The following is a 144,179-nucleotide window of genomic DNA, read 5'->3' on the forward strand; positions in this document are numbered from 1 at the left end:
TGCTCGCCCATTTGACTCTTTCCCCCTGGATAAAGTGGTATCTGTGTTCCATACTGTGATATTCCCTTTACTTAATCCCATCATCTACACACTGCGAAACAAGGAAGTAAAAATGGCCATGAGGAAGCTGGTCAGCCGATACATTTTATGTAAAGAGAAGTGAAAGATTAATGGCATTTTCTATAGTCCTCCTGAAGGTTTTTGTCCTAAAGAAGGAAGTATTTGCAGTAGTATTGGTTCTTTCACGACCTCCTTTTGTCTGAGGTCTTAAATCCCACTAGGTTTCCCTCTAATTGGTGAAAAAACAAAGAGATTGGGATGGAAATAAATTTACTCACACTCTTCCTGAAATTTCTGGCAGATCACCCTCAAAATTTAAGATATAATAATGATCTACTAAAACACACATTTTCACTAATTGCTTAGTGGCTTTTCTGGAGAGGATTTGGCTATGAGGAGATTGTATGTTGAGAAATAATAAAACTAATAAGACCTGGGAGATGTGTCCACTATGAATATAAAGAAGTAAATGGCTAGTATATGAATAGGAGTAGTTTCAAGACACTATGTTTTTGTTTAGTTGCTAAGTTGTGTCCCACTCTTTTGTGACCCCAGGGGACTGTATCCCGCCAAGCTCCTCTGTCTATGAGATTTACCAAGCAAGAATACTCAAGTGGGTTGCCAATTTCTTCTCCAAGTGATCTAATTAAATATTATTGTCATGTTTCAGTCTTAGTCCAGTGGGATGATGTTTGGTAAACCATCTTCCTGGTACTGAAAAAATAGATTATTTACTCCTTTATCTTCTTCCTCTTTACAGAATGGAAAGTGAGCGTTTATTCATATAAGCCATTTCAACTCATGCCAGGTGGTAACCACTCAACAGTATTGGTGACAGGAGTCAAATTTTGTCACACGTTGGAAACAAATTTTATAAATTCATAGCTGAGTGTAGTTTGATTACTGTGTGACACCCCTCTCTCAGAGGAAGTTGCTAGTCAGATAGTAGTTTTTGAAGTCAGTCTCTCCTTACACCCTCCAATGTGGAAACAGACTTGGAGGAAAGGGATTCTAGGCTGATTGGGATTGATAGACAACCAGCTGAGTGATTTTTTTAAAGATCACCTCTTTTGTCAGTCTTTATGTCTTCTGTATTTGCTTATTCTGCCATTTATGTTAAAGTTAAATTAGTGGTGTGTTGCTTTTGTTAGCACTATAATTGAGAGTTCTTTCTTATTAAATCAAATTTTATTTCTTTAAAATATAAATGGAAGAGCCCTATAATTTCCATAATTTTTTTAACTCTCTAGTGAGAATTCTTTAGTGAATTATTTGTTAGTGATCAATTACTTCCCTATACTCAGAACCCAATTACTGACCATCCTTCAGAATATAAAAGATTGTAATGTTTGAGTTCATGCAATTTTTAAAAATTTAAATGAACTTTTCCATTTCAAAACTAGAGGATCATTTCATCCAAGGGCAAGAGCACTTTGGGAGCTTTGAGCTTTAGTCATATGTTTTTGATAACGTACTATGATTAGATTTTGAGGGAAATAGGTTCTTGTCAGTATCAGGAATGAATATGTGTAAATAAATGATTAAAATAATCCCAGGGTTATTCTTCATTTGGATTCTATTTATTAATTGAGGAGGTAATCTGTTCCAGATCCAGTGCACCTCAGGCACATAGGAAGAAATAATGGTACTTACCGTCTGTTCTTTGCTTTGGGAAGCTTTCCCTATGATGTCACAGTGGGGTTCCCCACGTTTGTGTGGAAGCTTTTGCACACTAATAAGCAATTCCCGGACTGCAGGAGGGTGTCCAAGAATTCAGCTCAAATCTGGAAACTATCTCCTTGGAAACAGAATCTGATTCCACAGGCAAACTGCTCAGTTCCACAAGGACAACCTCCACTGGAGATGCCAGGTGCAAGCCCAGGTTGTCATCTGTGCTTCTGCCTGATTGGCTATAAATCAGAGATTCCCACAATCCCTTCCCCGGGTTCAATTTATTAGAACAGCACACAGAACTTGGGGAAACCTATTTACTCTCCATTAGCAACTTGTTACCGGAGAAGGCAATGGCAAGCCACTCCAGTACTCTTGCCTAGAAAATCCCATGGACGGAGGAGCCTGGTAGGCTGCAGTCCATGGGGTCGCTACGAGTCAGACACGACTGAGCGACTTCACTTTCACTTTTCACTTTCACACATTGGAGAAGGAAATGGCAACCCACTCCAGTGTTCTTGCCTGGAGAATCCCAGGGACGGGGGAGCCTGGTGGACTGCCGTCTATGGGGTCTATGGGGTCACACAGAGTCGGACACGACTGAAGTGACTTAGCAGCAGCAGCAGCAGCAGCAACTTGTTACAAAGGATATCAAAGGATATGCATCAACAGCCAGATGAAGAGACATATGGGGTAAAGTTCTGAACAAAGGAGCTTGGAGCCTGGCACAGGAGCATGTGGACCCATTAATGCTCTTTAATGGTTTAAAGATTAGAGTTTCTGGGATATGGAAATTCTCCAAAAAGGACCAAAGATCTATCCTTCTGGGTTTTTATGGAGGCTTCATTACATAAACATGATTGGCTCATTAAAAAGCTATACTAACCAAGAGAGTACGGTATTGATGTGAAGACAAACTGATGGTCCAAAACAGAGTAGGCAGAAGCAGACTCACACAAATTGTAAATTCATCTTTGTCAAAGATACATATACAATTCACCAAGAAAGGAAAGTCTTAAACAAATAACGCTAGAGCAACTGAATATGTGTATGGAAAACAATGAACTTGGACATCAAGCTCACTGCACACACAAAATTAATTTGGAGTTGGATCATAGATCTAAATGTAGCAGTTATAACTATAAAGCTCCTTGGAGAAAACATAGAAGAGTGTTTTTGTTTTTTTTTTCATATTTGGGATGAGCAATGATTTCTTAAATAGCACAAAAGAAGCTGTAATCATAAAACTGATAAATTAAACCTTAAGAAATAAAAAATTACTGTTCATCAAAATATACCATTATGAAATTAATAAGCAAATTATGCACTGGGAGGGAAATTTGAAATTTCCTAATCCCATTTAAATGGGGATTTCCCTGGTAGTCCAGTGGTTAGGACTCTTACTGAAGGGGGCCCCGGTTGGATCCCTGGTTGGGGCACTAAGATCCTGCAAGCCGCTAAGCACAGCCCCTCACCCCAAAAAGATTGGAACAGACACTTCAGAAAAGAAATATACAAATGATCGTTATGTTCGTGGGAAGATGCACATCATTAGTCATCTGGGAAATGGCCCAAGACATGTGACCACGTGTTCAGACAGAGCACACTCTCACCACTCCACAGAACAGGCATAAATTTGCCTCAGTAAAACTCAAAAGGCAACAAAAGTGTAGTTTATCAAGTGCCCCCAGGTGTATATAACATCCTAGATACCAGACACTTTCACATAAGTGAGTAGGTTGCCCAGTGGATCAGAACTGTGAAAGCCTGACAAAGGAAGCAATTGCAATACTGATTTCGAAATTGGTTGATTTGCATATGAAAGGTGGCTTTGCCGGTGAGTCATTAATTATCTGTAGGAACGGGAAAACTCTGGGAGGCTCAGACTCTCTGGGGTTGGCAGGGCCCAAGATGTCCAAGCATCAGAAATACAAACAATAAAAAGGCACAATTAACACACTACAACAAACGTTGGTCAACTGATGAAAGAACTTGAACTCTCTCATATGTTGCTAGTTTACATCTACCTTTGGATCCGGAGATCCTACTCGTCAGTGGTTATCCAAGAGAAATGGAAACTTGTGGACAAAATGATTTACATTAGAATGTTCATGGAAGCCCCCATAAATGAAGAAAAGTAATAAAACCTTTGGATTCTATACACACAATGGAACATTATTTGGTAATTAAAAGGAACCCCATTGCCTTCTCTGAATTAAAAGGAACAGCTGCAGATAATGCAACACGCATGAACATTAAAATCCTAATGCTGAGTTAAAAGTCAGATAAAAAAGAATACATGTCATGTGATTCCATTTTGATAAAACCTAAGGTAAAGCACAACTAGTCTATGATGTTAGAGATTAGAAAGTGGTTGCTAACCATGGTAGTATTTGCAGAGGAGAATGACAAAGATCACAGAAAGATTTTCTGGAATGAATGAAGGAGACAGTCTACATCCTGTTTGGAAAGTGGTTCCCTGAGCGCTAACACCTGACACAAATATTCAAGTCCAGCACTTACCTGTGCCTTTCCATGCTTATAAATTATATCTAAAGAAATATAATCAAGAACTTATTTTCATGCTTTCTTGTAAATAAATGCATGCAATTTTTGTAGGACACAACAGGAATTAATATTAATTTTCTGCTGTGAGACGTGAGGAGAAATGGACACAGGGGAATTAAGATGGGAAGGAGATCGCCTCACTACAGATTATTTTTAAAAAATTAACTTTAAAATGTATGATTGTATTATTTATAAACATTTCATGCCAAGATGGGCACAATAAAGGACAGAAGTGGTATGGACCTAACAGAAGCAGAAGATATTAAAAAGAGGAGGCAAGAATACACAGCACTACCTCATGCATCGAGTTGACTCACTGGAAAAGAGTCTGATGCTAGGAAGAATTGGGGGAGGGAGGAGACGGGGATGACAGAGAATGAGATGGCTGGATGGCATCACCGACTCGATGGACATGAGTTTGAGTGAACTCCGGGAGTTGGTGATGGACAGGGAGGCCTGGCGTGCTGTGATTCATGGGGTCGCGGAGAGTCGGACATGACTGAGCGACTGAACTGAACTGAACTGAATACAAAAAGCATCTTCATGACCCAGGTAACCACAAGGGTGTGATCGCTCACCTAGAGCCAGACATCCAAAGTCAAGTGGGCCTTAGAAAGCATCACTACAAACAAAGCTAATGGAGGTGATGGAATTCCAGTTGAGCTATTTCAAACTCTAAAAGATGATGCTATGAAAGTGCTGTACTCAATATGCCAGCAAATTTGGAAAACTCAGCACTGGCCACAGGGCTGGAAGAGGTCAGTTTTCATTCTAATTCCAAAGAAAGGCAATGGCAAAGAATGTTCAAACTATCACACAATTGTACTCATCTCACACACCAGCAAAGTAATGCTCAAAATTCCTCAAGTCAGGCTTCAACAGTGTGTGAACCATGAACTTCCAATTCAAGCTGGTTTTAGAAAAGGCAGAGGAATCAGAGACTAAATTGCCAACATCCGTTAAATCATCGAAAAAGCAAGAGAGATTCAGAAAAACATCTGTTTCTCCTTTATTGACTATGTCAAAACCTTTGACTGTGTGCATCACAACAAACTGTGGAAAATTCTCAAAGAGATGAGAATAGCAGACCACCTGATCTGCCTCCTGTACAGCAGGTCAAGAAGCAAAAATAACTGGACATGGAACAGCAGGTTGGTTCCAAATTGGGAAAGGAGTACGTCAAGGCTGTATATTGTCACCCTGCTTATTTAACTTATATGAAGAGTCAGTTCATTTCAGTCGCTCAGTCGTGTCCGACTCTCCGCGACCCCATGAATCACAGCACGCCAGGCCTCCCTGTCCATCACCAACTCCCGGAGTCCACTCAAACTCATGTCCATAGAGTCGGTGATGCCATCCAGCCATCTCATTCTCCGTCATCCCCTTCTCCTCTCACCCCCAACCCTTCCCAGCATCAGAGTCTTTTCCAGTGAGTCAACTCGTCACATGAGGTGGCCAAAGTACTGCAGTTTCAGCTTTAGCATCAGTCCCTCCAATGAACACCCAGGATTGATCTCCCTTAGAATGGACTGGTTGGATCTCCTTGCAGTATAAGGGACTCTCAAGAGTCTTCTCCAACACCACAGTTCAAAAGCATCGATTCTTCGGCGATCAGCTTTCTTCACAGTCCAACTCTCACATCCATACATGACCACGGGAAAAACCATTGCCTTGACTAGACGGACCTTGGTTGGCAAAGTAACGTCTCTGCTTTTTAATATACTATCAAGGTTGGTCATAACTTTGCTTCCAAGGAGCAAGCGTCTTTTAATTTCATGGCTGCAATCAGCATCTGCAGTGATTTTGGAGCCCAAAAAAATAAAGTCTGACACTGTTTCCACTGTTTTTCCATCTATTTCCCATGCAGTGATGGGACCAGATGCCATGATCTTTGTTTTCTGAATGTTGAGCTTCAAGCCAACCTTTTCACTCTCCTCTTTCACTTTCATCAAGAGGTTTTTGAGTTCCTCTTCACTTTCTGCCATAAGGGTAGTGTCATCTGCATATCTGAGGTTATTGATATTTCTCCCAGCAATCTTGATTCCAGCTTGTGCTTCTTCCAGCCCAGCGTTCCTCATGATGTACTCTGCATATAAGTTAAATAAGCAAGGTGACAATATACAACCTTGACGTACACCTTTTCCTATTTGGAACCAGTCTGTTGTTCCATGTCCAGTTCTGACTGTTGCTTCCTGACCTGCATACAGGTTTCTCAAGAGGCAGGTCAGGTGGTCTGGGATTCCCATCTCTTTCAGACTGCTCACACAGTCAAAGGCTTTGGCACAGTCAATGAAGCAGAAATAGATGTTTTTTTGGAACTCTCTTGCTTTCTCCATGATCCAGAGGATGTTGGCAATTTGATCTCTGGTGCCTCTGCCTTTTCTAAAACCTGCTTGAGCATCTGGGAGTTCACGGTTCACATATTGCTGAAGCCTGGCTTGGAGAATTTGGAGCATGACTTTACTAGCGTGTGAGATGAGTGCAATTGTGCGGTAGCTTGAGCACTCTTTGGCATTGCCTTTCTTTGGGATTGGAATGAAGACTGACCTCTTCCAGTCCTGTGGACACTGAGTACATCATGTGAAATGCCAGGCTGGAGGAAGCACAAGCTGGAATCATGCTTGCCAGGAGAAATATCAATAACCTCAGATACACAGATGACACTACCTTTATGGCAGAAAACGAAAAGGAACTAAAGAGCCTCTTGATGAAAGTGAAAGAGGAGAGTGAAAAAGTTGGCTTAAAACTCAATATTCAGAAAAGTAAGATCATCTGGTCCCATCACTTCATGGCAAAGAGATGGGGAAACAGTGCAAACAGTGAGAGACTTTATTTTCTTGGCTCCAGTATCACTGCAGCCATGAAATTAAAAGATGCTTGCTCCTTGGAAGAAAAGCTATGACCAACCTAGACAGCATATAAAAAGCAGAGGCATTGCATTGCCAACAAAGGTGTGTCTAGTCAAGGCTATGGTTTTTCCCGTGGTCACGTATGGATGTGAGAGTTGGACTGTGAAGAAACCTGAGCACCGAAGAATTGATGCTTTTGAACTGTGGTGTTGGAGAAGACTCTTGAGAGTCCCTTGAACTGCAAGGAGATCCAACCAGTGCATCCTAAAGGAGATCAGTCCTGGGTGTTCACTTGAAGGACTGATGCTAAAGCTGAAACTCCAATAGGGCCACCTCATGCGAAGAGTTGACTCACTGGAAAAGACCCTGATGCTGGGAGGGATTGGGAGCAGGAGGAGATGGGGACGACAGAGAACGAGATGGCTGGATGGCATCACCGACTCGATGGACATGAGTTTGGGTGTACTCCGGGAGTCGGTGTTGGACAGGGAGGCCTGGCGTGCTGTGATTCATGGGGTCACAAAGAGCTGGATACGACTGTGACTGAACTGAACACTAAAATACAGCATGGTTCATGACTTTAATATCTAAGATTATCTAAAATTATCAATTTTTACCAGCAATAATATGAAGTCTCTGTTCTGAGGACTAGTTACATCATCAACATAATTTTATTTTAAGTATTGTGGCAAACATTAAGAAGCAAGGTTCCTGATTATGTCTATTGTTATGAAAAGATAATATTTAAAAAAGTCTTTGGTGGAAATAAAGATTGTAATGAACGCGAAAATGTGAATTTTTCTTCCTACGTGTTTTTCTGCAACTTTATTTTTTTTTTTAAGATAACTTTCTTTTATCTGTTGTCTACTTTAATATGTGATTTTCAGAATATACATTTTTGTGCCTCTGTATCCTTTCATATTCATTTCTTGTTTTCCTAATACAGTCTTTGCATGTACTCAGTTCAGTCAGTTCAGTGGCTCAGTCATGTCCAACTCTTTGCGACCCCATGAACCACAACACGCCAGGCCTCCCTGTCCATCACCAACTCCTGGAGTCCACCCAAACCCATGTCCATCGAGTTGGTGATGCCATCCAACCATCTCATCCTCTGTCGTCCCCTTCTCCACCTGCCCTCAATCTTTCCCAGCATCAGGGTCTTTTCTAATGAGTCAGCTCTTCGCATCAGGTGGCCAAAGTATTGGGAGTTTCAGCTTCAACATCAGTCCTTCCAATGAGCATCCAGGACTGATCTCCTTCAGGATGGACTGGTTGGATCTCCTTGCAGTCCAAGGGACTCTCAAGAGTCTTCTCCAGCACCACAGTTCAAAAGCATCAGTTCTTCAGCGATCAGCTTTCTTCACAGTCCAACTCTCACATCCACACATGACCACTGGAAAAACCATAGCCTTGACTAGATGGACCTTGGTTGGCAAAGTAATGTCTCTGCTTTTTAATATGCTATCTAGGTTGGTCATAACTTTCCTTCCAAGGAGCAAGCGTCTTTTAATTTCATGGCTGCATTTACATGTATTGCTATTCCTTAATTTCCCTTTACTCTTTATGTATTATTTTTATCTTCATAGCTTTTTTATATCTCTTTATTACTTTACTTTTCCCATTTGTCATTCCTCCTACCTCTCTTTTTATGAACTGGCTATAAATTAGAATGAAATATGTTTGATTATGTATTGTTTTTATTTTTTAAATATGAGGTTAGTATTTTAATTTTTTAAATAGAAAATCTGTCTCTTTAAAACAAAATCAAATCCCTAAAGCTTACATTATGTTGCCTCCTGCATGGTTCCTAATTATTTTTCTTCTGCTTAATAATATTAAATTGAAAAATAAATAGCTCTGCATCATTGATTTGCAAGCTCAGTCACTCAGTTATGTCTGACTCTGTGGTCCCATGGACAGTAGCCCACCAGGCTCCTCTGTCCATGGAATTTTCCAGGCAAGAATACTGGAGTGGGTTGCCATTACTCCTCCAGGGCATCTTCCCGACCCAGGAATTGAACCCGTGTCTTCTGCATAGGCAAAGATTCTTTACCACTCTGCAACCTAGTAAACCCCCTCATTGCTTGAACAAAACTTAAAATGAAAAGCAGCAAATATGAAGACCAAATAGGTTCTGTATGGAGGACATCTCTGAGGTTTTAATTAGTCCTACAACATGCAGTTCTTTTTCTGTAGAATGATGACTCAAAGGAGGCTTTGTGACCATCATTTATTTTCTCCCTGCTTATCCCTTTGTCACCAGAAGTTATGTTGAATCTAACATAGTTACTCTCTACTTGACCACATTATTCTCTTTCTTGATATACCTTGGATTTCCTGTCAGTTGCACTACTTTTCTCTTTTTTGAATTACAGTATAAAATATAAACCTCCCTTGACTTTCTTTTCATTCAGACCTAATAAATATTCTCATCATTCCATCATTTCTGTCACTGATAGAATGTTAATTTTAGATTCCAATAGAGAGACCATGTCTCTCTAACTGATGTCTGAGTATTTGCACCTAAGATATCTCTACTCTAATATTTCGATTTCATTGGCATTCTAAAAATTCCCTTTAGAAGAGTTCTATAGTTTGGTTAGCCTTAGAATTCCCAGAGTGCATTCTCTGTTGCATCACAAATTGGTTGTTGTTTTCAAATGTTAAGAGGTCTGTCTTCGAGAGAAATTAAATTTAATAATGGTGGAAATAAAATTTTATTGTCCCTTCTGTTAAGAGGTGGAGCTTGCTGTGTAAGAGCAATGTTGGATTGCTAGCGAGGTAAATATATTTGTCAATCTTCATATTATAAGGAACAGGAAGAAGGAATAAATGGAAACATTTTACAGCTTTTCTGGTGGGACATCTGCTATCTCATAATGGAATGCTGAGCTGTTATAGCAGAAACAAACTTTTTTTATTATTTGAAATCTGATTTCAATAATACAGTAACATCTTTTATCTGTTCTTAATGATATAACTCTTGTTCCTCTGAATATTTAGATTTACTTTATTGAGAATACATAAAACTTTTATTAAGATACCACTTTTCTTGGTCTTAAATTTCTATATCATATTACTAGAGAAAGAAGTGAGGGATGTTAGATGGTAATCAATACGATCTGTTAAGGAGTCAATAGAAGAACATAAGTGCATGACAGGAAAGCCAAGCACAGTGGAAAAATCTGCAACCCTTAAACTTTAATACGTAAAGTTTTCCCTTATGTCCTAAAGACAGTCCTGATGTTTGAAACAGTATGAAATAACCAATTGTATAATAGAGTGCAAGGTGCACATAAGTTAGGAATAAGTACAGACAGAGTCCTGACTTACTTTTCGAGCAGCAGGTTTTATTATACACAGAAAAAAGTGATAAATGTTTAAGCCAATGAATGCTAGGAAAAAAGGAAAGAAGGAAGGAAGGAAAGGAGGGAAAGAGGAAGTGAGAGAGGAAAAAAGAAAGGAAGGAAAGAACAGAATGGAAAAGTTGATTTGGATTGTGCCGTTTGTAAATGTTGGTGCTTCAGTTTTGCTTAGGAAACAATTCGTGTGCTTGTGCATGTGTGTGTGCACACGTGCATTTGTACACATATCTATGTGTCTATGTGATGAAAACTACCTCTTTAATAATGCCAGGTTTTAGCTATATGCAAAAACATCTGCTTTTAATTAATCTATCTGGGTTTAGACACACAAAATCAGACATTTTTACATTTTGAGTAGATATACTTCTAAATTTCAGGGAAGTGTTATCATCCAGTTCAAGTCTTCAAGTTTTGAAAATGTTTCTTCCTAAAAATAAACAACTTTTTAGCATGTGCAAACAGCATGTGTATTTTATTTGTACATTTTAATATTCATTTTCATTATGACACTTTCAAACATAAAATTGCAAATAATGGAATATCATCATATATACATAGAAATTCTACTGTTATTGCTTTTGTGTAGGATGGGGAAATTTCTGCTCTATCAATCTTGAATTCTTGCGGCTGGACTAATAATAAAATTTACTCAAGGCAATTTAATCACAAGCATAAAGGTCTCATAGAAATGAGCTTTAAACAACTGGCCAAAGTAGGTGCTTTAACACTTTTTAGATGAAAAAACAATAACTTTGTAACAGAAAGGACAAAGAAATTTAGGCTTTATATGGTCAATTAGTAAAGAATCTAAATGGAGTCTGGGCTTGGGGTAGAAAAATAAAAAATAACAAGGTTTGTTTCTATGAGTTTCTCGTTTGAATCCCTGTCTCTAGGGACAAGGGCGTCCCCTTACCCCTAGATGTAGGTGGTGCACTTTTCACATGAAGAGATTTTTTTCCTGCTTTCAGGGAGACAGAAAGAAGGATCAGAGTGTCTCCCTTGCATTGACCATTTCTTAAGTGACTTTAATTCAAAATAATCAGTATGCTATTGAGGCACATTTTGAGGTGGTCTACACTGGGCCTTCAAATTTTCATAGCAATAAGTTATCCTGTACACTGGATAAGCACACTGCCAATTTAGAGACAATTGTACAGATAAGCCACAGATCTCAATTTCTCCAGAACAACCAGGATTATTTTTATCAAGACCAGGATGATGGGTTAATAGAAAAAAAGGAAATATTTTAAGTAAGCAGGTTTTTAAAAACTTTTTAGGCAAACATTCCCTAAGGTATAATTTACATACAGTAAATGTATGAATTTTTGTATCGTTTAATAGTTCAATAAATTTTGAAGAAAAAAGACACTTGTAACCATTACAGACGAGATATGGAATGTTTCTTGCCTTAAAAAACTCTGCCATTCCTTTTTGCTGTCAGTTTCCATCTTTCCATCTCCCCCCATTCAAATAAAAATTTGAAGAATTGTAAAAAGTTCATACGCCTCATGTGAACCATAAACAAATGCAGGGCAGGACAGCGTGCTGCAGGAGAGAGCAGTTAACAGGAGCACCGGACAGAAGCAGAACAGTGTGGCGTCGAGGTTTCGGTGTTGGCACTTAATGATTTATAGAAGAATAAAGGGTGGAAGGGGCCTCCCCAGCGGCTCATGGGTAAAGAATCCACCTGCAGTGCAGGAGACGCGGCTTCAGTCCCTGGGTCAGGGAAGATTCCCCGGAGTAGCGCATGGCAACCCCCTCCAGTATTCTTGCCTGGAGCATCCCGTGGACAGAGGAGCCTGGCGGGCTACAGTCATAGGTCACAAAGAGTCAGAAACGACTGAAGCAGTAGCACGCACGCAGGTGAAGAGTAGAGGAGCTTTCTTCATTTGTGGGAGAGTAATGGTGTAACACAGACGTAGAATTCACAGGTTTTAGTGGGAGAAGAACTGGGAACAAACTCTCTACTCTCCCAGGTACTACAGGCACAGGAGATGAAGACAGAAAACAGCACAGCGGTGACAGAATTCATTCTCCTTGGTCTGACCCAGTCTCAAAACATTCAGCTCCTGGTCTGTGTCCTGATCTTACTTTTCTACCTCATCATCCTCCCTGGAAATGTCCTCATCATCCTCACCGTCAGGTCAGACCCCGGCCTCACGGCCCCCTCTACTTCTTCCTGGGCAACCTGGCCTTCCTGGATGCATCCTACTCCTTCACTGTGGCTCCCAGGATGCTGGTGGACTTCCTCTGAGAAGAAGGTGATCTCCTATAGAGGCTGCATCACTCAGCTCTTCTTCTTGCACTTCCTTGGAGGAGGGGAGGGATTACTCCTTGTCGTGATGGCCTTTGACCGCTACATTGCCATCTGTCGTCCTTTACACTATTCAACTGTCATGAACCCTAGAACCTGCTATGCCTTGCTGTTGGCTCTGTGGCGTGGAGGCTTTGTTCATTCCATTATCCAAGTGGCCCTCATCCTGTGCTTACCCTTCTGTGGTCCAAACCGACTGGACAACTTCTTCTGTGATGTGCCGCAGGTCATCAAGCTGGCGTGCACTGACACCTTTGTGGTGGAGCTCCTGATGGTCTTCAACAGTGGCCTGATGACCCTGCTGTGTTTCCTGGGGCTTCTGGCCTCCTATGCAGTCATCCTCTGCCGTGTGCATGGTTCCTCCTCCGAGGGGAAGAGCAAGGCTCTGTCCACATGCACCACCCACATCATCGTTATATTTCTCATGTTTGGGCCTGGCATCTTTATCTACACCCGTCCCTTCAGAGCCTTCCCAGCTGACAAGGTGGTTTCTCTCTTCCACACAGTGATCTTCCCCCTGTTGAACCCTGTGGTTTATACTCTTCGCAACCAGGAAGTAAAAGCATCTGTGAAAAGGCTCTTTAGTCAGCACTTAGCCTGATAAAAAGTGGGAAAAATGAATATGAAAATAATGACTGGAGAATTTCATGTGAAATTAAGGTATTCTCTTTCCAAACACTACTTTTATTGATCACCTCCTATTTGTCGAGACTGTGCTAGGCCCTGGGAGGAAGAGCTACTACTGAGGCAGGTAGAGTCACTGTTCTCTGAAATTACAATCTAGTAGGAATAGACAGCCAATAACGTAGAAAATAAACAGTATAGTTTCAAGAAGATATATATCCCTGAAGGTACTAAAAATAAAAGCAAAATATTCAATAGCAAGTGTGAGATGGGGGTAGTGAATTTACCTTTAGTCTTGAAGTAAGTCCTTTAAAGGAGGTGATGTTTTGGCTGATATCTGGATAAACTGAATATGCCAACTGTGCAAACATGGGCAGGCAGAGCCTTCCAGGCAGATGGAACAGGTATGGCAAAAATCTGAAGACAGTAATTAACTTGGTATATTTGATGATCACAGCAAAGGTCAGATTGCCTGGGATGTAATAAGTGACTGTATAAGCGGTTGGCATTCATGTTGGAGATACTGACAATGTCCAGCACATAGACAGCGTTATGAAGTGAATATAAAGAGCTTCATTTTAAAATAATTACAATAAGAATCCACTCTAAACAGCAGAGCAATTTCTCTAGTAAGGTTCAAAAGGGTTTCAGGGCTGTAAACTCAAGATTCTGAAGACATCAAAGAGTTGAAAATATTATTAAAAGGGAAATGTTATGCGTACATCTTCGAAAGGAATTAAACTCTAAATTTTTCTTCAATAATCACATAGAGGAAGGCAAATAAAGCAAGTCATTTTCATATTAAAAAAAGTCATGGAAACATCACTGTCTTTTTTGCCATGACTTCATAATTAGTCCTATCAGATATTTATGACTCCTAACTGTTTAGAGCAACCCACTCCAGTGTTTCTGCCAGGAGAATCCCAGGTTCAGGGGAGCCTGGTGGGCTGCCGTCTATGGCATCGCACAGAGTCGGACACGACTGAAGTGACTTAGCAACTGTTTATTGATCTCATCTGTAATTGACTTCACACTGAGTGTGATCCTGACGGTTCTTTGGTGTATCAATCAGGAATCTATTGCATTCTAATTACTTAAATATGATTTAATATAGAGAATTACATGCTTATGAAACAGTTTCAAAGCTTGGAAGAACAGATTATAAGCTGGATATCCAGAGATGACTCCCAGAACAGCGCAGGAGACCTAGACTACAAAGAGAGCTGTTCTTGCTACAACCTTTGTCATCTGTTGTCCGAAAAATACCACCATGTTAGCCTAGGACCAGGGTCAAGATGTTGATCCACAGCCACTCTGTACTTATCAGATCTCCTCAAGATAACAGAAGCCTCTCCTGGTACTGCCTCTCTGCCAATGGCTTAACCAACTGAATGGGTAGCATCCAAAACAAACCTGGAACCAAAATGCATGGGATTAATTTTTTATATTTTATTTTAAAATAATGAAAATTAAAATGCTTATGATTTAATATAAATATAAATATGGTTTAAAATAAACACAAATCACACACATGGTAAAATATGCATATTATGGAAAAGAGCATTTTCTTTCTGAAATATCTCCTTCTCAATCCTACTCTCTATCACGGCTTCCCTGATAACTCAGTTGGTAAAGAATCTGCCTGCAATGCAGGAGACCCCGGTTTGATTCCTGGGTCAGGAAGATACGCTGGAGAAGGGATAGGCTACCCACTCCAGTATTCTTGGGCTTCCTTTGTGGCTCAGCTGGTAAAGAATCTGCCCGCAATGCGGGAGACCTGGGTTGGGAGGATCCCCTGGAGGAGGGCATGGCAAAGCACTCCAGTATTCCTCCCCCCACGACAAAGGAGCTTGGCGGGCTACAGTCCGTGGAGTCACAAAGAATCACACAACACTGAGCAATTAAACACAACACAGCACAGCTATCTGTGCATCTACTCACATACCTGCATCTCTCCTGAGACTGGGTGACCTGATGCTTTTCCTACAAAAGCTGATTCCTCCATCTGTGCATCAGACTCCATTCCATCTTTCCTACAAAGGACCATTACTCCTTTCTCTCTTCTGAACCATTAACTTTTTCCTTCCTATTGCATCCCCTTGGCATATGTTTCTTTGGCCTTAAATATTTTTGTCAGCTTTCTCCTTCCACATCTTATCTCATTTTTTCTTCCCCTTTAGAGCCAAGCTCAAGAGTGGTTTAGAAATATTTATAGACTTTTAAAGAGCAGCTTTATATTTATAGGAAAGTTGAGCAGAAAATACAGTTTCACCTGCCCCGCATCATATATACATACTTTTCCCATTAATATCTTGCATTAGTGTGGTAAATCTGCAACAATTGATGAACCAATACTGATACATTATTTTAAAATAAAATCCATAGTTTATATTAGAGTTTGCATTTTCTCTGCAGTTCTAGGAATTCTGACAAATACATTTCATCTATTCATCATTTCAGAGAAGGCAATGGCAAGCCACTCCAGTACTATTGCCTAGAAAATCCCATGGACAGAGGAGCCTGGTAGGCTGTAGTCCATGGGATCGCTAAGGGTTGGACACCACTGAGCGACTTCACTTTCAATTTTCACTTTCACACATTGGAGAAGGAAATGGCAACCCACTCCAGTGTTCTTGCCTGGAGAATCCCAGGGACGGGGGAGCCTGGTGGGCTTCCGTCTATGGGGTCACACAGAGTCGGACACGACTGAAGTGACTTAGCAGCAGCAGCAGCAGCAGTTGTATTATTCTGGAGAGTCACTTTACCTCTTTATTCCTTTTTTAATCTGTAACATGAAGATAATAAATGTAATTGCCCGTTGTAATGATTTTGTAGAAAATGGACAGAATGGTTTCTCAAAATGTCATTTCATTTTTTCTTCTCACCAAGGTAGACTTCTATCTAAACTGTACTTCATTTTTAATAAGTATGCATTTGAAGAACAATTGTATAAGTCTAACCACATTGGAGAAGGACGTGGCAACCCACTCCAGTGTTCTTGCCTGGAGAATCCCAGGGACAGGGGAGCCTGGTCGGCTGCCGTCTATGGGGTCACACAGAGTCGGACACGACTGAAGTGACTTAGCAGCAGCAGCAGCAGCAACCACTATTTGTCAAACACAAAACTTGATATTCAGGTTTAGGATGTCTGTAATATTGTGGCTTAAGATGTACAGCAGAAAAACAATAAAACACTTTCCAGTTTTCCACTGCTAAAAGGGGGTGGCATGGAAAAACTAGATACAATTCCCTAATACTTTGAGATTTCTCTGAATAACAATATACCGATAGGTTGCATCTCCTTAAATTGACTGAGGTATATGAAAAGAGTTCAGGAAAAAATCTGTCATGGTGGATTATGACAGTTTGTAAGTTCCAGGAGAAAAACAAAAGCCCCTGCCTTGCAAAGAAAGAAGTGGCATTAATAGTTTCTTTCATTTATCTCAGACTTTTAATGTTTTGACATGCTTCAACACAAACCAAGCCAAATATTTAATATCTGAAGTTAACTAATGTGCAGTTTAGGGACAAATGTAGCATTTGGACTAGGTATGAAATCACATTTTTAATTTGAAATACTGTTAACTTTAACCAAATCATAAATTCTTCCTTCTTGCTTCAAAGTCAGTTAGACAAATGAAAAACGGTTAAGGTAGAAATATACTTTTGCCTCATATACATTCTTTAGCAAAAATTATCATCTTTATTTTAAAATATAAACCTCAGGTCTAAAACTTTCATTTTAATTCAATAATCAGTTGCTGAATATCTACTCTGCTTAAGGCCCTTGTTGGGTGCTGGAGATCCATTAAAGTACAAGATCTGTTTCTCTGTCTTTGAGGGACATGTATTTAGCAATAGATAGGTTCCATCTGTTGTAGGTTGAATTCCAGTCCCACCAGTTTATTTCTTGTGTAACCCTGAGCATGTATTTTTGATGTTTCTAAAACTCAATTTCTTCATCATAAAATGTGGACATTTTATGGTATATTTAACCACTTGGGATGTTGTGAAAATCAAAACACATATACATTTAACCAGCAGTGCTTAGCACTCGAAAGGGTTTATGAATACTAGCTAATTATACTATTATTGTTGCTGTTGCTTTAAACATGATTAAAATTTCAGGGTTACTGAAATATAAATAGTTGTGCCTACTTGAACTTAAAGCCATGGTTTTAATACTGTAATAGGATGTGTCAATTAACTTAATATTAACTAATGTTAAAATATTGGATTTGTGCCAATTATTAATCTTTGATGTATTTCTGTAAATAAAGTTGTCCCTTTACATCTATGTTTTTCAAAAGAGGTATTATATTTTGGGGCTTTCTTATTTAAGTTGAAATATAGTCCAAGATTGCATGCAAGGGAAAAAATAATAAATACACAATGTTCAATGGGCCAGTGTGCTGTTGTTTTTAAATAGAGTGTATTTGATTTTTTAAACAGAGTGTTTTTAATGTTTTTATTTTATTTTTTTTAATTTTTATTTTTATTGGAGACTAATTATTTTACAATATTACATTGGTTGGTTTTGCCGTACATTGACATGAATCCACCCCATAATGTTTTTAAATAGAATGTATATGATTAAAAAGCAATACAATGTTATTCACATGTTTATTTCTTGAACTTTTGTCCAAAAAATAGTGAAATGCTTTATAGTCATATATACATGGATGTATTAAAATATTAACTGGGGAATGAATGGTGACAATCATCTATTCATTTTATATATAGCATGTTATTAAATGTTTCAACAACAGAAAGACTTTGTCCAGACTTATGAAAGTATAAGGGAATTGTTCATGTAGCAATATGATAGATTTACAAAGACAGAACTGTTTGTATGAAGATATGGTACTGTTCAGGAAATTGTTAAAATTCAGTTCAGTTCAATTGCTCAGTCGTTTCTAACTCTTTGGAATCCCATGGACTGCAGCATGCCAGGCTTCCCTGTCCATCACCAACTCCCAGAGCTTGCTCAAACTCATGTCCATTGAGTTGGTGATGCCATCCAACCATCTCATCCTCTGTTGTCCTCTTCTCCGCCTGCTTTCAATGCTCAGCATCAGGGTCTTTTCCAATGAGTCAGTTCTTTGCATCAGGTGCCAAAGTATTGGAATTTCAGCTTCAACATCAGTCCTTTCAATGAATATTCAGGACTGATCTCCTTTAGGATTGACTGGTTGGATCTCCTTGCAGTCCAAGGGACTCTCAAGAGTCTTCTCCAACATCACAGTTCAAAAGCATCAATTCTTTGGCAATCAGCTTTCTTCACAGTCCAACTCTCACATCCATACATGACCACTGGGAAAACCATAGCCTTGACTAGACAGACCTTTGTTGGCAAAGTAATGTCTCTGCTTTTTAATATGCTATCCAGTTTGGTCATAACTTTCCTTCCAAGGAGTAAGTGTCTTAATTTCATGGCTGCAATCAGCGTCCGCAGTGATTTTGGAGCCCAAAAAATAAAGTCAGCCACTGTTTCCACATCTATTTCCCATGAAGTGAAGGTTTGCAGAGGTAGTGCTGAATCTGAGATTTCAAGGCCACGTTGCAGGAAAGTATGTCAGAAGGAAGGAATAGCATAGGCAAAGGCAGAGAAGCATAAATGTGCCTAGCGGGGAGACTTTCCTGGTGGTCTAGTAATTAAGATTCTGCATTTTCAATGCAGGGGATGTGGGTTCAATCCATGGTAAGGAAATTAGGATCCCACATGCCACACAGCATGGCCAAAAATTTTTTTTTTAATTTATTTTAAAAAATTGCCAGGGAACTGATGAGCTAAATGTGGTTTACTATTTCTAGAGAACAAGATGTAATCTTAGTGGTTATGGAAAGGGATTGTGCAGCCAGAGCTTCAGTTCAGTTCAGTCACTCAGTCATGTCTGAGTCTGCAATTCCTTGGACTGCAGCATGCCAGGCCTCCCAGTCCATCACCAACTCCCGGAGTTTACTCAAACTCATGTCCATTGAGTTGGTGATGCCATCCAACCATCTTTGGTGTGAAATAAAATTCACATTCTATAGCAAGGCAAGAAAACTGTGAAAAAACATTAAAAAATTTCTTTGCTCTTTGGTCTCCTTACTCTCCTCTCCTGTGCATTGTGTATCTGCGTCGTGTATCGACCAAACCTCCCCCAACAGCAGAAAGGCCTGCTTAACCATAAACAGCAATATTCTCCTAGAATCAACAAGACAACTCCATAAGAGATAACATTCCTTCTTGATCTAGAAAGGGGCCATGATGACAAGGCTTCCCCCTTGGCTCAGTGGCAAAAAATCCACCTACCAGTGCAGCAGACGAAGGAGATGCGGGTTCAATCCCTGGGTCAGGAAGATCCCCAGAAGAAGGAAACGGCAACCCACTCCAGTATTCTTGCCTGGGAAATCCCATGGACAAAGGAGCCTGGGGAATTACAGTCCATGGGGTCACAAAGAATCTGACATGACTGAGCACACACACACACATGATGACACTTAGATCTGGATTGTGTAAATTATCAATAATGTATCATTTAATGTACAGCCCACTGTCTCAAAAAGCTTATATAGCTGTTCCTTGACTTCTAATGGATTAGAGGTCAAGTGGAACAGTTTTCAAAGATTTCTGAGATGCTATAAGGGTTTATATGGGAGACCTGGGTTTGATTCCAGGGTTGGGAAGATATCCTGGAGAAGGGAATGGCAACCCACTCTAGTATTCTTGCATGGAGAATTCCATGGACAGAAGAGCCTGGTGAGTCCTGCTCTGCTGCTAAGTCACTTCAGTCATGCCCGACTCTGTGCGACCCCATAGAGAGCAGCCCACCAGGCTCCCCCGTCCCTGGGATTCTCCAGGCAAGAACACTGGAGTGGGTTGCCATTTCCTTCTCCAATGCATGAAAGTGAAAAGTGAAAGTGAAGTCGCTCAGTTGTGTCCGGCTCTTAGCGACCCCATGGACTGCAGCCCACCAGGCTCCTCTGTCCACGGGATTTTCCAGGCAAGAGCACTGGAGTGGGGTGCCATTGCCTTCTCCAGAGCTACAGTCCATGGGACTGTAAAGAGTTGCAAAGAGTCAGACAAGACTGAGTGACTCAGACACACACACACACACACACACACATTACGGTTATAATTCTTAATTTGGCTAAGGTAAAATGTTCCATATCTTTCTTAACCGATTGATTATAACTTTTTTTTATCAACTCTGGGATGCTAGATATATATGGCAGAGACAATGGGGAAGCACTGGGTAACTGAGAGAAGGCTAGAAGCAACAGGCCAATTTTCATACAGTTTCTATTTTGAGAACTTTTTACAGTTTTATCAAGTGATTTGATGGAAGTTTACTTATTTTCACTTATTTTGGTATATAAAAGGATGTGTAAAATATACAGTCTGTGCTTGAATACTTTGTTGTAGATGCAAAAGAAAAGATATCCTGGTTTTTCTTGTCTCTTTCCAATCTCTCCTGTATCTTTGAATCTTCTTATTTGACATGTATACTGAACTTTATGTTGTGTGGTAAGTTGACTTGCTAATGACTAGTAAGTTGGCCCAGCAATTTCTGGAAAGAAGGTTCCTTTTTCCTTCTTATTCTCTTCTTTTCTCATCACCTTGCACCTTGAAGCTATTTCCCAGAATCTCTTTAGCTCCCATACCCTGAAAAGACCTGCCTCTCTGAATGGCATGTTGGTGCATATTCATTGAGGGGATGACACAGAAGTTGGTGAAATCTTTACATTAAGGTCTGATAATACCTGGAGGGGAGCAAGAAGGATTACAGAAGAAACCTGGACATCCCTGGTGAGGCATATACCACTTAGCTCTTATCTCCCCAGTGGTGATGTTGATTTTGACATTGTTATTCCACTGTTTATGAAGATTAAATATATGAATTTATTCTCAAATATTTATTCCCCAAAGCTTATAATATAACAGGCTTCATTAAATGGGTTACAGAAGAAAAACCAATATGGTTGGGGAATATACAACTATTACAGCGTATAGTAGGATATGAATCATCTGGATCCTGATTATGTCTTCAGTTCCATTTTGCATTCCTGTCCATCTTGAACACTAACTTTTCTTTTTCTCCAGTGTGCCAGACTCTATTCTGTTGGATTGTTTTCACATGCTATTTTATCTGCTTAAATTCTGACAGTAATACTAGAAAGTGTGGCTTTTGAATAGGAGCAGTGTCTTTTCTGCTGGGAGAAAAACACATCTAAAGGGATTTTGAGACCAAGAAACTAGTTTGGTGCCGATGGCTCATTGCTCGACACTCATCCAATCTAACACAAATCTCAATTTTATTTTATGTACACGTTTAACTTTTCTGAAAAATATTAAGTATTTTGACATTTCAAAATACATTTACTTCTGATTTTATTTATTAGACTATAATTGGAATGAACATGTGAAGTAGTTTAAACTCAATAGATGTAAATAGACTCCAATTAAAATAGAGAAACAATTAAATAAGAGAAACAAAAAGTGACATTCCATGACTCTGTAGAACAGCACCATAGACAGTTTTTATCAGCCTAATGACTCTTGGAGGTGAAGATGGAATCATACGTTAGGTTCAGTATTTCTGGAAATCATTTGCTAGGTTGATCTTTTACAGTGAACTATTGGGACTAAGTGTTAGGTTTCTTCTCTATGGTCATGAGACTGAAAGATTGAAGAGCACCTCAGAAAGCTATTTGGTGATAGAAAATATGAGACAAGGAGGGAGAAGCCACCATCAGTGGAGAGCTTAGAATGGGAACCGTGATCATTCTTTACTCTTACTTCTTAGGTTGGTGCTTATGCCAACTATCTAGATTTTGTCTTTGGGGCTAATATTCCATGTAGCATTCCTAATGCTTGGGATCTTATTCTAGAGCACATGCAAAGTTTCATGTGATGGAACCTATGACATTTATTTGGCTATAATTCTAGCAGTGTGCATGGTAGGATGTTAAAGTGGAAAACAAAATTCATAGCCTGGGCATAGAAAACAACTAATGGAGCATTCCTTACTGTGGTTAGCCAACCATATGCTATTGATCAGAATTAAATATGAATATTCATCCAACTTGTAGATTTGGTATAACAGAGTTGAGAAGGTGGGAAGACAGATTTATAATGTTCATAGAGAATATTTACAGGGTTTTAAAAATATTTTTTCACTAACATAATTCATTAGTCCATCTCCCCAGTGACATTAAGCCTTTTCATAAATTGTTTATACTTCATCATAAGAAACATATCTAAGAATATATCTTTTGAATTCTATTAGGTCCAATAACTTTTCAAATAAATTAAAAAAAAAATAACACAATTGCAATTTATAGTTGTATACATTCAACATACAGACACAGAAACTTGAGTCAATATATTAAGCTGTATATTCATTTCTTCATTATTGTAAGTATCCATCTATATCTTGCTATACATCTACCCACCCAAACACACATATCCATCTATTTGCCCATCCATTCACCTAATAATTTATTTATCTTTATATTCGACTCTTTACAATCTATGTATCTATCAATATATACATCTGTCCTTATCTAAACCCAAGCTATATAATATTACATACAATATTAGGCAAATTTTCACAATGCCAGCCAACTGGATAATTGGAAAACAAACTATAAATGGTTGCAAGTATTTACTTTTAAGCATTAACATTTTTCCTATGTATAACTCTCAGAATGACAATAGTCAAATTGCTCTTAAAGGCAATTTAGCTGTTGTCCAATTGATAGAGGAGAAGAAAGACAGAAAGAGAAGAGGCACTTTCTTAGTAGGACTCTATCATCTTGCTGCTGCTGCTGCTGAGTCACTTCAGTCGTGTCCGACTCTGTGCGACCCCATAGACGGTAGCCCACCAGGCTCCGCCGTCTCTGGGATTCTCCAGGCAAGAACACTGGAGTGGGCTGCCATTTCCTTCTCCAATGCATGAAAGTGAAAAGTGAAAGTGAAGTTGCTCAGTCGTATCCGACTCTTTGCGACCCCATGCACTATCATCTTAAAGGTATACAAACTTGGGAAAGTCACCTTATTTCCTGATTCTTAGTTTCATCATCAGTAAAATGAATAGATATTACTAGGTTGTTTCTATGTTCTGAAGTCTCTAGTTATTAGGTATATCAACTAAGTTGAAGGAGCATGGTTTCATAGATTTCTTAAGTCAAATACTATTTTGTTTTTTTTTTTACTTTACAATATTGTATTGGTTTTGCCGTACATTGACATTAATCCCCCCCTGGGTGTATATGTGTTCCCCCAATACTGTGTTTAAGCATAAGGATCTTTTAGGAACTTAATGTTTACAATATGGCATTTGATTACAAAATGATACGGTAAATATCATGGTACCAAAATAGCGTACTGGTTAGAAAACGAACAGTTTGTAGGTGAATGATCTAAAGAAAGAAAGTGAAAGTGTTAGTGGCTCAGTCGTGTCAGACTTTTCGTGACTCTATTGTCTGTAGCCTGCCAGGTTCCTCTGTCCATAGGTTTTCCCCAGCAAGAATATTGGAATGAGTTGTCATTTCCTTCTCCAGGGGATCTTCCTGACCCAGTGATCGAACCCAGGTCTTTTGCAGTGCAGGCAGATTGTTCACCTTCTGAACCACCAGAGAAACCTGAGTGATCTAAATTCTGCCTTAAAAAACATGACCTTGAAAAGTTACCATGTCCTTGGATCTTAGTTTCATCTTCTGGAGATCAAGAATGTGGATGGGATTTGGTACATATTACTCCAGAGTCTTTCTATATGAATATGACTATAAGAATTTTCTTAGTGTTTACTGTACAGTTTTAAAATTGTTTCATCCACACAAGAGGGCATAGGGACTGAAATAAAGAACATTATTATTCTTATTGATGATAGGTTACAAAATATTAAATAGTAAACATCCTCACTTACCAAGAAACTGCAGTATTTTTTCTGACCTTTGAACTAAAATGTTATTCATCAACAATAAAAAATTCCACTATTATTTCAGTGTACAAGTGTTGGTACTTTCACATTTGCTCCTTTTCTTAATCATAAGAGCCTGTAAGGAAATCCACTCTTTCCTGAAACACGTGAATGTCTTAATACTCAAATAAATACCTATATCTGACAATGGTTGAATATTCTAAAAAGTGAGTCCTTGTGAGGTAAAATTTTGGATATTGGTTTGATAATGTTCCATCGTAAATATTATGCTGTGTGAGGAACTCTTAATATGACCAAAACTCAGTAACTGATAAGACTGATGATGAAAACAGTTCTGCCATGAAATATATGATTTCTTGCACTAGCATGACAATGTTGACCAACAAAGTAAATGCTCATTTTTGTACGCGCAAAAGCAAATCAAGGACTATGATCAGTCTGGCTAGACTTCAAGACACAGTTGCTAAGTTTTCTCATGGAATCCTTGACATCCTTATTTCTAAGGGTGTAGATGACTGGATTTAAGAGGGGAGTGAAAATGGTATAAAATACTGAGAGAACTTTGTCTATTGGGACATTTGTGAAAGGCCACACGTAAATGAAAATGCATGGGCCAAAGAAAAGAGTCACCACAGTGAAGTGGGCACTGCAGGTGGAGAGAGCTTTGGAGGACCCACCAGAAGAACGTTGCCTAACAGTGACCAAGATGACAGAGTAGGAAATCACCAAGAGAACGAAGCACACTAGGGCAATCAGGCCGCTGGTTGAGATCATGAACACTCCTAGAATGTATGTGTCTACGCAGGCAAGTTTAATCACTAAGGGAAGATCACAGAAGAAACTGTCCACTACATTGGGCCCACAGAAGGGCAGATTCACAGTAAATGCGAGCTGACTCATAGCGTGGAATATGCCGACAATCCAGGAAAGTGTCACAAGCCCAAGGCACATTCTCCGGTTCATGATGGTTAAATAGCGTAAAGGCTTACAAATAGCTACATACCTATCAAAAGACATGGATATCAGCAGCACAATCTCAACACCCCCTAAGAGATGCAGGAAGAATATCTGGGTGATGCAGCCTTCAAAAGAGATGACTTTGGGTTCCCTGAAGAAATCTGCAATCATTTTGGGAGTGGCAAATGAGGCCAGAGACATGTCAACGAAGGAGAGGTTGCCCAGCAGAAAGTACATGGGGGAGTGCAGGCGTGGCTCTGACACAATGGTGAACACAATGAGGAGGTTCCCCAGCACAGTGGCTGCATAGACTACAGAGAAAAACAGGAAATAGACGATCTGGCGTTCCCAAGAACTGGAAAGACCCTGTAGTATGAATTCAGTTATGACCGACTGATTATTCCAGGCCATTCAGTTTGATTTCAGGAAGGACTCTGGCTTCCTGATGGAGGAGAATGAGGAAAAATACAGTGATTAAATACAAAGTGAGATTTTTCTGCATGAAATAATATAGGGGTTTCCCTCCAGCAGATAATAGTTTTCTGTTGTATCATTCTTCTGTTCACATTGCTCAAATATTTCCTCCGTGACCTTTCCAGATATTTTAACTAACTAATTAAAATATCAGTTCAGGTTAATTCTTATGATTTTGCAATTTGCTTAAAGTATGATGCCAGTCTTTATAAAATAAATAAAAATTCAGTTATTTGAATATTACTCCTTAGTTTGTGAAACACTTAAAAAAATCTCATAGGTAGCTGCCAAGTTTTGAATGGGAAAGGAATGGCAACATTTTTCAAAACATCATGATGCCAGAGAAAGACTGGAGTGAACAATGTTTGAGAATCATGATTGATTATTAGTGGGAACACAATGATGCAAAGGAGGGTAGGCACTGGGTTTTTTTGCAATGAGTGGGGTAAGGGAATACAACCTGAAAAAAATGGATACAGAGAAACAGTCTGTTTCAATTTTCTATTAGCCATGGTTCAGAATAAAACTGAAATAGCCTCTTATTCTTAGTTCTCCATTTTAGTTATGCAGGCATGTATGATCCTGTTCTATGCCACCAATGCCATACACCTCAAAGGCTCATGAACATGATATGGTTAAAGCCTGAAGCCTTCATATAGTTCCAAGTATATGGTAAATACAAAATCTCTGTTTAACACTTGGCTGCCTGAAGTCAGCTATTTTTTAACTGCTGGATTTTATAGATTTTCACCAAAGCAGTTTGCAGCAGGAAACTTCCTATTTCTAGAGTTCACTTAGGAAAAAAAGGAAACAGATTCATGTAGAGACAGAGAAAGATAATGGAGAACCTAGAAAAAGTTACGTAAAGCAATATGCTGTAAACATTAAAACTAGACTGCTTAGGGAAATCCTCACTGAGATCTAAGAAGACTTTACAAAATACACTGAAAGTCAACTGAAATGATGTATACCTAGAATTCACATCAAAGTCCTTTCATCTTGTCATCAAACCAAGTTTTTCTCGTCTCATTTCTTTCTCAAAACTCTGCTGTAAGTATGTATTCTAAATAAATTGTTCCAATACTAAGCAAATCTACACTTAGTATTGGAACAATTACTCATACTCTTGACTTTCTGTTTTGATGTTTGGTGCCCTTTCTCTAACTCCTCACTCTTCTGACTTTACCCATTTCAGAAACTAGGTTTGCTTCTGCACTCACATACCTGATATTGAAGAGGATGCCTCCAGTACAGCTTACACTTAAACTGGTGTAGCAGAAAGAGCAGTGACTTGGGATTGAGACAATGTGGATTCAAATCTTGTCCTAGATATGCAAGATTAGATAATCCACTGCATGAACGGGTACCTCTGATTCTTCATATGATAATGATGAAGTGGGTTGATCTAGATGGTTTTAGGATCCTTTCCACAGACATATTAACCTTCCGATACTCAACTAGTCCCTGAAAGCAGTGGCAACCACTCCAGAGTGACCTCAGATCAATCTGCTGCCTAATTACTGGATAAAAGAGACTCAAATCTTTGAGACCTTTGTATTTATAACATCTGTACTGATATGAGTGGATTCAATAAATTTCATGGCATGAAAAGAACCAGTTACTCCCTGGAGGAACTAACACATGTTCAAGTTCCAATGGGAATTATTAGAACATTCAACACGTTTTGTCCAGAGTTAAAGATAGATCATAAAGTGTCATTATTCTTAAATGCTCTCTGTACATGGAGTGAATATGATGGGAAAGATGTAAGGGAGAATCCTTATCTTGGGCCACAGCAAAGATAAGACAAATAGGATCTATTATTTGGCTTGGGGGATACAAATGTTATCTCTCAGTTCATTGAAAAATAAATGAGAATGTGTTTCCCTGTTTGAGACCAGAAAAATTCATACTCTTAAAAGAAGTGTTCAGAACCTACGTGAGGAAAAGTTTAAAGCCCTCCTACAAGACTAAAATATAGACTTGAACAAATGGAAACATAAACCATGACCTTGAATTAGAATGTACATCATAAAGATGTCAGTTTGCCTTAAATGAATTTATAGAGTTAATGCAATTTAAATATAAATTACATCAGGCCTCTTTGATCTAGATAAACTAACTACAAAATTCATTTGGAAAAATAAAATGCAAACATGCAAGAGGAGCCAGGGAAACATTTTAAAAAATAGAGCAATGGGAAAGGATGAGTTCTAGGGTGCACGAAACCATGCTATAAAATGCCATAAATAAAACAAATGATATTGATTAATTAATACAAAAACAATTAAAAAAACAAAATTAAAAACCAAGGAATAGGCTAATTGCACATTGAAATAAAGTATATAAAAAGTGAAGTTTCTAAAATGAGTAGGGGGCAATTTGTGCTTTTTCACAAGGGATTTTGAGATAGTTGGATAGCCACCTGGAAAAGAACTGCATTAATTCATCATAACTTACCTGCCACTATTCAAAATTGGACACGTATTTATTTGTAAAACCTGATTTTCTTTTTATATCGAGGGGAGGAAATCATTCCCAACTGTAACTCAAAATTCATTAATAATAAGGGAAAATTGAATATTTTGATTACAAACGTTTTCATGGCAGAGACGCAAAAGCATAGCTGACACAAATGAATACTTAGAAAAAATCTAACCTTTAAGGACGAGTCAATGATACATAAAGAGCTAGTGAGCGAGTAAAAAGACCACCAACCACGCAGAGAAACGGAGAAAGATGTGCAAACGTGTTGTTGTTGTTCTGTCGCTAAGTTGTGTCCGACTCTTTGCATCCCTTTGGACTGCAGTGTGCCAGGCTTCCCTGTGCTTCCCTATCGCCCAGAGTTTGTTCAGAGTCATGTCCATTGAGTCAGTAATGCCATCTGACCATCTCATCCTCTGTTGCCCCCTTCTCCTCCTGCCTTCAATCTTTCCCAGCATCAGGGTTTTTCCAATGAGTTGGCTCTTTGAATCAGGTGGCTTAAGTATTGGAGCTTCAGCATCAGTACTTCCAATGAATATTCAGGGTTGATTTTCTTTAGGATTGACTGTTTGATCTCCTTGCTGTCTAAGGGACTTTCAAGAGTCTTCTCCAACACTACAGTCGAAAAGCATCAGTTCTTCGGCTCTCAGCCTTCTTTATGGTCCAACACTCACATCCATACATTACTGCTGGAAAAACCATAACTTTGACTATATGGACCTTTGTCAGCCAAGTGATGTCTTTGTTTTTTAAAACACTGCTTAGGTTTGTCATAGCTTTTCTTCCAAGGAGCAAGCATTTTTTAATTTCATGGCTGCAGTCACCGTCTGCACTAATTTTAGAGCCAAAGAAAATAAAGTCTGTCACTGTTTTCAATGTTTCCCCAACTATTTGCCATTAAGTGATAGGACTGGATGCCATGATCTTAGTTTTTTGATGTTGAGTTTTAAGCCAGCTTTTTACTCTCCTCTTTCACCTTCATCAAGAGGTTCTCTAGTTCCTCTTCACTTTCTGTCATAAGGGTGGTGTCATCTGCATATCTGAGGTTACTATATTTCTCCTGGACATCTTGATTCCAGCTTGGCATTTTGCATGATGCAAATAAGTACAAGCTATATAAAAGATGTTCAAACTTTAATAAGAAAATGTATTAGGGAATTCCGTGGTGGGTCAGTGGTTAGGACTTGTGCTTTCACTGTAGTGGGCCCAGAATTTGATCCCTGGTTGGGGAACTAAGATCACATAAGCTACATGGTGCAGCCAAAAAAAAAAAAAAGGCTGTTAAATTGCACTGAGACAGTTTATCAACTATCATATCATATGCAAAATAATTTATATCAGATAAAAATCTAACAGATTGGAAACCTACTATAGTTTGAACTTCTTTACACAGGAACTGTATCCCAGTACAGTGGAATGAAAACTGGAACGCTGCTAACTCGCACAGGTCTCTGGAGCTCACACAACTCTGTAACCAAATTTTCTTGCTCAAAGCAATTTTCAAGGACAGCCAAGATCCATGGGGTTGGGAAAATGTCCAGTTTTTATTTGAAGAAGATGTAATATATTCTGGTTGTGATTTCCAATCTATCTCTGTTCACTGTCTGTATACAATTAGTTACAGTCTTCTGTATGAAAAATATGCCCAGTAAATTTCAAGACTCCCAAATTCTCAACCATTTGGCTAGAAGTCCAGGGTCTTTTCTTCTGCACCAGCTCCACATATATGTGTATGTGTGTGTAGGTGGTTCCTTGGGTGCAGATCTTCTTCATATGAATCAAAAGACATCTCTGTTCTACTCTCCACACACCCAACCTACAATGATGAGACTCTGATCAGTTAATTGTGACAGACACACCAATTAAAAAAGAACAGAAACAAAAGCACATAGTGGGACTTGGCCCATGGCTATTCTAAAATACTTCTGGGGCAGTTTCCCTGGGGCAGGGAATGCACTTTGACTATGGTTAGGCTCATTATTGTTTCAGATGTTTCTTCTGTTACTTTCTCTCTTTCTTCTCTTGAAATTCTCACCACATGTATGTTATACCTTTTGTAGCAGTCCCACAGACTTTGGATATTCTCTCTCTTTTCTTTTTACAGACTTTGTTCTCTTTACTTTTCAAGGTTTCTATTAATATTTGAGGCATCCTCAAGCTAGCATATTTCCTCAGCCACATCCAGGGTACCAACAAGCCCATCAGAGGCATTCTTCATTTCTGTTTCAGTGTTTTGGATCTATTGCATTACTCTTTTGGTGCTTTCTTAGGATTTCCATCTCTTTGCTTACATTGTCCATCTGTTCTTGCATATTGTCTATCTTATCCATTAGCATGTCCATAACATTTGTTTTAAATTCCCAGTCTGGTAATTCCAATATTCCCAGTGTATCTGGTTCTGATGCTTATTCTACCTCTTCAAACTATGGGTTTTTCTTAAAGTTGTTGTTTTCATTTTGGAATGCCTTGTAATTTTTTTTTTTGGGGGGGATGGTCAAACCTGGGTAAAAGGAGCTACCATAAACAGGCCTTAAATAATGTGGTAGTGAAATGCAGGGGTGAGAGGAAGTTTTCTATAGACCCATGATTAGGTCTCAGAGTTTCAGTAAGCCTGTACTTCTGGGTGAACTTCATAAGTGTTTCTCTCTTTTTTTTTTCCTACCAACTTGGGTGGGATAGAAAGTCTAGAGTGAGCTAGAGTTGGGATTTTCCTTTCTCCCATATGGAAGGCCAAAGCTGGCTAGAGATGGGGTATGCCTCATCCTCTAGGTCAGCTGGGCTCTGATAATATCCTATCAGGTTAGGCTCTGGCTAAATGGTTTCTCCTGGGGCAGACATTGTTAACATGTGTATGTGTGCTCTGACATATTTCAAAATGGTTCTTTTCCCTCTCCCCCTCTGCTGGAAGCTGGAGGGGATTTTTCTCTGATATTCTGTGAGAATCTAGTCTAACTCTTGGAGATAAATAATATAAAATTTTGCTGCTATGATCAGGTCCTCTAGTTTTTAACACTCAAAGTTGTCCATACTGAGCCTCCACAATTAGTCAATTACAGATCAAAGTTTCCCACCCTGTCCTGGTTACCTGGCCATTTCTATCTAAGAGTCTTTGCCCTTATAACTGGTGACTCCTGTATTGCCTGCATTTCTCTCCAATATTGGAGGCAGAGATTTGCCTGCGTCCCATCTCTCTTAATATCCTAGAAGAGTTGTTTTTTGTCTGTTCACCTCCAATATACATTTCTTTATACACACACACTCACGTAGTTACATAGTTGAGCCTTGAACAACACAGGTTTGAACTGTCAAAGTCCATTTATATGTGAATGTTTTTCAGTAGTAAATATGAGAACACTACACGATTCGAGGTTGGTTGAATCCATGGATGTTGAATGGTGGACACAGAGGGCTTACTATCAAGTTACACACAAATTTTTGACTTCTTACTCCTAACCCCCATGTTGTTCAAGGGTCAACTGTAGTTTCAAGAGTAAGACATGTGACTTCTTGCAATGTTTTCAAGGTTCATTCAGGTTGTAGCATGTATCACTATTTTATACCTCATTCCATTTCATGGCCAAATAATATTCCATTGTATGGCTATCCAACATATAGGTTATTCATTTATCAGTTTATAGATGTTTCCATATTTTGGCTGTTGTGAATAGTGCTACTACAAACATTTATGTACAAGTTTTTGACACAAAAGGCTGCATATTATATTATTCCATTTGTATGAAATGTCAGGAATAGACAAATGCATTCAGAAAACAGATTACTGATGGTAAGGGCCTGGGGAAAGGAGGTTTGGGAGTGTTTGCTCAATAAATACAGGCTTTCCTTTTGGATAAAATGTTCTGGAACATGCAAGGGGGTAGTGCCAGTCATTGACAAAAAATGTTCTGGAACTAGATGGTGGTGATAATTGCACAGTACTCAGAATATACTAAATATCACTAAAGATAAATTTTATATTATGTGTATTTTACTGCAAACAAAATTAGTAAGAAGTGAAAAATACCCAAACACATATAAAGATGGAAACGCATCAACTTCTTTGTTCTCAGTCCCTGACGTGGCCAGTGTCAGTCTGCTCTGTACAGTCTGATTTTCACAAAATTAAGATCCTATCATGCACGTGACCAACCAGTGTGCTTTTCACTTGATGGTTTATTGTAGACAATGCAGTGTATTCAAATTCAAGTATTTCTTTTCATGACAGCTGTATTTTTTAATGTAAGAGTATTCTGGAACTTAAATAATTCCTCTACTAATAGGTAATCAGATTTTTTTCCCTTATTTTTCCCACTGCTTACTCTGTTAAAATAAATATTTTGTCATAGTTTAAAGGGTCACTGCTTTTATTTCCATGAATTGATTCTCAAAAGAAAGACTTATGAGTCAAATGACGTTGAAGAAATGTATATTTTAATTTTAGAAGTTATTGCCAGGATATTGGGTTTGTTTGCTTTTAACACTGCAGTTTATACATTCATCAATGATATACGTGTGTGCTAAGTCGCTTCAGTCATATCTGACTCTGTGATACTGCGGACTATAGCCTGCCAGGATCCTCTGTCCATGGGGATTCTCCAGGCAAGAATACTGAAGTGGGTTGCCATGCCCTCCTTCAGGGAATCTTCCCCATCCAGAGATCAAACCCCCTCTCTTATGTCTTCTGCATTGGCAGGTAGGTTCTTTACTACTAGTACCACCTGGGAAGCTCTGTCCATGATACAAAATATCCTTAAATATTCTTCTAAATTTTGATGAATTTGATGAGAAAAAATGGCATTGATTTTTATTTTAATATGCAGTTCCCTGGCCATTAATGAGGTTAAATATTTTTCATAGGTTTGTTTGTTATTAGGTATAATTTATTCTAGGAATTACTTATTTAGTTTTTTTTGGGGGGGTTTTGGCCAATTTTTTTCCCTATTGAATTTTTTTCTTATTAATTTACTGGAGATATTTCAAAATACTTTTTGCATAAAGTTACAGACAAGGATTGAAGTTATTTATTCATTTTTCATATAGATGTGTATGCGTGCTTAGTTTCTCCAGTCGTGTCTGACTCTTTGCAACCCTGTAGCCCACCAGGCTCCTCTGTCCATGGGATTATCTAGGCAACAATGCTGGAGTGGGTTGCCATGCCCTCATCCAGGGGATTTTCCTGACCCAGGGATCCAACCCGCATCTCCTGTGTCTCTTGCATTGCAGGCAGGTCCTTTACCACTGAGCCACTGGGGAAGCCCCTTTCCATACAGATATCCAATAACAAAAAACAATTGTTATACAGTCCTTTGCTAAAAGGGCTCTTCTTTCCTATTGAATTATTTTGGTACCTTTTTTGAAAATCAGTTATCACATATGTGAAATTCTTCTGGACTTTCCATTCTGTTCCATGCATCTATTTTTTAGGCAAACACAATAATGATTACTATGGCTTTATAATAAGTGCTGAAAACAGATTTTGTGAGCCTAGCAAATTTGTTCTGTTCACATTGTTTCTGTGATCTTAAGTTCTTTGAAATTTCATATTAATTTTATAATAAATTAAGCCTGCTGGTATAATGATTAGCATGATGCTAAATGTATACAACAATTAGGAGATAATGAACTTGTTTACAGTATTGTGTCTTTTTATCTATGAGCACAGTCTGGTCCCCATCATCTTTTCATCCTTGGACCCAGGAAGATGGATAAAGAGCAAGAGGGGAATTATGCATTGAATCTTAAAGCTTCTGCTCAAATGTGGCACATCTGGCACAAAACTTCTGCCCATATTATTTTGAATAAATAAGTCATGTTTCCAAGGCTTTAGTTAAAAAAAAAAGTGGGAATTATACTCCTTTTACAGCAATGGAGGGTCTCTGAAGAGATGAACTAAGTAGAATAAGATAGCCTATTGTTCAATTAATAAATAACATAATGATAGTTACTTGGAATTCTTATTTTTTAAGGATTTATACAGATGATTTGAGAAGAGAGAATTTGAAGGCAGGAAATTATTGAATTAAATAGGTATAGAGAGATCCCTTTGATTAAAGTAGTAGCAACGTGTATGTTATTGGGATAAATAAAATAAGAATTCCAAGTAACTATCACCATAACTCTGCCTATAGTCTTACAATGAGCCTTTGTTGTCTTTAACATCAAGTTCTATTTTAGAGTGGCATTCTTATTCTTCTAAACTGCTAACTGAATATCTTGTTCCTGCAAATAACTTCCACTATTTTATTTCCCACATACTTTTTTCCCTTACCAAACAAAATTTAAGTTTTCATTATAGGTCAACTTCATGATATTTCTTTTGTAAGAACATTTTCTTGATTGATTAAGCACACACACCACAATTTTTCCCTTATCTAAAATCCAGTTTACTCTTTATCTCTAAGAATAGGTTGAAAACTTGATATATTTGACTACGTTGTTTCACAAATTGTTTTATTTATGAGTGTTCAGTAACTCCAAAAAATTATGCATTACTTAAAGCAGAAGCAAATGTTCCTGGATTTTATTCTCCCATGACCTCTAGAACAAGGTTAGATAATCAAGAGTGCTAATTAAAATTTGTTGACATCTCCTTCTACCTTCTAAATGTTGGCTTTCCCAACTTCCATCCCCTGAATCTCTCAGGTGCAGGTAAAAACAATCATTGTAAATTCCCATGAGAAAATTAATATATCTTCCTGTTGTGAACTAAATCATACCACTTTTGTTGTTCAAAATATCCCATTGAAATATGATTTCTTGGTCAATTCCCAAGTCCCTACAACTTCCATTTTATCTACAGCTGCTACACAGCTAATGATTCTCCTCGGTCATTTATTTATATTTAAAACTAACTCCTCCACATTCAATCGCTCAGTCACTTGACACTGTGTATACTATAAAGCCCTGATTCCGCTATAGATCTGGTAAGCAAAGGTGCGCTTTTCTTTTTTTTTCCCTGTGTCTTTCCTACTTCCACCTTCTAACTCTGGAGGGTTAGATCATTAAAACAGTTTGCATATGTTGGCATATACGAAGGGAGAATTCAAATACAAGTGGGACTAAGCCTTAAGAGACGTATCCTTTAGAAGACAAGGTAAAATTTTAAGTCATTTAATCATGTGATTACAAATATTTGTAGGAGGAACATACTCCTATTTAAGGAAAAAAAGAAATAAAGAAGCAGTTGAATGCCTTTCTTTGGGATAATGGCTATGCTGCAATATACTTGATACTCAGTCTTCTTCAGCTCAGTTCAGTTCAGTCGCTCTTTGTGACACCATAGACTGTTCATCACCACCCTGAAGCTTGCTCAAACTCATGTACATCGAGTTGGTGATGCCATCCAACCATCTTATCCTCTGTTGTCCCTTTCTCCTCCTGCCTTCAATCTTTCTCAGCATCAGAGTCTTTTCAAATGAGTCAGTTCATCACATAAGGTGGCCAAAGTTTTCAGCTAAATCAGTCCTTCCAATGAATATTCAGGCCTGATTTCCTTTAGGATGGACTGGTTGGATTTCCTTGCAGTCCAAGGGACTCTCAAGAGTCTTCTCTAACACCACAGTTCAAAAGCACTAGTTCTTTGGTGCTCAGCTTTCTTTATAGATCAGCTCTCACATTCACACATGACTACTGGAAAAACCATAGCTTTGACTAGACGGACCTTTGTTGGCAAAGTAATGTCTCTGCTTTTTAATATGCTATCTAGGTTGGTCATAACTTTCTTTCCAAGGAGTAAGCATCTTTTAATTTCATGAATGCAGTCACCGTCTGCAGTGATTTTGGAGCCCAGAAAAATAAAGTCTGTCACTGTTTCCACTGTTTCCCCATCTATTTGCCATGACGTGATGGGACCAGATGCCATGATCTTAGTTTTCTGAATGTTGAGTTTTAAGCCAACTTTTCACTCTCCTCCTTCACCTTCATCAAGAGGCTCTTTAGTTCTTTTCCCCTCTCTGCCATAAGGGTGGTGTCATCTGCATATCTGAGGTTATTGATGTTTCTTCCAGCAATCTTGATTCCAGCTTGTGCTTAATCCAGTCCAGCATTTCTCATGATGTACTCTGCATATAAGTTAAATTAGCAGGGTGACAATGCACAGCCTTGATGTACTTCTTTCCCTATTTGGAACCAGTCTGTTGTTCCATGTCCAGTTCTAACTGATGCTTCCTGACCTGCATACAGGTTTCTCAAGAGGCAGGTCAGGTGGTCTAGTATTCCCGTCTCTTTAAGAATTTTCCACAGTTTGTTGTGATCCACACAGTCGAAGACTTTGGCATAGTCAATAAAACAGAAGCAAATGTTTTTCTGGAACTCTCTTGCTTTTTTGATGATCCAGTGGACTTCTGCTTCCTCTGCCTTTTGTAAATCCAGCTTGAACGTCTGGAAGTTCACGGTTCATGTGCTATTGAATCCTGGCTTGGAGAATTTTGATCATTACTCTGCTAGCATGAAAGATGAGTGCAATTGTGCAGTAGTTTGAGCATTCTTTGGCATTGCTTTTCTTTGTGGTTGGAATGAAAACTGACCTTCCAGTCCTGTGGCCACTGCTGAGTTTTCCAAATTTCCTGGCATATTGAGTGCAGCACTTTCACAGCATCATCTTTCAGGATTTGAAATAGCCCAACTGGAATTCCATCGCCTCTGCTAGCTTTGTTCATAGAATGCTTCCTAAGGAAAACTTGACTTTGCATTCCAGGATGTCTGGCTCTAGGTGAGTGATCATACCATCATGATTATCTGTGTCATGAAGATCTTTTTTTTGTAATGTTCATCTGTGTATTCTTGCCACGTCTTCTTAATAACTTCTGCTTCTCTTAGGTCCATACTATTTCTGTTCTTTACTGTGCCCGTCTTTGCATGGAATGTTCCCTCGGTATCTCTAATTTTCTTGAAGAGATCTCTAGCCTTTCCCATTCTATTGTTTTCCTCTATTTCTTTGCATTGATCTTTGAGGAAGGCTTTCTTATCTCTCTTTGCTATTCTTTGGAACTCTGCGTTCAAATGGGTATATCCTTCCTTTTCTCCTCTGCCTTTTGCTTCTCTGCTTTTCGTAGCTATTTGTAATGCCTCCTCAGACAACCATTTTGCCTTTTGCATTTCTTTTTCTTGGGGTTGGTTTTGATCACTGCCTCCTGTACAATGTCATGAACCTCCATCCATAGTTCTTCAGGCACTCTGTTTATCAGATCTTACCCCTTGAATCTATTTCTCACTTCTACCTATAATCATAAGGGATTTGATTTAGGTCATACCTGAGTGGTCTAGTGGTTTTCCCTACTTTCTTCAATTTAAGTCTGAATTTGGCAATAAGGAGTTCATGATCTGAGTGACAGTCAGCTCCCAGTCTTGTTTTTGCTGACTTATAAGGCTTCTTAGTTTGGGTAAATATCAACAAAACTAACTTTCTTAGTGTTTCTGGTAGGTCTCAATCAGATGAATTTTACCCATAAATATGTTAATGATTGTTTATAAATTTATAAGAGTTTTGCAACTGTCAACTTAAGTCTGTCCATAATGTTGCTTAAGAGCCCATGTCACTTATATGTGATATAATTTTTAATGTTGTTTCACTATGGATAATTTTATTTATGGAAATCCATACTTTCAGTATGGATAAGTTTCTAAATGACTAAACCTGTGTGTGTGTGTGTGTGTGTGTGTGTGTGTGTGCATGCATTTAACACACAATCAGCCCAGAGTAAGTGCTTCCTTAATGTGCGTTCTTATCTTTAAAATTACACAGGCTAATCTCATTTGGATTGTCCATTAGCACTAGGAAGGAAAGTGCTGTTTTCAACATCTATGACTTAAGTGGTATTTCACCATGATCCCTAATATCCTACCTTTCAAATCAATATAGCCAATGAAGGTGGAAAGAATACTAAAGATAAGTTTTCCTAGAGGAAACAAAGTCTATGAAAATGAATCTGGGAAATAGAGCCTTTGCTTCAATAGAATCATATTTTATCTTGAATTTGTTTTTCTTTTCCTTTGATGCAGATTTCCAACTATCAGTCAGGACGATGGATGTGGCTAACGAGTCTACAGTTTCTGATTTTGTTTTGCTAGGACTCTCTAAATCCTGGAAGCTACAGACATTTTTCTTCGTGGTGTTTTCGCTGTTTTATGTGGCGACAACGGTGGGTAATAGCCTCATAGTCATCACAGTGACTCTCATCTGCATTCCCCCATGTACTTCCTGCTCACCAACCTTTCCTTCATTGATATGTCTCTTGCTTCCTTTGCAACCCCTAAGATGATTACAGACTACCTCAGTGGACACAAAACCATCTCCTTTGATGGCTGCATCACCCAGATATTTTTTCTACACCTTTTTACGGCACTGAGATTATTTTACTAATGGCTATGTCTTTTGCTAGGTATATTGCAATATGCAAGCCTCTCCACTATGCTTCAATCATAAGTCCCCAGATGAGTGTGGCCCTTGTGGTGGCTTCCTGGGTTGTAGGAGTCATGCATTCACTGAGCCAGGCCATATTCGCTCTCACATTGCCACTCTGTGGTCCCAATCAGGTAGATAGCTTTTTCTGTGACCTTCCTGTGGTGATCCAACTAGCATGTGTAAATACTTATGTCCTGGGCCTCTTTATGATCTCAACAAGTGGCATCATTGCCTTGTCCTGCTTTATTCTTCTATTCAGTTCTTATGTTATTGTCTTGGTTACTATCAGAAATCATTCTTCAAAAGGAACGTCTAAAGTTCTTTCTACCTGCACAGCTCATTTCATTGTTGTCTTCATGTTCTTTGGGTCCTGCGTCTTCATCTATATGTGGCCACTAAGCAGTTTTCTGATAGAGAAGATTCTATCTGTGTTTTATACCATCTTTACTCCCATTCTGAACCCAGTAATCTATACTTTGAGAAATCAGGAAGTGAAAACAGCCATGAGGAAACTGAAGAATAAGCTTCTAAATTCTAACAAGGCAACTCCATTGCAATATTTTTAGTTTTAACATCTAGTTTTATTCCTGGGTATTAACTGCCACATTTTTTTGTGCACACAGTACACGTTAGGCTTTTATTTCTCAAGTTATTATCAACTTGAAACTGCCAAAATTTGTGAAATCACAAGTTCACGTTAAAACTATCCTCATACATGTATTTATATTAAATACATTTTAAATTTCAGAAAAGATAGCTGGCAGAAGCAAATTTTTCCAGATGCAAAGAATATCTATAAAAATGTCAAGAGTGATTGCTTCAGTTAGGAAATTCAATATTAGCATTCTATTCATTGGAAAAGAGGAATAGAAAATGAGAAGAGGAAGTATTGATCAAAAGATAACTAGAAGATAATGACATTTACATACAACTAACAACTGAGTTACTCAGAGAACTCTAAAGTATGACAATTAGTAAATTTCTGTACGCCTTACAGATTCAGTACTGCTGTAGGAGTAGCCTCTGATCAATCAACAGTGATTATCTATGCACATTCCTGACATGACTCCTTAACATTTAAACAGATTTGTGAGTTCTATCAGAGAAAGTCTGAGTGTATTTCATTATAAATGTTGATGAAGTCCAAAGTGAGTGCTGTAAGTAGACACTCACTTTTAGCTAATAAGAAACACATTCATGATAACTCCTTCTCATAATACAGACTGAAAAAAGAGGCCAGAAAATTCTGCCAGTAGAAGATATTATGAAATGAGTTTCAAAAGAGTACACTTTGCTTCATACAGACCCTAATGTCAGTTTAATGCCTGGAAAGTTGAAACTGGAATGAAATGAAAGATACAGTATATGATAGTGAATTAATGGAAAGCTTATGCTTTTCTTTAAAGTATTATATTGTTTTACACTTTTGTCAAATTGCTTCTTCCTCTTAATATTTGGATGCAAAAATAAGAAATCTGTGATTTAGTAATACATTGTCAATATAATAAGTATATTTCTGTCAGGAAAGTTTTTTGTTTTGTTTTTTCTAATACTTTTAAGTAAGTGCTAGGTTCTAAGAGTCGGACACGACTGAGCGACTTCACTTTTACTTTTCACTTTCACGCATTGGAGAAGGAAATGGCAGCCCACTCCAGTGTTCTTGCCTGGAGAATCCCAGGGACGGCGGAGCCTGCTGGGCTGCCGTCTGTGGGGTCGCACAGAGTCGGACACGACTGAAGCGACTTAGCAGCAGCAGCAGCAGGTTCAAATAGACTGACGGTACACAAGGTATCATTACCGCCTGCTGGCAGATACTGGAAATGCAGGCATTGAAAGTCATGGTATCTCCTGGATGCTTTACTTTGCAAATCATTGGCTTAGTTGATGGCAAATCTTAAAGAATTAACTGTTATTTGGAATTTACTGAGTTATACATATAAAATATGGTGTTCAATATATTATCCAATTTGTATTTACAAGAGGAAAGATCAGTTACCACCATAGTGTTTGATAAATATCAAGTTGTTATTCTTTCCTGGCATTATTGAACAAACAGAGAAAACCAAGAATTATATATGCATTAAATACCACTAACAAGACAGAATTTAAGAAAATGAAATTCTTAACTTTTCATTTTAAGCCAAATGATGAGAAATATGTTTTTCTTCCTTAGTGTGTGTTTTTAATTTTATTAATTAAAGTATTAAACTAAGGGATGCTTACAGTTTAAAAGTGTGATATTGTGTTTAAACTAGGCATTTTTGAAATTGTTGAATAAAATCATCTGCAGTATTAACACAAGAATAAAGTGTGTCTATAGCTGCAAAGTCATAGCTTAATTCTATTTGAAATAAGGATACAGATGGACAAATTTTGGTTGTATGCATAAATTTTCTCTGTTTCAGTTACATGTGCAAATATGTTCAGGATTAAAGAACTCATTTATATAGAATTTTTCTATCTGTTGTTTTAGAAATGCTCCAAGTAATGCTTTCAAATAATATCTTTATTTGAACAGGAATTATGTTTTTAAATGAACTGCTTTTTGCAAGATAAAACTATGGAGTCTTTTTAAAGGGATGCCATCAATCTTCAGTGCTTATGTGGATAATTCTAAAACCCAAGGACATTTGCCAAACTCTCAACAGTATAACTCATCAGCAGGTAACTCTGTAAGGCAAATCAATAACGAGATTGAGTACTTGGATTGATAGTAAGTTTTTCTAGCTGAGAATGAAAACGACCATAGATAGCCTCTGGACAACTTCCATATATAAAGAGAACTACCACTTTCTCTGATTGCTCAGCATGAGGAGTCATCATACAGGATACTTCTACACATTACATAAACACTAAAAACTTAACTAGGAGCCACTGGTGGATTATTTTATTGCCGTGTCTCCTCAACATGCTGCTGACACTCTTTAACCAAGGGTAAATACAGTCTAATGGCCACAGGCTCCTAAAACAGGTAAGATGGTGCCATTTGCCACTAGGGTATCTAAAGGCAGAAATAATGTTTTATAAAGCAGGCTAGATGAAGAGAAACCAGTATAAACATACCAGGTTGAGGATAGCTTTAAATGATCTGAATTTCCAATAACACATTTAAGGGAACATCGGGACATGGAGAATTTACAAGAAGAGTATGTTGACAAACAATTTCATATTCCCTTAGGTGTTTGGGAAGCTTGGCAATACCAAACCTATGAGTTCTTAAAAACTGTAAAAGCTGTTTAGTACAATTAAGCAATATTATCAAATGCAGGTTAAAAAAAAAAACTGTAAAAGTCATGTCTAGATGAAATGACAAAATGTAAATTGTAAAACACTAAGGAATTGGATATAAAGGAAAGTTATGACCAAACTAGATAGCATATTAAAAAAGCAGAGACATTACTTTGCCAACCAAGGTCCGCCTAGTCAAGGCTATGGTTTTTCCCGTGGTCATGTATGGATGTGAGAGTTGGACTGTGAAGAAAGCTGATCGCCGAAGAATTGATGCTTTTAAACTGTGGTGCTGGAGAAGACTCTTGAGAGTCCCTTGGACTGCAAGGAGATCCAACCAGTCCATTCTAAAGGAGATCAACCCTGGGTATTCATTGGAAGGACTGATGCTAATCCTGAAACTCCAATACTTTGGCCACCTCATGCGACGAGTTGACTCACTGGAAAAGACTGATGCTGGGAGGCATTGGGGGCAGGAGGAGGTGGGGACAACGGAGAATGAGATGGCTGGATGGCATCACCGACTCGATGGATATGTGTTTGAGTGAACTCCGGGAGTTGGTGATGGACAGGGAGGCCTGGCGTGCTGTGATTCATGGGGTCGCAAAGAGTTGGACACGACTGAGATACTGAACTGAACTGAACTAATGACAATAAAATCCAAAAATCATATACACTTTATATACTTCTAAAAATATTTGAGGAACATTTCAAAATATTATACAGTGTGATGATGGTGGATTTGCATTGAAGGTTAAGGTTTAGACCCCTCCTCTGCATGCCTTTCTTCAAAAGCTCTGGAATGGATCCCAGCAACAACTTGTTCACTAATTTTGACTCTTTTTTTCTTATAGAAGTCACCTTATATTACCTAAACTTTAGGCTCTGCAGAACCTGGATCTACCCTGGGTGTAGAGGTTAGACTTCTACAAAAATGTTAGACTCGGGCATGTTTCTACCAGGGTTAAATGCCTGTTTTACAGTTTGTTGGTGCTGTAAACTTGGGCAAGATACATAACGTACCTTTGCCTCAGTTTCTGCATCTGTAAAATGGTAATGGTACCTACATCACAGCATTTTTTAAGGAATAAAGGAAGTTATTCATATAAAGCAAATAATATGCATTCAATAAATGTTATTAAAATATAATTCTAAACAACTCTGGGTATTTTTAAGGAACTTGGTACTTTCCTAAGCTAACAATTGACATGTTTAATTTGACAGGTAAATTTTTATTTTATAAATTTAAAATATTTGTGTCTGTATTGTTATTGTTGTTGTCCAGTTGCTAAGTTGTATCTTACTCTTTGCGACCCCATGGACTATGGCCTGCCAAGCTCCTCTGTCCATGGGATTTCCCAGGCAAGAATACTGGGTTGCCATTTCCTCCTCCAGTGAATCTTCCCGACCCAAGGATTGAACCCACATCTCCTGTATTGGCAAGCGGATTCTTTACCACTGAGCTACCAGGGAAGCTCCTTATGTCTGTATATATGTACATAAAATTAATGTGTGTTAATTAACTAGGAAAATTAAAAGTATCTTCCACTAGAAAACTACACTGGTTCAAATATTAATTCAAACCTCTAGAAACTTGTTTTTCTCACTGGTAATAATTTTTGTGAATCAAGAGAACTTCTAAATTGTTGTTTTACTACTATGTGATTGCTTCTATACAATGTATAATTATTAAATAATTGATCTTAGACTGGATTTTCACCACAATTATGGCCGGAATAAGAAAGGTGATGTTTGATCCTCTGTATTATTAATGTGAAGACATAGATAAATGCACAGATTACTGAATACTAACTTAGATAAGTATAACTTGTATATGAACTTGTGTTTATGTGAAGAATTTTTCTGCATTGATAAAGGCATGGGATAATGCGATTACTGGACTCTGGTGCCAAGTGGAAGAAGTTCTTGGTAGATGCTATCATTTCAACATGTTTATACTCTTTGTAGATGTGTTTCCAAACTTAAACAATGACCAACAACAATGAAAAGCAAAATAACCTTGCTTTTCAAATGAACTTTTAAACAAAACACTTAAAGCAAAATTGACAAGAAAGTTGAAATAACCCTATTCTCTTCCCATGTTTTCCTTATTATTTTACTTGGTTATTTTTGGATGCATGCATCCAGATCGGAGAAGGCAATGGCAAGCCATTCTGGTACTCTTGCCTAGAAAATCCCATGGATGGAGGAGCCTGGTAGGCTGCAGTCCGTGGGGTCGCTACTAGTCAGACACGACTGAGTGACTTCACTTTCACTTTTCACTTTCACACATTGGAGAAGGAAATGGCAACCCACTCCAGTGTTCTTGCCTGGAGAATCCCAGGGACGGGGGACCCTGGTGGGCTTCTGTCTATGGGGTCACACAGAGTCGGACATGACTGAAGTGACGCAGCAGCAGCAGCAGCATCCAGATGGGAAACAAGGAGGAAAAAGCAGTCATGTAAATATAGTTCATGTGAACGTCTTGCATTTTTATATTTTACTCTCAGATGCCAATAAAATCCACTGAGCAATTTGACAGTCTTTCTTATTTGCTCCAGTAGTGATGATTAATTTATAAAGATCAGTGTACTTCTTATTGTGAATTATGTTCAATGCTATTAGTTATACCATGAGGTAAATATGCACAACTTATGATGGATTCAGAAGAACCGACATCCAAATAAGTTTGAAACTATGACATGGATCATGGGTTGATGCAATCTGTATGGTTGTTGGTATAATTTAGTTGACATTTTATCTGCTTCTTTCTGATTTTTGTTAAATAGAAACATGTATACATATACACATTCACGAATCCCAACATCTATTAATAGCATGTACTAAAGTATCATGTTTGTGTTTTATATTTTACTCTGGTAAGTTACATTACCAGTGTATGGAGATTTACATTTACTATCTCTTTAAAATTTGCTTTGTTATTAAAGAAAATATTTAGGCCTAGAGGGTCCAGGTTTTTTCTTATCTCTCGTAGCCTTTTTATGGCTACTAATCTCTAGCCTATCAGCAATTTGCCTGACCCTGGTTTTTGCCTTGTAATTGTGCTAAGACTCTGAAGCCATCAATAAAAGTTCAGTTTTCCCCTTTTCATCATCCACCACCCACCAAAGGAAACTGAAAGGAGAAAGTGTATCTTAGGCTGAAAATGCTAGTGCTTGAAAGCACACTTACAAATTTGTTTTAATCCAATTAAATATGTATCTACTAACTTTTTCATCTTGTCTGGTATAATTATATTACTTAGCCTTCAGTGAAGAAAACAGAAACCACTGTTCCCATTGCTTCCTATAGCTTGCATTACCACCTGAACTACCCCCCGGCTCCCCAAACAGGTCTGTGGAAAAACTGTCTTCCATGAAATCAGTCCCTGGTGCCCAAAATGTTGCGGATCACTGCATTCAGTTCAGTTCAGTCGCTCAGTTGTGTCCGACTCTTTGCGACCCTATGAATCACAGCACACCAGGCCTCCCTGTCCATCACCAACTCCTGGAGTTCACTCAAACTCATGTCCATTGAGTCGGTGATGCCATCCAACCATCTCATCCTTTGTTGTCCCCTTCTCCTCCTGCCTTCAATCTTTCCCAGCATCAGGGTCTTTTCAAATGAGTCAGCTCTTTGCATCAGGTGGCCAAAGTATTGGAGTTTCAGCTTCAGCATCAGTCCTTCCAATGAATATTCAGGACTGATTTCCTTTAGGATGGGACTGGTTGGATCTCTCTCCTTGCAGTCCAAGGGACTCTCAAGAGTCTTCTCCAACACCACAGTTCAAAAGCATCAATTCTTCTGTGTTCAGCTTTCTTTATAGTTCATCTCTCACATGCATACATGACTCCTGGAAAAACCATAGCTTTGATTAGATGGACTTTTGTTGGTAAAGTAATGTCTCTGCTTTTTAATATGCTGTCTAGTTTGGTCATAGCTTTTCTTCCAAGAAGCAAGTGTCTTTTAATTTCATGGTTATAGTCATCATCTGCAGTGATTTTGGAGCCCCCCCCCCCAAATAAAGTCTCTCACTGTTTCCATTTTTCTGCATCTATTTGCCATGAAGTGATGGGACTGGGTGCCATAATCTTAGTTTTTTGAATGTTGAATTTTAAGCCAACTTTTTCACTCTCCTCTTTCACTTTCATCAAGAGGCTCTTCAGTCCCTCTTCATTTTCTGCTGTAAAAGAGGTGTCATCTGCATATCTGAGGTTATTGCTATTTCCCTCAGCAGTCTTGATTCCAGCTTGTGCTTCATCCAGTTGGCATATCACCGCATTAGATATTTACCAAACCACTGGAACAAACAGAGAAGTAGGACTTGGGGGTTATACTAGTGTTATTGGGTTCCAGAATAGACCCCAGTAGTGAGATTTGAAGATCAAAAGCTTCGATCCTTATGCTGCTGCCGCTGCCTCACTGTCCTCAACACCCATGCAGCTAGTGCAAAGTCACTAGAATACAGGCCAGGCTGCCACAATTACTTCTCTCTTGCATCTCATCATCTTGCTCACCAGCAGTGATTACGTTGGTGCTACCATCTGCCTCAAGCCAGCCTTCTTAAGCTCATGTGGGTGCATCTAATTGGTGGAACCTAATTTGCACAGAAAACCTTCACTAAAAACAGCAGTTTATAGATTTCAAGTTTTTTATGCAACAGAAAACATCCTGGAGGAGGATGGATTGGAGGCTGAGTCAATCAATAATGTCTGTCATACTAATATTCATATTTTATCACCATAACCTTTCTATTGTACAGTAAAACCAAGGTTAAAAAATACAACAAATGGATACCCTAGTGAAATATAAGGTACTCACGATTATAACTACTTCTCAGATCAAAAACAGAACTTCAACCCAGAAGCCCTTGAGAACTTATCCTCATCAGTAGAGATCCTATTTGGATCCTGGAGTCATTTTGTATCTGCTGTCCCTACCTCTCATTTCACACAGCCTTTCACAAATGGAGAAAATTAAGTCTGCACTGAAGCAATTAAAATAATTTTTCTGCAAAGAGACTACATGGCTCTTCTTTGCTCTAAAATAAAAAAAAGGAAATAGGTGAATATATTGTGAACTAGCTCAAGCAAGGCAGAGATTGACCTTTCTCTGTGCCTGTTTTACCTAAATCTCAATAGTAAAGCACACACACCCTAAAAGAAAAGGGAGAAAAACATTTATACAGACTGAGGGCTTTCTCTGAACCAGACCACTACTCCTTTATCTGTGGTCTAGGGCAGGTGTCTTCAAACTCGGGATAATGCCTGATGATCTGAGGTGGAGCTGATGTAATTACAACAGAAACAAGAGAGTGAGTGAAAGTCGCTCAGTCGTGTCTGACTCTTTGTGACCCCATGGACTGTAGCCAGCCAGGCTCCTCTGTCAATGGAATTTTCCAGGCAAGAATACTGGGGTGGGTTGCTGTTCCCTTCTCCAGGGTACATTCCCAACCCAGGGATTGAACCCAGGTCTCCCACATTGCAGGCAAATTCTTTACCGTCTGATGCACTAGGGAAGACCAAGAACACTGGAGTGGGTTGCCTTTCCCTTCTCCAGGACAATAAAAATAAAGTGCACAATAAATGTAATGCATTTGAATCATCCTGAAACCATCCCCAACCCCTGTTTGTGGAAAAACTGTCTTCCATAAAATCAGTTCCTGGCGCCAAAAACATTGGGGACCATTGGCCTAGGGGATAGCTGTTTCTGGCTAATTATATAAGGTAATCTGTCCACAGTACAGTTTTGGCCTCTTGGACTAATGGTTCATTTCCTTGTTCATTGTTGTAAAAATGTTTCATAATGAAATAAACTTTCAAACATTGATCCACATTAATGTTCTAACCTGACTGCACTCTAAAATGTCTGCTTTAAGAGGAAAAAGGTTACCTTCTGCACTGAATGTACTAGTCAGCACTTCCAATTCACGTAGCAATGCCTCCATCTTCTTTATAAATCACCTGCCAACAACAGCAAAACAAGAATGGTAATATAAGCATTAATAAATGCCAACTTTTCAGCTTTTTCTTAATTTCCAAAGACTATGCAAATTCTCTTAATCCAAGATGCTGTTTAAAAATACTTTCTCAATAACTTACAAATCAAATGGTTTTTCCAACAATTGTGGAAAAAATCTGCAGAGATTCATCTCAGTTCAGTTCAGTTCAGTCGCTCAGTCGTGTCCGACTCTCCGTGACCCCATGAATCACAGCACGCCAGGCCTCCCTGTCCATCACCAACTCCCGGAGTTCATTCAAACTCATGTCCACAGAGTCAGTGATGCCATCCAGCCATCTCATTCTCGGTTGTCCCCTTCTCCTCCCACCCCCAAACTTTCCCAGCATCAGAGTCTTTTCCAGTGAGTCAACTCGTCTCATGAGGTGGCCAAAGTATTGCAGTTTCAGCTTTAGCATCAGTCCTTCCAATGAACACCCAGGATCAATCTCCCTTAGAATGGACTGGTTGGATCTCCTTGCGGTACAAGGGACTCTCAAGAGTCTTCTCCAACACCACAGTTCAAAAGCATCAATTCTTCGGCGATCAGCTTTCTTCACAGTCCAACTCTCACATCCATACATGACCACGGGAAAAAGCATAGCCTTGACTAGACGGACCTTTGTTGGCAAAGTAATGTCTCTGCTTTTTAATATACTATCAAGGTTGGTCATAACTTTCCTTCCAAGGAGTAAGCATCTTTTAATTTCATGGCTGCAATCAGTATCTGCAGTGATTTTGGAGCCCCAAAAAATAAAGTCTGCCACTGTTTCCACTGTTTTTCCATCTATTTCCCATGCAGTGATGGGACCAGATGCCATGATCTTTGTTTTCTGAATGTTGAGCTTCAAGCCAACATTTTCACTCTCCTCTTTCACTTTCATCAAGAGGCCTTTGAGTTCCTCTTCACTTTCTGCCATAAGGGTGGTGTCATCTGCATATCTGAGATTATTGATATTTCTCCCAGCAATCTTGATTCCAGCTTGTGCTTCTTCCAGCCCAGCGTTCCTCATGATGTACGCTGCCTATAAGTTAAATAAGCAAGGTGACAATATACAGCCTTGACGCACTCCTTTTCCTATTTGGAACCAGTCTGTTGTTCCATGTACAGTTCTGACTGTGGCTTCCTGATCTGCATACAGGTTTCTCAAGAGGCAGGTCAGGTGGTCTGGTATTCCCATCTCTTTCAGAATTTTCCACAGTTAATTGTGGTCCACACAGTCAAAGGCTTTGGCATAGTTAATGAAGCATCTACAGAACACTGACTCCTGAAAACTAAAGAATGTGTGCTCTTTCCAGGAATTCATGTACCATTTACAAAAATGTAATTAACATGTGGGCTTTAGAGTCTCAATAAATACAAGAAATTCTATTATTATACAATGCATTATCTGATTACAATTCAATAAAATATGAAATGATAATAGTCTTCCCTTCCCCAACCCCCTTCCCTTTAAAAAAAAAAATAGAACCCTGTGCCTTTGGAAATAAGAAAAAGAATTTTGTAGGTAACTCATGAGTTTAAAAAAAAACATAATGGCAATGAAAAAAAACATTTAGAGCTTGGTAATACAAATAGGGTACTATGCTTAGTCACTCAGTCATGTCCTACTCTTTGCCACCCCATAGACTGTAGCCCGCCAGGCTCCTCTACCCATGGGATTCTCCAGGCAACAATACTGGAGTGGGTTGTCATTCCCTTCTCCAGGGGATCTTCCCAACCCAGGGACTGAACCCAAGTCTCCCACATTGCAGGTGGATTGTATACCATCTAAGTTACCAGGGAAGCCCAAGAATACTCAAGTGGGTATCTTATCTCTTCTCCAGGGGAACTTTCTGACCCAAGAATTGAACTGGGATCTCCTTCATTGCAGGCAGATTCTTTACCAGCTACCAAAGTTCCTGGGAACATTTTTAGTTATAAATACCATGTTAAAATATAGATAAAATTGTAAGCTTAGTGTTCTATATAAGAAATTAGCATTGGGGGTTGGGGGGCTTCCCTGGTGGCTCAGTGGTAGAGAATTCACCTGTCAATGTAGGAGACACAGGTTCTATCCCTGATCTGGGAAGATCCCACAAGCCATGGAGCAACTAAGCCCATGGGCCACAACTATTGAACCTGTACTCTATAGCCCCGGAACCCACAGCTACTGAGCGCACACACTGTGGCTACTGAAACCCAAGTACCCTGAAGCCCAAGCTCCGCATTAGGAGAAGCGACTGCAAGAGAAACCTGCATATTGCAACTAGAGAGTAGCCCCTGCTGGCAGCAACTAGAGAAAAGCCCAAGCAGCAATGAAGACCCAGGACAGACAAAAATAAATAAATCAAATTATTTTTAAAAAAATGAATTAGGGAGAAAAAAACTAATGAAGAATGAAAGAGTAAAAGGATAAAAATTATAAAGAAGTAATGATAAAATTTATAAAGAGCAGAAAATAATGAAATTTCCTGTGGCTCCTTCTGTGAATCTAGCAACAACAACAACAAAAAACTTCAGCAAACATAAAAATGTATAAGGAATAAATTTATTGCATTCTTTCACTCAGAGATAACCACCGTTAACATTTTAGGGTAGACCTTTATAAGCTTTTCCGTGAGTATAACATTTTCAAGAGTTTTGTATACAGGTGATTTTAGTACATGGGTCTCAGACTGCTCTAGAAAGTTTCCTTAATTTCAGATAAAGAAACAGAGGTTTGGACAGTGAAGAACACTACTTTATCTGCCTGCAGGTTTTACCAGGTATCTGTGGAAAGGAGTGTGATGACCTTGAATTCTTAAGTTGGAGCAGTCAAAAGGGGAAAGGTCCACTGAGTTGATGGTCAAAGGAAAGTAGAGACAGAAGAACTAAGTGAAGTGCAGTGATAGTCTCTCAGTTTTGTCTGACTCTTTGTGACTACAGAGCCTGTAGCCCACCAGGCTCCTTTGTGGAATTCTCCAAAGATAGACTTTATTTACTATTTTGATTATTTTGCCTAAGGTGGAAAATGGTCTTTGTGTAAAGAGGTGCCACTAAAGTGCATGGAATAACCATTCTCTTAAGTGGGATGATATCAAATATCACACTTTGATATTTACGTACTACATTAATTAACACATGCAAATATTTTATCATAGATGAAACAAAGGCATTGTACCTAACAACTGTTGAATAGCTTTTATGGGCCAAGTATTGTTATAAGTTTAACAGAGGTGGACTTTATGAGGCCTTCCCCAACAGGCCTTCCCCTACAGCCTCTGCTTTAGCTGCTCTCTGAAGTACCTAGATAATAATATTTGATGCACATTTCCTGAGTTGTTTTATCCAATGGAAGATGCTAAGTACTTGATGACCAGGAGCACATAGCCCCAGGCCTCCTGGAGCCTAAGGACTGGTATTGTTAACCCCTATGGCACTGCCCTGTTGCCTTGCCATCAGCCAATCAGAGGATTGTGCATGAGATGGATGATCACAAACCGTGTGACCCTTCTCCCTCATCTGGCTTTTAAAAGTGCCTATTATTTTGGGCTTGAGTCACCCATCTCCTTTCATGGCCCTTCTGTAAAGCTTTATCTGCTACAAACTCTGATATTTTGGTTTGTTTGAACTCTCTGTGTGTCAGGTGCATGAACTTGGGCTAACATTAAGTGTTTTATCTATTAATATTATATAGATATTCCCTACAATCCAAAAATAGGGCATATCAGCGAAACATTTGCAAGCAAACATGCATAAAGTGAAGCAGTAATTACCTTAGGACATAACTTGCTAATGGATGCACAAATGACCTGAGATAAAACACAGACACTCCCAGATACAGTTCACAGGTATGCTGGCCAGATGCTAAGAACCTAAGTGTCGTCCTGGGAAGAAGCTTGGCAGTGCCACTTCTTGCTATTCATGGATCTTGACACCTCTATAACAACTCACTGTAAAATAAACGCCAAACACTATTTTTGCTTTTATCCTTTTTTTTATAAAAGCAAAAGTCTTCTTTGAATTTAAGTTAGCAACACAGGCGCTAATACAAGTCTTTTTCTGTAAAGCAAACTTTCAATAAGCAAGGGACACTTGTAATTCTTTTAATCTTTACAAAAATCCTATGAGTCATACATTATTATTTTCTCCAGTTTACAGTTGCAAAAAGTGAACCCCAGAGAGTTTAATTAATATACCCAAGGTCATATTGCTAGAAATGACAAGACATAGTATTTGAAAGCTGTCAGTATGAGTCTAGAGTTTCTTTCTTGTTTCAGGAATTGTGATGATTGGTAAACTTCTATTTTTAGAATAAAACTATCATGCTCCAATGCAGAGATGAACGCCAAGTTATCCAGTCATTAAAAAATAAATGATTGCATACAACATGTATTTAATGTGCTAATAAGGAATGTAAGTATGTTGAGAGGGATTTGACACCAAGCTTGGCCTTGCTCATTTTCTCTCCCAATCCTATGATATATTTCTATTTTACTTTACAGGAACATTTCCGACCCAGTTTCAGAAATTTGAAACCATGGACCAAGAAAATAATTCAGGAGTGACTGAGTTTGTGTTGCACAGTCTTTCAGGTTCTCGAGAGCTACAACTTTTCTATTTTGCATTTTTTACACTTTTCTATTTATCTGTTGTGCTGGGGAACCTGCTCATAGTGCTCACAATCTTCTCTGAACCCTCCCTACACACAGCCATGTACTTTCTACTCAGTAACCTCTCCTTCACTGACGTCTGTCTGTCCACCTTTGCTTCCCCCAAAATGATTGCTGACTTCGTCGTGGAGCACAAGACCATCTCCTTTGAAGGCTGCATGGCCCAGATATTCTTCCTGCATGTCTTTGCCGGTGGTGAGATGATGCTCCTTGTGGCCATGGCATACGATAGATACGTGGCCATATGTCGCCCCTGCATTATGTCACCATCATGAATGTGCGCAAGCGCATCAGCCTCGTGGTGGGCTCCTGGCTCACTGGGGTTCTGCACTCAGCCGGTCAGTTGGTCTTCACAGTAAACCTCCCATTCTGTGGCCCCAACTGAGTGGACAGTGTTCTCTGTGACCTGCCCCTGGTTATCACACTTGCCTGCACAGACACCTTCACTCTGGAGGTCCTGATGCTGCCAGACAGCGCTCTAAAGGCCGTGTGCTCCTTTGGGCTCTTGCTGGTCTCCTGCACGGTCATCCTGGGCACTGTGCGGCGGCGTTCCTCAGCGGGCATGGCCAAGGCAAGGGCCACCCTGACTGCCCACATCGCCGTAGCAACCCTCCTCTTAGGGCCCTGCATCTTCATTTACGCCTGGCCTTTAGCAGTCCCCCAGTGGATAAGCTCCTCTCAATATTTTATACAGTTTTCACTCCTCTTTTAAACCCCTTGATCTACACCTTGAGAAATAAGGAGGTGATATCAGCAGTGCAGAAACTGGGGCACCGACAGGCGCGTTCCCAGCGGTCTTCCAGTTCTCCTTTGCGGCAAACACAGCCCGTGATGATAGCCAGGTCGGTGTGCCCTCTTCTGTGAATTACTGCTGTGTCTCAGATACCATCGGACACATTTTCTTCCTTTTCCTATCTTTTGCTTATAGAACATCAAACTAGCTATCTTAGATAATAGAAGAATAGGACACCCTGTCTTTTGCTTGTGACATTACATTACATTTCATGGCAAAATTATTTATAATGTTGGGAAGGGGTGGGGTGTATTTTTCCTATTACCCCTTGTGAGGTCTTGTGGATAAACTAGTAAAAAAAACTGACACAAAGATTAACAGGGGAAAAAGAAACACATTTTAATTCATCCACGTGAAGCTCTCACAGAGATGAAACCTAATAAGAGGCCAAAGTAGGCAGCTTTTATACATTATAGACAAAAAACAAACAAAAAACAACAAATTTGTGAGGAATTGACAGGACAAAGAAACTTAGGATTTGGGTGCCCAGTTAGTGAAGAATCTAAGCAGAGTTTGCACTTGGGACAGTAAAGGAAAGAAGTAACAAGGTTTGCTTCTGTAGGCTTCTTGGTCCAATTCCCTGTCTTTGGTGATACGTGTGTCTTTCTACCTCCAGATATAGAGGGTGCAACCCCTCATATAACAGAGTTCATACTTTCAGCAGACAGAAATGTGGGTCAGAATGTCCTTCTTGCAATGGTCATTTCTTAAGTAACTTTAAGAATCAAAATAGTAACTTTAATAATCAGTATGCCACTGAGGCACATTTTGAGGCAACCTACTATGGAGAAGGCAAAGGCAACCTACTCCAGTACTCTTGCCTAGAAAATCCCATGGACAGAGGAGCCTGGTAGGCTACAGTCCATGGGGTCGCACAGAGTCAGACACGACTGAAGTGACTTAGCAGCAGCAGCAGCAGCAGCACTATGGACACCAACCATAATATTGAAAGTCTTCTTTTTCTAAGGGGACCCTTGTAGATTATTGATGAAAATGTAAATTGGTGCAGTAAAAAACAGTATTAAAAAAAAAACTAAAAATAGAACTTCCATATGATTTAGCAATTCCACTGTACACACACACACACACACACATCTGGAAAAAATGAAAGGACTAATTCAAAAAGATATACACACCTTGATATTCATAGTAACCCTGTTTACAATAGCCATTATTAGAAGTAACCCAAGTGTCCATCAATAGATAAATGAATAAAAAAGATGTTTTATATATATATATATATATATATAAAGCAATGGAATATTACTCAGCCATATAAAAGAATGAAATTCTGTCTTTTGCAGCAATGTGGATGGACCTAGAGAATATTACATTTAGTAAAATAACTTTAACTTAGACACAGAAAAACAAATACACTATGATATCATTTATGTGCAGTATTTAAAAAGTAAACAAATGAAGGCATACAGTAAAACAGAAACACACTCACAGATATAGAAAGCAAACTAGTGATTACGAGTGGGGAGAAGAAATGGGAAAGGGGTCTGGAATTAAGAGATACAAATGACTGTGTGAAAGTGAAGTCGTTCAGTCGCGTCCAACTCTTTGCAACTCCATGGACTGTAGCCTACCAGGCTTCTCCATCCATGGAATTTTCCAGACAAGAGTATTGGAGTGGGTTGCCATTTCCTTCTCCAGGGTATCTTCCCAACCCAGGGATCCAACCCAGGTCTCCAGCATTGCAGGGTGTCTGAGCCACCAGGGAAGCCAAAAATACACAAATGACTGTGTATAAAAGAGATATACAACAAGGATGCACTGTATAGTACAGAGTATTATAGCCATTATCCTGTAATAACTTCTAATGGGATATAAACTGTAAAAATACTGAATCAGTATGCTGTACTCCTGAAGCTAATATAATATTATGAATCAACTATACGTCAATAAAAGTCTTCTTTTCCTAAAAAAAAAGTGATCAAATTCAAGCTTCTTCCAATCTACTTGGTAAATATGGAGATGTACAAAACACCAATATGTATAATATGTAAATGGTATTTTCAAGTTTTAGGATAGTAATTAATTTACAGTTATTTTCTAGTCATCATTTTATCTGGTATCATTATTGTCATAAATTTTACTTGAGGAAAATGAGGAAAACTTGGCACAGTTCTCACCATTTTAGTTGACAGAATAAGTCCTTCTGATTGTAGACCTCATTCCCTGTCTCTTCTTTCTTCATATATGTATACAAACACAAACAACTGTATTCCTTGCTATTCTAGCTATATTTATCTGAACTAAGGAACTAATTACACTGAGATAAATTTTTTGGCAGATTATTTCTTGCAATCTAAAGTCTCATTGCAAACGAATCAAACTTAGAGGTCAAAGAGCACATAGGTTATGTTGCAGAACTCATCTGAACTCAGAAACCAAATAGATTTGCATATTTACTTTAACGATGTTACAAATACTAAAATGTGACTCCACAAGTAATGTTTACATATTTCAGTGTATTAAATCAAAGTTCAGAATTGACACTTTAAGTTGGGGATTCAAAGAGTACATACAAAAACAGACATCTCTCCATATATAAAGAGAGGACTTTTTTCTGATAGTGTTAAATGTGTGACTTTGCTCGATGTATTCTCCTCCCTATCTCCATGTCATGCCCTCTTAATTTACGTTGACCAATAAAACATAATTGAGAATACATATTTTAAGGCTCTCTAAAAGTATAAAATCATTATTTTGAATTTTCAAAAGAAGGTTACATTTTCGAACTTAAATTTAATATTCAATTTTTACTCATAATGTAACCTTCTTTCACCAGTTAGAAAACTGAGAGTGAGTGTCATACAAATTAATTTAGTTGAACACACTCATAATTGGCAAGAAGAAGAAATGATTCAAGTAAATTTAACTTCTTTTTTTTTTCTTGAAGTTAATACACCTTTGCTTGACCTCATCAGGTAAAATAAGGTAGAGTGAGGCAATCAGCTGTTCAATTCAGGCACAGGTATGAGTGTGGAAACAACCCCATGTGTAATCAGAAGTCACAAGACAGGGCAACTGCAGGTTCTGAAAGGAGACCTGATTGGGTCCATGCCAGAAACTAGGCAGCCTAGTTTCTGGGGTGGGATATGCTCATCAATTCCATGCTGTCTGTTCTTAGGATTTCTGCTATCAGTGCCTGATTCACGAGAATCTCACCTGGTGGGACCAACCAACAAATTACCTCCAGTCTCTGGCCCAAGGTAATTTGCAAGAGCACCTTTTCATCCTCATGTAGGCCTGTGGAACTCATGCTGATAAAGACTCATGATTCATGGTAGCTACTGACAAGAATTTTATGAAAAATAAATTCACCCAGTTTTGTGACTTGAGTTTTAGTATTACATGACTTGAAAGTTATAATACTGAATTTAACTTCTGACTTCTGGTCTTTAAAAGAAAGTCCATGACCAAAGGCAAATTATGCTCTTGATATACCATATATAGAAGAAATAATTGTATGGAATAGGATTTAATGCCAATTATATTTTAAGCAGTTTTAGACTCATTTTTCCTCCATAAATTTACCATTCTGTAAGGTTTTGTTGATTCTTCTGTGAAACACAGACTTAAAAGATAATAACCTAATTAGGTGTGTGTAATACAACAATGGGAATGATAAAGCAAAACATATATTCAATGATCACATAAAGTTTATAAATTGTACTTTTATATATCATCTCATTCCATCCTTACAAAATATCTATGAATTAGAAAACCAAGCTTACACCTCTATTGGCAACACTGTTGAAACTTAAATAATAAAAATACTTTTGAGTTTTTGGTATTATTTAACAGAAATGAAGGACATCATAGTATCTGAAATAGTGGAAGTTTTGGGAGGGGGATGTTGATGGAAAGTGAGTGTAAGTCATGAAAATGATGGGCAGTGCTTGGCTATCAGGGGTAAATTTTGTTTGTGCAGGACTGTTTGGGTCTGGGAACTTCAGTGAAAGTATGGACTAGCAGAGAAAACTAAGTAGCACAAGGAAAAGACCAAAATATCTGTTTTCACTCTGAACTTATGGATATAAAAAGGCTTCCTCTTGGAAATTACAATAGTAGGATTACCTACATATAAGTTTAGAGTTTGAATTTATATGCTATGTATATTTTGAACACAATTACCTGATAAAATCACATATGATATTGAGAACTCAGGGGCTTCCCTGGTGGGCAATGGTGAAGAATCTGCCTGCCAATGCAGGACATGAAGGAGACATGAGTTCTATCTCTGGGTCAGGAGGATCCCCTGGAGGAGGAAGTGGCAACCTCCACCAGTATTCTTCCTGAAGAATCCCATGGACAGAGGAGCCTGGCAGGCTACTGTTCATGGGGTGGCAAAGAGTCGGACACAACTGAGCACAGCACAGTACTCAGTATTGAGAACTCAAAGAGACAATGAAGTTTGGGTGGCTTTTGGAAAAGCAAAAACAAAATTGTTTCTGAAGGATCATATGGATTTAGACACATGAAGTCCTGCTTCGGAACGCAGAAGAATTGATGCTTTTGAACTGTGATGTTAGAGAAGACTCTTGAGAGTCCCTTGGACTGCAAGGAGATCCAACGAGTTCATTATCCTAAAGGAGATCAGTCCTGGGTGTTCATTGGAAGGACTGATGTTGAAGCTGAAAGTCCAATACTTTGCCCACCTGATGCGAAGAGCTGACTCACTGGAACAGACCCTGATGCTGGGAAAGGTTGAGGGCAGGAGGAGAAGGGGACAACAGAGGATGAGATGGTTGGATTGCATAACCGACTCAATGGACATGAGTTTGAGCAAGCTTCAGGAGTTGGTGATGGACAGGGACGCCTGGCGTGCTGCGGTTCATGGGGTCGCAAAGAGTCAAACATGACTGAGTGACTGGACTGAACTGAAGTCCTGCTGAGTTTGAGTTCACAGTCAAACTCACAAAACACGAGGAACATATCCCCAGTAAACAAGAGTCAGCAGACAAAATAGATTAACCTCCCCCTCAAATCAGTAGTAAATCTATTAGATATATAAGAAATATGTTCCAAATGACTAAATATATATAGCAAATAAAAAGGAGAAAATATTACCATCATAAAGTAAAAGCAGGTGACTTCTGCTTAGGGTAAAAAGTGTAGACATAATTTTCCATAGTCCTCCTGCTAAATACAATTATAATAGTGGACATAATCTACAAAATGAACATTATAAGAAGGGAGACTGGATAGGGGCCCAAGGAATGACATTATATAACTTAAAAAGCCAACAACTCAGGAACTCTAATGAGAAAAGAAAAAAACAAATCCTAACAAAATCTTGTTCATTCAAGCTGAAGAACCAAGAAGGCAGCTGGCAAGACAGAAAACTTCCAAAATAATTTCTCTACTCCAGCCAAACACCATACCAAAAAATTTTTCATCCCACTTCACACTAGCAAAGGCCAATGGATAGCTTAGACTCCTATCCCTGGCCAAACTGTAAAAATGAACCCAAATCCCCCCACCTCCTGAGATGGTGTCAGAAGAGCCAGAGCTCTCATCTGTGTCAGACTATAATCAGTTCCTCCTCCCTTGGTGTAAGTGGGTAGCAGCATCAGCCTCCAATCCCTCCCAGCCAGGTAGTATTGAAGGAGACCTCAGGAGGAGCCAGAACTCTCTCCCACCCAGCAATGACTAGAAGCTCCTCACTTATTCTTGGGTATTGAGAAACCAGACTTCTATCCCCACTGGACCTGAGGAGGTGTTGTTCCCCCATCTTCATTTTTTCTTTCCTGTCAAAAAAAAATGTGGGTTGAGTCTCTCTTATCATTAAAGATGTCATGCTCATCACATGATTTTTATTGTGCTTTTATTTTAGTAACCTTAGAAGAAATGGGTACTAGCTTTTAGGTAGAGAATGAGGCCCAGTGATTCACCATCATTCCCACACACAAATGGAGAAACTGAGATTCAGGAATTGTGTTTTACCCAAAAGAATATGGCTGGTTAGCCCCTAAGTACAAATATTTCTCCAGGCATGTAGGCAGATAGTGAGGTTGGGTTCTCTGAAGAGTTAAAAGCCAAGTACAGTGAGGGTGCAAAATAAAGAGCAGAATGGTTTCCCTTTAAGCTAAGGAGAAACAGAGGCTAAATTTGTGGAAAACATGTGGAAACCCATCCAACAAGGAATATACATATTTATGATTCCAATCCCTTCAAGTCTTTGCTCAAATAGAATGTATAACAGGTACCCGTCAAAGCAATTTATAAACAAGCGAGCTAAACAGACTGCTTTAAATAAGGTTAGTGAGGTTTGTTATGTAGATTCCTTGGTGTCATCTCAGCTGGTAAGGATCTAGAGTTGTCTCTGATTAACTTCTGACCTTCCTGGTAGAAAGGAGAAGGGAACACCCACACAAATGTATGTCCTGGATTTAGGCAGATAGGGAGGACAGAGAACTTTGCTTATATCTGCTTCTTCTCAAGTGTCCTGAGATTAAAATGATTCTTAAGCCAAAGTGGCATATTTCAGGGTGGTATATTTTGCTACCTTTCACAGTGTTTTATTACTAATAAAGATGAAGGAAATATAGCAAAACATTAAAATATGGCAAAGTTGAACACTATACAAAGACATTTAACAGTTCTCTTTGAGTATACTTGAAATGTTAAAATAGTTTTACAGAAGGGTAAACTGAGGCTCAGAGTTAAATGTTTTACCTAATAACTTATTCTTAGTTATTAATAGAGTTGGGAACAAGAATCTACATCCTTTAAGTTCTTATTCTTTGTCCTCTTCTCTGTATACTGCCCAAAGGCTGAAAGACCCTCCCTTTTTCTCCTGTGATTCTATGGCCCTCATTGTAATTGTCAGCAGTGTGGGATGCTATTTACTTTGTTCCAAAGGGAATATGTAGTGGAAAGTATTAATAATACCCATTGGAAGATGAACCTTTGCTATCTATTGCTACATCTCCAAAGCTTCAGTTGGTCACTTAGATAAAACCATCCACTATTCCAATTTGACAGGAGAAAAAGGCATCTATAACCAGGTGGAAAAAGTTAATCCCACAATAGAAAATTGAAGAGTTCAATTTACATCTCTGATATGTCTTATATCAGGTAGTTATGTCTAACAAAAATGTACATTTTAAAAAATAGATTGTGTCCAGGTATGTATTGCATTATTACATTGTGCCTCAAAGAGAATCCACAGATGGGAGGAAAATGTATTAGAAGTAATAGAAAATGAGTCAAGATGAGAATGTTGGTGTGTTTTAGCAGGTTTGGAGGAATTTCTGAGAAATTATGTAAGAAGGTGAAGTATTCTTGGGCAGATTATGACAAACTCCAATTGTACCTTATAAAATCCATTATGCCACGCTTACCTAGCACCTAAATAAATAAACATGAAAATCAAGGCTATATATTTCTTTGTGGATACAGGCCTATGAAGGAAAACTATTAAAAAAATCGTGGAAATGTTAATACCAAATTCAGCTTATAGTTTTGTGGTTGTATATCTTTGCATCAATGATTTACTTTACACTCTGTAAAAGTGGGTTTTACAAGATTTATTTAAACCTATAGAAATACTGTGCAAATTTCTTGTTAAGATTCTCATTATTTTTTATCACTTTTTAAAAGCTTGGTAAACAGACTGCTGTTTATTTCCAATACAAAAAATAAGTAATTTTCTCTATGCTGCAATCCAAAGGGATTATTTTATTCCCTTTGAATTTGTTGGTTTGATTATGGGCACTGGTTTTAACAACTCAAGTATGAGCGTGTATCATTAATGAGATGAAGTGTTTTTGTTCCGTGTGGAGATGAAGTTTATGTAGGCAGTTTATGCTTTGCAGACAATTCACTGGGAAGGCCTCTGAGCACAGGGAGATTAGAAGATAGAAATACTAAGCAAATGATAGATATGAAGTGGAATATATTTCAGTCAGCACTAAGTGCGTTTATGGAAAGTCTATTCCATGCAGAATATCTGCACTATATCCTGTGAGCTGTACATACGATGCACAAGTGTTCAAGCATCACTCCATGTGGTGGGAAATGTTAGCTACCCACAAACTCTTACCTTAAAAGAGCAATGATATACATGTAAGTAAAGCACCTCAACAAAATTAAGAGGTGAGAAATTTCAGCTTAAGCTCTGTGAAGACTTTTTGAGGAGATGACATTTGCATTGGAATAGACCATCTATTTGTGAAAGATAGGAAAAAATGAATAGGTAGTGTTTACCAGCTTAATAAATGATTGAGTGTGTCTTTGCTAGAGAGCAGTGTAGATAAAACCAGACGAAACCATGTATACTTGGTTGTCAAGGTAAAGAATTTAAAATTTATTTTTTCACTTTAACGAGTAATGAGATGTTACAAGTGGAAGAGAGAGGAAAAAGTAAGGTTTACAGCCTGGAAGAATAACAGTGACAGTTCCGTTCCGTTCAGTCGCTCAGTCGTGTCCGACTGTTTGCGACCCCGTGGACTGTACCCTACCAGGCTTCTCCGTCCATGGGATTCTCCAGGCAAGAATACTGGAGTGGGTTACCATTTCCTTCTCCAGGGGATCTTCCAGGTTTACAGCCTGGAAGAATAACAGTGACAGTTACACAATGAAAAATCCTGGAAGGGGAAACAGTTGAATTGAGGAGAAAACTTGTGAGTCAGAAATGCACCTTATTCTCATAATTGATACACACTGTGCTGTGTGCTCAGTTGCCAGTCAAGTCCAGCTCTTTGTGACCCTATGGATCACAGGCCGCCAGGCTCCTCTGTCCATGGGATTTCCCAGGCAAGAATATTGGACTGGGTTGTGATTTCCTTCTCCAGGGTATCTTCCCAACCCAGGGATTGAGCCTCCATCTCCTGCATTGGCAGGCGGGTTCTTTACCAGTAGCCACCAGGAAGCCCATATAATGGAATATTACTAATTCCTCCAGGGGATCTTCTTGACTCAGGGATCAAACCCGTGTCTTGTGTCTCATGCATTGGCAGGCAGGTTCTTTAGCACTAGCAGCACCTGGGAACCCCTTTATACACATTGTATTCATACAATAAACATTTTCACTAGGTAGAGTTCATCATTTTATGTATAAGTTCATAAACTTGAGCAAGAACAACTTTAGAGATGGGGAAACAGAAAGAAAGTGAGTCCACATGGAAAAGGTAATAAAATAATGTATGGTATATTTCAGAATACTGTCAATTACATACTGTTATAAACACTGTTGTCACTAACACATTCATTTAATTTTTAATTTTTTAAGATGGATTCTCTTAATAGTTCGACTCCAGAAGTCCACAATAATGTATATACAAAACGTGGATAAGTTGAAATGTTTCTCGGAACATTCTTCCAATAAAAATATAGGAAATGATTTTCTACTTGAGGGCTTCCCTGCGTGGATTGTGATTGCATCTGGATCTAAATGAGCATTGATCAAAAAGTATAGAGTTTCAGATATGTAGGATGAATAAATTCTGGAGATCTAACATACAGCATGGTGACTATAGTTAGTAGTAATGCATTATAAATTTAAAATTTGCTGCAAGCCTGGATTTTAATTGTTTTACAAATGAAAATATAACTACGTGGGATAATTGATGTTAATATTAGCTTGATTGTGGTAATAATTTCACAGTGTATACAAGTACCAAAATATCACACTGTATACCTTAACTATGTTTTACTCATCAGTTATTTTCAATAAAGCTAGAGAGGGTGGGATTGAGAGTCTAGGACGATATCCCAGAGACAGAGTGAGACTTTAACTTCTTATATGAAATAGGCAGTTGAACACATATATGCTCTTACATGGGGGTAAGATCACTTCTCACTCTAAGGTTCATTACTACAAATGTGATCAATGGTTAATTGTGAGAACAAATACAGCTATAAATAGAGCTTCCTGAAAAGTTTTTTTTTTTTCAGTTCAATGGAATTGGATTTATATAGCAGGGCTATATTATTACAGGGAAGAAATGAAATGCAAGTTTGAAATAATTCTCAGGATTATTCTGATTCCAAATAAAATATATTTAAAGGAGCATGGGACATTTATAATTCAATTATTTTTTATTTCTCTATGCTGAAACAACTAGTCTTTAATTATGAAGTTGTCTTAATAATCTCATGGAGGACCCTAGGCAAAGGGATCATAAATTATTCTAAGTCTAATCTTTATAGGCAAACATAATGGAAAATTTAGGTTTTGTTTTTAAATTATTAAGCAAAGATGAGTTTTAGATAATTAAGATAAAGTTACAATATGTATTTTAAGAAATTATGCAAAAGAGTAATTGACAGTCTAGGTTGCAACTATAGACTTGGAAAATATATATTCAACAGTATCTCCTTAGTAGGAACTGTTTAAATTGTTATTATTCCTGCAATAGTAGTAAAGTTTTGTTTACATTGTGATCATGATAAGTTAGGTCATGAATGAGCTTCTTTACTACTGTGTGAAAGATTATTAAGACTATCCCAAAACTCAAGGGATTCTAATGAGACTGGTAAAATTATTTGGACATTCTCATAAGCTCCTTCTGATTCTTCAGATATATTATCATGGTCTCTTCAAAATTTTTCATTCAGCAAATATGCATTATATCTGGTATCTCAGAATCATTTACATTAAAAGTGTTATAGTTTGTAATTCTGATTCCCCCAATTTCCCTTCTTCAGGATTGTTTCAGAGCAAGTCTGCAGCCTGGATCCATGGATAAGGTCAATTCATCGGTGGTGTCTGAGTTTGTGTTACTGGGACTCTCTAGTTCTCAGGAGATCCAGATTTTCTTTTTTGTTTTCTTCTCTGTGTTATATGTGGTCATTGTGCTGGGAAACCTTCTCATTATCCTCACAGTGACTTCTGACAACAGCCTGCACTCTCCCATGTACTTTCTCTTGGGAAACCTTTCCTTTGTGGACATCTGTCAGGCTTCCTTTGCTACTCCTAAGATGATTGCTGATTTTCTGAGTGAACACAAGACCATCTCCTTCAGTGGCTGCATAGCTCAGATTTTCTTCACTCACCTCTTCACTGGAGGGGAGATGACGCTACTTGTCTCCATGGCCTACGACAGATACGTAGCCATATGCAAACCCCTGCACTATGTCGTCACCATGAGCCGAAGGACGTGCGCTGCTCCGGTAATGATCTCCTGGGCTGTGGGCTTGGTGCACACACTAAGCCAGTTGTCATTTACTGTGAATCTGCCTTTTTGTGGGCCCAATGTAGTAGGCAGCTTTTTTTGTGACCTCCCTCGAGTGACCAAACTTGCCTGCCTGGACTCTTACGTCATTGAAATCCTGATTGTAGTCAATAGTGGAATCCTTTCCTTAAGCACTTTCTCACTCTTGGTCAGCTCTTACATCATTATTCTCATCACTGTCTGGTTTAAGTCTGCTGCTGCCATGGCCAAAGCATTTTCTACTCTGGCTGCCCATATTACTGTAGTAATAGTATTCTTTGGACCTTGCATATTCATCTATGTGTGGCCCTTTACCACCTACCCTGTGGATAAAGTTCTTGCCATATTTTATACCATTTTCACTCCCATTCTAAACCCTATTATTTAAGGAACAAAGATATGAAGACTGCCTTGAGGAAAATTATGACCCATTATTTGAGGCCCAAGAAAATTTCTGAAATGCCAGTAATAGTGAAGAATTCCCTTTATTAAGACCAAATTCATTCAAATTCCACAAATCAATAGTCTGTTTATAAATATTTTCAACATGCTTGCGTGGTATATCTTAACTGTGGTGAAAGTAATGAAGAAGATGATTTAGAGATATTTAGTGGATATTAAGTTTTTTCCCTGATATCATTTTAGCAAAAGTTACATATCCAAGAATATGAAAAAAAAAATCATGACTACTGGTTCTGGAGATAAGTTATGGGATGGTTGTATATAGATAGCATAGATGCTTTAGTTATAGGTAAATATAAATAGGATGGGAAAAAAGAATGAGTAGCTGATTCTTTGGTGGGGATAACTTTAGACATTTTAAAAATCTTATGAGTTTCCTAATTTACATGCCTAAGAATCAATATAGGCAAATAGTGTTCAAGAATCTGAAACTGAATTTTCCCATCCAGAGGACAGCAGCTTCACTGATTTAAGATAAGTGCATAAAATTAAGTGAAGATTCTTCAGTTAAGAGATTTCTCCTCCAATATCAATTATACCTATCCCATATTATTTTCCAATAATTAACAGTGCTTTAAAGTATGGAACTAAATATAACTGGAAGTTTACTTTTCAAATATTTAGTGGGCTTTCTCTGATCAGTTAAGGAAATGCCAGTTTCCTCTGAAATTACTAGTTGTAGAAGACAGGAGAATCTTTAAAGCCGACCAATTCAACACTGACTTTTCAGTCTGTTCTATAAGGAGCTGTGCAGCACTCTTTGTATGTGGGCCAAATACAAAGTTCTTTGTTATAATGATCAATGTTAAACATACATCCTGGTTAGTAATCAGGACCCCACAAATGGATCTCTACCCTGGACTCTGGAGACAGTTAGGAAAATTATTACTGTTGATTAGACCTTCTAATTTTACTTTCCCAAATCTCTCAATTCATACAAGGCAAATAGATTATGGAAATATTAGTCTCTCTTTTATGCTAAGAATGAAAACTCTAATTTTGCACTTTATTGTTTGCTTTTTTTATTTATTGTGGCACTTTATTGTTCAGTTATACATTGTAATGTGAAGGCATTGGTTTTTAGTTTGGGTAAATTGATTTGGTAGGTAATTTTTGACATTGAAATCTCTATGCCATATATAACATTGAATTAATCTTAAATTTGTATCTTAATGAACTTCTTGAAATAAAATGCTAAATATTAAGAAATGGAGTCTGAATTCCCAGAGTTAATTTCACAGAGGAAGAAATGTTCCTGTCAGAGGACTCCAAATTTTGAATTTTTCCACATGGCCTCACTTACATTGTATGTAAATGAACAAAGTATCTTTGCAAGGTCTCGCTCAAGGAGATATAAAGTGCTATCTATATCTCAACTAAGTTTTTTTAAAGAATGTCTGGAAAGCCAGCAATTTTTCTTGTAGTAGAGAAAAACACATTTTGTTCTTAATTCTTTATGTAATCTCTTTACGAGCTGCAAATTCAAAGTCCTACCTTTAAATGTTGATGAAGTTCACAACTTTCTTAGCAGTGGATACGATTTCAGATAAGTGAGAAGAATTTCCAGCCAATGTGTGCCAAGAAAAAGAGCAATGGTAACAATTATGTCTGGTGATTCCTTTCATCAGAAAAGGTAATAAGAAAGGTTAGAAGAAAATTACAAGTATTCCTTTAATAAAAAGTATATTTTTCCTTTCTGAAGGAGGGCATGGCAACCCACTCCAATATTCTTGCCTGGAGAATCCCATGGAGAGAGGAGCTTGGTGAGCTACAGGTCATAGGGTTGCAAAGAGTTGGACACTACTGGAATGACTTAGCACACACATATTTTTTCCTTAGCTCATTTCCTTTTTTAAAAAAATATGTGTATTTTTGATGTGAACCATTTTTAAAGTTTTTAAAAATGTCGGGAAGTCCTTTCTTTGTCTATTTCTTGACAAAGAAGCTATATCAGTTAACAGTTTAGCAGGAGAAAATCAAACAAAATTTAGTAACATACATACATGTGAGAGACCTGGAAACCTGGGTAACTCACCAAAATGGCTAAAACCTTCACCTAAATACTGCCTGCAGCTAAAGAGAAAAGAGGATGTTGGGGATAGAGGTATGGTGAGAGGAAGGCAATTTACATGGAAATACAAAAGCAAATGTTTGGTAAACGAATATTTCCTGAGCTGTGCAGAGACAATGGGACACTGAGAAGAATCTTAACAAACAGACTTTGCTGTGTTCCTCCCGGCTATACACCTAGTTCATATTATAGCTATCAAGGTGACAGTGTGTTGCGATAAGTCACTTCAGTCGTGTCTGACTTTGCAACCCTATGGGCTCTAGCCCACCAGGCTCCTCTGTCCATGAGATTTTCCAGGCAAGAATACTGGAGTGGGTTGCTGTGCCCTTCTCCCGGGGATCTTTCCAACCCAGGAATGGAACCCATCCTTCCCAACCCAACAATGGAAACCTGTCTCTGCATTGGCAGGCGGATTATTTACCACCAGCTGGGAAGCCCATCAAGCTCCCTTCCTAAAACAGATCCTGTCTACATTCTTGAGGCAGTTAAAGGGAATATCAAAGTTTCTTCCTGAGTCTTTGCATCTTACTTGTCTTCATCTCAAAATAATTCTCATGCCAAAGGAATATTTTGGGGTAGCAAATTGTGCTTCCCTACAGCTATTTTAACGATAATCATTTTTTCTTTTCCTGCAAGCGAAAGAAACTAATTCTGACCATTCAAAGCGCAAAGTTACTATTATAAGAACCTAGTATAAAGAAAAAAATTGTTGCCTTTTGTATCAGCTCTGAAAGGATCAAACCTTCACCACTGTAGTCACCTACTGCCAGCGCGCCTGAGAGGCTCGGAATGGAGAAGCACTGGCAGCACGCGATGCTGTGGATGCTACCTCTAGATGGCCAAGATGCCCTTTGAAGGACAGTTTTCCATGACCTCAGCTTCTTGTATTTTTCCACACATAGAAAAGCACTAAAAGCATTAATTTGATATGTCTGTTCCTTTGTAATTAGCAGTAATCTGCTATTTTGTTTGACCACATGTTTTTCTCAGCAAAAGAAATTTGTACTCTGGCTCCTCCCTCACTTCTTCAGACAATTCCTCAGAGCTCTTTGAGACACTGTCTCCTGGGCTGTTCTCCATGCTTTTCTGGTGGCTCCGATGGTAAAGAATCCGCCTGCAATGCCGGAGCTTGTGGTTCGATTCCTGGGTTGGTGAGATTCCCTGGAGGAGTGCATAGCAACCCACTCCAGTATTCTTCCCTGGAAAATCCCCATGGACAGAGGTGCCTGGTGGGCTACAGTCCATGAAGTTGCAAAGAGTTGGACTCGGCTGAGCAACTAAGCAAAGCGCTCCTGGGCTATAGTCTTCAGTAAGGTCCCTGAATAAAATGTAACTCACAACTTTCATGTTGTGCATTTTAATATTAGTCAATGTGTGTCCATATATGGTGTGTCCATATGTTTGGTTTGTAGAAATGTGTGCTTGATAATTTTACCAATCTTATATTTCCCTTGTCAGGTTCTTAATCTTACACATATTCATCTATAAAAATAGTGTAATAATTTAATCACTGAATGTATTCCACCACACTAAAACATTATACATCTTTACTCTCAAATTCATGGATACTTGGGTTGTTTCCAGTATCGATCTCTTTCAATCAGTGCTGCAGTACATGCCATTGTTCTTGTGTCCTTAGGTATGTGCACATTTTACTCGCGTTTGAGTACACACACACACTTAGCATATACACATGCAAAGTGATAGGAGAAATCTATTTCAATCTCGTTCTTTAAAGATGACCATTTAAAACCTACATCTACATCACAACCTTTGGAAATCTAGACAATGTATTATATAAAATACAGTTGAAAAGACTTGTCCACTAAAAAATATAGTCACAAACTCAAAGTAGAGAATTATTTTATTTGGTGGGAATGTTTAGGACTCCAAGCCTGGGAGACAGCATCTCAGTAGCTCTGAGATAACTTCTCCAAAGAGGCAGGAGAAGGAATCAGGCTATATACAAGTTTGCGGCAAAGTGGGTAAGCAGTCTGAACATCAAAGACTATTGTTAAGTAGTAAGGAAAACCAGATATCATGGGAAGATGCAAGGCTCAGGCTCACTGAATTCATTGCTTTCATATGCATCTCAGCTATCTAGGGACAAATTCTGTTTCTAGGTTGTTTACATCTTTAATTCCTTGTTCACCATATGGAGTGGCAGGTGTGGCAAATGGCTATTTCTGGCATCCCCCCAGCTCTTCAGCGATTGTCATACGGGGTAGGATGGTGGCATCTGCTGGATCACAGGCATTCTGCTCTGTTTTGGGGGCCCTCATCCACATTTGGAGCCCAGAAATCGCTGATGACTCAACATTTCTTATTTATTGATATGACAGGAGATATTTTCATTTCACAGACAGTTGAAATATTTTGGGAGAGAAATAGATTTTTCATGTAGAAGATATGCTACTGCTAAGTCACTTCAGTCGTGTCCGACTCTGTGCGACCCCATAGACGGAAGCCCACCAGGCTCCCCCGTCCCTGGGATTCTCCAGGCAAGAACACTGGAGTGGGTTGCCATTTCCTTCTCCAATGTGTCAAAGTGAAAAGTGAAAGTGAAGTCGCTCAGTCGTGTCCGACCCTTAGCGACCCCACGGACTACAGCCAACCAGGCTCCTCCATCCATGGGATTTTCTAGGCAAGAGTACTGGAGTGGCTTGCCATTGCCTTCTCCGGTAGAAGATATGAGGGTGCCTTAAAATATTTGAAGAGATATTATGTTTAAGTGGGAGTAGGTTTTCTTTATTAAACTACAGATGGTAGAACCAGTTAAGCACTCTAACAATAGACTAAGTGTCCTGTGAAATAGTGGGCTCCTTGTGATTGGAGGAAACCACTCTGAGGCTGGGTGATCATTTGTAAGACAGTATGATTGTTTTCTTGGGCTTCAAAATTAGTGCAGATGGTGACTGCAGCCATGAAATTAAAAGATGCTTGCTCCTTGGAAGAAAAGCTATGACCAACCTAGACAACATATTAAAAAGCAGACATTACTTTGCCAACAAAGGTCCATATAGCCAAAGCTATGGTTTTCCCAGTAGTCTTGTATAGATGTGATAGGTGCACCATAAAGAAAGCTGAGTGCCGAAGAATTGATGCTTTTGAACTGTGATGTTGGAGAATACTCTTTAGAGTTTCTTGGAGAGCAAAGAGATCAGACCAGTCAATGCTAAAGGAAATCAGTCCTGAATATTCATTGGAAGAACGGATGTTGAAGATGAAACTCCAAAACTTTGGCCACCTGATGTGAAGAACTGACTCACTGGAAAAAGATCCTGATCCCTGATGCTGAGAAAGACTGAAGGCAGGAAGAGAAGGGGATGACAGAGGATGAGATGGTTGGATGGCATCACCGACTTGATGAACCTGAGTTTGAACAGGCTCCAGGAGTTTGTGATGGACAGGGAAGCCAGGCGTGCTGCAGTCTATGGGGTCACAAAGAGTCAGACATGACTGCAACTGAACTGAACTGGACTGATGATTGTGTTACTGACAGAAAGTTCAGTTCAGTTCAGTTCAGTTGCTCGACAGAAAGTTAGGAATTGAAAAATTACTTTGCTGACTAGGAATCAGAGATAAATTATCTTTTGCTTTCATACACACCAACTCGTTGGTAATAAACTTTTTTCCTTTCTTTTCCACTCCTGGAAAAATTATTTTGTAAAACATGATTACTCCCACTGTTGGATGACATCAGATCTCTAAAGGGTGATTTCTCACTTCCCCAAAGAAATCAGTTTCCTGGATTGAGGATGGAAAGCTTTATATTGCATTACCTTAGATATTGTAATTGTATAGTCTAGGACAAGAGGAGCAGAGCCTTCACTACTTCAGGACAAGAACTGAGGGGTATGCTTTTGCACAGCTCAGTTCAGGGACAAGTTTAAATGCATCAAGTCAAGAGTATATTGAAAATATTTTTAATATGAAGGGCAGCCAAGTTGATAATAATAGGATTAATATTTGATAAACAAAAGGAAGTATGATATAACCATTATCTGTCCCTTATATGCCATTTTTATGCTTTCTATTCAGAAGATAATTGGCCATTTGTTAAAACGATTATTTGCTATCACAATTTGCCTAGAATGAAGAAGGTGTAACTATATAATGGCCAGTAAGGGTATCCTTTACTGCTTTTGCTCTGCTGTTAGGCAAACAGGTAATTAGCTATTGTAAGACAAAATAATGAAAACAAATTTATGCATGTTATGGTTTTGGAGATCTATTAACATAATTTAGAAATGGCTATGGATGTAACATCAACTTCTGTGTCTCAAACTTGGTTTTACACCAAGAATGAGGAAATTCTCCTATAGCGTACTTTGCATTTCGAAAGCATTTCTTCTGAAGTACATTGACAATGAAAAGGTGTATGATTCATTAATAACTTTCTGGTGCTCTGTGCCTAGCCCAAGGAATTGTGAGTGACTTTTATAAACTCCACATATTTCCATAACATAACCGCCTCTGAACTTAGAATTTTAGAGATGAAAATAGCCTTGGAAATAATCTAGTTCTACCTTCCATAGGCAGTCACGCAGCTGAAAAGTGACAAAAGTTAGTTGTTCTTTTTTTTTTTTACTAATGGGTACTACCTTAAAAATTAAGAAGAAAATGAGATATAGCATTGACCCTAGTCTATTCTACTTGGATTAAGAAATCATAGGAAACTAGGGTGGAAAAGATTTTGTAGTTGTTTCCTGTATTTTGAAAAGTGAAATGACAAATCTTATCATCTATTAGATACTTTGTAGAAAATTTGGATATTTCAGAAATACTTTTTTAAAAGATGAGACGATCTTTAAATATTGAATAAATACCACTGACTACAGGTTATTAACCACTATGCTTTCCCTTCCTCCTCTTCCTTCTACTCTCCTCCTTCTCCTCTTCTGCCCCCCTTTTCTCCTCTTCCTCCTCCTTATTTTCTTCTTCTCTTCATCTCTCTCTCTCCCTTTCTCCCTCTCTCTCTCTTTAATGTTATTTCACTAAATTATCATGATATTTGTCAGGCTTTATCTAGGAGACTGAAAGTTATATGAAGTCCATCATGGCCTCAGATTTTATATGTTTAAAACTAATAACTGTAGCTTTGTAGGATCATTTTTAGTTTTAGAAATGGAATTTCTTTCCTTTCCAATGTTTGTTTGTCTCCTTCTCTGCATCGCTCATGTAAATACATGTTCAGAAAAGCCAACACTGGCCCAAATCTTCCACATGGAGAAGAGAATCACATAATGGAAGTTTGTAATGAGGTCAGTTCTTGCCTTTTTAATCTGTTTCTATTCTTGAGTAACTTAAGTTTCTGAGTCCCCTTAAAACTAGAGATTGTAAATCAAATGCACTGAGTATTCTTTGAAAGGGTAGAATTTAGTGCCTCAGCAATCAGGTTATAATCACATAAATTAAAGCTTCTAACAGTGTAAATATTTTTAATTGGTTAATTTATTGGTTCAGTTTTGCTTTTAAGCTTTTAAATATCTGTTGTATCAGTTATATCTTTCACTGAAGTATACAGGGTGTAGAACTTCAATCGGTATAGTGACAAATTAATACCTCTTGTGTTGTGTTGGATACACAGGGCTAAAGCCAAAAATGTCTTCTGATCCACAAGAGGTTGTGCAGGGTTTTCTTCTGGGATCAATTGCCCACATGGTGCCCAATGTAATAAAGCAAAATGTCAAAAATCAATTTAGAGGCTATTAACACATTACTTAAATTTTCTCTTTTGAAAATCTATTATGTGTTCAAAATGCACCACATATAGTCATATAAAATATTTCCAAAAGAACAAACAGATTTTGATAAATCCAGGTGTGTCAGGCATGTTTGGGAAGAGACAAAAGGCAGAGTTGGACGAGATTGAAGACACATAGGTGACTCATTCACTGCTGGTATTTATGCAACAGAAGGTGAACTCTGATTAACTATTGTTCAAAGGATGAAAGGAACGTTCTCGTTCTTGATTTTCACAGAAACTTTCAGAGTATTACCATTGCCTCTTCTTTCGACATGGTCACAAATTGCTTCTATTAAGCTTTCTAAAGCAGTGTCACTTTATGATTCTCAGTTTGGAGAACATTCATGTAACCCACTAGAATTACATTTAAGGCTAATTGAATCCATGATTTACTCCTAACCTACCATTCCCAACTTCATTTTTACTGTTCCTTAGCACACCCTCCTCCAGCCAAGCCACTGAGCTCATGGCTCTCTGAGTATGCCTTTCATGTTTTCACACTTGTAGCTTTAGTTCTGCTATTCCCCATGCTTAAAATAGCCTTTTCCTTCAGTTTGGCCTAGCAAATTACAAGCTTTTAAATAGTTTTAGCTAAAATGATACATGTCCCATGATATGTTACCTTACCACTTTGGCATAGTTAATTTCATTTTGCTAATATCTATGGTATTATTTTGGAGAAGGAAATGGCAACCCACTCCAGTGTTCTTGCCTGGAGAATCCCAGGGATGGCAGAGCCTGGTGGGCTGCCGTCTATGGGGTCGCACAGAGTCGGACACGACTGTAGCGACTTAGCAGCAGCAGCAGCAGCATGGTATTATTTCATCAGGTATTGTTTGCATGTTTCTGATTTTATATTTTTAATTTTAATATGAATATCTTATCTCTCTATGATAGGATCCATATCTAATTATCTTTGTTTCTCACTTCTGCTTTCCACAGCAGTCATAGGTGTTAAATACTAGTTTATTGACTATTTACATAGTCTCATTAAGTTAACTTTTAATTGAAAACTTATCATATTTCTTTGGTATATATACTAGATAAGTGTCAATCATTGTGACATTTTCCTGACTTTTTTTACTTAGGTAACAGTAGATTGGAAACATGGCTCACACAGATGAATCAATGGTGTCTGAGTTTGTGCTTCTGGGACTCTCTAATTCTTGGGAACTTCAGCTTTTCTTCTTTGCCATCTTCTCAATAGTGTATGTGGCATCAATTTTGGGCAACATCATGATCATTGTTGTTGTTTCCTCTGACGCCCATTTGAACTCTCCTATGTACTTCCTGCTCAGTAATCTATCTTTCATTGATATCTGCCAATCTAACTTTGCCACCCCCAAGATGCTTGTGGACTTTTTTGTGGAGCACAAAACTATTTCCTTTGAGGGTTGCATGGCCCAAATATTCCTTCTTCACAGTTTCGTTGGGAGTGAGATGATGTTGCTTGTAGCTATGGCATGTGACAGATTTATAGCCATTTGTAAGCCTCTACACTATAGCACAATTATGAATCGAAGACTATGTATAATTTTTGTGTTTATTTCCTGGGCTGTGGGTATTCTTCATTCTGTGAGCCACTTGGCTTTTACAGTGGATCTGCCATTCTGTGGCCCCAATGAGGTAGACAGCTTCTGTGACCTTCCCCTGGTAGTAGAGTTGGCTTGCATGGATACTTAAGAAATGGAAATTATGACCCTAACTAACAGTGGCCTGATGTCACTGAGCTGTTTTCTGGCTTTAATTATTTCCTACACTGTCATTTTGATCACTGTCCGTCACCGTTCCTCCAGCGGATCATCCAAGGCACTTTCTACATTAACTTCCCATATCACGGTGGTCATTCTTTTCTTTGGGCCTTGCATTTATTTTTATATATGGCCTTTTAGCAGACTTTCGCTGGATAAGTTCCTTTCTGTGTTTTACACTGTTTGCACACCCCTGTTGAATCCCATCATCTACTCTCTGAGAAATGAAGATGTTAAATCAGCCATGAGAAAATTGAGAAACCGTCATATGAGCTTCTGGAAAAACTAGGACACACCATGAAGGAACATAAATATGCAATGGAAATGAAAAGCCCCTACTGGATCACAGCATCAAGCCAATTATTTTTGCTAATGACTGGGGTTATTCAATTACACAATTAGATTTTTCCCCAACTGCAAAGGAATTGCATAAAACCAGTTCTTGGTTTGCTATTTAATTTTGACCACTTTTTCATACTTCATAATTCTAAAGTACAAATTCTCTTGAAAATATTTAGCAACCTTTCAAAATATTTTATAAATAATTTAGAGATTCTAATCTACAAAAAAAGCTATTCATGTTACTAAGTTTGTGATTCTCTTCAATTGAACTTGTGTAATTTTTATGCCTTGTAATCAAAACATGCAAGTAAATTATGTTTCTGTTAGGCTCTATCAACTTATTCATAATATTTTTTTCTATAAATTGACATGGTGGAAAAACATTGTTTTAAAACATAGATTTCACCTCACTTGTATACATTTCTTGCATGATTTTTAGCTTATCTTTTTCTCATGTATTGAAAATTTTTGGTTATTTATAGTTTTTCCTATCTGCTGCTATGTCCCAATAAATTTTTCCTGTTTTTTCTAGATTATTTGATATACATATCTATTCATTACAAAACTTTTTCTAGATATTTGTTGCTATCAGCAGCATACTTATCTATTTCCCTAGTCTACTTATTTTTAAGTAGAAAAAGTTAGTTATAATGAGTTCTACATTAGTCATAAAAATTGCAAATATCTTTGAAATTGTCTGCAAATACATCAGATATAGAATATTTAAATTCACAGAAAAAGTCAATTTCTTATGTACCTAAAACATACAAACGCACAAAAATGACAAAATTTTTTTGAAACTCGGATCTATTCTTTCTTATTTCTTGGAACACAGAAGAGAGAATGTAAAATTCTTGTACTTGTAATAATGCTTTGCAAGCATGCTAAGTCGCTTCAGTCATGTCCGGCTCTTTGCGACACTATGGACTGTGGCTTGCCAGGCTGCTCTGTCCATGGGATTCTTCAGGCAAGGATATTGGAGTAGATTGCCACGCCCTTCTCCAGGGAATCTTCCTGACCCAGGGATTGAACCCAGATCTCTTATTATTTCCTGCATTGGCAATCAGGTTCTTTACCACTAGCACCACCTGGTAATAAGGTTTTAAAATCTGTGCTGGAGAAGACTCTTGAGAGTCCTTGGACAGCACGGAGATCAAACCAGTCAATCCTAAAGGAAATCAGCCCTGAATATTCATTGGAAGGACTGATGCTGAAGCTGAAGCTCCAATACTTTGGCCACCTGATGTGAAGCAACACATCATCTGAAAAAGACCCTGCTGCTGGGAAAGATTGAGGGCAAGAGGAGAAGAGGACAACAGAGGATGAGATGGTTGGACGGCATCACTGACTCAATGGACATGAGTTTGAGCTAACTATGGGAGATAATGAAGTACAGGGGAGCTTGGCATGCTGCAGTCCATGTGGTCACAAGGAGTCAGAAGAGACTTAGTGACTGAACAACAAATTATTGTTTCATTCGCTGGCCAAAGGTTTCTTATGTACTTCTCCCTTTGCCTTATGAAAAAGGCCTTATAACAAAAAGACTAAATGTATTCTACAAAGAAAAAAGTTGCTTAACAGAAAATAGAAAGCCTGCAATTGTCATCACATTGGGTTCAGTATTTTAATTATATTTTAAAACATAACTTAGTGACTGTGTGTTTAGATATTAACTCTGCATGATAAATCAGAGCCAGCTGATTCTTAGATATAGACAGTCTTTTAGAACCATGATACTAATTATTAGCTAAGAATTCTTGGAACTTTAGAGTTCAGGTCAAATTCATTTGTACAATATCAAACATGGTAATGTTCCTTTAACATGACTTTTTTTTTTTTAATGAATTTTATATAGTGCCAAAACATTTTAAATATGTAATAAACATTAATGCATTAATGCATTCATTGTTCGTAGTATTTTTAAATATGTAATAAACATTAATGCATTAATGCATTCATTGTTCGTAGTATTTTTTTCCCTTTTAACTCTGACTTGCAGGTGAAAATGGAGAGTTGCCAATAGTACCCTTGAAAAACTGTCATTTAGCTGCTCTGATCCTCAATAGTCAAATACTGAGGTAGAGGAGGGGTAGGTGACACAAGGAAAAATGGAGGTGAGGGAGAACAGTAGGAGAAAGAGGGAAATTAGAATTTGTGAGTGGTCATTTGATTTGGCCAGTTCCTTGTACTACCAGAGACACGTTCTTCCACTTTCTAATCATTGTTGGGTCTACTTGGGATTTTAGTGATTGGGCACAACCTGTCACATTGAGTTTGATAAAAAAAATTCAGAAGTCAAAAAGTTAAAAAAATAGTTGGCAAATATGACTGCGTTAATTCCCACAAAAGTTTTAGTTTCTTTTTTTTTAAAATTCTATCACAAATAAAGTCAAAAGAAAAATTAGGTGACAAGCAGTATTATCTACAGGGGTAATATCTTTAATTTGTAAAGAGGTTTTATAAGTCAGTAAGCAAATACCCATGGCATCCAGTCCCGTCACTTCATGGCAAATAGATGGGGAAACAATGGAAACAGTGAGAGACTCTATATTTTTGGACTCCAAAGTCACTGCAGATGGTGACTACAGGCATAAAATTAAAGGACACTTACTCCTTGGAAGAAAAGTTATGACCAACCTAGATAGCATTTTAAAAAGCAGAGATGTTCCTTTACCAACAAAGGTCCATCTAGTCAAACGTATGGTTTTTCCAGTAGTCATGTATGGATGTGAGAGTTGGACTATAAAGAAAACTGAGTGCCGAAAAATTTATGCTTTTGAACTGTGGTGTTGGAGAACACTCTTGTGTCCCATAGACTGCAAGGAGATCCAACCAGTCTATCCTAAAGGTTATCAGTCCTGAATATTCATTAGAAGGACTGACGCTGAAGCTGAAACTACAATACTTTGGCCACTTGATGTGAAGAACTGACTCATTTGAAAAGACCCTGATGCTGGGAAAGATTGAAGGCAGGAGAAAAAGGGGACAATGGAGGATGAGATGCTTGGGTGGCATCACCAACGTGATGGACATGAGTTTGTGTAGGCTCCAGCATTTGGTGATGGACAGGGAAGCCTGGGGTGCTACAGTCCATCAGGTCACAAAGAGTCGGACACGACTGGGTGACTGAGCTGAACTGAAGCAAACACCCTTAAGGTAACTGCCTGCTTTATTTTAAAGGTTGGCATGACTTATGGTTTTACTTTATTTTTAAAGATCAAACTGGAGGAATCGTTTTGAAAAAGTCAATGGTAAAAGTTCAGATGATCAGAAGATCTTGAAACATTTGAGGAGAAAAATGATGACGGTTTAGACAGGGGAGTTAAAATGAATACAATGAATATAATTTAATAAATGGAATATTTTGGAAGAATACAAAGTAGTATATAGAAAAAGACTGAGGAAAAAGAAGGTACTAAGTTTCTGGCTGAAAATGCTGAGGCAAAAGAAATGCCATTAGCTGGGGATGGGGAATAGGTTTGGAAACAGAAGAATTGAAATATCTGTGAAATATTAAAGAGAAATATATCAAGAAGGAAGCTGGTCTATCAATAGAGAATTCAGAGAAACCTGGGCTTCTTTATTGGCTCACCAAGTTTCCCTTTCTTGCTGTCACCTGCTCTTCTCTGTAGACTTCAGTCCTTTCAGTGCTCTGAGACCTCTTTCCACAATATCCAAAAGCAAACTACTTGCATATCTAAGCAGTTTTACCCACTGTATGCCCAAATGACTTTCTTTTTGATTCTAATGTATGGTTAAGTAATGAGCAAAGACAATGAAAATGTTGGATTTTGAGGGGTAGCTTATTATAAGATATGGAGTTCCAAAAACTTCATCATAGATATTTCCATAAAAAGATAAAAGCAAAGGATTAAAGAAAAGATTCTAATTATCTTAGGCCCATTGGAGACTGATACTTCTTATGATACATATTCCTGCTCTGGGCATTTAGGCTGGTGTTTATTGTCTTTGCCACTTTAGACAAAGGCACATGGAGGGAGACAGCTTGTTAAACAAGAGTAACTGCTGTTGCAGACTCCTAGGTCACTACATTTCCCTCTTGTGATATGTACTTTGCTTTCAATTATAGACAAATAAACGCTTTTATCATCTTGTTTTTAGAAAAACAACTTGAAGTATGTTAATAATTCCCACAGCAAGATGACCTCACTAAAGGAAGTTTTTTTTAATGGGCTATTGCAGTCCATGGGATTGGTTATCTGAGATTTGGGGGCATGTAGTATGGTATTCAAACATTGTCTTATGGGTTCTTGTGACTCAATCTTTTTTTTTTTTTTTAAAGCCAATAGGTTTTGGAGGCTTCTTTTCTTCAACCTATAATTGCTCCCCTGTGATTTCGCTCAAAACTGTTATGTGGAATTTAATCACATGAAGCAAAAAATTAAATATAGATATTAGCATTCAGAGTTAAAGGGATTCTGGGCTAAAGTATTTATAGAATTGAGATGACAAGATTCTGGAATAGCCTATATGGGACAAGAATCTGAAAAAGAATGGATATATGTATATGTAGAATTGAATCACTTTGCTATACACCTGAAACTAACACAATATTGTAAGTCAGCTATACTCCAATATAAAAGAATTAAATTAAAAAAAAGAGCTTGGAGTTTGTATATGAGATTCTAAAATCTGAAATAAAACATTAGACTTATTTGATTATTGTCACTGCTAACACGTCGATGCTTACCAGGTGAAGGTAAGCATATAGCTAAATTATTTTGAAAAAATAGATATGGTGATAGAGAATAGAATCGGGCAAAAAATTGTCATTTTAATAACTCAATAGATTTTGCATTTATCACTTCGAAAACTCTTGTCAAGCCTTGTATATACATTGATACACTATAGGAAGATGTTTTAAAAGGCATAAGATTCTATGAATAACACAAAAAAGTAATTAGTAATTTTTATATTTTAAAATGCGGATGTGGATGTCTTACCTTTACTAAATAATACAATATATCTCATGCAGCTATCATTGAATGTGACTACAGACACAGAAAAATTTTCTCAGTTTCTGAGATCTGGCCATAAGCTTCATTTCTAGGGTTCTTACCAGAAATCACAGATCATTTCAATTTTATTTTGAATGACACAATTATCACCACACATTTAAATAAAAATATAAATTGCTTTTCAAATTCTGTATACAGAAGTATATGTATAGAATTTGGAATGCAATTTTATATCTGTATTTCTTTTTAGAAAACAAGAAAGACTAGGTTTTTAGTGTGTGTCCATATTTTAAGACTGAATTCCGTTCCGTTCCGTTCAGTCGCTCAGTAGTGTCTGACTCTTTGCGACCCCGTGGACTATAGCCTACCAGGCTTCTCCGTCCATGGGATTCTCCAGGCAAGAATACTGGAGTGGGTTACCATTTCCTTCTCCAGGGGATCTTCCCGACCCAGGGATCGAACCGGGATCTCCCGCATTGGAGGCAGATGCTTTAACCTCTGAGCCACCAGTGAAGCCCGATTAACAGACTGAATTAACAGCTTTCTAAAATTGTTTAAGCCTATGAGGCAGATTATTGTTCAAAAAAGTCGATTATGCCAATTTCATAGTAAGGTTAAAAGCTAAGTTTCCATTATTTAGTTTCTAATAAACCAGCCAAAATTATACTGATGTTTTTCAAGAGAATGCTTATTTCACATAAACAATTTATTGCACGTTTGCTATTCCTTTTGTCTGAAGTAGATTTCCTCAAGGCTTGCTCTTCATTTTCTTTAGTTGCTGCTGAAATGTAACCTACCCAGAGAGGCTTTTATGATCACTTGGTTAGTCCATATTCCTTTGCCCTGCTTTATTTTCTCTGAAGCACTTCTCACTAAATGACATAATATATATTTTGTCTCCATTGCCTCTGCCAGTCCCACCATTTCTTTAGGATATAACCAAATGAAGGTGGGGCACATTTCCCCTCCTTTTTTTCACATTGCTTTGGCTCCAGGGTCCATAAGGTTGAATGGTGCAGAGCAGGCAATTTGTATTATTTGTTGAGTTAATATATAAATTATGTTTTCAGTTGACTTTGGAAAAACACTTTTGTTATTGTGAAAAACTCATCAGAGAAAGAAGAGATCAAACAATGACCAGCAAACATAAGTGGTACAAATATGTTTAAAGAACAAACATATCACAGTAATTAAATTACATTCAGTTCCATCTTTGAAGTGCTTTGAAGGTCTGATTAAATAATATTATATTCAACTATTGTGAAAAGGAGATCATATGGAGAGAAATAAAGAGTGATTGAAAAGAACATATGCTTCTGAGGTTCTCGGAAAACATTTTAACTACTAAATCATATAAAACTCAAATTGTTTTAATATAGAAAAGTGAAAGTAATTTGTCACTCATAGTAGCTCAACTTGTTACAAATTAATTTCTCTCTCTTATTATCACTGCAGATTTTCTCAAATGCATGGACACATCTCACTTATTTCTCCAATGTCATTGCTAAAGTAACTGGTCTGATTTTCATCTCTTTGCACTTGGCCTAAATTTCTTGTCCCTCCAAGACTCTGTAAAAGGCATCAGATTCATCTTTTGAATTTGTAATCTGAATGTATAAGTATGGTACATGGGACTTTCAAAGTGCTATTGAGATCTTGCACACTTCTATAAAAAGTGTATTGGTATATAATATCAAATCAAATTTTCCCTTCCTTCCCTATTGACAACTATTAATTGGGTAAATCTTTATCCATCTTTTATCTAGCCAATCCATAAATGCAAAAGTAAATGACAATTTGTATAGTTATGTAACACAAGGAAAATATAAATTCCTAGAAATAATAATAATACCCTTATCTGTTATTTTTTTAAATAATTTTTTTTTTTCCTTTAGATAACTTGAGCAGCCCAGATTCAGTTAATGGATGGATCAATAAGTCAGTGGTTACTGAATTCATTTTGTTGGGCCTGTCTAGCTCTCGGGAACTCCAGCTCTTCCTTTTCTTTGTCTTCTCTGTGTTTTATGGTGCTGCAGTGTTGGGAAACATTCTTATTCTCACAGTGATTACAGACTCTCGATTGCATTCTCCAATGTACTTTTTTCTTAGCAATCTCTCCTTCATTGATGTCTGTCAGGCTACATTTGCCACTCCCAAGGTGATTGCAGATTTCCTCAGTGAACACAAGACCATCACTTTCAAGGGATGCATGTCACAGATTTTTTTCTTGCGTGTTTTTGGGGGCAGTGAGATGGTACTTCTTGTTGCCATGGCCTGTGATAGATATATCGCTATACGCAAACCTCTGCATTACATGACCATCCTGAGCCGAAGACTGTGCACTGTCCTGGTGGGGGTCTCCTGGGCCATTGGCATCTTGCTTGCACTCAGCCAGTCACCTGGTATTCACAATAGATCTTCCTTTCTGTGGACCCAACAAGGTAGACAATTTCTTTTGTGATCTCCCCCTCGTGATTAAACTTGCCTGCTTGGACACCTATGTTTTAGAGATCCTGGTGCTCACAAGTAGTGGCCTGTTGTCACTTATCTGTTTTCTCCTTTTGCTCATTTCTTACACTATCATCCTTGCTACTGTCCATCGCCAAGCCTCTGGTGGGACATCCAGGGCACTTTCCACTCTGTCTGCCCACATTACTGTTGTAGTTCTGTTCTTTGGCCCATTAATCTTTATCTACTTTTGGCCCTTTGAAAGCTTCACAGTTGATAAATTTATCTCTGTGTATTTTACTGTATTCACTCCTCTTCTTAACCCTATGATTTACACCCTAAGGAATAAAGATGTAAAGGAAGCCATGAAGAAACTAAGGAACCAACATGTGGGTTCCAAGGAAGCCTTTTAGACAACTGTGATGAAGCAACACAAGTCCTTTCTTCTTGTTCTTTGTAATGCCCATGTGTAGTTGTTATCACTGTGTTTCTATCATAATTAGTCTTTCTGGTTATAGGACCTGATTTGTCACTCTAAAGTTGGCAAATGCAATGCAGAACTGCATATTATGTTACCAGTTTTGATATTCTGTGGCTCACTTCATCTTCCCTGAAATGGTAACTGTGCTGTGCTGTGCTTAGTTGCTCAGTCATATCTGACTCTGGGACCCCATGGAGCCTGCCAGGCTCCTCTGATTCTCCAGGCCAAAATACTGGAGTGGGTTGTTATGCCCTCCTTCAGGGGATCTTCCCAGCCCAGGTATTGAACCCAGGTCTCCCACATTGCAGGCAGATTCTTTACTGTCTGAGACACAAGGGAAGCCCCCAAACAGTAGCTACATATATTAAAATTTATAATGTCCTTTATATAAGTCTTGTTAAAAAATCTTGCAACCTTTTAAAGATATCTCCATATTAAATCAGATTAGCAAACACATCTAACTTGACTGGAGTAGCATAGAAAGCAATTTAGTGCTAAAAATAGAAACTGCTTTGACATTATAAGCTAAATGAAAATTGCTTTCATAAGTTATAGTTCATAATTATTTCAGCTAATAACTTGATTCCTATAAGTAGTTGCAAATATTCCACATTCATAAATAAGGCAATACTGTTCATAAATTTTAAATTATATTTATTATTTATGTTAAATTTTAAATACCCCAAATACTATAGTATTAATGATAGGACTGAGTTTTGATGCTCTGAATTTGAAGCAAATAACATATCAATAGCATCACCACGGAGAAGGCGATGGCACCCCACTCCAGTACTCTTGCCTGGAAAATCCCATGGACCGAGGACCTGGTAGGCGGCAGTCCATGGGGTCGCGAAGAGTGGGACATGGCTGAGTGACTTCACTTTCACTTTTCACTTTCATGCATTGGAGAAGGAAATGGCAACCACTCTAGTGTTCTTGCCTGGAGAAACCCAGGGAGGGCAGAGCCTGGTGGACTGCCGTCTATGGGGTCGCGCAGAGTCGGACACGACTGAAGCGACTTAGCAGCAGCAGCATCACCAAGGCCATAATTCAAATTATAAGAGTAGTCTTATGCTTTCTGGGACAACTGTCATAGCACTTTACAGATTTTATTTATATCATTGATAATAAACCTACCAGCTAAAAATAATTATAGGATATCTAAACAGGCTGATTGCAGCCGTGAAATTAAAAGACGCTTACTCCTTGGAAGGAAAGTTATGACCAGCCTAGACAGCATATTAAAAAGCAGAGACATTACTTTGCCAACCAAGGTCCGTCTAGTCAAGGCTATGGTTTTTCCCGTGGTCATGTATGGATGTGAGAGTTGGACTGTGAAGAAAGCTGATCGCTGAAGAATTGATGCTTTTGAACTGTGGTGCTGGAGAAGACTCTTGAGAGTCCCTTGGACTGCAAGGAGATCCAACCAGTCCATTCTAAAGGAGGTCAGTCCTGGGTGTTCATTGGAAGGACTGATGCTAAAGCTGAAACTCCAATACTTTGGCCACCTCATGCAACAAGTTGACTCATTGGAAAAGACTCTGATGCTGGGAGCGATTGGGGGTAGGAAGAGACGGGGACAACAGAGAATGAGGTGGCTGGATGGCATCACCGACTCGATGGACATGAGTTTGAGTGAACTCCGGGAGTTGGTGATGGACAGGGAGGCCTGGCGTGCTGTGATTCATGGGGTTGCTAAGAGTCGGACACGACTGAGCGACTGAGCTGAACTGACTGAAATAGACAGTGATTTGTTTAATTCATGTGCGAGTTTAAATTTCAAAGTAATCACAGAAAGTGCACATATTAATAATTATGAAATATATCCCATACTTTAAAAAAAAATTAAGTGAAATTTCAGAAACATCTCACCAAATCAGGGAATGACTGTGATAAAGAAGGTGAGCATAATTGATTCAGCCCCTTATTAGTCACAGATCTATCACTGTTATCACCACATCACTGATTCATGCCAGGGGGTGTTTATTCTATTTGTGTTAGCTTTGAATCCAAATGCCATTTTTTAACTGAAGATGTAATTGTGTTTTTCTTTTTATTACTTTGATTGTAAGACAATTACTGTTCTATTACCATATTTATCAATATACCAAAAGTTTAACATGCAAGCACATGCAGTAAGTGCCATAGAAAGGATAAAATCTTCAAAACACTGATTTTCAGGTAAGTTATAATGTTGTTTGATACACATGAGACATTTGGAGTGATGAAATAGGAAACTAGTGGAAAACTAGATTGTCCTTACCTCAGTCACATCTTTGAGACCTTGTACCCTGCAGCAATCTGATCTCCTTATCACATTTGTTGTCCACACGTGAGGGTGTGAGGTTACTTCATTGGATATCACTTTAATAAACTTAAATTTATTAAAAACAGGCTATCATCTCACACGCTAGTAAAGTCATGCTCAAAATTCTCCAAGCCAGGCTTCAGCAGTATGTAAACCGTGAACTCCCAGATGTTCAAGCAGGTTTTAGAAAAGGCAGAGGCACCAGAGATCAAATTGCCAACATCCACTGGATCATGGAGAAAGCAAGAGAGTTCCAGAAAAACATCTATTTCTGCTTCATTGACTATGCCAAAGCCTTTGACTGTGTGGATCACAATAAACTGTGGAACATTCTGAAAGAGATGGGAATCCCAGGCCACCTGACCTGCCTCTTGAGAAACCTGTATGCAGGTCAGGAAGCAACAGTTAGAACTGGACATGGAACAACAGACTGGTTCCAAATAGGAAAAGGAGTACGTCAAGGTTGTATATTGTCACCTTGCTTATTTAACTTATATGCAGAGTACATCATGAGGAACGCTGGGCTGGAAGAAGCACAAGCTGGAATCAAGATTGCTGGGAGAAATATCAATAACCTCAGATATGCAGATGACACTACCCTTATGGCAGAAAGTGAAGAGGAACTCAAAAGCCTCTTGATGACAGTGAAAGAGGAGAGTGAAAAGGTTGGCTTGAAGCTCAACATTCAGAAAACAAAGATCATGGCATGTGGTCCCATCACTTCATGGGAAATAGATGGAAAGACAGTGGAAACAGTGTCAGACTTTATATTTTTGGGCTCCAAAATCACTGCGGATGCTGATTGCAGCCATGAAATTAAAAGACGCTTGCTCCTTGGAAGGAAAATTATGACCAACCTTGATAGTATATTAAAAAGCAGAGACATTACTTTGCCAACCAAGGTCCGTCTAGTCAAGGCAATGGTTTTTCCCGTGGTCACGTATGGATGTGAGAGTTGGACTGTGAAGAAAGCTGACCGCCGAAGAATCGATGCTTTTGAACTGTGGTGTTGGAGAAGACTCTTGAGAGTTCCTTATACTGCAAGGAGATCCAACCAGTCCATTCTAAAGGAGGTCAGTCCTGGATGTTCATTGGAGGGACTGATGCTAAAGCTGAAATTGCAATACTTTGGCCACCTCATGCGACTCACTGGAAAAGACTCTGATGCTGGGAAAGGTTGGGGGCGGGAGGAGAAGGGGACGACAGAGAATGAGATGGCTGGATGGCATCACCGACACTGTGGACATGACTTTGAGTGTACTCCGGGAGTTGGTGATGGACAGGGAGGCCTGGCGTGCTGTGATTCATGGGGTCGCGGAGAGTCGGACACGACTGAGCGACTGAACTGAACTGAACTGATATGAATATTATTCAAATGAGAAATGACAGGTTTTACAAAAGAGGCAAAGCCATAGTTCCGTGTTCAGTAAAAGATTTCAACTGAAGTCAAGATATCTATTAAAAAGTTCATTACCAGATAATAAAAGCAAGTAAAGGATATAATAGACATCATAAACATATGTTTATAATGGTATGTTATAAACATATGAAGTGTTAATAATCTCAGTGTGGTAATGTTCAGCTTTGTTCAATTCAATGTAACTCAATACTTTTCAGCAACTTTTTACTTAATTTATGCCGATGTTGTCGTCAGAGGAGACTAAGAAAGAACTCTGGCTTCATGTAAATGACTGAACATTAAGGAAACAAAGACTCACAGAACTTACTCTGTATTCGAATTGCAGAAGGGTATGACCAGCAGAGCACATTTTGCTGGCCAACCACCAGAAAACCTCATAATTGATACCAATTTAATGAATTGCCCTAGTGCAAGTTTTGGCCCACAGACTTACAGACCCAGAAATGCCAACTTGTTGATAATTGCAAGAAACTTGGGGGAATTTGTCAAGTTCCACTGAAATTGTAATTATAAAACAAATCAAATAGTCACAGCATTGTAATTAGAAAAGATATCGAATTATTAGTTAGTGCTTTTGGTGAAGCTATGTTGGTTACTTGATTGACACAAGATCATCATACTCTGATAACCTGACAGGGAAACACCACCTGAACAACGTTGGGGTGGGCACTGTTATGATTTGCCTTGGTGATTCCCTCTCTTATTTCCCTGTACATTCAGGACTAAATATAGTCTTTTTCAGGGTGTGCTAATACCTCTCACTAGATTAAAATAAAAATTTACTGGCCTAAGAGTCACTGTAATTGAATTGAAGAGAATTGACATATGTTCTATACATTATGTATGTTATAAAACCTAATTCTCAAATGACAACCATATTTTACTATTTCTAAACACTTATGAGTCATATATCATAGGCAGCAAATTTCATGAAAAGCTATGCAAATGATAAACACAAACAGAAAAAAAGTCAATCTATTAGGTAGTAAAAATATAATTTAAAACAAGAGAGAAGTGTTATGTTCTCTGTTATACTGATAAGGAATAAAATAAGACTGAAAATGTGGAAATATGGAAGTTCTCTTTAGTCAAAAATTGCTGATAAATTTTTAGAAAGCAATCTGGTATATTTATCAAAATATGTCTGTATTTATAACTTAATAAATTTATCTAGGCATCTTCTATCTTTACAAATAAATTCCCAATTCTCAAGCACAAAATTAAATATTTATAAATATTATACATTATGGACTCTAGAAAATAGAGTCCCCATTAAGAATTGGATAAAGCTAGTCATAAATAAAAAAAAAAAATTGTGACTCCTTTCATGTAAGAATGCCATTGAAGACAGAGATTGATATTTCTTCCCCTTTCTGGAAGAGCATTCCTCCATCCAACGAAACCAGAATAAACTTCATTCTAAAATTTGACAGGCATCATTATAAGGGAATTTTTTAAGCCAATTTCACTTAAAAAGAAGTATAAAAAATTCCTTTAAAAACAGCAATACAAATTCAAGAATATGTAAAAACAGGAAGCAAAAGTGATGATCTAGTTTAAGATACCCAGAAATATAATATTGGTTTGAAATTTGACTATCATTCAATATAATTCACTTTACTAACAAAAATACAAGAAAATAAACATATGATTATCTCAATACATGGGAAAAGTCTTTAAAAACAGTCATTGTTGAAAAACAAAACTTTCATTAACTCAGAACAGAAAAGAATATCTATGGCTGAAAACTTCAATATGAGGCACAAAGCATTTAATAGTACCTATAAATAGCATTGTTATCTACTAAACTGAAGTGCTAGTTCAGAAAACAAAACACTGTCAACAAAATTAAAAAAAAATTTATAAGCAGGAAGTAGAAGGAGGTGGGATTCACAGCAAATTGAATTCAGATAAACTTTAAAGATTAACTAAGTGAGTACTCTTGCCTAGAAAATCCCATGGATGGAGGAGCCTGGTAGGCTGCAGTCCGTGGGGTCGCTAAAGGTCGGACACGACTGAGCGACTTCACTTTCACTTTTCACTTTCACACATTGGAGAAGGAAATGGCAACCCACTCCAGTGTTCTTGCCTGGAGAATCCCAGGGACGGGGGAGCCTGGTGGGCTTCCGTCTATGGGGTCACACAGAGTCGGACACGACTGAAGTGACTTAGCAGCAGCAGCAGCAAGTGAGTAGTTAAAAAAAAATTCACCCTAAAACATTTAAATACTGCAACCTGGAGAACTTTATACTAAGTGCAATAAACCAGACACAGAAGAATAAATATTACATGGTATCACTTATACAAGAAATCTAAAATAGTCAAAATCATAGAAAATCTCATAGAAGCAGAGAGTAGCAGTTGCCTGAGGGGGAGGAAAACAGGGAGATACTAGTTTAGACAAAGGAGTTTCTATTAAAAGATGAAAAGCTCTGGAGTTCTAATACATCATGGTGACTATAGTAAACAATATTTCATTTTACACTTGAAATTTGTTTAGAGAGTATGTCTTATGCTGAATGTTATTACAAAAGAGGCAATACCTATAAAAAAGAAACTTTTAGAGGTAACGGATATGTTTTTGACACACATTGTGGTGACAATCTCACAGGTGTATAATTATCTTCAGACTCAGCTGCTGCTGCTGCTGCTAAGTCACTTCAGTCGTGTCCAACTCAGCAAACTGTATCAATTAAAAATGTACAGTCTTTGTATATCAGTCATACATCAATAAAATGTTTCTTTAAAGATTAAGGCTCCACATCTAACAAAAAAATAAAACATGACAAAGTAAATGATATAACATGAAATGAATATTTTAAATTAAAACATTATATAAAAAAGAAGTATACTTATATGATAAGATGTTACAATATCATTTAATAAAGTGGAAGATAAAAGCTATAGATCAGTTTAAAGGTAAAATAACACCAACAGAAAAAATAGAAAACTAAAAAAAGAAATCCAATAGAGGACAGAATGAGTAGGAAAAATGAGCAGATATAGATAAAATAAAGAGCTTCCCATGTGGCTCAGCTGGTAAAGTATCCACCTGCAATGCGGGAGACCTGGGTTTCATCCCTGGGTTGGGAAGATCCCTTGAAGAAGGGAAAGATTACCCACTCCAGTATTCTGGCCTGGAGAATTCTTGGGGTCCCAAAGATTAAATAAATAGAAAAAAATAGCAAGATAGTAGGTATACAGTCATTAAAGTCATTACATGTGAAAGGTCTAAGGACTTCACTAAGAGACAGATAGTGTCAAGATGAACCACAAGCAAGAACCAGCTATTTGCTGTGTATAAGGAATCAACTTTAAATATAAAGACATAGACTGCTCAAAATAAAAGGATGGAGAAAAGACATTCAATGCAAACAGTAATTATAAGGGAACCAAAGAAATCACATCAATATCTGACTCTGAAGACTTCAGAACAAGAAATATTACTGAGAATAAAGAGAGACATGCTGTGATAGTAAAGAGCTTAATCCATCAAGAAGGCATAATGATCCTAATCTGCTCGCACCTGATTGATGAGCTTTCAATACATTGAGCCAAACATTTCTTCTAAATTTATTTATTTGTTTGTTTTTGTGTAGCAGTGTTTTATTAATGTAAGAAAAAGAACAGAAAGCTTCTGACATAGATATCAGAAGGGGAGCAGAGAAAACCCACTTACTAGTGCTAGCACGGGGGTTATATACTTTTAAAATTAGCTATTACAATAAGTCAAAAGAATGTCTCAAGGTTGCAAAGATCTTCCTAGACCTATTCCCATAGTTTACATTTTAAGATAACAGAATTAGCCAGAAGGTTTTCAGTTCAGTTCAGTGGCTCAGTTGTGTCTGACTCTCTGTGACCCCATGGACTGCAGCACGCCAGGCCTCCCTGTCCATCACCAACTCCCAAAGCTGACTAAACTCATGTCCATTGAATCGGTGATGCCAACCATCTCATCCTCTGTCGTTCCCTTCTCCTCCTGCTTCAATCATTCCCAGCATCAGAGCTTTTCCAAATGAGCCAGTTCTTCACATCAGGTGGCCAAAGTGGTGGGGTTTCAACTTTAGCATCAGTCATTCCAATGAATATTCAGGACTGATTTCCTTTAGGATAGACTCATTGGATCTCCTTGAGTCCAAAGGACTCTCAAGAGTCTTCTCCAACACCACAGTTCAAAAGCATCAATTCTTCAGCGCTCAGCTTTATTTATAGTCCAACTCTCACATCCATACATGAATACTGGAAAAACCATAGCCTTGACTAGATAGACCTCTGTTGACAAAGTAATGCTTTTTAATTTGCTGTCTATGTTGGTCATAGCTTTTCTTCCAAGGAGCAAACGTCTTCTAATTTCATGGCTGCAGTCACCATCTGCAGTGATTTTGGAGCCCAGAAAAATAAAGTCAGCCAATGTTTCCACTGTTTCCCCATCTATTTCCTGTGAAGTGATGGGACCAGATGCCATGATCTTAGTTTTCTGAATGTTGAGCTTTAAGCCAACTTTTTCACTCTCCTCTTTCACACACATAAAGAGGACCTTTAGTTCCTCTTCACTTTCTACCATAAGGGTGGTGTCATCTGCATATCTGAGGTTATTGCTAGTTCTCCTTGAAATCTTGATTCTAGCTTGTGCTTCATCCATTCCAGCATTTCTCATGATGTACTTGGCATATAAATTAAATAAGGTGGATGACAATATACAGTCTTGACATACTCCTTTCCCAATTTGGAACCAGTCTGTTGTTCCATGTCCAGTTCTAACTGATGCTTCCTGACCTGCATACAGATTTCTCAGGAGGTAGGTCAGATGGTATTCCCATCTGGTATTCCCATCTCTTTCAGAATTTCCCACAGTTTATTGTGATCCACACAGTCAAAGGCTTTGGCATAATCAATAAAGCAGAAGTAGATATTTTTCTGGAACTCTCTTGCTTTTTCATGATCCAGTGGATGTTGGCAATTTGATCTCTGGTTCCTCTGCCTTTTCTAAATCCAGCTTGAACATATGGAAGTTCACGGTTCACATACTATAGAACCCAGGCTTGGAGAATTTTGATCAATACTTTGCTAGCGTGTGAGATGAGTGCAATTGTGCGGTTGTTTGAACATTTCTTGGCATTGCTTTTCTTTGGTATTGGGATGAAGACTGACCTTTTCCAGTCCTGTGGCCACTGCTGAGTTTTCCAAATTTGCTGGCATATTGAGTTCAGCAATATCACAGCATCATCTTTTATGACTTGAAATAGCTCAGCTGGAATTCCATCACCTCCACTAGCTTTGTTCATAGTGATACTTCCTAAGGTCCACTTGAGTTTGCATTCCAGGATGTCTGGCTCTGGGTGAGTGATCACACCATCATGATTATAAAGGTCGTAAAGATCTTTTTTTGTATAATTCTTATGTGTATTCTTGCCACCTCTTCTTAATATCTTCTGCTTCTGTTAGGTCCATACCATTTCTTTCCTTTATTGAGCCCATCTTTGCATGAAATGTTCCCTTGGTATCTCTAATTTTCTTGAAGAGATTAGGCTGTGTTCCCTCCCTGTTATTTGACCTGAGGCCATGCCAAAGCCTTTGACTGTGTGGATCACAATAAATTGTGGAAAATTCTGAAAGAGATGGGAATACCAGACCACCTGACCTGCCTCTTCAGAAAACTGTATGCAGGTCAGGAAAAAACAGTTAGAACTAGACATGGAACAACAGACTGGTTCCAAATAGGAAAAGGAGTATGTCAAGGCTGTATATTGTCACCCTGCTTATTTAACTTATATGCAGAGTACATCATGAGAAACACTGGGCTGGAAGAAGCACAAGCTGGAATCAAGATTGCTGGGAGAAATATCAATAACCTCAGATATGCAGATGACACCACCATTATGGCAGAAGTGAAGAGGAACTAAAAAACCTCTTGATGAAAGTGAAAGAGGAGAGTGAAAAAGTTGGCTTGAAGCTCAACATTCAGAAAACTAAGATCATGGCAACCGGTCCCATCACTTCATTGGAAATAGATGGGGTAACAGTGGCTGATTTTATTTTGGGGAGCTCCAAAATCACTTCAGATGGTGATTGCAGACATGAAATTAAAATACGCTTACTCCTTGGAAAGAAAGTTATGATCACCCTAGACAGCATATTAAAAAGCAGAGACATTACTTTGCAAACAAAGGTCCGCCTAGTCAAGGCTATGGTTTTTCCAGTGGTCATGTATGGATGTGACAGTTGGACTGTGAAAAAAGCTGATCACTGAGGAATTGATGCTTTTGAACTGTGGTGCTGGAAAAGACTCTTGAGAGTCCCTTGGACTGCAAGGAGATCCAACCAGTTCATCCTAAAGGAGATCAGTCCTGGGTGTTCACTGGAAGGACTGATGCTAAAGCTGAAATCCCAATACTTTGGCCACCTCATGCGAAGTGCTGACTCATTGGAAAAGATCCTGATGCTGGCAGGGATTGGGGGCAGGAGGAGAAGGGGACGACAGAGGATGAGATGGCTGGATGGCATCACCGACTCGATGGACATGAGTTTGGGTAAACTCTGGGAGTTGGTGATGGACAGAGAGGCCTGGCGTGCTGCGATTCATGGGGTCACAAAGAGTCGGACACAACTGAGTGACTGAACTGAACTGAAACTGTGGTGTAGGTTATGAAGATAATGGTTCAGTTCAGTTCAGTTCTGTCGCTCAGTCGTGTCTGACTCTTTGTGACCCCATGAATCACAGCACGCCAGGCCTCTCTGTCCATCACCAACGCCCGGAGTTCACTCAAACTCATGTCCATCGAGTCGGTGATGCCATCCAGCCATCTCATTCTCTGTCGTCCCCTTCTCCTCCCGCCCCCTATCCTTCCCAGCATCAGAGTCTTTTCCAGTGAGTCAACTCATCGCATAAGGTGGCCAAAGTATAGGAGTTTCAGCTTTAGCATCAGTCCTTCCAATGAACACCCAGGATTGATCTCCTTTAGAATGGACTGGTTGCATCTCCTTGCAGTCCAAGGGACTCTCAAGATAATGGTAACCTCCTTCAAAAGGTCCCATTCACGCACTGCTGCAGGCAGTGCCCCCAAGCCTGCAGCAGGCCACCACCGACCCTGAGACTCTTGGACACTCAAGAGCAAGAAGATTTTCAGGAAGGAGAAACTGTCCTTAAGCAGGATACATTGTTGTTATATAATCCTTATGACAGTGTTCAAACTGAATTGTTTGTTGTATAATCATGAGTTCTCAGCTGAAAGAAAAAAACTATTTATGTGACTAAGGAATGTATAGGAAAAAAGAGATGGTTGTCCTTTCTGCCTCCTTTAGAATTCCAGACCACTATCTCTGTTTCAAGAGCCTCAGACCCCTTTCTCCTCCTCGTGGAACCCCAGAGTTCTTATCAACCTGCCTAGGAATTGACTCTCCCATTCCCTTCTTTTCTTTTAAGAGAATTATGTTGCCAAGGGAAAGGGGCATCTTTTTCATTCCATAACTACTTCCTGCTGTGATGGGGTGCTGGCCCTAAATTGTTGAGGCAATACATTCTCCTAACCCTCATATTGAGGGTTTCTGATCAAGAGGCCCCAAGTTGGAGCAGTCTGTGGCACTCCTAGGAGCCTGAACAACCAACCATTTGTAACTTAAAAGCTTTCAAACGGTTAAAAGCAAGTCCAGTTACACAGTTACAGATGCAGAAAACAAACAGTAAAGACAGAACAATTAGACTTATTAAGATTAAGATAGTTTTCCACCGTGGGGAGCTACTTAATGTTTCCCAAAGTGAGGTGACTGAGGCTTCAGGAGAATCCATATCCTGAATCATCTTGTTCATGTGTTTAGTAAAGTGAGTAACATTAGTACTCATATTGGATATGAATAATGGCACGAGTTCCTCCTTGTGCAGCCCTTAGAATATCTAAGGCCAATCTGTTTTGTAAAACTGCCTTTCTAATTTATATTTGTTCAGCATTAAAGGCTGAAAGTTAGTCAGAGCATCAACTCATGGCATAACATCTGATCTGTAGTTCCCAGAGATGGAACTAATATTGCAGCCAGATAATCATGCCAGTGAAATACATATCTTGCCCAATGAGTTTTAAGGTGTGGCAGATTAGTAGGCTTCTCTGGAAGCTCTGAAAATATGAAGCCAAGAGTAAAAGCTAGACCTAGGGTGCATCTCCCTATCCAACTAGGGGGAAGCCACGCCCATAGGTAAGAGCCTCATATCCAGTAGATCCCATTTGGTGCAAGCCAGCGTGACTGAGGGATCCAGTCCCAATCAGTGCCTGGCCAGGCAAAAGGAGGACTTGAGCTGGGATTGGAAAACACAGGAATGATCACACTGCATATTTCTTGAGGCAAAAATCCCAATTGTTTCTAATCATTATAATTAAGTTGTCAGCTAACTTCTGGGAAGGCTTTATTTGTTCCCAGCATATGAGAGCATTAGATAGTAGGTGTCCCTTTATAGGAGTTAGCCATGTGACCTCATCCCATATTTGATAAACATCAGGTAAAAAACCACCAGATCTAGACCCACTTACCTTCGTAAGTGCAGCAAAATAGTCATTAAACTAAGATAATGTATAGTCAAAGTTGAAAGTCACATTGTGCCCATAGTTAAGGTACAATATGTTACACCAGTCCATCTTAGGATTGTTAGATATCATCACAGAGTTGAAGAAAGTCCTTTCCTTGAAGCGGAGAAACCCATCATGGGAAGCCTTCAATTGATGAGAAGGGAAGTACTCTGTAGACCTAGCAATTATGTTGATTGTGGAATGCAGCATAGGAACGAGCTCAGGACAGGAAGGCATTGTCTTGAGGGTCAAACTGCAGACTCAGGGCTTTTGGAGTCAGCAGAGCAAGCCAACATAGATTCTCAGGCCCATCTTGGTTCCTGGCTCAAACAGCAGCTCAGTTCAGTTCAGTTCAGTCGCTCAGTCGTGTCCGACTCTCTGCGACCCCATGAATCACAGCACGCAGGCCTCCCTGTCCATCACCAACTCCCGGAGTTCACTCAAACTCATGTCCATCGAGTCGGTGATGTCATCCAGCCATCTCATTCTCTGTCGTCCCCGTCTCCTCCCACCCCCAATCCCTCCCAGCATCAGAGTCTTTTCCAGTGAGTCAACTCGTCGCATGAGGTGGCCAAAGTATTGGAGTTTTAGCTTCAGTGTCAGTCCTTCCAAATAACAGCCAGGGTTGATATCCTTAAGAATGGATTGGTTGGATCTCCTTGCAGTCCAAGGGACTCTCAAGAGTCTTCTCCAGCACCACAGTTCAAAATCATCAATTCTTTATGAGCTTTGCTGCTGCTGCTGCTGCTAAGTCGCTTCAGTCGTGTCCGATTCTGTGCGACCCCATAGACGGCAGCCCACCAGGCTCCCCCGTCCCTGGGATTCTCCAGGCAAGAACACTGGAGTGGGTTGCCATTTCCTTCTCCAATGTGTGAAAGTGAACAGTGAAAGTGAAGTCGCTCAGTCCTGTCCAACTCTCTGCGACCCCATGGACTGCAGCCTACTAGGCTCCTCCAGCCATGGGATTTTCCAGGCAAGAGTACTGGAGTGGGTTGAACTTTAGGCATTAGTAAAACAATAGTAACAATTACCCTTAAATAATGTGGCCATAGCCTTTTTTTCAGTAACAAACAAACTAAACTCTGATCCTGTGGGCAAGCTCAAAGTTGGAGCCTGCAAAAGAGCAATTTGAAGAGCCTTAAAAGCCTTTTGGGAGAAGGCAATGGCACCCCACTACAGTATTCTTGCCTGGAAAATCCCATGGACAGAGGAGCCTGGTGGGATACAGTCCATGGGGTCGCAAAGAGTCGGACACGACTGAGCGACTTCACTTTCACTTTTCACTTTCATGCATTGGAGAAGAAAATGGCAAACCACTCCAGTGTTCTTGCCTGGAGAATCCCAGGGACGGGGGAGCCTAGTGGGCTGCCATCTATGGGGTTGCACAAAGTTGGACATGACTGAGGCGACTTAGCAGCAGCAGCAGCAAAGGCCTTTTGAGTAGCTAGAGACCAAACCAGCTTGTCAGTTTGGGCCTGCTGAGTCTCAATTGTAAGTCTATATAAAGGCCAGGCAAGTTCCCTATAACCTGGAATCCATATGTGGCCATAGCCTGTAATGCCCAAGAATCCTCTCAATTGTCTTAAAGTAATAGGTAGAAGATGATCTTATATAGATTTAACTCTAGAAAGCATCCTTCAAATCAATGACTGAAAAATATTTGACTCGTCCAGATAGCCCCATTATGGTAGTGGATCAGGAAGAAAGCAGACCAGGGGCTTTAGTGAGCAGAAAGTTGCCCCAGTGTCCAAAAGAAAATCAACTTATTGGCCCTCCACAGTTATTAATATTCAAGGTTCCTCAGGTGTTACTAGGATGGGAGCTTGTGTGTGGACCCCCGGGGCACCTTCGGTCCCGATAGTCGTGAGAGTACAAACCCTGGGGCCTACACTTCAGAGGACAGTCTCTTCTCCAATATGGTCCTTTGCAGACAGGACATGGAGCTGGGGACGGCTTAGATGCCTGAGGGCAATCCCGCTTGAGATGCCCCTCCTTTCCACGGTAATAACAAGTCCGTCCCTTTTCACCTGGGTCCCTCTGGGCATTTTTTTCTCAGGCTGTTTCAGAGCAGGTCTAACAGCCATTATTGGGGCTTCAGTCTTTTGCCTGGTTCTTTTTTGCCTCTTATTTTCTTCCTCTTATTTTCTACCATAATATCCTGTCTGAGCCAGCTGAAACAGTTTTTCTAAAGACTGATTTGGTCCAAACTCCTGTTTTTCTGACTTAGGGAAGATATCTGGAGCTGGCTGAATGAGAAATCTATCTTTTAAGATCATTCCTCCTTCTGCACTTTCAAGATCAACATCAGTAAACTTGTGGAGACCTCCCATGGTCTATCTAGGAATTTACCAGGAGTGTGTGCTTGCTTAAGTCCTTCAAGAGTACATCCAGCAAAGCAGCTCTGTTATTGGAACTACTTGGCTCCCAGTTGGAAGAAGGGCTATTCTGTGTTCGCTCTTTCCCCTTGTCTCACGTTCAAGCCATTCATCTCCAAAAGTACTAACTTCCCCCAAAACTCAAGTTTTCGAGTCAGGAATCAGTGTCTGTCCCAAGACATACATAACACCTCTTCAAGTAAGGTCATAAAGTCAGTCCTGTAAAGTCTTCTATGTACTTTTTGGATCCTCTAAATAGTCTTGACTGAAACTGGGACTGTTTGAAATTCTACCGAGACTGAGGCAACCCTTCCTAGAAAGTTGCCCTGATTTTCAGTCTGTTCAGTTGGGAGCCCCAGATAAAGGGGTAAAGTAAGAGAACAGGAGGGAGTTGAAGGTTTCACATGCAAATCTGCACCCTTAGGACATAGTCTGGCATGTCTTTCAGAGAGATAAAGAGCAACACATATGTCACTTCTGCCAATTTCCCTTATTTTCTACAGAACCGGTCTAGTTGTAAAACAGTAATATTTGAGATCCTTTAGCAGGTCAGCGTTTCCCGTCTTCCAAAGGATACTGTGGTCATTCAGTATCACAGAAGAAGATCAGATATGTCTTTTTAAACTCGGGGGATCAAACTTGTCCCAGCTTGTTTTTTAAAACACATATTAAAGGTGTGGTTCTCCCACCTGTAAGAGAGAAAAAAGCGGCATCCACAGCCATGGCTTCTTTCCACCGGAGACGTCCCTCCCTGCTCTAGATGGGGGTGTAGACAGACTTGCCACCAAAGCATCCCTTCCCTGGTCAGACTTAGTCTGTCCCTTACTGATGCAGGCATCTTACTCATACCAGTTCTTATCTGGTTCTACCACCTCGGCGGGGTGGAGATGCACCAGGGGTAGACCTGATGGTATCCCAGATTGATTTATTTCCATACAACCAAGACCTTTGTTTGATTTGCCCTTTTCTCTAATGCCACCGGGGTGGAGCAGAGTAGCTTTCTGGAATGTTTCCCAAGCTAGGACTACTAGGGGAAGTATCCATCTTACGTGTGTCTGCGTACATTCCTGAGTACAGTCCTAACCGCAGTAGAAGCGGTGAGTCGTAAAGGGGCGAGCAACAACCAAGATGGCCCTTCTGAGTGTCACCACGCCAGTATATATGATAGCAAAAGAGGTGGTGGAGGGTCGGCCAGTGAGGAAAAAGTGATTTTTGTCCTCAAGCTATTAGGGCCAATCCTTCCAGTTCATTCCCACAGATTCCACAAAAGAATATCTAAGGAATTGAGACAAAAGCCACCTGAGAGCCTCCTCTGGTCCACTAAGAGCTAGCGCTACCAAAGGAAGAAGCCCACTGTACTTCCAGTCTGAACAGATCCCGGCAATTTCTGATCTGTGTCCTCAAAAACCTCATGGTCACCAGCAGTGCTTCTCTCCATATAGATAGGCAGCACAGCCATGACAAAGACTCACTTTCAGGCTGCTGGCCCCTGAGGCAGGCAGCCAAGAGAGTAATCTCTAGCCTGAGAGATATTCCTGGAGCTAGACTTCCAGCTCGCTCCATACATGCTCCTAGTAACTTTCAGCTCCTAGCAAAGCTAGGCGCTTTCATACTTGGGGTCTAAGTGAAAGTACATAGTAACAGCATGGATCACAAGTCCCTAGAAAGTCTATGATCTGACAGATTAGGTTAGTAGTTCTAATTCCCCATGCAATTACGAAATGGTCAAAGAGACCAGGAATAGTTGACCGAGAAAGGAAAGTTAGGTCCACATGCTTTGCCCATTTCTGGCTTCTCCCCTCTCAGGGACATTGGGTGTCTCTTGGCACTGACAGGTCCGTATAAATCCCCGACAAGATTCCCCTTTTTGGGACTGCCTTCAGTCACTACAAGGCACCGCAAAACCACAAGCAGGGCTCATCACTTGTTTAATGCAGGGCGTGTCATTCATTCACACAAGCACACCATAGAGTTAATAAAAGAAAGCAGAAAACGTGCAGACTGAGAAAGCAGAGAGACTAGAGCTCTGAGTGTGCTTACCTTGTCTTGAAGATCTCAGACAAACCCCGAAGATGCTAGCTTACTGTGAAAGACGTCAGATTTGTGATCTCCAAAGAAGATTTAACATCGGGCCCAGGGACCAGGCTTGCTCACTCAAGAGCTTTTGGGTAGCAGAGTTTTATTAAAGTAAGAAAAGGGACAGAGAAAGCTTCTGACAAAGACATCAGAAGGGGGATGGAGAATGACCCCATTTCTTCTAAGTTTATTTTAAAGCACACATTCAGTTAAGAAACAGACTTTAAATTTTCTACAATGTGGGAATAATTATTTTATTAAATCTACAAATTTGGAGGAGGATGCATCTGCTAAAAATGAAATGTGCAAATTACATGTAACAACCAGGGGAAAGGTTCATGATTCATGTTTAGAAAACACTGGGCATTAAAAAAAAAACCTATATAAACAGGGTGATCCCATCAAAATAAATGATATTTAGGAATTAAGTATAGGAATATTAGAGAAGTAGATATCACCCATATTGATGATTTTGAGCCTAAATGTTTCCTAGAATGATAAGGATAACATTAACAGTATTGGTATTATAGTAAAGATATATTTAGGGAAAATGTGTTAATTTGGAGGGTTTCCCTTTTAGCTCAGATGATAAAGAATCCACCTGCAATGCAGCAGACCCTGGTTTGATTCCTGACTGGGGAAGGTCTGCTGGAGAAGGGATAGGCTACCCTTTCCAGTATTCTTGGGCTTCCCTGGTGGCTCAACTGATAAAGAATCTGCCTGCAATAATGGAGACCTGGATTAGATCCTTGGGTTGGGAAGATCCCCTGGAGAAGGAAAGGCTACCCACTCCAGTATTCTGGCCTGGAGAATTCCATGGACTGTATAGTTCATGGGGTCACAAAGAGTTGGACGTTTTGGAGATGACAAATTTGTGGTTCAGAGATGTCTTGTGATACATTTTGGAACTTTAGAGGTGTATATTTAGGGCTCTTTCTTATAAGGGAGTAAAGTTACTTAAATGTATTAATCATCCAGCAGGAGACCCTAAGAAGAAAATGATTTCAAATGACAGACTTTTGGAAATTATCTACAGGAAAAGGATAGTAGAAACGATAGATATCAAGGGTACTAGGAAGTACTTGTCAACAAAACATTTAGGAGTGCTTTAGATGCATGCGTCTGGGAAGAGATGAATAATCAGTTTAGCTCTAATCATGACATCAAAATGTTCCAAACTGTGGAAGAGGAATGATGGTAGAGAAGAAAGGACATTTGGCAAGGGGTTAGAAAGTGGTATTGGTCAGTATCAACTGAATCAAACAGTAATTCTTCGAGAGCTCTTTCAACCAATCTATAAATTTAAGATGTCGGACTAGTTGACTTTAGTGTCCACACTAATTTCAAAATTATATGTTATAATAAGGAATTCCTTTCTTTATCATTTTATATTTTGTCCTTTCTCCCCAAGGAGGGGAACATCATAGCTTCACTTAGCTATAGTTTCCCTAAAAGCTTGAACTAAAAAGTTTAAATTTCTGGAAATTACTTAGAGTTTTTTTACTAAAATCTACTCAGCATGATAAAGTGTTTCTATTATAAAAGAACTTCCCCTGCCTTACCTTGAAACCAAGTACATGGATCTTCTAGAGCTATTAACATACCAAGATGGTACACTGTTGTGTAGTACACAGAGGCAAAAAAATGGCTCCTCATCAATTTTTGACACCCCCAAAGGCCCTGTTCTAAAACTCTCCTGAAGCAGAATGGACTAGCTAGCAAAACTACTCATGGCTCTTCTTTCCACCATGTTAAATTTTTTCCAATAGGGCAAAGTATTTCCATGAATCCTCCTGTTTTGTCCATTTGTGAATCCTCAAGGTGATGTACTGTAATTCTTGTGAGCAAACAAACTCTCATGCAATCAGCTCTAATGAAGGCAATTTCTGTTATTACAAGTCTCTGTGTCCCATGATCACTACAATCTAGTGACGCCAAATCACTAATTAGCTTCTCACACTTGTGGTGGTTTTTCTTATATCTATGTGTTGAGGACAATGATACTTCAAAGTGTAAATGGTGAAGACTGAAGTCTGTAAAGACATGGGTTCAGTGCATTTGCCCCCATCCAATGGATCCTGAAGAATGTTGGTTTTTTCCTGGTAGGTACAAATATTTTTGTACCTAGAGGCACAAAATAGAGGCTATTTTAGAGGCTAGGCACTAGAAGAGTGCTGTTTTTCCTCAGCCTTCTAATTCAGTTAGAACAGAAAACAAAGAGAAGCAATCATACTCTACTCTTTCAGTCTTGGATTATTCTATGTCCATTTTGCTTATTATTGTTGTCCTATATCTGAAAAGTAATAGACAGCTGTATTTCTTTACTAAAACCAGGATGGATTTCTTTTTTGATTGAATATGCTTTTATTTTAATACAACATTTTGTAATAATTTTTATAATGGAACTAACACATTCTGGGGATTATGCTTTCAAAAGGCAGAGAATTAGAGAATCATAAAGATTAGGAGGAAGAGTTCTTATCCATTTTTGAAAAGAAATGGTGCACCTTCATAGTGGCAGATTGCCTAAAATTGCAGTTATTTAGTGAGAGGTAGAGTCAGAACATTGAAGAAGGAAATGGCAACCCACTCCAGTGTTCTTGCCTGGAGAATCCCAGGGACGGGGGAGCCTGGTGGGCTTCCATCTATGGGGTCACACAGAGTCGGACACGACTGAAGTGACTTAGCAGCAGCAGCAGAGTCAGAACATACATTTCAGTGACTCAGGCTATAACTTCTTGTATAGTCCATGATATCTTTAGACATCACCTGCTGATTTGGGTTTTAGGCTATTTTAAAGCTTATAATTTAGAATGGCTTTTGTTGATTCATGACAAAGAAATACCAATGTAAATAAATTATGAAAATAAAAATATCCTGCTGAATATATGCCCTACTTGTGAAAAGAGAAGATATGTCCTATATGATTACTGTATTTTAGACTCTTACTACTATTATGATAAATTTACTACATGGTAAATTCATTATTTCACAAAATAATATTCAAGTATTATTTGAATATTTGATTCAAGTATTTAATGATTGTATATCTCTGAGAAGCAGGGGGAAAGTTACCTACACTTTGAATCAAGAGAAAGTAAGATAAGGGGAAGAAAAAGCCTAAATATTTCCTAAACATGGTTCTGATAAATGACACTATATTCTTGATATTTCAATATTTTTACAGACCCAAAATCATATAAAAACCACTGTCATTGGTGATGCTTCCTAAAAATATTCTTGCTAATTAAAAACAAAGTTTATATGAAATTGTAGATTAAGTTCACTCAGAGCCTCCCCTTGAGAACAGTGTTTGAATCCCTCAAAAATTTCATCTATTCTCAGGACCTGTCAGATGAGGTTAAGTTGAAAGAAAGCATTCTCCTAGAATATGTGGGTAAGTAATTCTATACTTAAAGCTTCAGTGGAGACTAAACACTAATTCTCTTCATGTATGCTTATTGATATTTAATTGGTTTTAATTTCTGGAGGTCTTTGAAAGTCATTTATGCTAAATTCTTTGCAAAATTGTAAAATAGCAGGGTTTTTTGCGGGGAGGGGAGGCATTTCTTCCTTTTTACCTCTTGCTTTGTCTTTTAGATTCCGGACTGCTCCAAATACTCCCTGTTACTTAAGTTCTGCGTTAGGACACAGCATGCAGGTTGATGTCCCCTTAAACAGCCCATCCTGTCTACAAGCATCTCGAATCTATTTCCTACTTATTTAAAAATAAACGTCTTTATAACTCATTTCTTCAAGGCCAGGTCTGTTTTCTTAGAAGATGTAGAATAACAACTAAATCTGATCCATGAATTAATAGCTATCGATTATAAGCTTTCTCCACACTTTTCACTTCATCTTAGGTAAATGAAAGCATTTTGTCAGTATCCTTTTGAAGATGACACACAAGCTTTGTCTCCACAGAGTTGGTTAAATCTCTGATCTGGATTTACATGGAGAAGGTAAAGGCAGCGGAAATGTGGGAAAGCTTGTAAAAGATGTATCTCTGACTGGTAAGAGTTTGGTGGCCTCTGTAAACTATACTCAATTATTTCACTTCATCTACCGGTATTAAGTTCTGAGATAGAAGTATTGGAGAAATAATTATTTGATAGAATTTCATATAGAAGGGGACTGAGGGTCACCTAGTAAATCTTATATGCATGTTAATTTATCTTTAATTATTATAAGAAATGAAAAATTGGTGTTTACATGAACACATCTACTAATTGGAACTCATTCTTAAATGAGACAGATAACACCATCTTTACCAGTAAAATAATCTGAAAATAGTAATAATTATTTATTCTGGTCTGAAACAATACATTATTCAGAACATTTGCATATATTTAATCATTACAGTTGATTAAAGATGTGTCACTGATGTCATTGGTTAAGAAACATTTTCAATGTCTCCTTGAGAGCAACATCATTTTCTATATTTGATATTTGAGGATATTTGAACCCTGAAAGACTAAATGTTCAGAGTCATATAGCTGCCCAATGACAACTGTTTTTACTCTAACAGCTTTATGTTTCTATTAGTACAGTAGTTTTATTAGATGTAAAAAGACAGTCCAATTCCTCTAAAAAGGAGTGAAGGGAAATGAGGATTCAGCATCTTCTCTAAATGAAAAAAGGGATTATAAATATTAATAAATGAGCTTTGGGGAGGCAAGTTATAAACCTAAGTGATCTATCACCAGCTCATGGCACAGAGCCCTGGGGAAAATGGACAGTTATGTACTTAGAGAATAAATGAACTAAAGAAGAATGAACTTTATTAGAAGTAAAGGATTTATACTTAGACTAATTAATTTAGTTTTTTTTGCTCACCACTTTGATCTTGTATACTAAACTCAGATGTTGATTGAATCAGTTCTACCAGTATTCTATCTGGAAAGCAGTATCCTTTCTTTTCCTGGGAACCCCAATAAGCCAATGAGAGTGAAGAATACAAGTATGCAAATGACTCAGTGGGAGAGTGACTCTTAGGATGACTGTCTCACATAATAGATTTTATTCTAAAGATGTCAGAATGTCTTCTCACAATGACTCCTGCTGTCCCTTTCTGTTCTAGCACCAAAAGATCTCCCTTGGAAGCTCCCTGTGCTTAAGACTTTGCTTTTTCTGATAGGGCAGATATGAACCCTTATTTGCTGGTTTTGTTAGATATTAAGTCTTGCCCTGTATCTAAGGATTCAGTATAGGATTCATGTCAGGGATGTAAGAGTCAGGGTGTTTCCAGGGAGGATACATCAAGGTGGGTTCCTGGAGTTGACTTGCTAATACGAAACTCCCGAGAAATGATGAGGAGGGGAGAATGGCACTGAAGAGAATGTGGTGGCTCCTTAAATATAAAGTTGTTTCTATGTGTAATTTTACTGGCCACCTGTTTTGACTTCAACCTCTGCTAGTTAGCTTTTTGAACAGCCTGGGATCATATTTTGATATAATCTGAGATAAAATGTGAATTAATTCTTTGGTAGATTTTCTAGAGAATTAGAGATTTGAAATATACAGGTGAGTCCCTGAACTTGGTTCCTGGGGGTTGAAATTATCATTATATACCCTGTCTTTATGTGTAAATATTCCAGTGAAACTCAAAGGATACTAGGCAATTTTTAATTATAATCTAAGAAGACATTAATTTAAAAAATTGCAGATGAGTAGAAATCAGTAAAAGATACTCTTTCCTAAGACCTAATTTAGATCCAGAGAAAGGTTCTTCAAAATCATATGCTTCATTACATTTAATCACACAACTTTTCCAAGTTTTTTTAAAGTTAAAATAGCATAAAAAGGAGAAAGTTCTGATAGAATAGAAAATAACTGAATAGAAAAGAAAAAAACAATTTTCCTATGATGCAAATTTCTTACTGACTACTTTTATGCAATACAATTTTTAAGCCTTGCCAAATCAAATAAAATATCAATCATAATTCAATAATATGTCTACATTACTAACACCAATGGCTGAGTTTAAAAAGCTTAATATCTTTGGGGAATAAACTGGGAGGAACTAACACTATATTCTTTCATATGATAGAACTGCATGAAGAGATGAATCACAGCTCTAGGAAGACTTACAATAGACTCTGGATCTTTAAGTTTTGCTGTGGTTTTGCATTTTAGTTGAGATAATTTGTAACTCAATAGGGAAAGGAATAAGATTTAATTATTCAAGGCAATGAGTTCCTATGAACTCTCTCACATAATGTAATGCCATCTTTTCTTCTCCTATTTAATTTTTTGAATATATATCACATACACTCAAAAGCACATGGAGCAGAAATATGTATCTTGATACATTTTCACAAAGTGAATACTCCTATGTAACTATCAACCACATTAAGAAACAGAACATCACCAGCAGTTCAGAAGGCCCTTCCTATCTTTTCTGTCCCCAATTTCCCTTTAAGGATAATCATTATTGAAGCTTTTTCAACCCTAGAGATTAGTTTTACCTATTTTTGAAATTTATTTCAAAAGGTTAGCACAGTATACACCTCTTTGTATCTAACTGTCTTGGTCAACATTAAGTCTGTGAAAATATCTTCCTTTGTGTTAGCAGTTCAGAAAGGATATATGTTCTTTACTGCAGAAAAATGATTTAGTCTCTGTAGATTCTTAGACTGGATTTCTGTAATGTCAAAAAAATTTCAGATACTCAATTTCATTTTTAAGTTAGTTTATTCCATTTGTTAAATTGATGTAATCGGATATGCCAGGTGGTTGAACATCTCTCCCCTCCATCCTTCTTGAATAGTGTTGTCGTGCTCTCTATATGATCTTTGATGATATGTGAAAATTTAGATACAAATATAAATAGAAACTAGAGTCCTAGGGTGTGAAGCAGAACTGGGAAATCAAACCCATGCTCAGTTCACTGATTGATATCTGTTTCTCTCACATTCAGGTGACTAAAGAGAAGTCCTTTCCAAAGTCAATGAATGAGACAAATCACTCTCAGGTGACTGAATTTGTGTTGCTGGGACTCTCTAATTCCCAGGAGCTCCAACCTTTCTTGTTTCTCATATTTTCACTACTCTACCTAGCAATACTGCTGGGCAATTTTCTCATCATCCTCACTGTGACCTCAGATTCCCGCCTTCATACCCCCATGTACTTTCTGCTCGCAAACCTCTCTTTTATAGATATATGTGTTGCCTCCTTTGCTACCCCCAAAATGATTGCAGACTTTTTGGTTGAACGCAAGACTATTTCTTTTGATGCTTGTCTGGCCCAGATTTTTTTTGTTCATCTTTTCACTGGCAGCGAGATGGTGATTCTTGTATCCATGGCTTATGATCGTTATGTTGCTATATGCAAACCTCTTCACTATATGACAATCATGAGCCGCCGTGTATGTATTATTCTTGTACTCATCTCCTGGTGTGTGGGTTTCGTCCATACTACTAGCCAGCTGGCATTTACTGTTAACTTGCCTTTTTGTGGGCCTAATCAAGTGGATAGCTTTTTCTGTGACCTCCCTCTGGTGACTAAGTTGGCCTGCATTGACACTTATGTTGTCAGCCTACTAATTGTTGCAGACAGTGGCTTTCTTTCTTTGAGTTCCTTCCTCCTGTTGGTTCTTTCCTACACTGTGATACTCATCACAGTTAGGAGCCACTCCTCTGCTAGCATGGCCAAGGCCCGCTCCACACTGACTGCTCATGTCACTGTGGTCACACTCTTCTTTGGACCATGCATCTTCATCTATGTGTGGCCCTTCAGCAGTTATTCAGTTGACAAAGTCCTTGCAGTGTTCTATACCATCTTTACTCCCATTTTAAACCCTGTTATCTATACTCTAAGGAATAAAGAAATGAAGGCAGCTATGTCAAAACTGAAGAGTCGCTATCTGAAGTCTGGCCAGGTTCTGCAGTCATAAGAAATATCGTATTTCTGGAAACAAAGTAAATTCACAGGACTGTTAACACTGTAGCTGTGTCTCTACATATTTACAGATGGAATCACTGTCACGTTCAGTTCAGTTCAGTTCAGTCGCTCAGTCGTGTCCAACTCTCCGCGACCCCATGAATCACAGCAGGCCAGGCCTCCCTGTCCATCACCAACTCCCGGAGTTCACTCAAACTCATGTCCACAGAGTCGGTGATGCCATCCAGCCATCTCATTCTCGGTCATCCCCTTCTCCTACGAATGGAATCACTGTCATGTTAAAACCAATCATTTTAACCAGTGGGAAGCATTGATTAAGTTGAAGTAAAGGTTAATGGTGATAATGAAAAATACAAGAAACCTTAGCAATTTTCATTTTTTCTTCTTTCTATTATGATTACTTGTCTTTTTGACATCCTTTCCTCCTTAATTTTTAAAATTTAAATTTGTTTTAAGATAAAGAGCTACTGATGTGATATCAACGGTACAATATCTTTAACTTTATAAACTGTAAATACATGGGGCCTTCTTTGGTTGGAAAAGTATTGTTTATACCACAACGAACAGAATTATTTTTACTGTGTATAAATAAGGCAATGCACTGTTTTACAACAACTTTTCAAAATTGGAAGAATAGTGACGTGAACTTTCTGTTTTGCCATTTTATGTTCACTCTCCTGCAATAGCAGGAGAATATTGTGAATACTGTTCTGAGTCATTTGTTTGGTGACTTATCATTGGATTGTTAGTTTTCAAGGGGTTCCTCCACCAGCTCCATTTTTCCTTGTAAACTTCCCTGCCATTTGGGTCATATGAATTCCAATTAAATGGAAGTATTCACAAGATACAAGGTCATTATGGGATTCACTAGCAAGATCAAATAGATGAGCATCAATGATAACTCTAAGGGTTCTGGAGGAAAATTTTGTACTCTACAACTGAGCACCATCCACCATTTGGAAAGCAGATCGTAGAACCCTATCAGGATTTATTCTGAATTAAGTTCCTGACCATGATTTAACAAGTGACTATGTGACTAGGATTTCCCACCATTTAAAAAAATCACAATTTCTATCATTCACTAGTTTTACATCGATGTCCATTATATGCCATTCTCCATAGAGAAGGCAGTTAAGGTCTGGGGAAAGGGTAATCTATTAGCCCACTTTGGTTCTGTATCCCCCCAGTACTTACATAACAGAGACATGAATCAGCTGGAATTTAGGTTATGGATCAGATGGTAAAGAATCTCCCTGGAATGAGGATACCTGGGTTCTATCCCTGGGTTGGGAAGATCTCCTGGAGAAGCAAATGGATATCCACTCCAGTATTCTTGCCTGGAGAATTCCACAGACAGGGGACCCTGGCAGGCTACAGTCTATGGGTTTGCAAAGAGCTGGACACAACTAAGCAACCAACATATACTCTGAATCTTTGGATTCCCTTTCATGAAGGCTTTTTGACTACAACTACTCTTAAAACTTTACCTGTAAGTAGAAGAGATTGAAATTGAGAATTTGCCAATCAGTTCCTCCTCCACAGGTGGTAGTAAATTGTCTTTACAGGAATGAAATTTTACTCTAGATATGAATTTTCTCTCTCTGCTTGTAGTTCTTCTTCCAAGATCACTATCCAAGGCCTCAGAAAGGGTCTGATTTATGTATTTAGGATTCTACAAAGATTACCTGTGCAACAGATTTTACTCTGACAAATATTGTAGCAATAGACACAAGACCATGAGATCAATTTTCCTGAACAATTCCAGGCTCAAAGAACAATTGAACGTACAATCAGATGCCCAGAAAAGAGTCTAGCATTATGATTATACCTACTTGGAAACAATGAACTCTAACATATGATATATGCATTGAGTGCTGAGTGCTCAGTCATGTCTGACTTAGCAACCCCATGGACTGTAGCCCATGAGACTCCTCTGTCCATGGGATTTCCCAGGCAAGAATACTGGAATGGGTTGCCATTGCCTTCTCCAAGGGATTGTACTAACCTAGGGGTCAAATCCATATCACCTGCATTGGCAGGTAGTTTTTTTTTTACCAATGAGCCACCAGGGAACCTGTATGCACTGAACTAGCAGTTAATTGTAACATTGTGTTATCAACTTTCAATATACAGTTTTGAAAAATATAGAGTAGAAATAAGAATGTTCCTCTTTCCACCATTCTTAGTGACCTATTTATGAATTTTTTGCTTCTTGCCACTGCAATTCCAGGCTTTGCTATACTGAAGATTCTGATTGCCAGAAGAACAACACTAATGAGAAATACACTATGATTTCCACTGAGCCAAATCTTTGCCAACTGCTTGACCACATTGGGATTTTCATGTTAATAGACAAGCAGCCCAAAAAGGGGGAGTCACTGCATTAACTAGAATAGATGACATAGTTAATACGTGGAGCTAAATAATGTCAGTAAGTTCAGTCTCTCAGTCATGTCTGATTCGTTGTGACCCCTTGGACTGAGGCATTCCAGGTTTCCCTGTCCATCACTAACTGCCAGAGCTTAAACTCATCATTAACTGCTCAAACTCATGTTAATAATGCAGACTGCAAAAACATATCACAGTAAGACATAGAAGAAAAACCTATAAGAAGTTAATTAATGATCAGGCTACCACTATAGGAACTGAGCCTTGATCTTCCTTAGAAGCCCTTGATGAACCACATGTCCCAGTACCATGATGTTTTGATTACTATAGCTTTGTAATATAAGAAAGGGGAGGGAAATTTATTGAAAGAGATAATGACAGAAAATGTCCCAAATATGAGAAGGAAAATGAACATCCATTTCCATGATACCTAAAGAACCGAAATAAGTTGAACATCAAGACATCTTCACTAACATATATTATAATCAAATTGTCAAAAGTTAAAGACAGAGGGAATGTTGAGAATGGCAAGAGAAAAGATACTCAAGACATAAAAGGGAATTCTTATAAGTCTATATGCAGATTCCTCTGCAGAAACATTGCAGACCAGGAAATAGTGAGACGATCTATTCAAAATACCTGAGAGAGAAAAGCTTCCAGTCAAGCTGAGGACCTTATCCCTGACCATCTTGCTGAATGTCACTCCACTCCACATTTATGTATTTGCTCAGCCTCAGCATACACGCAAGTCAGTTTTAGAATTAGTAATATATACTCCCTGAGAAACAACTTTACCAAATATAGTACAGTGCTAATGTATAATTATTTTTAACTTAAACTTTCAGGTTAAAATTGGAATGCTCCAGTTATGTAGGGTGGTTCCTTTTCCCCCTTCCTCCTTCAGTGCAGTTATGTCATACATTTCTAATAGAGTTAGAGCTGTTTTTCAGATTCTGAATTCTAGGAGGGATGCCCGTACAACCTGGTTGATGTTCTGCTTGTTTGCTTATTTGTTTATGTTTGCTACTAAAATTAAACACTTATTTACATGTCTATGAGTTTTGAAAAATACATAAGGTCATTTATCCATCAGACTTGTAACATACAGAACAGTCTGAGGGCCACTTTTAATGTAAAACAATCAAGACATAAAGAAAAGAATAGGGAAAAAATTTTAAATGCATTTACATTTCCTTCCATAGATATCAAATGTTTTTATTGTACCATAGCTGCTTCAGATCTTTAAAAGTATATGTAATATCACTGATCCAGTTGAAAAAAGTTTCATCTTACTTCCTGACTATTTCTCTTATCTTCCATTCAAATACTACTCAGAATTTGGTGTTTATCACTTCCTTGGATGTTTTGGAACATTTATTGTCCATAATTATTTAAGCCTGTGAAATCATTTAAATTGTGTCATTTCATTTTTAAACTTTCTTAATGTTCATATATAAAATTCAATTTTAATTGTTGGCAGTATGCCATTGTGTTAAAATATTATATTTTTTTAATTTCCCCATTTATAAATACTTAGATTATCCTCTTATTTGAAAATATTTTAACATACGACATTGTGCATGTATCCTCATGCATGTAAAACTTTTACTAGAGTATACAGAAAGCTGAGTTTGCTGAATGGTACAGAATCCCATCTTCCATTCTTTAAAAATGACCAGTTATAAATTACAGCAGAATCTCTGAAGACAGTCAGGGATGGAACACATATAAAATATCTAAAATATGGTCTAATAGACTACAGGCATATTTGTCCAGGAAATAGAAGATTTGTCATGGAGAAAAAATGAAAGCATCTTCAAATATTTGAAGTACAAATATGTTGAAGGAGGAGATTTCTTCAACTATAGGTGGTAGAACCAGTTGAACATGATAACAACAGACTAACTGTCTTGCAAAGTAGTGGGCTCCTTGTGACTGGAGAAAGCCTTCCCAAAAGTTGGTGATCATTTATAAGACTGTATGATGTCTCGAATGATAGTCAGAAAGTTGGGGGTCAAAAAGCTTACTCAGGAGTTTGAGTGATAATCAAACAACATTTTGTTTTCATATGTACCACTTAGTTGGTTGAAGTTTTTTTTCTTTCACTGTTAAAATTATTATGTAAAATATAATTATTCCCACTGCAGGATGACTTCACAGTTTTATAAAGGGTGATATTTCACTTCTCCAATGAGATCAGTTTCCTGGCATCCTGGTAATATAAAATGTCATATCTTAGGATACTGCAATTATATGATTGAAAGAAAGAGGAGCAGAGCCTGCACTACGTTGGCACAGAACCTGAGAGGCTGAGCACATTTCAGTGCAGAGACCAATTTAAAATCATGTCAAGAGTCTATTGAAAATGCATTCAACATGAAAATTCACAGGTTAATGGAAGATTAGAAGAGTCAGAGAAACAAGGACTGGGAGAATTATTAGAACGTGTAAGTATCATAAGTACATTTTGAACAGGTTTGCTTGGAATAGGGAAATAAATAGTAAGCTGTTTTCTAGATGTAAAATTGACAACTGGAATTCAGCAAAAGAAAGTCACTGTTGTCTCAAACTGGAAACCCCATCTAAAAGAAGCAAATTTCTGTTCTTTTCTCTCTGCATATAACATAGACTCTCCTACTGCACTGGTTTAGGGATAGCCCTGATAGGAACAGGATTAAAATTTGACGAATTGAGGGAAGTGTGTTATAACCATTATCCATGCCTTCTTTGCTCCTTTTACACTTTATAGTCAAAGGATATTTAGACACTAATAGCCTGGTGGGCTACAGTCCCTGGGGTCAAGAATTGGACACGACTGAGGACTTCACTTCAGTCTGTATTTACTGCCTATCAAAATTTACCCGGAGTGAAGACAGGAATTGCTGTCCTTTATTGCATTTTGCTTTCAATCTTATAGGAAAGTAAGTTTTATAAGATACATTATGGACAGTAAGAATTATGCCTACTCATGTTCTCAGAGTTCCGTTGATTCATTCTAGAAGTATCAAACTTCACCTAAAACCAGGAGGGAAAATTTATTTTATGATGGCTTTGCAGTCTGAAAATATTTTTATGCCTGAGATTTATTGGCAGTGAGAAAATATATAATTCATCAACTAAAATGCTGATGGACTTTCTAAGGAAATTCTAAGAAATTTGAGCGATTTTTCTGAAATTCACATGTTACCATTACACAACTGCCTCTACATTTCTAATTTTAAAGAAATTAAAATATCCTTGGAGATTATTTCGTCTTATTTTCTAAGCTAATAAATGGAAGAAGATTATTTATATATACTAACATGTGCCTATCTAAATTATCAAAAAACAATGAAAAATATTATATTGACCTGGTCTGTAACACTTAATAGTAAAGTCAATATGGAGAGGATATTCTAGTTACTGCTTTTGTTTTGAAAAGTAACTGACAATTCTATTGGGGAGATGGATATTATATGAAATAAGTTTCAGGAAATTTTTAGAGATAAGACAATCTGTACAGTAGATAATGAGTGATAACACTTCCTTGTGTAACATTATAAAACTCGGGCTTTCTTCTCTCTTCAGCTCCCATGCCTGCCCTTGGCCCTCTACCCAAACCTTCTCTCTGAGTGTCTATTATGTTCAGCATACATATCTCTCATCACTCATTACTATAATCTCCTAATGTCAAATCCCCAATTAGTTTCTAATCATTGCAAAGGCTTTCCTTCTATCTGTATGCTGAAGTCAATGATGTTTCAGAGTGTAAATGGTGAGAGTGAAGTCTTAGAAGACCTGTAGTCTCTATTTTGGCCTTTCTGTAAAGGCTTCTGCAAAATTTTGTTTCACTTGTAGATACTACAAGGCATAGCACAAGGAGGGAGTTGTGCTGCCTTAGACTCTTTATTCAGTCAGAAGAGCAGAGAAAATTTTTCTCTACCTTCTTCTTGGATCTTCTTAGGTTCTGTGTCCATTTTATCTATTAACAAATATCTGAATACCTGACCCTGCAGAGTAATTGATGCCTAAATTTCTTTGATGAAATCATCATGATTTTATCTTTTCTTTTTTTTTAACCATATATACTGTTTCCATCAGTGTAACCAGTTAAATTTTTTTTTTTTTTTTTTTTACATTTAAGCAATTTGCTCTCTGGGGATATTTTCTTTTTTCTTTTTTTTAATTAAAAAAACTTATTTATTTTAATTGGAGTCTAATTACTTTACAATATTGCTTTGGTTTTGCCGTACATTGACATGAATCCACCCCGGGTGCACATGTGTTCCCCATCTTGAACCCCTCTCCCTATACCATCCCTCTGGTTCATCCCTGTGTACCAGCCACGAGAATGCCGGAGAATCATAGGCTATTATGATTAAATAAGTATAGTTCTCATCTGCCTCCTTTTTTCAAAGAGAAACTGAGTACCCGAAGGGTTGTGTGATTTGTCTAAAGTTTGGTAAGATAGTGGAAAAGAAGTAGAAAAGATTTTATCCTAGGCTAATGTTCTGTCTATATCATATGATACCTTTGGATGTCTTTTCTTGATGTGCCTTTCAGGCTATTTTAAAGCCTATAATTTAGAATGGTTTGCTTATTCAAGTCAAGAAAATATTAGTAGATATAAAATACATTTATAGCTACTAGATATAGTTATTAGATAGAAATAACTAATGAAAGTAAGAATCACCTGCTATGTACTTAATTGTGAAAAAAAGTGTACCGGAGTGACTTTCACTTTTACTTTCCTATATGATGCCTATGTTTGAGAATATTATCACTAATGTTTTCATTTTTGTGTGCTCAGTCATGTCCAAGTCTTTGCAACCCTATCGACTGTAGTCCTCCAGGCTCCTCTGTCCATGGAATTTTCCAGGCAAGAATACTGGAGTGGGTTGCCATTTCCTTTTCAGGGCATCTTCCTAATCCAGGGATCAAACCCATGTCTCCTACATTGGCCGGCAGGTTCTTAACCGCTTGAGTCATCGGAGAAGCTCCACTAATATGGTTAAATCTATTATATTGTTACAGGATAAAATGTCTGATTCAATTATATGAAGATCATACATATCTCTGAGGAGGGAAAAATTAATATGTACTTTAAGGGGAGTAGGAAAAGAAGGAAGAATTTTAAAATTTTTCTAAGCATTATTTTGAGAAAATGATTAAATTTCCAGACAATTCAGGAACTATACAGATCTAAATTTCATGGAAATAACTATACTTGATTGTGTTTCCAAAAAATAAAATTTGGAGTGCATTTGATTAATATTTCTGACTGAAATGCTTTCTGATCATAAAAAGAAGGCTTACATGAAAAATTATATCTGGAATGTTTTGAGTTCCTCCTGGATATCAATATTTTAACTGTTTGATTAATTCCATTCATATCTCTGGAGGCTATGTTGGAAGGTCACATTTCCCAAGGATATGTGGCTGGAATGTAGGTCAGGATTCAGTCTTCTTTATGTGACCTTTAGTGAAGTTTTATTGATTTTTATTTCTAGAAGTCTCTACAAATTGCTGTGATTGCCAACATATTTCCTTATCTACTGCTATCATAAAGAAAAGCAATGTAGCAACAACTAGGCTAAATTCTGCACAACATTTGAAAATTTATTTTCATCACTTCTTTGCTTCCTTTTACTACCTCTTTTACCACTCTCAGATTCCTGAGAGCTCCAAGTGCTCCCCCAGCTACGAAGGGCTTCCATCAGGATACAGCATCCAGCCCTGTCCCACATCCTTGGAGACAAGTCCACCCCAGGTACAGGCACTGTGCCTCCTAACCTTTAGAAGTAAAGCTGTTTTATGGCTCATCATCTGAGGGCCATGTCAGTTTTTCTTGGTAAATTGTGCCTGACAACTAAATCCTTTCCAAGACTTAATGACCATAGATAAAGATGTGTGCACACTCTTCATTTTATCTTAGATAAGAGGCAGCATTTTATTTGTGTCTTTCTGAGGACCATACAACAGTGAGGGAACAGGAAAGGAGAAGAGCATGGAAAAAGTAGACAGTCAAGAAAGTTTCTGATATTCTTTCTAACTCTAACTTTAAGCTGGTAGAGTTTATTGGCATCTGTAAATTATACTCATGCCTACTTTATCTTACCTATCAGGCAGAATATTTCAACAATAAAAAGTATTGGAGAGAGGCTTTATTTCATAATATTTAGGAAATGGAGGAATCTGCAAGCCACCTAGCAAAAACTCCTATGATTTCATGAATTCACTCTAAAGTATTAAAAAAAAATTTACATGAGCCCATCCAGTAGAGTAAACTTGTTCTTTGAAAAGTTAGATAACACCATCCTTGAACAGGCATTATTGTAAGAAAGAAAATACTCTGATATGAAATAAGACATTATTAAGAATGCTCACATATACATGGTTTCTACACTTGATTAAACATTTATCATTCATGAATTTTTTCTTTTACCAAACATTTCCAGTGTCTCTTTCAGGATAACATTATTCTCAATGTTTTATTTCTGAGAATAATGAGCCCTGAACAATTAAATGACTTGTTCAATGCCATACAGCTGCCTGAAGATACAGTTGTGATCTTAACCTAGAATATCTTCCCAATAGGTTTATGCTTCCATTATAGTATAGTACTTTATTGGGTATAAAAGTAGTATCTTTTTATTAAGTGATAAAGCTATTCTTATTTCATTTAATAAAGAATGTACTGGAGATTCATAGAAAAAGAAGGTCCATCACCTTCTTTAAAAGGAGTAAGGATTATAATATTAGTAAAGAATTTTCAGGAGGGAAAGTTTTAAATCTAACTGCTCTATCACCATCCTACCTAGCTCAGTGTTCTGGGAAAAATGGACAGTTAAATTATTATAAATAAGTTTACTAAAAATAAGAATGGATTTATATTGCAAAAAACTTAGAACTTTGTTTGCCCCAAATCTTCATCCTGCATTCTTAAGAATGGAGGTATTGATTTAAGAGCTTTTCTGAGGTCAATGAGCTACTCTGTAACAGAAGAGGAAATAGATATAATCTATATGTTTATCCTTCACAGTTTTTTCCCCCCGTTGGAGCAAAGACGAGAAAGCTAAACTTTCTTCCTCTTATGTCCATAGCCCCCTATCATAAGAGAAAAAACTGAAAAGATGAAAATATTCATTTATTATGCAAATCTCAATGATTTATGACATAAAATATACAATCATCGTCCACTAATGCTGAGTTGTGAAAGATTGTTTCTGAAGAAGCCAATGCCCCAAACTATCTTACTAGGAATGAGAAAAGAATTTTAACTGTTACAGCAGGAGGAGGTTTTTAGAACCCACAAGGGAAAGAAAAAGAAAGTCCCCTTTTTTCTGGACATCCTAAGAAGCCATTCAACTGAGTCAAAATCAGACCATTACTAGTAATCCAAAAGCCCCTCTAATGTTTCCTTCTGTCCCTTTAATCCCATCAAGGAAAACTGCTATCCTAGCTTCAAATACTATAGACTTGTTCATCTGTCTTTCAACTTCATTTAAATAGAGAAATAGAGCATTTACTCTTTTGTGTTTAATGTCTTTTGCACATTAATTTTGTGAAAATGTATTTCCTTCTTGTAGCAGTTCACACATTTGTCTCTTTTTAAGAGTTCTTATTTTATTTAGTGAAGAAAAAATGACATTTTGTCTCTGTAGATAATAATAGTGGATTTCTGAGATATATAAACAGCTTTTCAGATATTTATTTATAACACTCACTTGTAAATCTCATTTGCAAATTAGCTTACTTAACTTACTAAACTTAAGCAATTAATCAATCAGTTGGTTGAAATTCTCTCCACCAACCTCCCAACCACCACCCTCCTCTTCTAGAAAACTTTTGGTTCAATATCCCATCCTGACTCTGTTCTCCTTTTGATTACTAGATCACTGTCTCTATTTAGACATGTGTGAGGTCTATGGACATGAGTTTGGGTGAACTCCGGGAGTTGGTGATGGACAGGGAGGCCTGGCATGCTGTGATTCATGGGGTTGCAGAGAGTCGGACACGACTGAGCGACTGAACTGAACTGAACTGAACTGAGGTCTTACAAGTACATTTGAGTAGAAACTAGTCTCTCTAACTGAACTGGAAAATTAAATCATAGTTAGTTCATTCACTGATTTCTATTTCTCTCCTATTCAAGTGACTGAAGAGAAGTCCTTTGCAAAGTCAATGAATGAGACAAATCATTCTCGGGTGACTGAGTTTGTGTTGCTGGGTTTATCTAGTTCCCAGGAGTTCCAGCCTTTCTTGTTTCTAATATTTTCACTGCTCTACCTAGCAATACTACTGGGAAACTTTCTCATCATCCTCACTGTGACCTCAGATTCCCGCCTTCATACCCCCATGTACTTTCTGCTTGCAAACCTCTCTTTTATAGATATATGTGTTGCCTCTTTTGCTACCCCCAAAATGATTGCAGACTTTCTGGTTGAGCACAAGACTATTTCTTTCGAAGCCTGCCTGGCCCAGATTTTCTTTGTTCATCTATTTGCTGGTGGTGAAATGGTGCTCCTTGTGTCCATGGCTTATGACCGTTACGTTGCCATATGCAAACCTCTCCACTACACGACAATCATGAGCTGGCGTGTGTGTATTACTCTGGTCCTCATTCCATGGTGTGTGGGTTTCATCCATACTACTAGCCAGCTGGCATTTACTGTTAACTTGCCTTTTTGTGGGCCTAATCAAGTGGATAGCTTTTTCTGTGACCTCCCTTTAGTGACCAAACTGGCCTGCACAGACACTTATGTTATCAGTTTACTAATAGTTGCAGACAGTGGCCTTCTGTCTTTGAGTTCCTTCCTCCTATTGGTTCTTTCTTACACTGTGATACTCATCACAGTTAGGAGCCACTCCTCTGCTCGCACGGCCAAGGCCTGCTCCACACTGACTGCTCATGTCACTGTGGTCACACTCTTCTTTGGACCATGCATCTTCATCTATGTGTGGCCCTTCAGCAGTTATTCAGTTGACAAAGTCCTTGCGGTGTTCTACACCATCTTTACTCCCATTTTAAACCCTGTTATCTCTACTCTAAGCAATAAAGAAATGAAGGCAGTTATGTCAAAACTGAAGAGTCGCTATCTGAAGTCTGGCCAGGTTTCTGCAGTCATAAGAAATGTTCTTTTCCTAGAAACAAAGTAAATTTATAGAACTGTTATGACCACTGTAGCCTGTGGCTAGACATTTACAAATTGAATATCTGTGATATCAAAACAAATCATTTTGACCAATGAGGAGGACTGATTAACTTGAATTAAAGAGTAATAATGATTCAAAAGACATTGAATGAATTTTACTTATTTTTATACTTTCTTCCTCCAAATTTGTGCTTTTATTCCTTTTTTTCTATTTCCTACTTTTTATTTAACTTCTATAAGATACAGCCTTATTTTGGCATTATTTTGAGAGAGGGATAACTTAGGTATGGCATTGGGTTTTTTTTCTTTTTGCAGCTTGAGTCAGTTGTAAAATAACTTAATGTAGCTTTTTGCAATGTGTATTCTATAGTATTTCTTTCATTTGGTGAAATTTTAACTGTTAATGTTTATGGCATTGTGCTTTGTACCATTTATTAAATAAAAATTAAAAAAAAGATACAGCTTTTGAAAACATTAAGAATGGAATTTATATTTGAGTGGTAATTAAACTGTATATTTTCCCTCTCAAAATAGTACTGCTCAGATGCCAGTTTTGGAGTAATAATAGGTACATAATACTTTATCATAGAGATAATAAATCTATTTGCATATATAATATATGATATACCTAAGTAATAATGCATTTCTCACTGTACTATGTAACTGACAGCTTGAAGACAATTCTTATTGTCTAGTAAGGTGTAAAGTGGCCTGGTTGTACAACAGAAAGCATTTATATTCAACACTTTCACAAATCCTTGTTCAATGTTGTAGCTTAATATGCACTATTTATGGAAAACAATTCAGAGGATAAATGTGCCAGTGTGTTCTGTGTTTGGTTATCTTAATTTCTGCTTAATACTGATAAAATAATCTGGAGAATTTCAGAGATGAATTACGGTTCTCTACCTCTTGTCTTCACAATGATGAGAGACTGACTCTAAGATAAAACGCACTCTCTCCCCCAGGTCTTCATGATTCCTGTACTTTCAGATAGGAGTTAAAGCCACTCAGTCGTGTCCAACTCGTTGCAACTGCATGGACTATGCAGTCCATGGAATCCTCTAGGCCAGAACACTGGAGTGGGTAGCCTTTCTATTGCACAGGGAATCTTTCCAACCCAGGGATCAAACCCAGGTTTCCCACATTACAGACAGATTCTTTATCAGCTGAGCCACAATGGAAGCCCAAGAATACTGGAATGGGTAGCCTTTCCCTCTCCAATGGATCTTCCTGACCCAGGAATTGAACCAGGGTGTCCTGCATTGCAGGTGGATTCTTTACCAACTGAGCTATCAGGGAAGCCCTTCAGATAGGTAGGGTAGTTTTCAAATAGATACTTGGTAGAAACTATCATATTTCTATGTGGACATTTTCTTCAGTTAACATCTTATTTTTATATTGCCTAATGCATGTCCAGAAAATGACAGAATCCTATTTTAAGGCCTTAGGAATAGTCATGAATTTATCCCTCCCCAATTACTTACAAAATCAATATTTTTTTAGGATTTCCTACTATATGCTATTTTGGGTTTTTTTCTCTTGTATTGTACTTTTATGTAAAAAACAAATGACATATCATTCCAAAACAGTACTAATTGCAACTGAACTGACACTGTATAACCAGAAACGTGGTAAGAATTTTATGTCTTTTAAGCTTTAAAATACCTCTATAAGATATTCTTAAAGATAGAATAAAATAGCTTAAAATCAAGAATACTTTATCCCACAAGATTATCATTTAGATTTGAAAAAGAGATAAAGAGGTGTACCAATAAGCAAAAGCTAAGAGTTCATAACACTAACCTTGCTGACTCATTGGAAAAGATCTTGATGCTGGGAAAGATTTAGGGCAAGAGGAGAAGCGGGTGACAGAGGATGAGATGGTTGGATGGCATCACTGACTTAATGGACATGAGTTTGAGCAAACTCAGGGAAATAGTGAAGGACAGGGAAGCCTGGCATGCGGCCATTCATGGGGTCACAAAAAGTTGGACATGAGATAGCAACTGAACAGTAACAAAGCAAAAAAATAAATATCCAGGAATAGACATAAGAATATTATGAAAGGAAAACTCTCATTGATAATAACAAAAATATAGTTAAGGAAGTAGATCAATCACTTTTAAAGCTATTAGGAAGGTTAAAAGACAAAAGTAGTAAAAGTATCTGTAATTATAATAAGTAATTAAGGGATTCAGACATAATACAAAAAGATGAAAAATATGATGTCAAAAACAAAACATAAATGTGAGGGAGTAAAAAGCAAGGTGCTTAGAATGCATTCAAACTTAAGAAATCATCAACTCAAAATATACCTGTATAGAAAATACTGTTATATATGAACCTCATGGTAATCACAAACCAAAAAAAATAATAGATATATACACAAAAAAAGGAAAAGGAATTCAAACAAAACATGAAGACCATCATCCTATCACAAAAGAGTAGAAGAAGAAAGGAACCAAAAGCCACTATAAAAACAATCCCCAAACAATTAACAAATGACAATAAATACATACCTATTAATAGTTACTTTAAATGTAAATGGACTAAACGCTTCAATTAAAAGACACAGAACGGCTAAATGGATAAAGAAAAATAAGACTCATCTATATGCTGCCTAAGAAGACACAGTTCAGATCTACACACACACACACAATGTAAGGGGTTAAAAAAAGTATTCCATGCAAATGGAAACAAAACAAAAACTGGAATAGCAAAAGTTATATCAGACAAAATTAGACCTTAAAACAAAGGCTATAACAAGAGACAGAAAAAGGACATTGCATAATGACAAAGGGAAAAATCAAAGAATTAACAATTGTAAATATAGGCATCTCGCATCACCCACTCGATGGACATGAGTTTGAGTGAACCCCCGGAGTTGGTGTTGGACAGGGAGGCCTGGTGTGCTGTGATTCATGGGGTCGCAAAGAGTCGGACACAACTGAGCCACTGAACTGAACTGAACTGAACCTGCCTGCCAATGCGTTTGATCCCTGGGTCAGGAAGATCCCCTGGACGAGGGCATGGCAACCCACTCCTTTTTTCTTGCCTGGAGAATTTCCATGGACAGAGAAGACTTGTGGGCTGTAGTTCATAGGGTTACAAAGAGTTGGGCATGACTGGAGGGACTTGGCATGCACACATGCAAGTACATAGAGCAAATATAAACAAACAAAAAGAAAGAAAAAAAAATCCTCAGTAATAGTAGGGGATCTTAACACCACAGTTTTATCAATGAAGAGATCATTCTGACAGAAAACTAATAGGGAAACACTTGTTTTAAATGACATATTAGACAATTAGATTTAATAGATATACATAGAAAAGTCCATCCAAAAGCAACAGAACATACATTCCTTTCAAGTGCACTTGGAATAGTCTCTAGGATAGATCACCTTTTTGGGCCACAAAACAAGTCTCTACAAATTCAAAAATATTGAATTCATATCAACTATGTTTTCTGACCATGACCCATGAGATTACAACGAAAAAAAAAAAAAGCTTCAAAAACCACACACATGGAATTTTCAAGGGGGTCATTGAAGAAATAGAAGAGTACACTAAAAAAAACTTGGAGGAAAATGAAAATGAAAACATAGCAATCAAAATCTATGGAACCTGTGATGACGTAGAGGGGTGGGAGGGAGTTTCAAGAGAGAGAGGATTTATGTATACTTATTGCTGATTCACTTTTTTGTATTGCAGAAAGTAATACAACATTGTAAAGCAATTATACATCAATAATAAAATAAGTAAATAAGTTTGATCTGTTCTGTTCAGTCACTCAGTCGTGTCCGACTCTTTGCGACCCTGTGGACTGTAGCCTACCAGGCTTCTCCGTCCATGGGATTCTCCAGGCAAGAATACTGGAGTGGGTTACCGTTTCCTTCTCCAGGGGATCTTGCCGACCCAGGGATCGAACCTGGGTCTCCCGCATTGGAGGCAGACGCTTTAACCTCTGAGCCACCAGGGAAGCCCAAACAAAGTTAAAAATACATTTATGGGATGTAGGATGAATGATTCTAAAGAGAAATGTTTACAGTGGTATAAGAATACCTAAGAAAACAAGAAAAATCTCAATCAATCCTTACAAGTAAAGTAACTGAAAAACAAAAACAAACAAAATGCAAAGTTAGTTGAAGGAAGAAGATAATAAATGCCAGAATGGGGGAGAAATGAAATAACTACTGAAAAAAAATAGATCAATAAAGGTAAAATCTGGTTGTTTGAAAAGAAAAACCAAAATTGATAAACAATTAGCCAGACTCATCAAGAAACAAAGAGCAGTCATAAGTAAATAAAATCATAAATGAAAGCTAACAAATACCATTAAAAATACAAAGGATCATACGAGAGTATTATGAATGATTATATGTTAATAAACTGGACGACTTAGAAGAAATGGATAAATGCCTGTAAATGCATAATCTCCCAAGACTAAATCAGGAATAAACACAAACTATGAACAAATTGATTACCAGTAATAGAACTGAATCAGTTATTAAAAATATCTCAGCAAATTTTAGGGCTGGAGGGCTTCACAGGTGAATTCTATCCAAAGTTTAAGGAAGAGTTAGCACCTATAATTCTCACAATATTTCAAAAATTGAAGAGAAAGAAACACTTCTTAACCCCTTATAGAAGGCTAGCATCAACCTCAGACACCAAAAAAAGACAAACACTACAAAAAATTATAACCAATATCACTAATGCACACAAATGCAAAATTTCTCAGCAAATATTAGCAAACTGAGTTTAAGAACACATTGAAAGCATCATACATCATGATGAAGTGAGATTTTCCCCAGAAACACAAGGATGGTTTGCTATCCACAAATCAATGATTTACTACATTATTAAATTGAAGAATATAAACCATACGATCATCTCAATACACACAGAAAAAACTTTTGACAAAATTTAACATCCATTTATGGAAAAAACTCTGCAAAATGGATATAGGAGAAACACACCTTAACATAATAAAGGCCATATATGTCGAGGCCACAGCTCACATTATATTCAATTGTGGAAAGCTGAAATCATGTCCTCCAAGATCAGGAACAAAATAAGAATGCCACTCCTGTCACTTGTATTCAGCATAGTATTGGAAGTCCTAATGACAACAATCGGACAAGGAAAGAAATGAAAGGAATTCAAATAGGAAAGGAAGAATTAAAACTGCCACTGTTTGCAGATGATATAATACTATCTACAGAAAATCCCAGATGATATAATACTATCTACAGAAAATCCTTAAGTCTCCACCAAAAAACTCTGGAACTAATAAATAAATTCAGTAAAGTTTCAAGACACACAGTACTATATAGAAACATATTGTGTTTCATAAAATAATAACATATCATTGGAAAGAGAAATTAAGAAAATAGTCATTTAAAATTGCACAAAAGAGAATAAGATACATAGAAATACATGTGTTTAAAAAAAATGTGTATTCTGGAAACTATAAACCATTGATGAAAAAAACTGAAGACTATTATACAAAAACAAATGAAAAGATATATCATGCTTATGGACCAGAAGAATTAATATTGTTAAAATGATCATACTACCCAGGGAAATGTAAATGATGAGTCACTATGGAGTATTCCTGAAACAAATATACTGTATGCAAACCATATACAAATTTTTAAAAATTTAGAAAAAGGAAAATGTAGATAAATTGAAATTCATAAAAATTAAAACTTCAGAGGACATTTTAAGAAAGTAATGAAACAGTTTATAGATCAAAGAAAATATTTGCAAATCATATCTATGACAAAGGTCTTATATCTAAAATATTATCAACTTATATCACAACAATAAAAAGACAAATAATATAATCTTTAAATGATCAAAGTATTTGAGTATATGTTTTTCCAACCAAGATATACAAAGGGTCAATAAGCACATGAAAAGATGATCAACACCATTAGCAATTAGGGAAAATGCTAATAAAAACCACAATAAGATACCAATTCATACCTACCAACATGGCTAAAGTAAACAGGAAAAAAATAACAAGTGCTGGTGAGGATATGCAGAGATTTGAAATCCAAAGTACATACATTGCTGGTGTGATAGAAAAACTATGCAGTCTTTTGGGAAAACAGTCTGACAATTCTTGAAAATATTAAGTATAGAGCTAACCAATAACCCAGCAATTCCTCTCTCAGGGATATATGTTAGGGAAGTGAAAACATGTTCTTATGAAAACTTACTAATAACTATTCACAACAGCGTTATTCATAATAGCCACAAAATGGAAACAACTCAAATATTCACTAACTATTGAATGGATAAACAAAAGTGGTATGTCTATACAATGGGATGTTATACAGCTATAAAAAGGAATCAAGTAATGACACATGCTACAACATATGTAAACATTGTGATAAAGGAAAAAAAAACAGTCACCAAAGGCAAGTTATCATATGATTCCATTAATACTGCATCCAGAATAGACAAATACTCAGAAATGGAAAGTGGATGTCAGGATTAGAGAGAAGGGAGAGTGGGGAGTGACTGTTACTGGGAAGAAGGTTTCTTTATGGGATGAAAATATTCTGTTTGGGAGTAGGACACACTAGTGTCCTTGGGACAGTTAACGGAACAAATCTAACACATTCTGTCATCACAGTACCTGGGAGTCACTAGCCATTTCATTTGAACCTATAGCAGACAAAAATGGCATGTTAGAAAAAGGCAATGCATGGCTTAGCCTAAATAGAACACTATCAAAAACAATTCTTAAAATTAAGTGTATATAAAGTGGATAAAAATCAATGGCAAACATCTAGATCTAAAGAAAATTATCACTACGTCTCATTGAGAAACTGGGAATAATTATAATAAATCAATTTTCATTAGAAAGTGAATACAGCTTGTCATATTTTAATAGACACAATAACATTTAATGTTGTTTTGTAAAATTAGCATGTATAATAACTATTGACTCTCTTGAAAAAATTTTGTAATAAATTTTAGTATAAGATAGATTGTATGCATATGTGTGTGATATTGGTAGCAAAATATTAACTAGCATTCAATCAGAATGCTAACAAGTTGACTATTAGCTTATTTGTCTGATTACTTTTGCCTGAAAATTTTACTATTAATGCAAATTTTTCTCCAATAAAAGAACAAATAAGCATAGCTTTATTAACATTTTATTACATTGAATTAGTTCTTCCTCCTCCTGAAAGTTATTTTTCTCCTTCAGCTAATACAGTTGAATATTAATACTTTAATTATTTGTTTTCCATATATTATTTCAGCTGTCAATGCAAGTTCTTCAAAGATTTCTTTTAGGCCTTTGATTAAATCTTACAGTCCTAAGTAGTTTTATTAGATCTGTCTTCATCTCTTTCTTCCAGAGATATACTGTAGATTCAGTGGCTGAGTAATGGAGTTAACATGGAATAGAACAGACTCAGACTTTTCTGGGTCTCTTGGATTCCCTGCTCTTGGACTCACACACAATCACAATGGAGCCATAGAATAGGGACGTCACAGTCAGATGGGAGGCGCACGTAGATAAGGCCTTAAACCCTATCTTCTGAGAGGGCCCTAAACCCAGCTCTGATCACCAGGGTATAGGCTGGTAATGAAGAGTAAGGTAGAGAACATGATGACTGTTACAGGTAGCACAGATGATCTCAGTGACGGCAGTTGGCGTAAGGACAACTTTATAAGGAGATCTGGTTCACATAGGAAGAGATCAGTCTTACTGAGACAACAGAACTGGAGCAGAGAGATTAGGTGAACAGACAAGAGGAAGTACAAGAAGCAACACACGCAGCAGGCTCCCATATTGACATAGCATCGTACCGTCATGACAGTGGGGTAGCGTAGGGGCCTGCAGATGGCAAGGTACCTGTCAAAGTCCATGGCAGACAAGGTCTTGGTGGTGCCCGTGGAGAATAAGTAGAACTTCAGGAAGCAGCCAGAGAAAGAGATGGTGTTGGTTTCAGAGAGGTTACTGAGCATATTGGGCACAGAAGGACATACCGCATACCACAGAGTTTAGGTTTCTAATTGAATTTCATAAGTTTCTTTACACAACTGGAAGCATTTAAATTGTAAAATTCCCAAGAGCTGTATAACTTACATGATATTTTCTAGAAAGCCATGCCTCCTAGATAAGTACTAGATTCTTTTTAGAGTGGTGGCTCAGATAGTAAAGAATCTGCCTGCAATGCGGGAGACCCAGGTTCAATCCCTGGGTCAGGAAGATTCTCTGGAGAAGGGTATGGCAACCCACTCCAGTGTTCTTGCCTGGGAAGTCCCATGGACAGAGGAGCCAGGTGGGCTAGAGCCCATGGGATCACAAAGAGTTGGACACGACTGAGCAACTACACCTTTTTTCACTTTCAATCCTTTACCAGCAACATTCTGAAGGAAGATTTAAAGGATGAAGTCTTTGTTTTTTCCAGGAAAATACCTTTACTGGATTACTGGATTTACCTGGAGTCTAGTCGCTAAGGAATTTAGTGTGTTTCCCGTGTCTTCTTTTACCCCGAAGGATTTCCTCATGTGAAAGAAGTGAATGGATAGTCGAATAGTCACTGTAATGCCTTCTTATTCTGCATTAATAAGCACATGTTTTGCTGCAATTTGGTCACCATCAAAATTGCCCTTATTATAACTTCTTAACTATTTAGCCGTAGTAAGTCTTTTTCCTATACAATTTGATATTTTATATGATTTAAAGAAAAGAACTTTATTACCACACATTATTAATTATTATAGTCATTTCATTAATTCTCCATATTCCACAATTTGCCTATTTTCTTTTATATAAGTAATTTATTTCTCATTCTTTTTTCCTACCCTAAATAATGCTTGAAATGTCACTGAAAGGTACTATTTAATTATAAATTATATGAATAATTTATTTTAAAATGATTAGATCAAGATTTTATGATCTCAGGGACATAATCAAATAGATTCCTTTTGAAAATGTGTGATAGAAAGCAATCTTTTCAGGAATATCAAGATGGCAAAACAAAAAATAAGTAAGCATGCTGTGATTCATATTGCCCCATAAACTTTGTGACAGATTTGGATATGCCATAAAATACTTGAGAAACTTTTATTTTAAAGTAGTGATTTGGAGTTTGTGTTTGATCTCCGCTCTTAACAAATACCTTTTAAAATATAAAATGTATATAAAGTTGGAAAAATCATCTATAACAAAAAATAAATATATAAATAAACATAGTAGTACCTTTTGTGACCTTCGATTAGGCAAAGATTTCTTAGATATGAAACTAGCATCACAAGTGATAAAAGTTAAAAAGATAAGTTGGACTTCATTAAAATTCAAAACTTCAAAGGACAATCATAAAAGTAAAAATGTAACTCACAGATTGATTAAAGATATTTGCAAATTATTTATCTAATAAGTGACTTATATCCAGAGTATATGTAAAGACCTCTACAGTTGAGAATTAGAAAGATGAATAGGCTAATGTTTTAAAAATCATCAAGGATTTGAATATATATTTCCCAGTGAAGACATGCAAGTGGCCCATAAGCACACTGAAAGATAATCAACAATCTTATCATTAGGGAAATGCAGGTGAGCACCATAATAAGATACCTCTTCATATATACAAGGATAGCTAAAGGACAAAAAAAAGAAAGAGCAAACAAGTGTTGGTAAGGATACAGAGAAACTGAACCCCATACATTTCACACTATGCTGATATGATAGTAAAGATGGCACAGTCACTTTGGAAAATAGTCTGACAGTTCCTCAAAATGTTAAATAGTTAACATATGACACAGCAATTCCTCTCCCTGGAGTAAACCCCCCCAAAGTGAAAATATACGTTCACACAAATACTTGTTCCTGTGTAACTCACAATAGACCAATGATGGAAACAACTCAAACGTCCATCAACTATTGAATAGACAAAGTGTGGTATATTCATACTAAGAAATGCTATTCAGCTATATAAAGGAATAAAGTACAGATAAACATGCCCAGCAAAAATGAATCTTGTACACATGATGTTAAGTGAAAGAAGTTGGTCACAAAAGGTCACACATATTATATGATTCCATTTATATGAAATTTTGAGAATAAGTAAATCTATAGAACAGAAAGTAGATTAGTTGTTTCCAAGGACTGGAGAGAGGAAGGATGGGGGAGTAATAACTAATGGATTCATGGTCTTTTCATGAAATGAGGAAAATTCTGGCTGACAGTATGAGACACTATTGCTCTTGACATAGTTAACAAAGCAAATCTAGCAATTTCTGTAATCACAACAATACCTGAGGGTCACTGGCTGTTATCTCTAGCTTGTAGAATGCACAAATGATGTATCAGGAAAAGGCAGTATATGGTTTATTTTATAGAGAATTTATTTTAAAAATAATTATTTTTAAATGATCTCAATTATTTTTAAAAATTATTTTAAATGAGAAATAATGGCAACCATCTGGATCCAAATTCTGAGTATTTAAACTAAATCTTGGTGAGAAAGTGGGAAGTACAATTATGATAAATGAACTTTTATAAAGAGGTTAATTAATTTTGTCACATCTTTAATATTGACATAGAAATTAAAATTTAAATGTTGTTTTGTAAATTTAGCATGACTTTTGACTTACCTGAGAAATATTAGTAATAAATATTTGATTATTGTGTTTACATGTATAACTGAAATGGTAACATCAGAATTTTAGCTAGTATTAAGTCTAAATGCCAGGAAGATGACTGATTATTTTTTCTTTGATTATTTTTATTTGAATATGAAAAAATTTTACTATTAATGTAAATTTTCTAAAACCATAAAAAAATGGACAGATGGCCACAGTTAATTTAATAAACATTTAATTACATTTGACTATGTTCTTCTCCCTCCCCCAAATATATTTGTCTAATGTGGTTAATACGATTGAATGTTAAACTTTCAATCATTTATTCCACATATATTTCAGTTGCAAACACAAGTTCTTCAAAGATTTCTGCCAGGCCTCTGCCTAAATCTCACAGTCTTAAATAATTTTCTCAGAGCCTCCTTCATCTCTTTATTCCGGAGACTATAGATCAAGGGGTTGAACAGTGGAGTTAGCACAGAATAAAACAAAGTCACATATTTCTGAATCCCGGCTGGATTGCCTGCTGTTGGGCTCACATATACAACCATAATAGAGCCATAGAACAGAGACACTACAGACAGATGGGAGCCACATGTAGAGAAAGCCTTATGCCGGCCTTCTGCTGAGGGTACCCTAAACACAGCTCTGATCACCAGGGTGTAGGAACTAGTAATGAAGAGTAAGGTGGAGAAAATGAGGACTGAATTGCAGATGGCACAGATGATCTCAGTGACAGGAGCTGGCACACAAGACAGCTTTATAAGGGGTCCTGGGTCACATAGGAAGTGATCAATTTTATTGAGACAACAAAAGGGGAGTTGAGAGATTAGATATATAGGCAAGAGGAAGTACAAGAAGCCACATACCCAGCAACAGGCTCCCATTCTGATGCAGCGTTGCACTGGCATGACAATGGGGTAGTGAAGGGGCCTGCAGATGGCAAGGTACCTGTCAAAGGCCATAGCAGACAAGAAGAAGGTCTCAGTGGTGCCCACGGAGAAGAAGCAGCCAGAAAAGGAGATGGTGTTGGTCTCAGAAAGAAAGTTGACTAGCATATTAGGGACAGTGGAGGTGATAAACCAGATCTCCAGGAAGGAAAAATTGGCCAATAGGATGTACATTGGAGTTTGCAGTTGATGGTCGCACCTCACAGCACAAATAATGCACAGATTTCCAATGAGTGTCAGAATATATGTCCCAGAAAACACTGAGAAACAGAGGATCCCAATTCCCCAAGTATAAGGGAAGCCTAAAAGGATGAATTTACTCACAGAGCTAGAGCAATTCTCTACATGGGTATTTGTTTTTAAAGCTGCAAAAGAATGACAGATTTCCATATTAGAATTGGCCTTACAAAACATTACTCATTAGAACAGATGACTTGCTTTGAGCCACATTACTTTGTGCTGTACTTAGTTGCATCCAACTCTTTGGTACTCCATGGACTGGGACCCACCAGGTTCATCTGTCCATGGGATTCTCCAGTCTAGAATACTGGAGTGGGTTGCCATGACCTCCTCCAGGAGAGCTTCCCAACCCAGGGATCGAACACAGATCTCCCATATTGTAGGCGGATTCTTTACTGTCTGAGCTACCAGGGAAGCTCAAGAATACTGGAGTGGGAAGCCTATCCCTTCTCCAGCAGATCTTCCTGACCCAGGAATTGAATCGTGGTCTCCTGCATTGCAGGCAAATTCTTTACCAGCTGAGCTACCTACCATATACAGAGATGTTGCCATGATTTTCAAGTATTCATATTCCTATTTTGGATATAATAAAAACAAAGTGAACAAAGAGCTTTCCTAATTTCCTACAGCTAACAAAGTGTTGACAATAAGTAAATATGCATAAGGACTTACCATTTTAAATAATACTGAAAAAAACACAGATTCCCCCCCAAGAAAAAAAACAAAAACACAGCCAAGTTAACTCAGTGTTTGTGACATACAAAGACATTAGAGATAATGCTATTCAATATTCTTTGTTCTATTAGTGAGAAACATGTCGAGTTGAATTAAGGACAATATCAATAGATCTAAATCCTTTATACAACTTTAAATTTTTCTGAGTTAGTTTATGAGAAATATTCCTATATCTTTTTAAGAATAGATTATAAGTCAATATTAAAATGAAAATTTACAAGAGTTCACATTTCAATTCTTCCCTTCAGTAAAAACACACTCTCAAAAATACATGTTAAAGTTAAGTAAGTGATCAATTATTAAAATATGTCATGTTTACTTATGCTCACAAAGAATGTCCTAAAATTTGCAATCTCAAGTAAAAATAAATTTCCTTGCCTGCTACTCAACCAATATAATATTGTAAAATAATTTGCCTCCAATAAAAAATAAATAAAAAAAAAAGAGAAATTACAGGGGATAGACTTTTCTGAAAGAAGGCGTATCCATTCATTTTCTGGAATTTTCCCTGATTTAGGATCAGAACACCCTTCTATAGAGTGGGAATAAAAAGGAGCATCTGGCAAGATCCTTTAAGAGTTTTAGCAAATGTTTGAAATAACATTTTTTATAAGCTCTCATATAAAATCTCGGCTATGATTCTAGAGAAATAGTACTTTTATAATTCACATATTAAGTTATAAAGCAAGAAGGGGTAGAAGAAAGAAATAAGGAGAGCTTAGACACATGTGAGCTTTACCTTACCTGAAGATACAAGGTGAATATCATAGAATTCTGTATAGTTGAAGGTCATTTTCCACATCTGAGTATACAGAAAAACCAAATACAACAGTTTTCTCATATCTCAGAAAAAACAGCTATAGTAGTATTCCATGAATTATTGTGGGAATTCATATGAATTGCTGAATAGGCTTTTAGGAACATTATGGGATTAAGAAGTCAGTCATGGGTACCCTTCAGGTTTGCCCTCTGTAGTTCTCCCTTTTTATATAAACTGTAAAGGCAAAGTGACAGTGGCAAAGAAAATCATGGTCTAGACAGAATCAAATGAGGAATTTAAATATTGTTCCCTTTTATGTTCTGTAGAGGCTATCTTTGGAAATTGGCCCTCTAGAGAGGGAATTCATAAACCATATTCTAGAGTAAAATATTTCCAAATAATAGAATGTTATCGTGTAAGATGTATATCTTAAGAGCTATCCATTATTGTATCATATAAGAATATAATATATAAATATAACATACTTTTTAATTAATAGAAGTAACATAAATATGTCTTGATAGATGCAGAAGAAAAATAGATAAAATTGAAACCCATTTTTAATAAAGTAAACCAGAAATAGAAAGAAATGATTTAACTTGGTAAAAAAACTTCTTCATCAGAAATAATTGGCAAACTCATATTTTAGTAGTAAAACATAAAAACATTACAATTAAAATCAAGGACAAAACAAAATATTCATATGACAGAGTTATTGTTCTAAATGATTCATTTTCCTTTTTTACTAGAGGATAATATTTCTATGTTTCACAAATGTTAGACTAAGCAATGTGACATGGTTTGCCCAATAAGACAATTTTACATATGGCACTTCTAAAGAAAACCTTTAAGAAACATTATGCAATGCACCACAGCACTTTTTCCACTGCTATAAAGTTACACCCATGGCTGATTCATGTCAATGTATGGTAAAAAGCACTATAACATTGTAAAGTAATTCGGTTCAGTTCAGTTCAGTTGCTCAGTCGTGTCCTACTCTTTGTGACCCCATGAACCACAGCATGCCAGGAACCCTGCCCATCACCAACTCCCGGAGTTCACTCAAACTCATGTCCATCGAGTGGATGATGCCATCCAACCATCTCATCCTCTGTTGTCCCCTTCTCCTCCTGTCCTCAATCTTTCCCAGCATCAGGGTCTTTTCAAATGAGTCAGCTCTTCGCATGAGATGGCCAAAATATTGGAGTTTCAGCTTCAACATCAGTCCTTCCAATGAACACCTAGGACTGATCTTTAGGATGGACTGGTTGGATCTCCTTGCAGTCCAGGGCCCTCTCAAGACTCTTCTCCAACTATACAGTTCAAAAGAATCAATTCTTTGGCACTCAGCTTTCTTCACAGTCCAACTCTCACATCCATACATGACCACTGGTAAAACCATAGCCTTGACTAGACGGACGTTTGTTGGCAAAGTAATGTCTCTGCTTTTTAATATGTTGCTCACAACTTTCCTTCCAAGGAGTAAGTGTCTTATAATTGCATGGCTGCAATCACCATCAGCAATAATTTTGGAGACTGGGAAAATAAAGCCCGTCACTGTTTCCACTGTTTCCCCATCTATTTGCCATGAAGTGATGGGACCAGATGCCAAGACCTTAGTTTTCTGAATGTTGAGCTTCAGGCCAACTTTTTCACTCTCCTCTTTCACTTTCATCAAGAGGCTCTTTAGTAATTAGCCTCCAATTAAAAAAATAAATTAATTAGGGGGGAAACCTATTTGCAGGGCAGGAATAGAGTTACAGATGTAGAGAATGGACTTGTGGACATAGTGGGGGAAGGGAAGGGTGGGATGAACTAAGAGATAGCATTGACATATATTCTTTACAATGTGTAAAATAGCTAGCTAGCAGGAAGCTTCTGTACAGCACAGGGAGCCCAGCTCAGTGCTCTGTGATGACCTAGAGGGGTAAGATGGGAGGGAAGGTACAAGAGGGAGAGAAAATATATATACCAACCAGAAGCAACAAGTCAAATCAAGTAAAAAATATAAAAGAAGAACTTGCTGTAAGTCATTGATAATTCAGTTCAGTTTAGTTCATTTCTGTCGCTCAGTCGTGTCCGACTCTTTGCGACCACATGGACCTCCCTGTCCATCACCAACTCCCGGAGTTCACTCAAACTCATGCCCATCAAGTCGGTGATGCCATCCAGCCATCTCATTCTTTGTCATCCCCTTCTCCTGCTGCCCCCAATCCCTCCCAGCATCAGAGTCTTTTCCAGAGAGTCAACTCGTCGCAAGAGGTGGCCAAAGTATTGGAGTTTCAGCTTTAGCATCAGTCCTTCCAATGAACACCCAGGATTGATCTCCTTTAGAATGGGCTGGTTGGATCTCCTTGCAGTCCAAGGGACTCTCAAGAGTCTTCTCCAACACTACAGTTCAAAAGCATCAATTCTTTGGCGATCAGCTTTCTTCACAGTCCAACTCTCACATCCATACATGACCACGGGAAAAACCATAGCCTTGACTAGACGGACCTTGGTTGGCAAAGTAATGTCTCCACTTTTTAATATGCTATCTAGTTTGGTCATAATTTTCCTTCCAAGGAGTAAGCGTCTTTTAATTTCATGGCTGAAATCAGCATCTGCAGTGATTTTGGAGCCCAAAAAAATAAAGTCTGACACTGTTTCCACTGTTCCCCAATCTATTTCCCATGAAGTGATGGGACCAGATGCCATGATCTTTGTTTTCTGAATGTTGAGCTTCAAGCCAACCTTTTCACTCTCCTCTTTCACTTTCATCAAGAGGATTTTTAATTCCTCTTCACTTTCTGCCATAAGGGTGGTGTCATCTGCATATCTGAGGTTATTGATATTTCTCCCAGCAATCTTGATTCCAGCTTGTGCTTCTTCCAGCCCAGCGTTCCTCATGATGTACTCTGCATATAAGTTAAATAAGCAGGGTGACAATATACAACCTTGACGTACTCCTTTTCCTATTTGGAACCAATCTGTTGTTCCATGTCCAGTTCTAACTGTTGCTTTCTGACCTGCATACAGGTTTCTCAAGAGGCAGGTCAGATGGTCTGGTATTCCCATCTCTTTCAGAATTTTCCACAGTTTATTGTGATCCACACATCCAAAGGCTTTGAAGTCAATGAAGCAGAAATAGATGTCTTTCTGGAACTCTCTTGCTTTTTCCACGATCCAGTGGATGTTGGCAATTTGATCTCTGGTTCCTCTGCCTTTTCTAAAACCAGCTTGAACATCTGGAAGTTCATTGTTCATATATTGTTGAAGCCTGGCTTGGAGAATTTTGAGCATGGCTTTACCAGCGTGTGAGATGAGTGCAAATATGTGGTAGTGTGAGCATGCTTTAGCATTGCCTTTCTTAGAGATTGGGATGAAGACTGACCTTTTCCAGTCCTGTGGCCACTGCTGAGTTTTCCAAATTTGCTGGCATATTGAGTACAGCACTTTCACAGCATCATCTTTCAGGATTAGAAATAGCTCCACTGGAATTCTATTACCTCCCCTAGCTTTGTTTGTAGTGATGCTTTCTAAGGCCCACTTGACTTCACATTCCACGATATCTGGCTTTAGATGAGTGATCACACCATCGTGATTATTTTGGTGATGAAGATCTGTTTTGTACAGTTCTTCTATGTGTTCTTGCCACCTCTTCTTAATATCTTCTGCTTCTGTTAGGTCCATACCATTTCTGTCCTTTATCGAGCCCATCTTTCCATGAGATGTTCCCTTGATATCTCTAATTTTTTTTGAAGAGATCTCTTGTCTTTCCTATTCTGTTGTTTTCCTCTATTTCTTTGCATTGATTGCTGAGGAAGGCTTTCTTATCTCTCCTTGCTATTCTTTGGAACTCTGCATTCAGATGCTTATATCTTTCTTTTTCTCCTTTGCTTTTCACTTCTCTTCTTTTCACAGCTATTTGTAAGGTCTCCTCAGACAGCCATTTTGCTTTTTTACATTTCTTTTCCTTGGGGATTTTATTGACCCCTGTCTCCTGTACAATGTCACGAATTTCTGTCCATAGTTCATCAGGCACTCTATCTATCAAATCTAGTCCTTTAAATCTATTTCTCACTTCCACTGTATAATCATAAGGGATTTGATTGAGGTCATATCTGAATGATCTAGTGGTTTTCCCTACTTTCTTCAATTTAAGTCTGAATTTGGCAATAAGGAGTTCATGATCTGAGCCACAGTCAGCTCCTGGTCTTGCTTTTGCTAACTGTGTAGAGCTTCTCCTTCTTTGGCTGCAAAGAATATAATCAATCTGATTTCAGTGTTGACCGTCTGGTGATGTCCATGTGTAGAGTCTTCTCTTGTGTTGTTGGAAGAGGATGTTTGCTATGACCAGTGCGTTCTCTTGGCAAAACTCTATTAACCTTTGCCCTGCTTCATTCCGTGCCCCAAGGCCAAATTTGCCTGTTACTCCAGGTGTTTCTTCACTTCCTACTTTTGCATTCCAGTCCCCTATAATGAAAAGGACATCTTTTTTGGGTGTTAGTTCTAAAAAGTCTTGTAGGTCTTCATAGAACCATTCAACTTCGGCTTCTTCAGCATTACTGTTTGGAGCATAGGCTTGGATTACTGTATTATGGGATGGTTTGCCTTGGAAACGAACAGAGATCATAATGTCGTTTTTGAGATTGCATCCAAGTACTGCATTACAGACTCTTTTGTTGACCATGATGGTACTCCATTTCTTCTAAGGGATTCCTGCCCACTGTAGTGGATATAATGGTCATCTGAGTTAAATTCACCCATTCCAGTCCATTTTAGTTCACTGATTCCTAGAATGTCGACGTTCACTCTTGTCATCTCCTGTTTGTCCACTTCCAATTTGCCTTCATTCACGGACCTAACATTCCAGGTTCCTATGCAATATTGCTCTTTACAGCATTGGCCTTGCTTCTATCACCAGTCACATCCACAACTGGGTATTGTTTTCGCTTTGGCTCCATCGCTTCATTCTTTCTGGAGTTATTTCTCCACTGATCTCCAGTAGCATATTGGGCGCTTACCCACCTGGGGAATTCCTCATTCAGTATCCTATCATTTTGCCTTTTGATACTGTTCATGGGGTTCTCAAGGGAAGTATATTGAAGTAGTTTGCCATTCCCTTCTCCAGTGGACCACATTCTATCAGACCTCTCCACAATGACCCGCCTGTCTTGGGTGGCCCCACATGGCATGGCTTAGTTTCACTGAGTTAGACAAGGCTGTGGTCTGTGTGATCAGATCGACTAGTTTTCTGTGAATATGATTTCAGTGTGTCTGCCCTCTGGCAATTCCTACCGTCTTATTTGGGTTTATCTTGCCTTGGTCGTGGGGTATCTCTTCACGGCTGCTCCAGCAAAGCTCAGCCTCTGCTCCTTACCCTGGACGAGGGCTATCTCCTCACGGCCGCCCCTCCTGACCTTGAACGTGGAGTAGCTCCTCTCGGCCCTCCTGCGCCCGTGTATCCGCCGCCACTTGGACGTGGGGTTGCTCCTCTCCGCCACTGGCCCTGACCTCGGGCTTGGGGTAGCTCCTCTTGGTCGCCGCCCTTGGAGCCGCCGGCGTCGCTTACAGGTACTTAAAAGATAACGTAATTTGGGGAAAGTAGGTTGATACATCATCATCACTGTTCCTATATATACCAATGAAGAGAGACAAAGGTAATAATATACAGGCATGAATATTAGGAAGAGAAATTTTGATTGTTGGCTAAGAAATGAATGTCCACCAAGAAGAAGAGAATCAACTAAAACAAAATGATTCAATAAATTAGCTAACTACAAAACATGTAGGTGATAAAACTTTCGTTTTAAGGATGAGAAGATTTGTAAATTCTTATGGGTAAATTATTTCATTTTCCATAGCAACACAAATCATCTGGAAATAAACTTTGAAAGATAGTACATGTACCATTAAGAAAATGTGAATCTTTACAAGGGTATATAAAAGAAAACCAGATTATTAGGAAAGTTATAGCATGTTCTTTCATGGATTGACTTCTTAGTGTTAAGTATAAATACTTAACACAAGGCAATACACAAATCCAAGGCAGTCTAGACAAATCCCAGTTAGACTCTGCGAAAGATACTGTTATAGAAGTTTTCAGCTTAAGAAAGAGATTTAAAAAATCTCTTTTGAAATAAACTCTCAGATAATAAATGTATTTTGAAAAAGTAAAATAATGATGTAAGATTTGACCTATCAGATACAAAAAATGAAAAGACAACTTACAGAATGGGAGAAAATGTTTGCAAATGTTGCCAGCATCACCCTGATATCAACATCAGACAAAAATATCACAAAAAAAGAAAACTACAGGTCAATATCACTGATGAACATGGATGCACAAATCCTCCAAAAAATTTGCAAAACAAATTCAAGAATACTTAAAATGATTATTCACCATGATCTAGTGGTGTTTATCTCAGATATGCAAGAATGGTTCAATATCCACAAAGCAATCAACCTGATATACTACATTAACAAATTGAAGAATAAAGATCAAATATATTTTTAATAGATCCAGAGAAAGCTTTTGACAATATTCAATATGCATTTATGATAAAAACTCTATGCAAAGTGGAAATAGAGGGAAGGAACTTCAACATAAAAAGCCATATATAATAAGCCCACAGCTAACATCATACTCACTGATGAAAATCTGAAAATATTTTCTTTAAGATCAGGAACAAGACAAGAATGCCCACTCTCACCACTTCTATTTTTCATAGACTCTTCAGGTGATGTCGTTGGAAAACCTGGACAGCTACATGCAAAAGGATTAAATTAGACTACTTTCTCATGCCCTTTGTAAAAATTAATTTAAAATAGATTAAAGACTCTATGGGGTCACAAACAATTGAACACAACTGAGCAACTAACACTTTACTTCACTTTTTTTTCTAAAGTGTAAAGCCTCAAACCATAAAACTCTTAGCAGAAAATGCAGGAAGTATGCTCTCTGATACTGGTCACAGCATTATGTTTCTAGATCCATCTTTTTAAACAAAGGAAATAAAAAAATAAATAAATGTGAATACAGCAAACTTTGCCTTTTGCACAGCAAAGGACACCATCAACAAAGTGAAAAGGCAGCTTACTAAACTGGAGAAATTATTTTCAAATAATACACATGATATGGGGTTAATATCCAAAATATATAAATCACTCATATAACTCAACAACAAAAACCAACCAGTTGAATAATGGGCCTGAATTGACATTTTTCTAAAGAACACATACAGTTGGCCAACAGGCACATGATAGGATATTCAGCATCAGAAATGTTCAGAGAATTGTAAATGAAAGCCATAATGACAGAATGGCTGTCATCAAAAAGACAACAAATAAGGAGTATTGGTGAGGATGTGGATAAAAGGAAACACTTGGACACTGCTGGTGGAATTGTAAATTGGTGCAGTCACTATGGGAAAAGTATGAAGTTTCTTCAAAAAATTAAAATATAACTGTCATATGATTCATCAATTTCATATCTGGGTATTTATCAAAGAAAACAGAAACTTTAATTGAAAAAGGTATATGTACCCCAATGTTTATTGTATCATTATTTATAATAGCCAAAATATGAAAACAACCTAAATTTCATTACCCTGACATCAAAGCCTGACAAAGACATAGGAAATGAAAACTACAGATCAATGTCTCTAATAAATACTAAAATAAAAATCATCAACAGAATACTATCACAGAGATTTTAACAGCATATTAAAAGGATTATGATTATACAAAGTGGGTTTTTTTTTTCCTGGAATGAAAGGATGGTTGAAGAGAAGAAGAGCAGTCAAAGTAACATATTAACTACATGAAGGACTAAACCCACATGAATATATCAACTAATGCAGAGAAAAAATCTGACAAAACTCCTCACCCTTACATGATAAGAAACATTAAAAAAAAAAAAAACCCACTAGGGGTAGAAGTGAATTATCTCAACATAATAAAGACCATTTAGGAAAAGACTCACAGCTAACATTAGAGTCAATGGTGAAAGACTGAAAATATTTCCTCTAGATAAGAAATGAGGCAAGAATTTCCACTCTTACCTCTACTGTCCAACATAAGAGGAAATCCAGAGCTATTACACAGGGAAAAGAGTTAAATATTATCCTGAAATAGAAAAGGAAGAAGTAAAATGATTTCTGATTTCAGACAACATGATCTTATAAGTAGAAAACCCTACAGATTCCAACAAACTGTTAGACCTTATGAATAAATTCAGCAAAGTTGTAGGATTAAAAACTCAAAACCCAAAAAATTATTTGCACTTCTAGATACTATAAACAGTCTAAAATAAAATTAAATATCATTCATTTATAATAATATCAAAATTAAAATAGGAATGAAGGTAACATAAGGAGGTTGAAGATACATTACACAGAAAACTATAACATACTGTTGAAATAAATTATAGAACCAAATAAATGGAAGGACATTCTGCGTTTATGGATTGGAAGACATAATATTGTTAAGATGTGCATACTAGCCAAAGTAATCTGTAGATTCAATACAATAAAATTTAGGCTAAGTGAATATAGCAAAGTCACTATAACTGTTTAAAAAATAAAATTAAAGAAAAATAAATTTGCAGTAGTTCAAAAATAAGATAAAGAGTAAAAAAATCTAACTAACTCTACTCTGGAAACTGAAACACATAACTGAGCGAAATTAAGTGAAGCAATATGTTCATGTTTATGTACACATGGCTCATTGCTGTTATACGGCAATGATCCCAAACAGTTACTTTGTTTGACTGATATATTAAAATTCCAATTAGCATTCTTATAAGTATGCTAAAGGAAGTTGATAAACTAATTCTAAACTGTAGGTAAAAAAGAATAGGGCCTAGAATACACAAAGCAATGTTAAAGAACAAAGGGGAAGGTTTATAGTATCAGGTATCAAGGTTTAATGTAAATCTTAATATGACAGTGTTGTATTAGTAAAAGTATTAAAAAATAGAGAAGATTGAAATGGAGACCCATATATAGTGTTATTTCTCACATAGCCTGCACTGCAATCTAGCCAGAAATCAGTGGTCTCTTTAGTAAATATTTTTAGGTCAATTAAATATCCATATGAAAGAAAATGAAACTTGACACCCTACCTCACACCACACACAATTAATTTTAAAAGGATCATATCCTTATATGTGAAAACCAAGAATCTTTAAGCATTTTAAAATGAGAATACTACTCCTGGGCATACACACCAAGGAAACCAGAATTGAAAGAGACACATGTACTCCAATGTTCATTGCAGCACTGTTTATAATAGCCAGGACATGGAAGCAACCTAGATGTCCATCTGCAGACGAATGGATAAGAAAGCTTTGGTACATATATACAATGGAGTATTACTCAGCCATTAAAAACAATGCATTTGAATCAGTTCTAATGAGGTGGATGAAACTAGAGCCTATTATACAGAGTGAAGTAAGCCAGAAAGAAAAACACCAATACAGTATACTAACGCATATATATGAAATTTAGAAAGATGCAAATGATAACCCTGTATACGAGACAGCAATAGAGACACAGATGTATAGCACAGTCTTTGGGACTCTGTGGGAGAGGGTGAGGGTGGGATGATTTGGGAGAATGGCATTGAAACATGTAAGTTGTCATATGTGAAACGAATCTCCAGTTCAGGGTCAATGCATGTTATAGGATGCTCGGGGCTGGTATGTGGGGATGACCCAGAGGAAGGATAAAGGGAGGAGGGAGGTGGGGGGGGTTCAGGAAGGGGAACTCATATACACCCGGGGCGGATTCATGTCAATGTATGGGAAAACCAACCAATATAATATTGTAAAATAATTAGCCTCCAATAAAAAAAATGGGAATATGTTCATGACTTTGAAAGAAAGAAATATTTTTCAAAAGAAATGTCTTTTGAATATATGAAAAACCACATATGAAATCCATATATGAAAAACTTGACATTATTAAAACTAAGAGCTTCTGCTTACTAAGACACCATTAAGTGAAAAGGTAAGTGCTAATAGAATTAGATCATTGCAATGCATATATTCAATATGGGATTTGCTTATACATGATACAAATAATATAAGTCAGTAAGAAAATGTCCATGATCCAGTTAATAGCCCATAGATATATGAAAAAGATGTCAGTTTGATTTTGGATTTTTCCTACAACACTGAAGATAAAAACTGATATAAGAGAATAGCATGTTTATATTACAAAAAGGGAAACTAGTGATGTCAATAAAGAAAAATATTTGGCAGTTTCTTATTGAATTAAACACATATTTATTCTACGATTGAAAAGTTTCAGTTGATATACACATACATCCAACAGAAATGAGTGTTATGTCCATTAAAAAACATGAGCAGGAATGTTCATAGCAGCTTTCTTGTACCTGACCAATGTCCAAAAACAATGTAATGTTTAAGTAAATTACGGTATGTTCATACAATAAAAGAAATAATACAGTTCACTAGTAACAAAAAATAAACACTGATTAGCATAACTGCTTGAAGAAATTTCACAGATAGTATTAAATCAAAGTAATCAAACATATACAGCATTATCATTCAATTCCCCTTATTGAAGTTCAAGAAAGCTAAATAAATTGTGATTAAAAATAAAGATAAAATTTAGGATTTTTGACTGAGAGGAGGATATGAGCTAGCCTCCTGAGGTACTGTTGATATGCTATTTCTCTGTTTGTTTGGAAGTTTGCATAGGTAAAAATTTAAATTTAGGCTAGGATTAAATATCAATATTTCAACTATTTGCATCTTGTAATATCCTTAAAATCTAGAGAATTTCTGTAAATTGATAATGAAAACATAATAGACAGTTAAGTGATAACATGCACATGAAATTTTCAGAAGGAGTATTCAGTTCAGTTCAGTCGCTCAGTCGTGTCCGACTCTGTGACCATGGACTGCAGCATGCCAGGCCTAACTGTCCATCACCAACCCCCAGAGTTTATTCAAACTCATGTCCATTGAGTTGGTGATGCCATCCAACCATCTCATTCTCTGTTGTCCCCTTCTTCTGCTGCCCTCAATCTTTCCCAGCATCAGGGTCTTTTCAAATGAGTCAGTTCTTTGCATCAGGTGGCCAAAGTATTGGAGTTTCATCTTCAACATCAGTCCTTCCAATGAACACTCAGGACTGATCTCCTTTAGGATGGACTGGTTGGATATCATTGCAGTCCAAAGGATTCTCAAGAGTCTTCTCCAACACCACAGTTCAAAACCATCAGTTCTCTGGTGCTCAGCTTTCTTTACAGTCCAATGCTCACACCCATACATGACCACTGGAGAAACCATAGCATTGACTAGATAGACTCCTTGATGAGACTTCCCTGGTGGCTCAGACTATAAAACCATCTGTCTACAATGCGGGAGACCTACAATGAAATCTTCCCAATGGGTTGGGAAGATCTCAGTGGCAACCCACTCCAGTATTCTTGCCTGGAAAATCCCACGGACAGAGGAGCCTGGCAGGCTACAGTCCATGGGGTCGCAAAGAGTCAGACATGACTGAGCGATGCCACTTCACTTGACTAGACAGAACTTTGTTGGCAAAGTAATGTCTCGACCTTTTAATGTGCTGTCTAGGTTGGTCATAACTTTCCTTCCAAGGAGTAAGTTCTTTTAATTTCATGGCTGCAGTCACCATCTGCACTGATTTTTGAGCCCCAAAAATAAAGTCAGCCACTGTTTCCACTGTTTCCCCATCTATTTGCCATGAAGTGATGGGGCTGGATGCCATAATCTTAATTTTCCTACTGTTGAGCTTTAAGCCAACTTTTTCACTCTCTTTCACTTTCATCAAGTGGCTCTTTAGTTCCTGTTCACTTTCTGCCATAAGGGTGGTGTCATCTGCATATCTGAGTTTATAGATATTTCTCCCAGCAATCTTGATTCCAGTTTGTGCT

General features: G+C 37.8%; 4 protein-coding genes and 7 pseudogenes across 4 annotated transcripts; 9 read left to right on the forward strand and 2 right to left on the reverse strand.

Annotated features, from left to right (window-relative positions):
* The window catches only part of LOC129542131 (olfactory receptor 4M1-like), a 950-nt pseudogene extending 787 nt beyond the window's left edge, over window positions 1-163 (forward strand).
* Window positions 164-12,507: 12,344 nt separating this feature from the next.
* LOC129542130 (olfactory receptor 4N2-like) lies at window positions 12,508-13,428 on the forward strand. Its single transcript, XM_055404211.2, has one exon. It carries the CDS (start codon window positions 12,508-12,510, stop codon window positions 13,426-13,428), a length of 921 nt encoding a protein of 306 aa, XP_055260186.2.
* An 11,374-nt stretch (window positions 13,429-24,802) lies between these two features.
* On the reverse strand, window positions 24,803-25,826 carry LOC148776766 (olfactory receptor 4K3-like). Its single transcript, XM_088840394.1, has one exon. The coding sequence runs from the start codon at window positions 25,748-25,750 to the stop codon at window positions 24,803-24,805; it is 948 nt and encodes a 315-aa protein (XP_088696520.1). The 5' UTR covers window positions 25,751-25,826.
* Window positions 25,827-38,316: 12,490 nt separating this feature from the next.
* On the forward strand, window positions 38,317-39,262 carry LOC129542132 (olfactory receptor 4K2-like; annotated as a pseudogene).
* A 13,161-nt stretch (window positions 39,263-52,423) lies between these two features.
* Window positions 52,424-53,420, forward strand: LOC129542124 (olfactory receptor 4K15-like; annotated as a pseudogene).
* A 10,627-nt stretch (window positions 53,421-64,047) lies between these two features.
* On the forward strand, window positions 64,048-65,012 carry LOC129542129 (olfactory receptor 4K5-like; annotated as a pseudogene).
* Window positions 65,013-73,909: 8,897 nt separating this feature from the next.
* LOC129542128 (olfactory receptor 4K1-like) lies at window positions 73,910-74,842 on the forward strand (annotated as a pseudogene).
* A 6,971-nt stretch (window positions 74,843-81,813) lies between these two features.
* Window positions 81,814-82,735, forward strand: LOC148776767 (olfactory receptor 4K1-like; annotated as a pseudogene).
* A 23,658-nt stretch (window positions 82,736-106,393) lies between these two features.
* Window positions 106,394-107,431, forward strand: LOC129562764 (olfactory receptor 4K15). Its single transcript, XM_088840395.1, has one exon. The coding sequence runs from the start codon at window positions 106,415-106,417 to the stop codon at window positions 107,429-107,431; it is 1,017 nt and encodes a 338-aa protein (XP_088696521.1). The 5' UTR covers window positions 106,394-106,414.
* Window positions 107,432-117,898: 10,467 nt separating this feature from the next.
* Window positions 117,899-118,965, forward strand: LOC148776768 (olfactory receptor 4K15-like). The gene has a single exon (XM_088840396.1). It carries the CDS (start codon window positions 117,991-117,993, stop codon window positions 118,963-118,965), a length of 975 nt encoding a protein of 324 aa, XP_088696522.1. The 5' UTR covers window positions 117,899-117,990.
* Window positions 118,966-130,074: 11,109 nt separating this feature from the next.
* On the reverse strand, window positions 130,075-130,705 carry LOC148776769 (olfactory receptor 11H6-like; annotated as a pseudogene).
* Between the last annotated feature and the right edge of the window lie 13,474 nt (window positions 130,706-144,179).

Source organism: Moschus berezovskii, chromosome 9 (assembly GCF_049115385.1).
Source record: "Moschus berezovskii isolate FMDL1 chromosome 9, NW_MosBer_1.0, whole genome shotgun sequence".
Classification (NCBI taxonomy): domain Eukaryota; kingdom Metazoa; phylum Chordata; class Mammalia; order Artiodactyla; family Moschidae; genus Moschus; species Moschus berezovskii.

Coding starts and splice junctions, on each gene's coding strand:
- LOC129542130 (XM_055404211.2), top strand. CDS start 12,508: ATGAAGACAGAAAACAGCACAGCGGTGACAGAATTCATTCTCCTTGGT.
- LOC148776766 (XM_088840394.1), bottom strand. CDS start 25,750: ATGGCCTGGAATAATCAGTCGGTCATAACTGAATTCATACTACAGGGT.
- LOC129562764 (XM_088840395.1), top strand. CDS start 106,415: ATGCTCAGTTCACTGATTGATATCTGTTTCTCTCACATTCAGGTGACT.
- LOC148776768 (XM_088840396.1), top strand. CDS start 117,991: ATGAATGAGACAAATCATTCTCGGGTGACTGAGTTTGTGTTGCTGGGT.